Genomic DNA, 139762 nt, shown 5'->3' on the forward strand with positions numbered 1-139762 from the left:
AAAATACTGGTTTAGTGCTGAATATTCCCCATAACTCCTGACAGGTGAGTGAGCATTGTGGTTTTGGTTGAACAGTTCATTCGAGGTCACGCAGCAGGTTAAAGGAAATTCTGAAAGCGGAATTTGGAAGATCATGGCTCAAGGTGCAACTGCTGCTTCTTGGACAAGGAGCAATGTATGAATTGAGCCATACGTTAAGCACTGTCCTTTTAAAAAGGCACAAATACACCACCTTCAAATGCCCCACATGGCTTGGAGTTCAGCTGTGGTTTATGTGCTTGCTGTGTGAGAAAATGAGAACAGAGGTGGGTAGAGCTTTATCACTGTCTTATTTACAATCAGTGGGAGAATGGCCTGCACAATGTGAACAGGTAATTTTAGGCGACAACATCATTTAAGGTGCCAAGCCTTCCAGAAGGGGAAGGAATGTATATCCAGCTAGACTGCCTTTAGCTCCGAGCTGCTCTAGGGCACTGGATGTTTATACCACCTCCAGTACACGAAATCTTTTGTGTGGAGACATAATCCTTCGTTGTGACATTAGCAGAGGTAGCTGTTACGGAAATGATTGTGAAATCCCTCATCTTATGGAAGAGGAGAAGAAGGAGGTGCATCTGAGGAGGTTTGCACTGTGTTAATGCTCTCCAGCCCCAAATTCCAAGGGAGTTTCTAAGTGCTAATTAATTAAGAGTTGGAGTTGTCTGTTTTCAGCAGTGGACAAACAGCAGCATAGGGAGTCTGGAGGCTGATCTGGTGTTGCATGGGGACCTGAGTAAAATGCAGGGCTTGATTCCCAGCTAAGATGCCCTACACGTGGAGGCAGGAAGGAAGCAGATTGACTTTAAATGACCCACTACACACTCCCTATATTTTTCTTCATCATCCATCCTACTTCCCAGCACACTCTGCTTGGATGCAGTAGGGACCGTATGGCACAGTGTGCTCTGCGTATCCTTCTGCCCCTGCCTTATGTTGGCCCAAAGTAAGCACACAGATCTTGCACCACTTCTACCCTGGAAAGGTCCCTGACTCACAGGCACAACTCCTTCTTTTTAAGGCCACTTCATGGGATTCCTGTCCGGTACCCAACCTGCTCTGTCACACCCCAGGTCAGCAAGGACTAAGAGTGCCCTCTGCTGCACTCCTTCTCCTCATCTTTCCACCGCAGCATTCCGCTTGCTGTTTGGGAATAAACAAAACAACTCTTGTAATACACAAACCGACTCTTTCATGTTCCAAGGGTCTTTTTGTGCAGGCTCTGCAGAAGCCTCGTTCTATATTTCAGCAGCAAACAGAAAAGATCATGCCCTGAGATAAAAATGTGCGATATCCTGCATCAATCCCGAGGTGCAAATAAAGCACTACGGGGAGCTGCTGTCCTTTATCGATAACCTTCACCCCGTAGCTTTTCATTGCCTCGTAAAACAAGCAGCTCCTCATTGCAGGGGTTCAGACAGCAGTCTTTACAGTCATGAAACGTTCATTTCTCGGAGCTGGCAGCACCAAACGCCGGTGATGCACGGTCAGGTGTGGTACCTAACAGCGCTGAACTTTCCATCTCTCCCTCCTGTTCAAAGGGAAAACATTGAGCACCACAAAGCTCTGCTTATTTAAGCCCTCAGCTCTTGCAGCCAAAAAGGAATGGCTGTAGGTAGGGAAAGGGGGGGTTGTGTCAAGAAATCTGTCCCAGGCTTCATACTTTCGGAGTTAAAAAGAGGAAAAATTAAAAAAAATAATAATCCTGCTTTTACTGGGATTTGATTTACCCACGTGGAAAGTAAACCAAGCTGCAGACTGCGCTGGCAGCCCCGTAACCGCCGGGGCCACAGGAATCTGCTCATGTTCCCTGGAATTTGGACATTTTTTGTTGCACCCATTTCAGCTTGCTTTCCAGACTGTCACTCAAGCGCGGGGCACGCCCCCTCCGGGAGACTATTTAAAGAGGAGCTGGTGTGCAACTTTCTCCAAAGAGAGAGGAGAAACTCCGAAGGAGAAGGAGTGAGTCAGTCGGCAGCCTGAACCCCCTCCCTTCCCTTTACTCGGGATGTCTGGCAACTTGGGGACAGTCACCTGGACCCTGTTCCTCCTTCTTGCACCTGGCTGGGTATGTATGGCACTGCAGCAGCTCCGTTTGCTGGCTGGGCATTGCAGCTTCTTGCTTTGATGCATGCGAATGCTTTAGGCTGAATAACTCTTCCCAGCTGCCACCTGCCTCCGAAGGTTTCGGAGAGAAGAGTGGCTGTTAGCGGAGCGATGCAAACACGCTGCGTGACTAAATCACGCTCGGAGCTGCACCGCGCGTAACGCCTGGCATCTGCCCTTCTCAGAGCTCTTGGCAAACGTGAGTGGATTTTGTTTTGCTTCACTCTTGTGAGCTAGAAGCCAGCCCTGGTTTACAAGGGGGGAGAAGAGAACAGAGAGAGGTGAAGTCACTGAGTTTATGTCACTGCAAGGAATAAGTCTCATATCCCAGTTCCTCACTGTCACCATCCTTCCCCAGCTGCCACTGAATCCACCCATGTGCTCCCCAAACCAGTGATCCCAAGGGGGAAATTAGACTGCAGCCTCTCCAGAGCAGGATTTGTGCCTGGTTTTGTGTTAATACAAGTGCCTGACAGAGCAGCTGATTCTACTTGTGTGTGCTATTACAGTGCCAGGAATAGCAGGAACGTTGCTGCAGTCATTAAAGTGTCTAAATTGCAGTAAGTGCCTTTTGGATCGGTGAAGAAATCAGGTTCACAGAGCCACTGTGCCGTGCACGGCTTATTGTGCTGAGAGATCCTATAAACTTCTGGTTGATGAGCTCTGTGTGATCGCTCCTGGCAGCACTCAGCGTGTGCCAGCCCCTTTCCTGCCAGGGAGGTCTCCTGTACACCTGATAGGACTATCATCTAAGGGTAACTTCAGCAGTTTGGGATGGCCTTCGTGTTTCTTGCACTGCCCCAGCTTTGGCAGCATCATATGGGTCATCTAAATGACAGCAGTGAATCCCACTGCTGTGACACGTTATTATTCCTCTGGGTGATGTCATTTTCCTTAAACCTGCCTTGGAAATGGGACTTTTGACTGTCTTTGAGCTCTGAGAGGGATGTTTAGTGGATTGGGCAAGGAAGTGAGAGCTGTTACTCCTGAATCTGCCTCCTGTGTTGTTCAGAGGCAAAAGCAGAACTGGGAGTGCTGGGAGTTATGTTCAGCTTTGCCAGGGTCAGTCTCCGTGCCCCCGCTCTCTGTCTGTGAAACGGGGGCAGTGGTTCTTGTCTCTCGTAACAGGCTGTTGTACAATGTGCTGCAGCAACCTGGGGAAGGTGCCTTGAGAGCCTGGGATGGAGGGAGAGCAAGTATTATCCATGATAATTCAGTTTAGGAGGATGTGAATAGCTGTGTTTTGGCTGCTTTATCTACTGCCAGTCTTGGAGTGTGAAAGACAACCAGTTACGTGTTTATTGTATTACCTTTACCTTGCAGCATCAACCCCTGGCTCCCAAAGCACTTCATGAACATCTAGCTCAGCTTCCAAGCACTCCTTTCCCAGCCTTTTGAATGCAGTCACGAGCCCAAACGTGTTTTACAAATCCTCTTTGGTTTGGCCCTTTTAGCTGGTTCCCTGGGCTCGTGTGGACATGGACTGATGGGGTATGAGAAGTCCTGACGATGCCACAGAGCTGCTGCAGTGGTGTGAGCTCATGTCCCCCACACTTGTGCCTTCCTGAGGGTGTAGGGGGAAGAGGTTTGATGTGAATATGAAGCAGGAAGAACATTCTCACTTTTTCTTTCCCCCCCAGGTAACTGGGTTTGGTGCTGGCAGTTGGGAGGAAGCTTGTTCTGGCTTGTCAGCTGAGCAGATGGGACCTGGGAGTCGGTGGAGAACACATATGGAGCACAGGCAAGGGAGTCCTTTAGTCAGGCTGTTTGTGCTCCTGTAGTGGCTTGGCCATCATTCAGGTGTCCTGAGAGCTGATAATCCAGGCTTTAGCACTTTCTTAAATCTATAGCCTTGATCTCTAGTGTTGGTTATTGGTTCTGTTCTGCTGCTCTCGAAGTTCACAGAAATGCACCACTAACCTCAACGGAAACAAGGTCAAGGCTACAGTGAACTTGAAGTTAGGATCCTGCTCAGGGAAGGTAAAAGTGTAAGTTTGGGGAGAGACTTTTCTGCAGAGAGGAAGAGAATTAGATGTTGAATCCCTCTGCACCCAAGTCGGTGGCGTGTTACGTGGAAACTCTGGTCTTTGTGGTACGTATGGGTCTGTAGCAAAGCCCCAAATGCGAGTCCTTGCAGTTGTTTGGGTCAGTTTGGGCAGTTTCCACACTGTATTGAAATACCTCCTAGAAGCAGTCCTTGAAAACAATGCAGGGTGGAGGGTGCTCTCTGCAAATCCAACATAATCCATTCTTTAGCCTGTTTGAAATTGCTGTGGAAGCAGATTAAGTGATGGAGAACTCTAGGAAGTTGGTTCAACGTTGACTTTCTACCAGCTGTTCCCAAATGAAGAAGTTCCCCTCGCCAGTTCAGCGCTCACTGTTGAGTTTGCATGAGCCAAAGAAGATTTCAGCTCATGCCCTCCTCTCGTGGGCTCGTGAGAGGAGCGGGAGTTACAAATACCACGAGCTGACTTCGCTTGGTAATAACCCGAGCAAACAGGAGCCCAGCACACCCTGGGGCCAGGTGGACTGGGTGATGAGAAGAGGCGTGTCTGAGCTGCCCGAAAATCTCCAAGTATTGCAAAGAGCCCTGCAAATGGGGAAGAATCGGGCCTTTTGAGCCGTCCTTGTGCTCACAGGTGGGGGAAGTGAGGCACAGAAGAGGTCGGGGTGCGGAGTCACCCAGCAGGTCCCTGCTGCGTCGGAGATCTGAATCCAGATGTTCTTGTGCTGAAAAGCAGCCGCAATATAAGGAGGAAGCGAAGCTCATTGTAAACAGAAGGTAAAAGCAGGTGGTCTGGTTTCTTTGGGTGAGTTATTAAAGGAAATAAACGGCGCCAACAATGATTAATGAAGGCGAGAAAGAAAACTCAGTTGGGTTTAATTCCGTTGCGTTCGCTGTTATCCCGAAAGAGGTTGTTTTGGTTTGTTTTTCAGTAGGAGAGCTATTTTGAGAGTGTTTCTTTATATGGCCTGTGGCTGACACTGCACTGGAAAATGCTTGTTGGCATTATTTTTTTTTAAGTGGATGGATTGCATCTTAATATAGGTCCTGTGTTCGGAATGCTTTGCCTCTTTTATGATCTCATGTACCCCCCACCCACTCATCCATGGCTGAAGAACACGTCCTTTTGGCAGCGACAGCAGTTGCATACATGAAAAACAGTAGGAAAGCTTTTCTGTATTTTTAGTGCCTTTTAATGCACTCCAGCAGTCAGGAAGAGATCCCCGTGACACGCCAGCTCCCAGCGAGCGGCTCGGAGGCTGCCGGCTGAGAGCAGCTGGGCTGCAGGCAGGAGAGGCTCGTTTCCAAAATACTTTGCACTAGGAGTTTTCAAGAAGAATTACGCCGATTCCTGCTGAGCAGGGTGAGACTCTGGGAGGACTTGGGAGGTAGGATTTAGACGGATCCCTGTCTTACACCATGCTGTGCTGATCGTTACAGAAACACGAAGCAATTGGCATCTTGTGGCCCCACGTGAGCTCGAGGCAGAGCAGCTGTTTTGAGCAACAGTCAAAACAGCTGGAAAAGTTTTACTCCTGTTATTGGTGACAAACACAATATCCAAGGAAGCTGTTTCACAAGCGAGGGCTGGATGGGATAGAACAAGTGCAAACAGAGCTGTAGCGAGAGATTTTTTTGGCCTCTGTTCCAGGTGCCCCCCCCTTTCCACCCGCCCCTCAGGCTCTTTCCAGCTGCTGCAGCCCCTCTCCCTGGGGCTGGCAGCGGAGCTGTGAGGGATCTGCCTGGTCGGGTGCTTTCCTCTTCACCCCAGCTCACAGCAGTACAGGTTTTGCTGGCATCGTCTCCGTGCAAGGGTTGTACCAGCCCGTGTCTGGCAGCATCTGAGCGCTGCAAGCTGGAGCAGTGCTCTCGCATCCCTCTGAACTACCTGGAGAGTTGTAGTGGGCAGAAGCTGAACAGAAAACCAGGCTAGAGTTGGCACACTGATGTTTCTGAGGAGGTATAAGAGGATCTTTCCAGCCCATGTGCTCTGCAGCTTTCGCAGTCGTGGTTTTTACATCTTGCCCAAATCTGCTGAGGATGGTGTATGTGCTCCAAACTGATGCAGGACAAGGGTGCCACAGGCTGAGTCACTGGAGTATTTGAAGCGTCCTGGGTTTTCTGGAGAAGGTGACCCTCCTTCAGACCCAGCCTGGTCTCTGTTTAGCATCTGAAGTGACATAAAAGCCAAGGGTGGGTTTCAGGAGGTGGCCAGCACTTCGGAAATGCTGCCAAGCGGGGCAGCTGTAGGTTGGCAAGGTCCCGAGGAAGGTTGGTTACGCTGTGTTCCCTGGAAAGGGGAGAGGAGAGGGCACATCTTCGGGAATAACGAAGAAAGTAGGAGATCCAGGGGCCAAAATGGCACTCGGGAGCCTTTGGGTCAGTGTTCAGCACTGGCTGACTCTGGGCAAGTCCTTTCGCTGTGCGCCTCGTGTTTTCCATCCTCGGACGGGGTCGATGCTGCTGCTGCAGAGTGCTTTGGTGGTTTCCCCTGAGCAGAGCTATGTGAGAGCTGGGAAGTGCTTACTATTAATAATTACTATTTTATTGCTCTCAGGGAAGTGGGGGGCTGAGCTGCGCATGGGACTCCCAAGCTACTGCTTGTCCTGTTTATTTTGGCCCTGCTTCCCAGAAGCATCTTTTTTTTTTTTTTTCCTTGAGCTCCAGATGAGTCAGGGATGAGAAAAAGATTAGTCTGGTGAGTCCTGGGGAGCTGCACACACATCCCCTGCAGCAGGGCTCTCCGGTGGAGGGTGAAGTCGGTTTTCCCTCCTCTTGATGGCGTGGCTGTGCTTGAAGCAGAATCGTGTTTTTCATTTCTCTGCCTGGCTGCCTTGCGGGAGACTCATTCTCTCCACGGCTTGTCTGCCCTCCAGGTAGAACCGCAGGCCTGCACGTACCCATGCCAGTGTCCCTCCCAGCCTCTGCAGTGCCCCGCCGGCACCAGCCACGTGTTGGATGCCTGTGGTTGCTGCAAGGTGTGTGCCAGGCAGCTCGGCGAGCTCTGTTCCCTGCAGAAGCCCTGTGACCATCACAAGGGACTCTACTGCGACTTCTCCAAAATCCACAGAGGCAGCGGGATCTGCTTAGGTGAGAGCTGTGTGTTCTGTTCTTGTGTGGTTTTCCTGTGACCCCTGCAGCCTGCAGACCTCCCTGAAAACCCACGGCAGCGGCAGAATTTCCTGCAGCTCCTGGAGCTCCATCCAGCATCACGTTGCAAGACCTGTGCCAGCCCTGCGAGCCAGCGGGTTCACTGATACCCATCCACACGCAACCTACATCCTCCTGCAAGGAAGGATGTTTCCCGAGGCAGGATTGAGGGTTTGGGCCTCTCCTTTGTTCCTGTGACATTGCTAGGAGACATCCTCTAGCCCTGTAACGCCTGGTAAATACCAGCAATCTGAACTTTTACTGGAAAGCAGAGTAATCTCACCCAAAATCTCATTGCCTTGCACTGGAGATCAGAATTTTGCACTCACCCACTTACGTGCCAGAGGCACACCGTGTGCCTGGCTCCAGCACGTGGGTGAGAAGAGCTGAACAACTCGTTTGCAGAATAGTGTCTATGGAGAACATGAGGCAGGTAAATACAAATGCAGACCTGTAAGTTAATCCTGGTGCCTCTTTTCAGAGAGAAAAGAAAAACCTTTTTGTGGGTTTTAGTTTTGTTGTTTAGTAGCTATTTTTAAAGCACGCAAAAATTATTTTGGTATAGAGGAAAAAAAAAAAAGTCTTTCCTCAGTCTCCTGTGCTTTGTTCAAAACCAAAACTCCTCTGCCAGGAGCTGACCATTTTTTTTTTAATTCAACCTTTTTAAAATAGTCAGGAAGACACGAGGGCTGGAAAGCTGATGTGAGCGCTTTGGGAAGTGTTTGGCCACTGCCTGTGGCATCTCTGGAAATGCCCCCGCAGCCGTACCGCTCGCACCACCCCGAGATGGGAGCACTGGGGATTTGGGGTGAAACTGCACTGTTTTGCAGTGCCAGGATCACAAACAAATTTTTGTTACTCTATACAATGAATTTAATTTGTAGACGGTGTTTTCTCCTTTCTCCTGAGAAGTTTTTAGAAGCTGTTTCATTTTCCTCCCCAGGTTATTGTGATTTTTAGAAGCCACATGAGCTTCCCCCACTGTGACGTAGGGGGTTTGATACTGAGATTTGGGAGGGAGAATCTCAGGTCCCTACTGTGTAGAAAATGAGACTTGAAGCCCACAACTGTCCTTCCTGCCTTTAAATGAGAAATTCTGATTTTCGTGGCACAAATCCCTGATGAACCAGGAGATCTCCCTAAATGGGACTGAGGATTTGGGACATAATGTCCTTGGATGATATTTTATGATGTCCACACTGAGCTCTTGGAAGATGGGGGATTTGGGAGGCAGTGAAGGAAGCTGAAGGTGGAGCAATGAATCGAATAAATAGAGAAGAGAGGATTTACTGGTATCCAAGTAAGACAGATGTGATGGGAGCAGAAAGGAGCAGAGGTGTGAAAGTGTCACGGGAAAATCTTCTAGGCTGGGAACCAGCCTGAAGGCCATATCAGAAGAGGCAGGAAGGGAACCATCAGAGTGAAGATTACTGTTTATTTGTTTAATTTTATCATAGAATCACAGAATAGTTGGTGTTGGAAGGGACCTTTAAAGGTGAGCTAGTCCAGTGGACATCACCAACTAGATCAGGTTGCTGAGAGCCCCGTCCAACCTAACCTTGAATGTTTCCAGGGATGGGACCTCTACCACCTCTCTGGGCAACCTGTGCCAGTGTCTCACCACCCTCAGCATAACAATATCTCCCTTATATCTAGTCTACATCTCCCCTCTGTTAGTTTAAAACCATTGCCCCTTGTCCTATTGCTACAGGCCCTGCTAAAAAGTTTGTCCCCATCTTTCTTACAGACCTCCTTTAAGTACTGGAAGGTGCTAGAAGGTCTCCCTGGAGCCTTCTCTTCTCCAGGCCGAACAACCCCAGCTCTCTCAGCCTTTCCTCATAGTATGTTAGAACATACATTACCCAAAGGGTTATTTTCCTTTTGTAGATACCTTTAGCCATGTGGGGAACCAACTGCTCTTAGGAAAATGCTGCCTTTTGCTCTCCTAGGAATAGCTGGGAGCAAAGCTGCTGGCTCAGTTCTCATGTCAGGAATGTGTCTTGCACAACATCGCTGACTGGGGCACGCTCCGAGCTGGCCAGGAAGAGCTCTGCCTGGAGAACAGGCTGTTTACAAGCTGGAGGGCTGGAAAGACAAAGTCCCACTTAGTAGCTCATCCAAGTGGAGAAGAGATCTTTCGAGAGGCTTTTGGGAGGTCTGGCACAGCTGGAGCCAACTTCCAAAAATCGCTGTCGGGAATAGCCTTGGGTCCAGGGAGCCAAATCCCAAATGTGCCAACTTCTGCTGCATCCAGCACTGGGATGGCAGAGCAGGGGATGGTCTGCACGTGGGCGCTTGTCCCTCATCAGGAGCCCTGTGACTCCCCGTGCTGCCAACCCCGCACCATCCCCTCAGCTTCTCCTCTTCCTCCCCCTTCCCACAGCTCACGAGGGTGCGACTTGTGATCTGCTGGGCAAGATCTACCACAACGGGGAGAGCTTCCAGCCCACCTGCAAGCTGCAGTGCATCTGCATGGACGGGGCCATCGGCTGCATCCCCCTCTGCTCCGAGGACCTGCGGCTGCCGTCCCCCGAGTGCCCCAACCCTCGGCGGGTGAAGTTTCGCAATAAGTGCTGCGAAGAGTGGATCTGCGAGGAGGGCAGTGAGGAAAACCGCTTCGAAACAGCCATGGCGGGTGAGCGGTGGGCAGATGTGACGGGACTGGGAGCTCTTTGCTGGGGGTAGGGGGGGTAGGGGTGGATCCAAACTGCCTTTGGGCTGGGGTCTTAAGTTCCATCTGGTTTGGAACTGGTGGTGACCACTCACTTTGTGCACCGTGGTGTGGGTACCAAGTGTTGAACTCCAGGGCCATTAAGGTGAGACCTTGGTGAGGCTGCGGGGAGGCTCATACACCCTCTGGAACTGTCTGGAGCTGGGCTGAGCTAGGAAATGGCCCCATGCTCACCTGTGTCCTCCTTCTACTGAAAGGCTGAGGAGCTCACGGGGTGGATCAGACCTTTGCTACCATCCCTGAAGAGTTAGACCAAGTTGGGAGCAGCCAGGGAGCTGCCACCTTCTGTCCCAAGCCCTGAACCTTGCCTTGTGTGTCTTCTGCCTGACTCAGTTTTCAGGGAGGATCCAGCAGACAAGCCGGAGCTGAATAACCTGCAGGAGAACTGCTTGGTGCAGACCACGGAGTGGAGCGCTTGCTCCAAGAGCTGCGGCATGGGCATCTCTGCCCGAGTAACCAACAACAACCCCCAGTGCCGCCTGGAGAAGGAGACCCGGCTCTGCATGGTCCGGCCTTGTGACTTCCCCATGGAGAAAACCAAGGTAGTGGCCTGGGGAGAGGGGACACAACACTGTGAATGCCAGGGACAACCTAGTTAGGTGCTTGTCAGGCATGACAGGGTTTGCTCTCTGTGCTTCCACTCTTTCTGTGACCTACTGCCCAGGGATGGAGATAGAGGACAGCCCTAGGTGGACCTGTCATCTGTCATGTTCTTGTTAACCCATCTGCTCTCTCCCTAGAAGGGGAAGAAGTGTGTGCGGACCCCAAAGCCACGCCAGAACCTCCACTTCGAGTTTTCGGGCTGCACCAGCACCCGTTCCTACCGGCCCAAGTTCTGCGGCAGCTGCACGGACGGCCGCTGCTGCACCCCGTACGTCACCAGCACCGTGGAGGTGGAGTTCCGCTGCCCTGAGGGGGACTTCTTCCACCGGAAGATGATGTTCATCAAGATGTGCTCCTGCCACTACGACTGCCCCCGAGACAACGACATCTTCCTGGCCACGTATCACAGGAGGATGATTGGAGACCACGTCAAGACAGAGAGGCAGTAGCCCTCTCCGTGCCAGATCCACAGGCCAAGGTGTCAAGAGGGCTCTGCAGCGCTTTCGTGGCTGTGTCCCGGGACAATGCAGCCTCTTCCCCCTCTGTGAGGGGCTGTGCTCTCCAGAACAGCACCATTTGCCACCGGTGGTCCCAGTGGCCTCGCTAACGAGCCAAGGTGCGTGGGGGAACAGCCCCATCTGCCCCAGGCTCCTGACCTTCACCCATGGTGGTGCAAAAGTCAGTGAAGGAACCAGAAACAGGCTTGAGCTGCAAACTTGATCCATGTTCTCACTGATCAGATGGGAGAGTGGATCAAAGCCGCGTGGCTCCAGCCTGTCTCCAGCCGCGAGAGCAGCGGGTACGATTCCCCGTGGCCACCGGCCTGCCAAAACCACACGGCAAACCCAGAGCATGAGACAGGGGAAGCCCAGGAGGCCTGAGCTAAAGCCAAGCTCTGCAGCCTGTTTTCCAGCGGAGTGGTGATGCGAAGCTTCTCGGTGAGGAAGGTGGTCCTGGCCCCATGCTGGGCTCCTGCTTAGCTTGTCAATCATTTTTGGCTAATCGGATCCAACAAGTTGGCAAAAACTCTTCCCCATCCTTGTGCCCACCTTTCACCGTCCCGTGTGCTTTCCCGTGGGCAGCTTCATTCCTGATCAGTTTGCTCCTGCAGAGGCCAGATCAGCTGCTGGGTGACCCGTTCTCCAGGCACCTCAAGGCTGGGCTGTCTTTATTTCCCCCCCCCCCCCGTTAACTTCCTTTGAGCCTTGTGTGCCTGCGAGGGTGACAGTGAAGACAAGCGAGTTGCGTGGTGTCGCTGCAGGAGATGGAGCGCGGCTTGGGGCCTCCTGCAGAAGGTCTGAGCCCAGGAAGGAGTTCCTTCACAGAAGGAAGGATCTGGCCAGGCTGTAGCTTTGCCTCTCGTGCTGGCAGGGGCCTGTTTCAGCCCTGAGGAGCTCTTCCATCATGAAATGGAGGCGAGCTGGGCTGCCAGGCTGAAACATGTCCCCTGCACGTGCTGCTCGTGGCAGTTTTTAGTGCCATGATGAGCATGTCCTGTTGTCCCTTTCCATACAAATCTCTTTAGAAATGGCTCCAGGGTGGGACTGGGACTGGACTCCACCAGCTCATGCATCCACAGCAGGGCTGCAGCTACCTTTCGGCTCCGGAGTCTTTGCTGGTGGGTCAGAAGTCGGAGGGATGCGGTTCAGCTCAGGTGTCCCTGGGGAGTTTAAGGCACTGGCAAGAAAAATGCTCGTGTTTGTAAACGGAGCAGATCTGGAGTCACCAGGGCAGCGGCACGGAAAGCCGGGTGGTGCTGGGGTGTCCGGCGGTGGGGTTCCCCGCTTGCCACGGGCCTGTGCAGGGTCTCTCTGCTGCTAACGGTGTGCCGGGTCTCTCCTGGCTCCAGGAGAGGCCACCAGCACCGGAGCACTCAGAGCCACAGCCCCGTGCGCCTCGGCAGCTCCGTGGTATCTCTGAGGTCTCCTCAGTTGTGTTTAGTCACTGCTGATTTTTAGGAGGAACATCCAGGTCTCATTCCTTACACCTTCCCTGCCTTCCTCCGCTGGAAACCACGAGGAATTCCTGGCCCAGCCGGGCGGGAGCAGGGGCCACGCTGCAGCACTGAGGCTTTACCCCACCCCAAAGCAGAACTGGGTGGCGGAGGATGGTCCCAGCCGTCAGGAACCGCTGCCCTGCGGCCCTCAACTCCACCAAAACGCTGGCTCGGGGCCTGTGTCTCGTCCCAGCCCCGCTTTTCTTGCTCGCTCAGCCTGCGGAAGCTTGTGAGCCTTCAGCCTCCTGTTCCCTGTAATCAATTTGAACTGTAAATAATTTATCTGATGATGTTTCTTTTTTTTTTTTTAAAGGCCTTTGTACAGTTTTTGTATCCTTTTAGCCCAGCCTTGCTCAGGGCCTCCTCCCCTTACCCTCCAGCTCTGCTCCCAACGTTTCTCCTGCCGTTTACACGGCTTCGGAGTGTAAAACTACGCCGAGGTTGCACTTCACTCAACGCTATTAAATCTCTCTTTTATTTTTTATATCCCTGGCAGCATCCCTCTGTGCGAGGCTCCTGCCTGGTTTCCCCTCCGACCTTTCCCCAGTGCCACCAGCTTGCTGGGACCAGTGCTGAGACCCTCTGCAAAGCTGATGGCTCGTTTTGGATGGGAGGGGGGTCCCAAGGGGGTCCTATTCCCCCTCCCAAACAGCAGCGGGGCTGGTGTTAGTGTCTCACGGGCATCTCTGCAGCCCACGAAGGTCCTTAATACCCAGTTAAAAATAACGCGGGGAACAGATGTGAGCAGGAGTCGGCGATAACGGGGCCAGAACGCGCGGGGCTTTGCTGGGGCTTAACAGCTTATGGCTTCATCCCCATCTCACGGCATTAACCAGGGGCTCCCCCCTCTCCCACCCCCGGCACCGCGGTGGGGGCCCAGAGGCTCTTCCTTCCCCCCAAAACCTTCCTCCTCCTCTGGGGAAGGTGTAGGCCTCCCTGGGGAGAGGCAGGTGACAGAGAGGGGGGACAAGCCCCCGTCAAGCTTGAGTGGGAGCTGCGCGGGGAGGGGGGGTGTCGGGGCGCTGAGCCCGGAGCAGGATCCGTCCCGTGGGGGGGTCTGTGCCCCCGCGCCGGGGGAGCGGGGAAGCAGCGGGCAGGGGACACGGGGACGGTCCTTGCCAGTGTCCCCAGGGCGGTGGCCGTTAGGTGGCACCAAGCACCTCGCTACGGGGACAGCCTGTCCCCAAGGCAGGGTGCTGTGGGGCGCGGGGTGCTGTGGGGCGCGGGGTGCTGCCCCCGGGGGGAGCCGAGCGGGTGCTGGGGGAGGCACCCGAGTGCTGAGCACCCACCGCCACCGCCGGGCCACCACTGCGGGGCCACCACCGCCACCGCGGGGTCGCCACCGCCACCGCGGGGCCACCACCGCGGCCGGGAGAGCAGCGAGACCCTCGGTGGTGGCGAGGGGGAGGATAAGGCTCCCCCCTTATCGCCCGCAGCCGCCGCCGCCTGCGCGGCACCGATAGCCCGGGCGTGGCCCCGCGGCCGCCGGGGATCAGGGCGGGTGTTTGGGCAGCCGGTGCCGTGCGGGGACCCCGGTGGGAGCGGGGCCGGCCCCGGCCCTGCCTCGGCCGCGCTTATCGGCCCCGGCCAGGCGCTGCCGGGGCCGTGTCACCCCCCCGGGGCACCTGCAGCCCCCGCCGGGGCGAGCGCGGGGCGGGGGGTCCCCAGGCCCCTCCAGCCCCCCGGGGCACGGAGAGGAGGTTTTTTCCCCCTAAAAAAAGGTAAAAAGTGGGTGAAAATGAGCATAAAAATCTATAAAAGACCCAAATCTACCGGTTTTGGGGGGATTGGGGCTCTCCCCGGGACAGCCCGGGCCCCCGACCCGCCCGGGGGGGCGCGGGGAAGCCGCGGGCGCGCTTTCTCCTTATATGGGGTGGTGACGTCACGGCGGCGCTCGGAGGTCAGCGCCGGGGGGGCTCTCCCGGCCCCGCCCCTCCGCCCCCCGTGACGCCACACCGCCACCTGCCCGCCCCGCCCACTGCAGCGCCGCGCCGCCGCCGGCCCCGCCCCCTCCGCGGCGCTGACGGGCGGTGGCGGCAGCCAGTGGGCGCGGCCGGCGGAGCGGGACGGGGGGGGGCGGGACGCGCGTGACGTCAGCGGGGGCGGGGCCTGCGGTGCAGGTGGAGGCAGCGCGGTGCGGAGCGGAGCGGCCACCCCGGGCCGGGTAAGCGGGGGGGGCCGGGGGGGGCCCAGCGGGCCTGGGGGGGGCTGCAGGGGGGTTTGGGGTGCACCGGAGTGGGTCAGGCTGGGTGTGGGGTGGGGGGGTCACAGGGGGCCCTGGGGGGCCCATAGTGGGGTCAGGCTGGTTATGGGGTGGGGGGGTCTATAGGGTGCCTGGGGTGGCCATAGGGGCGTCTGGGATGCTCTGGGGGGGCTATAATGGGGTCAGGCTGGTTGTGGGGTGGGGGGGTCACAGGGGTCCTGGGGGGCCCATAGTGGGGTCAGGCTGGTTATGGGATAGGAGCGGGCTATAGGGGGCTTGGGGTGCTCTGGGAGGGCCGTAGTGGGGTTAGGTTGGTTATGGGGTGGGGTTATAGGAGGATTTGGGGTGCTCTGGGGTCATGTGAGGGGTCAGGTTGGTTATGGGGTGGGGGGGGTTATGAGGGGCCATGGGGTGCTCTGAGGTGGGGGGGGTCTACAGTGGGGTCAGGTGAGGTGTGGGGAGAAGGGAGCGTGGGGTGACCTGGGGCTGGAGGAGCCGAGGAGACCTGTAGAGGTCAAATGAGATGTGAGGTGCTTTGGGGGGGTCAGGCTGGGTGTGGGGGACGCACAGTGAGTGAGGTGTGGGGCAGGGAGGTTATGGGGAAATGGGGGGTGTCCTGGGGCTGGTGGGGGCCAGGGAGGCACCACAGCGGGGTCAGGCAGCGTATCGGGCAGGAGGGGAGATGTGGGGGGGCCCCCAGTGGGCTCAGTCTCAGGAGGTGGATGGGACGTGGGGGCCCTGCCCCGTGGGGGGATGCCAGCCCCCGGCCTGGGGTGTTTTCCCCCCATAGTGTTGTTCCTGCTGGGGCAGCCTCAGGGAGTCGGGTCCCCCCCTGCACCCCACAGCGGCGCTGGGTGTCCCCCCCGGGAGGTGACAGCTCCCGCGTTGGCAGCTGGGTCCCGCTGTGATTTCCCGGAGGCGTTTGGTGCTCGCTGGGGTCATGCCTGAGCCGCAGCCGACTCAGCCCTGGGGTTTGGGGCGGCCGCGCTCCTTCCCCTCTCTCCAAGACACCGTCTGCACCCGCTGAGACAGTTCCTGAAGCTGGTGACCGAGCTGCAGAGAGCCGGGAGCCACCTCCTCCTCCTCCTCCTCCTGTCCATACCTGTCCCAGCGCCGGTCGATGCCGCGCTCAACCGGGCAGCGCCAAAACCTCACCATCAACTTTCTGTGCCGTGCCCCCTGCGCGGGAGCAGGGGATTTCTGTCCCCACATCCCCTTTTACACCGGGGTGCTCTGCACCGATGTCGCAACCAGAGGAGCGTGCGGCGTCCCCGGCGGTTCCTGCAATCTCTTCCCTTCCTGAATTTCACCCTCCTGGAGCCGTAAGCGGGATGAGGGGTCGGTGACTCTGCTCGCTAGTCCATGCCGGGGGCTGCGCTGGCGGCTTCTGCCTTCCCCGCTTCCCGGTGGGCTCGGCGGGTGCCGCGGGGTGCGACCCGCTGGTGGCAGTGGCAGGGGACAGCGGCTATCTTTAGGGCTGTGTTGCAACGGAGGGGTGTGCCTTGGCTCGGCGCTGCCGGCGGCCGCCTCCTCACCCGAGGATTGACTTACGCCCGGGCTCCCGCACGGGAAACATCAACATTTGCTCTGCGGTTTGTGGGAGCCGGGTGTCAGGGTGTCCTGTCCTCCAGGGGGTCCGTATCGGGGCTGTGGGGCTGAAGTCTGGGGTCGGGCGGCGTGGTCACTGCCCAGGCTGCTGGCCGGCCCTGCCAGCTCGGGCAGGCAGCGGGCAGGGGCTGTGGTTCGGCGTGGGGTGCTGCCTTGGGGTGCAGGAGCAAGTTAGGCTCTCGCGAGGTGCGCCCCAAACCCTCTCCATCCTCTGCTGCTCCCTTCCTGTGGCACGGACGCAGCTCCGGGAGAGCCGGGGTCGGGGCTGCCGGTGGCAGCACGCATGCTCCTCTCCGCGTCCTCCTTCTGCCGGAGTAACCCGGCTAGTTGTGGGAGTAATTTGCACCCGCACCAGAGCTTCGGGTGACGCGGGACTGAGGTTCCCTGTTTGGCTTAATCCTTCCTCCACAGCCCTTGTCCCACTCGGGCTGAATGTGCCCGTGGGTGATGGAGCTGCGCCGTGCCCGTCCCCGAAAGGAAGCAGCCAAAACTCGTGGGGCAGTTTGTGTCCCCCCAGGTGCGCAGCCATGACGTGGCTCCTCTCCAAGCGCCGGGGCGTGCGTAGATGTGGGTCTCCCAGAGCCCTGTTTCTCTTCCGAAGTGGGGCACACGCTGCTTCTGCGTGTCGTGATGGTGACGGCAGCTCAGCAGCAGCAAAAAGTTTCTCCGGGCATCAAACTCCTTCCCCGTGGTCGTGCTGAAGCTGTTCTGCGGGCAGCGGGGGGCCTCCCCCGGCCCTTTGCTTGTCTTTGCCTTGCGCTTAAGAGCAACTTCAGGCCTTCTCGAGAGGGTTTGAAACCCTGCCGAGGAGAGAAAGTGCCTTCTCATGCGCGGCCGTGCGGCTCAGACGGGCTCGCTCCTCCCGGCAGCTGCCGGCACTGCCTGCAGCCGCATCCCTCTGCACCGCGTGTCCACCCCGGGGCTGGCGTGGTCCTTTCGGAGCCGCCGGTGGGTGCAGATCGCTTGGAGAGTGAGTAAAACGTCAGCCGTTCTCCGAGCAGGGGACTCTGAAGATATGTCACTCATTTAATATATAACGGAGCGTTTTCCGAGATCCATCCGTAGCCGTTCCCCGGGGAGGAGAGCGGGCTGCAGGCGGTCCCCACCCCGGAGGGCAGACGTCCTCCCTTCTGTGCCGAGCAGTGTTTCACCGTTGTGTGTGTTCCCAGCTGCAGGTAGAGGCTCAAGGCCGTGGTGGCTGGAAGTTTGGGGTCAAACCTGGCTCTTGGCCATGCTGGGTGTTGTGGGTCGGAGGTGTGGGAGCTGTGTGAGGTGTGACTCAGGTGGAGGGGAGGGACTCACCCACCATCAGCCTGGAGATCTCTTTCTCAGTGAGGCGCCGGGGAAGGATTTGGATGTTTCGGTTGTCCCATTTATGCATTTTTTTCTCCACTGAGTGATGTGTGTGAGGCTCTGAGTCAGGCTTTGCGGGGAGGTGCTGCAGCCGGCTCTCCGTGCTTAGCCCGGGAGCAGCGCCGGGTGTGGGACAGCAGCCAGCGCGTGGGGACGACCCCTCTGAGCAGTCTCCCACACTGATGCTCCACCGAGGCCGTGGTGGTTCAGTTCGTGGCTTTTGGGGTCCCTTACGCTGCGCGCACCGGGGCTGTGCTGAGCTGTGCCGGGCCGTCCCTGGCTGGGCTGGCGGGGACACCGAGGGTGGGCTCGGTGGGGTTGGGTGTCCCGGGGCTGGTGGGCTCCATCCGAAGCGGCCGGCCCATCTGTGTGCTTCTCCCCACTAGAGGCTGCTGATGAACAGAGCATTTGTCTTTCCCTGGCTCTGCCGGAGCAGCGGGGTCTTGAATTTCCAGGGCTGAGCATCCCTGAGCTTTTCCTGCTGATTCACCGTGGAGACACCAGCGGGCTTTCCCCGGCAGCGGCCAGGTTCAGGGGGCACATCTGCTCCCCTGCCAGGCCCACAATAGATCTCCTCACTTCATTAGGTCTTAATTAGGCAAATGCACCAGGACCATGTGTGAGGCCATTGCCAGGGGACAGGGCTTGTGTGTGGAGCTGGGTACTGGGGATGCCGCCTCCCCTCCCTCCTGCCTCGGGGGTCCCGACGGGGTTTCTCCAGCTGGATGCTGAATGCAGGATGAGCTCAAGCCTCTCGTATTGTTTTCTCGGAGGATGTGTGCGTAGTGATAACTGCTTCACCCTGCTGGCATGTCCCCAAAGCCAAGGATTAGTTAAGCCGTGGAAGGAATCCTTCAGCGGTGGGCACAGCCGCGATGACACGGTAAAGCCACCCTGTAGACACAAAGGAGACGACTCTTCCAGAGCAGGATGGTAGCCTGGAAAACAAACCCAGACGGTGGGAAGATGATTAATCACAGAACAACTAGGTGTAAAATAAAAGGCAGCCGGTGCCACATGGCAATAGCTGCAGCGGAAGGTGCCTGGGAAGGAATTTGTGGTGTTGCACAAGACCCCGCTGCCTTTGCTGGGTACAGGCAGTGCCGGGAGGGCAGCACGGTGCCAGCTGGCTCCGGCACGGAGCAGGCAGCGCGGCTTCCCCGACAATGGCAGAGCGGTGCTTTACATAATCTGGGACTTGCAAAACAAGCTGGAAGGTCTGGAAAATCCTCCTGCTATTGTCGGTGCTCAAAGTTTGCTGAATTTCCTGGTTTGATCTGCGGGTCTGGGTTTTGTTTTGGGACCGCAGTGGGGAAAAATGCCCTTACAGAGAAAAGAAAAGGGCGTTTGTGGTGGTTAATCCACGCCCGCTCCTTAGATGAAACTATTTTTGTGGTTCACAAGAGGTTTTGAGCAGCTGCTCGCAGCTTTGTAGGGCTGCGGAGGACTCTTCGTCTATCCAATTAGCATGGTTTGTCTCTAGTCCCCTCCTGATGCCCCCCGAGAAAAGCCTGATGTATCGGGGCACGGGGCGCCGTGGGCAGCGCACGCACCGGCACCAGCTGGGCTCCCGGCCCCAGGCTCTGCTCAGGGGCAGAAAACACCGGGTCAAAACGGCTTTGTGTTGTCTGAGCCTCGTGTGAGTGGGACCCTGCTGCTCTGGGAAGGCTCTAAAGCTGCCTCTCGCGTGCAGATTTGAGGAGAGCCTGGAAGGGAGCTTGGGTCGTCTTGTTTTGCTGTGCCTCTTAGCTAGAGTTGTGCTTGGTGATTTGAAAGCAGCTGGGAAAACGCAGCCAGGAGGATGCTGAGGCTGTGGGGAACCACCCCAGCCCCACACCGGCCTGCGGGCGCGTTGCCTGGCCCCTGGGAAGTGTTTCGGGGTGTAGGACCTGCCCTTGCTCCTCCATTTGCTTATCCCGAAGCCGTTTGCCAACACGACTAAAGCCACTGACGCCTTGTGCGCTATTCAATTAAATTAATGAATCCTGTTAAAATGTTCTCTGCTCCTGTTCGTAAATGGGTGACTAAGAAACCTGCCTTCTCCTGCCGTGCCTGGGAAAGCCAGGTCTGGTAGCAAGGCAGGAGGTTAAGTTCTTGCTGGGGCAGTTGATGTGAGGCAAATTTTGGCACCGTGGTGAGCAGCAAAAAGGGAGGAGGAGCCCTGGGCTGACGGCACAAATACATCCTCTCATTAGAGGCGGCTTCGAGCTCCTTTCATGTAGGTAATTACATCTGGCCACGGTTGACCTGAGCTGGATCTGAGCAAGGGGGTGTGAGGCTTGACGTGTGCTGGGAGTCTTCGGAGTGACCGAGCTCCGACCGCAGCGGCATTAAAGCGATCTTGTAGGTGTTGCAAACAAGCCGGCGCGTCGCAGCGATGGGGTGGGAGATGCAGGGAAGCTCTGAGCTTGCTTACAGCCTGGTGAACCCGGTGTGGGTGCTGAGTTCTGCTTGGCGTGGGTGGGAGCTGGGGTGTCCTGGTGCCTTGGAGCATCATCGTAGCTGGGGCATTAACGCAGCTGATGCGTGGCAGCGTTTATCATGCTGGACGTGACCTCCGTGAGCCGATCCCTGCTCGGTTGCTGTCCCCTGATCACAGCGATGTTTTAGCTGCTTGCCAGACAGCACCAGCCTTTAAGGGCTTGTATTTATCTGCTCTCCAAAAACCCTTGGAGATGGGCTAAGCTGTTTGTGGGCACTTCAGAACCTGCGGGGAGCTCTTTCTCTGCGCTGAGGGTCTGTACCAAACAGGAATGGCACCGAGTCGCCTCCCTGCATCTGCACGAACTCCAGCGCTGGGCACGGCAGCGGTGGAGGGCAGATGCTGGCCCGGCCTGGAGCCACGTTGGGCTGTAACGTGACTTTCTCTGTCTGTGTTGATGTTGTGCTGGAGGTGGCTGTGTCTGACGTGGAGGTGAACCTCTCTGTTATGGTCAGGTTCGGCCTCGGCCAGGCTGGAGCCTCGCCGCGGGCTGGCAGATGGGGTCAGCGCTGCTCGGGGATTTCCTCAGATGTGGAGTGGAGGCTTTTAATAGCCAACGCTGCCGTCTGTATCATTGCATGCCTTGAAACCTGTCCCTTAAAGATACCGACTGGCAGCTGGGATGTGGCTGAGCTAGAGAAGTCCACTCCTTTTAGACTTTTTTCCGTGGTTTTGAGTAAAAATAAAGAAGGTTTAAACCTATGGCTGGTGATGCTGATATGCTCGTGGGTCTGGGGTGTAGCTCCTCCCTGGGAGGCAGCCTGGAGACAGCCCTGCCTTTCCCAGGAAGGTCACTTGGCCCCATGCGATGGTCGGATCCTTCCCGGTGTGCTGTGCTGACAGATCCGGTGCCTCAGCCGGGTGCCAAGACTTCAGCCTTCTAGGAAAGGCAGCGGGGGCCGGTGTGGGTTTCCCTTGTTGCCTGCTGCCAGCCCGTGGGTGCCCGGTGCCTCATGAGGCGTCGGGGCAGCGTCCCATGTTGCAGGTGGCTCACGTTGGGGTTGCAGTGCTGCTTGATCCATCCGAGCTGCCTTTCGGTGGGAAAACACCAGATACCCGAGAGCAGAATTGATCTGTGCTGCTGGCCAGGCTTCTTCCTAGTGTCACTATTTGTTTTTCCTACTGCTGTAGCAGGAGGCAGACGTGGTTAGGGCAGCTCTCTGTTTCTGGCTGTTTGCATCTTGCCTCCCCTACAAACTGCCTTCAAACCTCTTGGCTTTCTGGCCCCCTGTTTTGGTCGATACAAGGCTGTTATCGGAGCTCAGCAAACCGTGATGATCGCATCCGAGCGCCGTACCTCAAACCACCTGGCAGCGCTGGGCTGGATGAAGAAGCTCATTTGCACGGGGCGGTTAATTCTCTGTCTGTTTTAATCTCCGTGACCATCTGTGTTCTTGCCTGCGCTGGGGAGACGGGAGCTCTTGGGATTTATTCCAGGAGGTGAACGTGGAGAGGACTGCTTATTCTGTGCCTGCTGAAAACTGCCCTGGGTCAAAGCAGGACAGCCTCGTTAACTCCGGGAGCAGCTGATCCTGCATCTTCAGGCAAGGAGGCCTCAACCATGTGTCAGTCCTGGAGGCACATCCCGAAAAGCTGCAGGGAGAGGGCAGGGGCAAAAGGCACTTACTGAAAATGGGGACCTCTGTGAATGCTTTCCAGTGTACAAACCTGAACAGAGAGGGTCTGTGATGGGCTTGGCTGGCGCCCTGGAGGGCTGTGGGGTCCCTCCAGGGAAGGCTGAGTTGATTTGGGGAGAGGTGGTGTGCTAAAGGATCTCCTGGCCACCCTAAAAGCCCTGTCCCGGGTTGTGGCAGCCTCTGGGGTATAAGCCTGCCCCAGCAGCAGCTGCTGCAGGCTCTGCCCTGGTGAACACCTTGAATTTGAGCTTCAGAAGCTGCTGATGAGACTGAGGTGCTCACATATAGCCCCAAAGTCAGGGGGCCAGTACCCATAGGTGGGCTGCAGTAGCATCTCCAGAGAGACCTGTGCAGGCTGCTGCTGCGAGAGAGAAGCTTTTTTGCAAGCAGTGCCTGAAGTCTTCCTTCTTTTGGGTTCTCACGTTTGCGGGCCGAGGCTTGGCAGCTCATCGCAGAGCCCGGCCAAAATCCCGCTGACCACAGGCTGCGCGCGTGGCGCGGGCAAAGGCGGCGCTTGCTGCAGGCTCTGCCGAGGAACGCCTGTCCCGTGGGGCAGCACGGCTCCGCCGACATCTGAACCCAGAGGGAACGATCCCTGCCCTATAATTAAGCTCTCTTCTGCTCCTGTTCACCATCCTAATGAGGAGCCTTGTGGATGTGTTCCTTGCAGCTGCTCTGGATCCGCTGCGTGGCTCAGGAGCTGGAGGTGGCTTTCCAAGAGAGCCACCTGCAAAGGGCAAACCCAAACGCCAAACGTCTCATTGGGGTGAATCTCGTGGGCTCGGAACCTTTGACTTTGAAGGCTTTTCCTTGACTGGACCTTACCAGACTGCACCCTGCACGCTGCAAATTCATCTGCCAACATACACCCCACTCTCTTACGTGAGGAAAACCCTTCCTGCTGTTATGCTCGCAGGGCTGGGTGAGATGGAGATGTTTTCCCAGCCTTCAGTTGAAGGACTGAGGCTGCCTCTTGAGAGGAGAGCCCTTCCTTGCCAGGCTCTTGACATCAGCAGATAATAACACTTAAAACCAACCAGCGTTCCAGCTAGATCCTCTCCTGGTTCAGCAGTTTGTGGTTTCAGTCTCGCTGGAGATGACAGCCCGGGGACTGTGCCCTCGTGTGGAGCAGGTCCCTGGACCCTCGGTGGGGCTGAGGATCTGGCAGGATTTCAGCACCCTGCTCGGGCCCCGGCGTGCGCCCGCTCGGGCCCGCAGCCGGCCTTGCTGCGGCTGAGAGCACCGTTGCTCTCTTGAATCTCTTCATTTAGTTAATGATCCTTTTGTTGAGAGGATTAGGGTTTAGAGGCCTCTGGCAGAGTGTTAATTAAATTAAGTCTATGGGTGTTTTGTTGAGTTTTTAAAGGCCACTAGAGGGCTCAGCTGGAGCCCGTTGGAGTTGGGGCCGGAGGCGCTGGACTGTGTCCATCCCCTGCAAAAGTTTGCATGAAAAGTTATGTAAGGCTGGAGGAGCTGGACGGGCGCAGAAGCGCACAGGGTTAGTCTGCAGCCTCCGCACCGCGCTCGCTGCTTCTCCAGCCCAGCTCTGCCCAGGGCTCAGGGGTGCCTGACCTGTGCCGTGCCACCCTGGGCACCGGCCGGGGCTCTGGAGGCCGGACTCGCTGGAGGCTGGCAGGCACGGGACGCCTGCGTCACCACTCGCCGTATTATCAGCGTTAAGTAATGTCAGGCTGATGGTTGGTTGGTTTTTTTTTTTTCCTTCCTCACTTGGTGTTTACATTTCTAAGAAGCGGCTCAACGTGAACCTCCGGTTCCACCTTCACTTCTGGGAAGCGTCAGACACCGGAGTCCGCTTACGTGAACTCTGCTTGCAGCGCTCGTGTGAAATACAAGTGTGAGCACTTGGCTCTGTGGCTCGAGGGATTTTTCTGGTGGGCGTGTGGGGGTTTTTCATGTTTAGCTGGAACTGCTTATTAACCAGTGTCTCTTCTCCTTTCTCTTCTATACACTGCCCCGTGATGGACTTTGGTGCTTCGCCTGCGTGGTTTGCCCGGCTGTCTCATCTCTGGGTAAGTACCTGCTTCGTTAGATCAGGGAGGGGAAATCACTGAAGCCAATCGCTTGGACTTAAATAATGAACTGACTTGTTTATTCTGTCTTAATTGATTGTTATCAAACAGTGGGATTTATCTTGTGTGTGTGAAGATTTTTAGATATTGAAAAGCGCTTCATATAGCAATTTCCAGGTCAAATTTATAACATGAAAAAGCCCCCAGCAGTAGTTTTTCATGCGAGCCTGAACTGTGGAGCACTGACCCGGTGATAAAAGCACAGTAAACACCAGCAAGTGAGCAAATGAAAGTGAAAATGGTTTTGGTAGTGGAAAGCAATGCTCCCCGTTTCTCCCCAGATTCCTCCTGACAGCTGTTGATGGTAAATGGGTGCTGTGGTTGTGTAAGGGACTCTCCGAAGGTGGAGCACAGCGCTGGGCTGGCTTCCCCTCTGCAAACCTGCAGATGTGCGGGGCTTTGCAGGGCACGGAGAGGAGCCCGAGGCCCTTCTGGCAGGAGAGGAGGGGAAATGCGTGTCGAGCTTGGAGAAGCGTGGCAGGCACTGATGTTTCCAGCTCATGTTCACAGAGATCTGCTTTGCACGGAGGGGGGAAACTCATCCTGGTGGGGTGGACTCTCGTGGTTTCCCAGGGGAGGTTTGGTGCCTGTGAGGTGCTGTTTGTGTATTAAAGCCTCTCAAAATGTGTGTATGTGCTCAGGGTGGAGGAAAGGAAGGGGTCTCTGCTTGGTAAAGCTGGTTCTCTGGATGCAGTGGTGCCTTTGCGTTGAGGTTGCTCTCTCTGGAAACTTCAGAAGTTTTTAATTGGCTTTTTTTTTTTTCATTTAAAGTATCCTCCTGCTAAGCTTTCCCCTTTCCTGTCCATCTCCTCCAGTAACATCCTCTCCTCTCCCAGTAATGGAAAGGACTGAGCGTATTTAGAGCAGCTCTGCTCCGTGCCTGAGTGTTCAATGTACTGCCAGTCGCTGATGAAAGACTTGAAGGGAAAGCAGAGGAAGGTGCTGGGAGCAGATTGCTTTATTCTTAAACTCAGCATTATTATATGGTGCCTCGCAGGGGAGGGCAGGAGAGATGAATCAAATCCAACCATAAACCTGTTGTTCTTACACAGAAGTAAGTGAAGCACTATATTTGGAAGCTGAGCAGCTGTCTCCTGTTCTGAATGAGCTGTTCTTTGCTATCAAGCCTCTAAAAGAAGGATCATTAATTAACTAGAGAACCTGCCTTGATCAGAGGTGCTGAGCTCCCATCCCCACCAACCACCCAGCAGGCATTTGAATGCAGAATAAAACTCCTCCGCACAGAAGGTGTAACTGCACGAAACGCAGGCTGGGAGGTTGTGTTGGGAGCACAATGTGAGTGCTCACTCGCGTGACTGTTGGAGTAGGCGCGACTCTACCAGCGCAGCGGCTGTAGCTGTGCCGGGGTGTCCTGGACTGGGTGAGTGGCAGAATGGTCTTCCTCCTTCGTGCTTGAGCAGACCTTCGGGACACAGTCACCCATCTGGGTATTGCTGGGTGACAAGTCTCTGCTCAAGGGTGAATTTCTTCCTTGGAGAAAGCTGGTGACCTGAAGAACCCCTGGTTTGCTCTTCCCTAGAGCAGTCTCACTGCGATTCTTGTCTGCGTGAGCGGTCTGTGGTCTTTCCTGTATTGCACAGATGGTAGAGACTCACATTTCAATGGTCCTGCTTATTATGGGCTTTTGGGGTTTTGACCCTGATATGAGATGAAATGGCTGAGTACTTGGTATTAATGTTGGTCAGCAAACAAGAAAGCTAAGTGGTCCCTTGTTAGCGATGGCAAAGATAAAGGTTGTGTGGTAAAGTTTCATTGGATCAGGGACAGCCCTGACCTTCACCCAGCAAGGAAATTGGCTGGCTCGGGTTGCCTGTCCATCTTTAAGCCTGGCTTATCTCTCAGGTAAACATAAAATGCATAAGGAGCTGTAGTAAGTGAATCTCTTCTACTGGCTTGATAAGAGTGTTGGGCATTGGTCCTAAAAGTAACACACCAGCAGCTTCCATGGAGGGATGAGCTGTGAGAAGCTGGAGGGCAGAAACCGTGAAGAAAAATGCTGGAGATGCAAGAGGAGCCTGTGACATACGAGGCTGTGCTCTTGACCTTCAAGTTATGATTCACATATGTTGCCATTATTTGAAGCCTGTCAAGAAATCCAAAGCGAGGTCATGCGCACTGGCTGAAAAAATGTTCAGAGCTATGTTTGTGGCACGGGAGGTGGTAAGTGCAGCGTGTCCGTGAACGGCTGCTGCTGGGCTGTGTCTGTCCATACGTTGTCACTGGTGATGCTGGGAGCCACGTGTTGTGATCTTAAAGTTTACCTGTACATTAAACTGTTTCATTCTATCCCGTAATTCATGGGTCTCCTAGTGAAGGGCTTTGCTTCGTGGAGCCGTTGAACAGCTGTTGCGTTGTGAAGTTGTGTCTCTCCTTAACTCTTATTCACATATAGCTCAAAGAGGAAGAACAAATAAGGTCGTCTGCTTTTCCGCCTTTCAGTGAGATTTTCTGCTTTTTACCATGTGGGAGCAGGGTATCTCTTTCGCTTGTCCCACCCCTTCAAAAGAGACCATCAGAATCCGATGCGGTGTCAAGTTCTAGGGCTGGCTTAGCTCAGTGGTTTCGCTTTAGCGCTTTGTCAGGCAGTGAAATAGTTCTCATTGTGGTGTTCAAAACAGCAGTGCTGCCTTCTGAATTACCATCTAATTAAATGAAAGCAAAAACTCAAAAGCAAGTGAGCTTTCTGCATCTCTTGTTGCATAAGAAAAGCTGTTTTAGTTGACCTAAAAACCAACATTGAAAACCAGCCTGAAGAGAGATGCTTTCCTCCTAGCTCTGTGGGCAGTTCGCAGCAGTTGCTACTGTTCTTGGAGAGCCATTCATGTGGTGGCAGCTGCAAACCCTCTTCAAAACAGTTACTCCTTTGAGACTTGCTTCCCTTTTGCTTGATGGTTGGAGGAACCCTGCTGTGGAGACAAATAATTAGAAAGAAAAGATGGCAGCTTAATGATTATTAGCTTCTTTTTGATGCAGTCCGTGGTGAAGCAGGGCTGAGATCCGGCTAGTGTGCGTCTCAAAGCTGTGGCTGCATCTCTTGCTCAGAAGATTTACCGCGTACGCCGCGTTAACTTGCAGCCTCTGTGGACCTACAGAACACACTGAACTTACAGAGTTATATTATTTATTTCAGTAATAAACCTTTTTCACAGCGTCAGAGCGGACGACTCTTAGCAGTTAACTGTGACAGTGGCAACAGTTCAGATGAAGCATGCTTCATGCCCTCTCCTCCGTGTCTCTCCATCCCTACCCACAGCTTTCCTCTACGACTTCTGATTTCTCCCCTCCTCCAGCACTTGGATTCTGCCTATAAATCTGAACTACTTTGGGCTTTCTTTATAAAATGAGCATGAAAAGATACGACCTTAAATAAAGCCTCAAAATGCTTTATTTTATAAAGCTCCAGAAAAACTGGCAGCAACGTGATGCTGTCCTCTGGGATCTTGTCCTATTGATATTAATCTTTTTGAAGCTGGTATCCATGACTGCTGGTTTCAAAGGTTAATATACTGCATTTCAACCAAGCTGAGAAGTCTTTTTTTTTTTTATTTGTGATATGGAAATGGGCACCAATTAACCATTAATCATTTCTGCACCTGCAGAAATGCCTCTCTCAGCAGACTTTGGCTGTGCTGTATTAGGTTGTGGGATCATCTGTAGAAAGGTCTCGGGGTGATGAGTCTGATCCAGTTAGTAGCTTAAGACAAACCCTGCAAGGTCCAAGGTGGTAGCAGGTAGGGGAAACAGCACTGAACAAGGTGGTATGGAGCTTCAACTCTTATTTCTGGAAGAAATAAGGTAGCCTGTGCTCTGTTTAGAAGTTGTATTTGCTCTCCGTAGCTGAAGTTGTAATTAAATAAATGTTAGGCCTTGCCAGGTGTCCCTCGCTGATGTGCAGGTCTAGCCTGCAGTAACAAGCTGCTGTCAGTAGTCTGGTGCTGGGTTCGTGGCTTGGGTGAATTTGCTGCCTGGCCTTTGGATTACCCGTGATGTGTTAGTACAGACTAGAGGCCTCTCCGCCAAGTCCCTAGCTCTGACTGGCTGCTAGGTACACACTGGTCCTAAATAAACCCTGATCTGGAAACTTTCCTTCCCTGAACCAAAGAGCTCTGAGTATTTTGAAGCCAAGCGATGCTCTTTGCCCAAATTGAGACTGTAACAGCATGGAGTCAAATCTGCGCTTGAGCAGCCCCTTGTGAAGGCTTCACCTCACCGGTGCCTTTCTGGGGAGAAGCTGCAGTTCAACAAAACACCAACCCGGTGTTATTTCAATAGACCAGAGCCTCTCCTCGCTGCAGTTTGACTTCTTATCCGTTCAAGGAGTAAATCAGCCACTGACGTCCTTTGTTTGTGGTGTGGCTCTTCTGCCTCCCTGCCTCAGCGCTGGTCCCTAGGTGGCACTAACTGTTATTTTTGGGTTTATTTCAACAAAGGCTGCATAGCTGAGCTTGTCCCCCGCTGAAGTGACAGCTGCATCTCTGGCCAAGCTGGCTGTTCTTGTTCTCTTTAGGAGGCTGGCGCAAGGGCTTGGACTTCCTCCTGCTGCCCAAGCATAGAGGTTTCCAGCAGTGTCTCCTGGAATTTATTAACGAGGGGCAGGAGTCGAGCACTCTTGGTGAGCAGCACGCTCCTCTGTTTTGAGTTGTGTCTTCACTCACACTGCTAGGGAATGAAAAACTGTTAAATGCTTGAAATGAGGGAGAGCTCGCTACCTGATGGAGGTCAGCGTGCCGTTGGGCTGGCTGTGTCTCTTGCGATGACTCTTTCCATGGCTCAGGCCATTTCTTGGGCTGTTTCTGGAGCTCAGGCTCGTGCCACGCTGATTCTACCTTTTCCTGTGCCTGCACTACTTGTATTCACAGCGTCACCTATAATCTATTCTCCAGGCTTTTTAAAGCACTTTCTAGATCCTTTAAGTGCAGCCACTCGTATGTTTAATACTTCCTACCCATACTTAAGGGGAAAATATTTTCTCTCTCAATATGGAAACATTAAGCGTATGAAAACTCGATCCTGCAATCTGAAGCTGACCTCCTTTAATCTTTAAATGGTGCATCTTGGCAGAAATGTGCTTTACGCACCATCTCTAAGCCCTGGAACAAAGCTGAATTTCCAGGGAGCTGTTCTTCCCTGCACTGGCACGCAGCCTGCAGAGAGCTGATGCTCCTCTTCATCTATTTTGTTCTTGTTCTTGGAGCTAGTCTGCTGTGCTGCAAGGCACTGACTCAAGTGAACATCGACTTCACGCATCGACTTCAGTTCCAGTAGGGAACTAGACAGAAAAGGACAGGAGAAGCAGCTTGGATTTAGCAAAACTTGAGGTTAACTGCCATGATGCTAAGTGGGATTACAATAGCAAAATCGCTTGGTCTCTTAACTGTGGAAGGTGCTGCTTGGCCCCTTAATGACTGGCTCGACAATGAACCGATTGCTGGTTTTGGAGAGTGCTCCATGGGCTGGACTAGATTTGATCTTTGGTTAAATACTTGTTACAGAGCCAGGTAAGTGTAGACGTCCCAGGTTGCCTCCACTGCGCACACACGTGTCGTAGCAAAGCGGTGCAGCGTGTTCTAGTCCTTCGTGAAAAGTTCTTGAGTTTGCAAGTGAGCGTGTCAGAGGCTTTTCCTGGCAGTGAATTCTGCTGTGCCTGCTGCTTCACGTGCTAAATCGAGGGGTGAGCACGGGAGAAACGCAGCGTTAGCTGAAGCACCCCTTCCTTCTAGGTAAATCATTGACCTGAAATATCTTTGTTCTTGATCAACGTTTTACAGTAAAACAAAGCTTGTGAAGCCGAAGGGAGATTTCCTTTACACCTCATTCTGGCTCTCTGCTGGCAGCCAAAGCAGCACTGCTGATGGTGACGGTAAATCTCGGAAGAGGAGCCCAGGGCAGAGGGCCAGTAGCTGGCAAAACTGAGCCATCTGCTCTCCTCCCACCTTGTTTGCTCTTGTGAAATGGCTGCTGCTGCTCTGGGGACCGTCACTTGCTAGCAAAATGTGTGAACGTGGCACGTAAACGGAATATACCTATTGTGTGCGTACAAACCTATGTGTAATACAGACACCTCCAGCTTATTTAGAGCAGGAGTGGAGAAATGATTCAGTTGACCAGCTTCGTTTCTTTGTTTTCCTAGAACTTGGCGTAATCCTGACTATTTCTCTTCACCTTAAATCCTGCTTGCTTTGGGGGAGGGAGCACCGATACCAGTGTGATGCACGATTCCTTTGTTTAGATTGGGAATTCCTCACGTAGAGAAGCTCCTCGGGGTGAGGAGAGCTCTGTGCAGTTTATTATTTGTGCCAGTAATGCTCTAGGCATAGTGTTCACCAGCGCTGGTGTAAACTGGGAGCCCTGTTTGGCAACAAATCCTACCAGCAGTGCATCCTGTGGGGCCCTGCAGGGCACTGAATCACCTTACAAAGGATTTTTTTTTTTATGAAGAACTTACTTGAGCTAGATTTAATCTACTGTCTAGATGCTCTTGAGATGCTAGAGCGTGTACTTCTGAGCCGCTTGCTAGCTGCATGCACATTAAACAGGCAGAGGGTAGGGTTTGGCATCGTTCTCCGTTGTGACCCAGTTGATTTGCACTGACTGAGTCCGACGGGATCTGAGCACTCACCAGCTGGCCTTGAAGCTTGCAAAGAACAGCCTCTGCCTTAGAGACCGCAAACACGTGCCTAAAATGAATATAATTCCTCTCCTTATTCCTATATCCAGCAGCCGAATACCAAGAAATCCTGACTTATTAAAATAATTCCCAATCTCTAATTGACTCCTGTAAAGCGACTTAAACCAGCTATAACTGGGAGGGTTCTTTAAATATTTGCAATCTGGGCTTGGCACGGGGCAAACTGTTCTTATAGTGAAGGATTTAAGAAATTTCCTTTACTTCCTATGCGATTTCAGAGGGCAGTTTGGGGCTGTGTAGGAAGGAAAAGGTTAGAAGCTAAGCCAGCGATTTACAGCAGAAGTGTGGGGTTGATGGTGCTATTTCCATATGCAGAAGAGTGGGGTTTTTTTTTTGTTTTTCTTTTTTTCTGCTCCCTACAAAAGAATCATCATAGAATGGTTTGGGTTGGAAGGGACTTACAACAACAAAAAACTCCTACAAAAGGATTCCTTTGCCCTAGGTTCAAATTCCCCTACCCCAGAAGAACATTTTCAAGGTGCTCTCGTGGCACAGACCATGCACCTCTTTTCATGTCCGATGACTCTACTGCTCTTAAGCTTCTCTTGCCATTTGAAATCTTGGCCGTTTGTTTGGGCTCTGAAGAGGTGACAGTGCCCTTTGCCCTCGTGCACAGTGCGTATGGCAGCTTGCACTAGTGCTCCCTGATGCTTCACCTGGGAAACAATGGCTCAAAATACGGGAGCTGCTGTTCCCTGCACTCCGATGCTGGCAGATGGAGTTGGGGATCATGTGGTGATCCGAGCATGGTGCATGACGTGCCGTGTGGTGTTAAAGCAATGTTTTGATGGAACTTTTTGTTGCCTTGGTCTCTTCTCCATGTAACCTGCAACCTGCCATCGGTCAGCGTGTGCGCGTGCTAGGACAAAGCAGTGTGGTTTTGTTTGCTTATTTTTCTTAATTGCAAGAAGCTGTTGCCAACTCCTCGCATCCAAAAATTGTGGCTTCTTTGCTCAGTGGTTTTATCCTTAAAGCCCTTTGGACTCACGTTTCTCTTCTGACACAGTCTGTTTTCAGCCCATCTGTGGGTGAGCTGTAGCAAAGGCAGCAGTTCTTGTGGTGGGTCAGCACTAAACACCTGAGCCTCCTCCATTCACAGCCTGGGCTATTAAAATGTGTTAATTTAATGCCGTGGGGAGTGAAGTTGGAGCTCCAGGGCATGTTTTGGGGGAACTGCCTGTCCCTGGTGTAGGAGCAGCAGCTTACAGCCACCAGACCTTTCCCAGCTGGTGTCTTTGAATCAAACGTGCTCATCTGAGTCCAAGGAAAACACCAGATAGTCCAGATTTAAGGTGAAAATACCTCTCTTTCCTCCAAATAAGGAGCTTTTCACAGGCGATCTCAACACTGAGACAAGGGGGGAGTTACCCCATTCTGCATGCTTCAGCAGAGCTGAGTATCTTAACGCTTGGTGTTGTAGGCTTATAGAGGAGAAGGGGTAAATAGCAATGTGAAGTGTGTTAATTTTTCTGGAAAATTGGGTTTGTTTGGCTCCCATTTAGCACGAGTGTCCTTAGTGTGTGAGTGGTCCTCACTAGGTCAGTACTAACGAGGGCTTCAGTGTGAGGATGAAGCTGTCCCAACCAGGGCACGCATCAGCCCAGGATATTACCTGCTGATGAGGAGGTAGGATGGTTGCTCTCCATGCAAGCAAAATAACGTGCCTGAGAGCTTAATTCTCTTTGGGAGGCAAAGGGCGAGGCCTCGGTGTCATGAGTCTTTGGGGGTTGTGTAAATATTTGAGAGGGATTTGGCCCCCCTCCGTGCTGGCAGCAACCTCGCTGGAGCCCCGTGGAAGCACTGACGAGAAGCTGGGCAGCATTTTGCTCTGGTGAATGCAGCAGGGAGAGCTGGACAGCTCTGGTTAACAACAACAACAACAACTACTTATAATTTGGCTGTAGGTGATGAAAAGCCACTCCGTGCAGTTTCAGTGCCGCGGGCAGGTCGCTCTCCTCGGCGGGGTTGTGCCGGTGCTCCTGTTTTGGCACGTTCACCGGCGTGGCCGTGGGGTTTTCTTGCTGACCAAGCGCTCGCCATCTCCATTGTGGCTTTAGCGGCTCGGCCATTGACTGAGCCAGCACCTGTTCGGTTCCTAACGGCCTTAGGTTTAATAAAACAAAGAAAACCCCAACCTCCCTCCGTTCTGAGGGCCCTCCCGTCTGAGCTGGGCCACAACTTTATCTGGGAGACGGCGAACTGTATTTAAAATCTAGGTCACGGAGGGAGGAGAGAGCAGCCCCGTTACCGGCAGGCAGGGCCCCTTGCGTACCGGTTCCGGGCGGCGCCACATGATCGCGGCCCCTTCCTTCTCCCGCCGCCCCCATCGGCTTAGCGCCGGGCCGGCGGGGAGGGCTGCCGGTAATCCTGTCCGTTCAGCCTCCCGCGGCGCGGGGGTGTTTTTCCGCCGGGCTGAGGGAGGTGGCTGAGGCGGGGTAGGGCCGCCGGTCCCTCAGGGCCGCCCGCGGGCTCCGAGACGCGGCCTTGGCCGGGGTTCGGCGCCCGTGGGCGCCCGTGAGGGAGAGAAACCGGAGAGGGCGAGTGGGGGGAAGCCATGAGGGGGCGCGCCCTCCCGCTCCCCCTCACCCTCCCTGCAGCCGCCGTTTCCCCTCCGCCAATAGCGAGGCGGCGTTCGCGCTCCGCCCCCTGCTCTCGGCCAATGGGAACTTACTATAGTGTTGTGGGCGGGGCCGGGGGTGCGCGGGGCGGAGGGGCAGAGCGGCGGGGCGGGAGGCGGCGGCACCGGTACCCGGGCGGAGCGGGCTGGGTGCGGAGCGGAGCGGGGCGGCACGACCCCCGAGGCGCCGCACCGGCGGCGGGGGCCCCTCTGCGCGGCCCGGCGTGAGGGCGGCGGGCGCGTAGGTGGGTGCGCGCGGGAGCGTGTGCGTGTAGCTTGTGTGTGGGTGCGTGTGCGCGCGCGGCGCGTGTGAGTGTGTGTGTGTGCACGCACGGTCTGCGCGCGCATGGCTTGTGCACGGGGTGCGCGCGTGCCCGGTGTGGCGGTGCGTGCCCGCGGCCTCTGCGCTGTGTGGGCATGTACGGTATGTATGTATGTGTGTGTGTGTATGTACGTATGTATGTGTGTGTGTGTGCATGGTGTGTGTGTGTGCCCGCATGCGGTGCATGTGTCCGCGCGTGCACGGCGTGTGTGCGAGGTGTATCTGTGCACGCGCCGTGCCTCTGTGCGTGTAAAGAGTGGGTATGTGTGGGTGTGAGTATACCTGCACGGGCTGCACACATACAGCGTGTGTGTGGTGTCCCTGGGGCGCATGGTGTATCTCCGCTGCGGCGTGTGTGTGCACAGTGCACGTGTGTGTGCAGCCTGTGTGTATGCGTGGTGTATCTGTGTGTGCACAGCGTATGTGCGCACGGTGTATCTGTGTGTGTGTGCGTGGTGTATCTGTGGGCACAGCATGTGTGCACATTGTATGTCTGTGTGCATGGTGTAACTGTACAGTGTGTGTGTGCACAATGTATCTGTGTGTTCATGGTGTATCTGTGTGTGCACCACAGTGCGTGTGTGTGCACAGTGTATCTTGTGTGTGCACAGTGTGTGTGTGCACGGTGTATCTGTGTGTGTGTGTGCATGGTGTAACTGTGCAGTGTGTGTGTTCACAGCGTATCTGTGAGTGCACAGCGTGTGTGTGCACAGTGTATCTTGTGTGTGCACGGTGTGTGTTCACGGTGTGTCTGTGTGCACACAGCGTGTGCGAGCTCTCCGTGGGGGTGCATGTGTCATGGAGAACCGCACGCCCAAAGGCTGAGGCTCAGCCGGAGCCGGGCTCTGCAGGAGGGGAGAAGAGGGGGGACAGTGAGATGGGGGGACACAACGCGGCGGGGCTGGCACCCAGCGTCCCCCTTTGTGGGGCGGTGGGAGCCCAGGGCTGCCGGCGGCCGAGCCGGGGTCCTCAGCTCTGCCTGGAGTCCATTGTGCAGGAGGAGGAGGAGGAGGAGGAAGGAGACATGGCGGGGAAGAGCTCCGGGCTCTGCAAACCGGTGGGGCCCCGCTCGCCCACCCGTGGGACGAACGTGGGTGCCGAGGTCTCGCACCAGCCGGGTGAAGGCTCTTTCCTGCCCGTGCACCCCGCTTCCCTCTGAATTTCAGCTCAAGAAAACCCCTCAGCCCATGGGAAGCAACGCTCTGCAGCTAAAAGGATTTGCCGCCAAGGTGTATTTTTATTTTTTGTCTCCAGCAAGGCAACGTTTGCAATGAAAACAACTCAAAAGGGCCTGGAATGAGTTAAAATTGCACCTTGACCGCATCTGTGAGTGCCGCGTCTGTAAACATCCCGAGAGCTTGAGAGGTTCTTGGGGAGAAGGAGTGAGCTCCCCTCTTTGTGCCTTCTGGGGGGGCTGATGCTGGGGAGGGGGCTGTGGGTGCCTAAATGTTTGTTCAAGAATTGCATGTCTAGCAGCAAAGAGAAAATTTCCTAGAGACCGTGCAAATTGTGGGGCAGGTGTTGTGCTGGAAATTATAGTTCGGTTATAATTCCGTTCTTTGTGTTAATATAATTCAGCGAAGATGCTGGTAAACATACAAAGAAGCAAAGCAAAATCTTATTTCTGAATAACAGCACAATTTTTTTTGCTCTTTATTTAGGATTTTAAGGCTTTCTAAATGCGCTGGGTTTTGTTTGCCTAAGTTAGGTAGATCTGGAGGGACGGTCCTTCCGATGAGTTGATTCTTATTTCACAATGGAGTGACTGAATGTAAAAATAATCCCTGTAAGGTCTCGGGATGGGGAGGAGAAGCGCCGGTGTGTCGGTGGGGGAGGCGGCGGGCTCTGACCTGGCTGCTGTCGCTGTTCGTCGCTGCGGCGATGCTGTGGTGGTTGTTAACGGGGGATGTCCTGCTCGCGGTGCGTGTCGGGTGCCAACGGTGCTAATTTGGTGTTTATTTTTGTACATCGTGGTGCCAACCTCTGGCACCTTCACTTACGTTTTGGTGACAATTTGGAGCCTTGGGTGTGATTTCAAAGGCAGCGGGGCCCTTGGCGTATCTCTGCTGACATGGCCTTAATAAGGATTTTCTAGGATTCCCGTGGACAGGCATAATCTGCTGCAGAAGGTAAATATCAGGGTAAACATAGCGCTCCTTACCTTTAAAACTCAATTAGAGCCTCATGAAACAGAGGGAATGTTTGGGTTTTTTCCTGACATAAATGCATTAATTATTTCCTGTATCAGTTTAGATTAAAAGAACAGGAATTACCTGTGTTTTTATCTGATCTCACCATTGCAATTTAAACCAAATTCTTAGCAGAAGCAAAGCATTTGTTGGGAAGGCAGCGGTCTCTCTCCTGGTGAGGGGAGGAAGGACTCGACTCAGCCTGTTTCAACACACTGTGTGTTCCCAAAGCCTGAAAACGCTTTGGACAATGATACTCCAAATCGACAGCTCCCGTCTCCGGTAGCGCGCTGCCGGCTGCCCGCGTGCTCCGCATGAGCGGACGCGCTGTGTTCACTTGACAGCGTTTGATTTTCACCGAGAGGTGAAACATACCCATTCCGACGGCCCATTTACTGCTTGTCGAGCAAATATTTGAGTTGATGGGAGGCAGGTTGGTAGATATGTTGCTTCTCTGCTAAGCAGCCGCGTTTACAAATTCATTCATTAGGGATCAAAGCGTTGCGGTGCCGGGATAGCTTGCAGGCTTCCAGCCATGAGATGCTGGGATGCTCCGTGTGCTTTGATGTGTTGATGGGTGGATGATGGTGTTGGGAATGTGGCATGTAACGTGCTGGAATAAAATTATATGTACACAAGTGTTGCTGATGGGAGGCAGTGGCTCTGTACTGGGTTTTCACACAGAGTTATTTAGTGTCTCAAAGGAATCTTGGCTTTTTGGGGTCTATAAGTAAAACCTCTGGATCTTCATCCTCAGGGCAGTTCGTGGAGGTGTTGGTTGTGTGTCCACAGCATCTGGCCAGGGGTTTCTCATTAATCGCCTTTCCTTGGTGCCATCTCTAATGAGAGGTGTTTGATGAGACCCTTTTCATTTGAGGGGGCCATGGCAGTACCCGTTGTGCTGCAGAGCAGGTTTTTCTTCAGCCTCTTACTGCCACATCTCATCTATTTCTTGGAAAAAGCCTGAGAAGTTTGTGCAGCTCAGAGATGCTGTGGATGCGGAGAGCTCCGGGCTCTCTCCAGATGTCTGGGTCAGGGGATCTCCTGGCATAGAGAAACTCAACTGGGGTGCTTCCCACCCTACTGGGGTTGGAGGCGTGCATGGCTCTGCCGATGGGGAGCTCGAGCCGGGCTGTATTTGTGTGCCCCACTGGGTTTGTCTGGCCTTGCTGTGCTTGCTGAAGCTTCTTTTACCTTCATGGTAACGAGCGGTGATGAATCAGAGGTGTTGCTTTAATAAGGTAGTCTTTGAGGGGCCTGCAGCAGCCCTATGGATGCAAATAATTTCCTATTATAAACCTTATTTTGTGTTTTTAAGCTCTGCTGCAGATCTACTGGCTTCTTCCTAACCGCGGTTCACCCCCATGCAACTTTTCTGGAGCGTTAAGAAATGGCAGATACTCAGATCGCTCAGACTTGGAGCTGTGTTTCGTTGCTGTCGTGCGTCTCTGGGGAAGCTCGACATGAAGCTTTGCATCTCGAGTGGAAATTGCACTCTGGGCTCGGTGATCTTTTGCAATGATTGTTCTGCTTTCTTGGTGCTTGGCTTTTGCTGTAATCTTGTGTAGATTAAGCAGGCGGCTCTACGTAAAGATTTCACCTTCTGCTTCTCAGCTGCTGCGCTGTTTTGATCAGTACTGTGGTTCCTTAAGTTGCAAAGAACTGTAGGATGCGGCATAGCAGGGATTTATCTTTGTCCGTCGGATGGATTAGGTAGGAATGGTCATGGCTTGTGCTTAATCCAGATTAATATTATTAGTTTCTTTACGTTCAGTCAGTTGTTTACGCTCGTTTTCTGTTTATGTGAATTTTTGCTTGTGTAATGCCGCTAACATTATGGATTAAAAGCAAATACTTTTAATTTGTCTGTGTAGATGGACTAAATCTCTTTTTTTTTTTTTTTTTAATGAAGCAGTTCCGCAGAAAGGAAAATTGCATGGGCTTGGGGTGTGTGTTTCAAGCACTCGTCCTCTTCCAGGGCACGCTCCTCCAGACTGTGCTGCCGTTCTGGGATGGGCTTTTTAAACAAATCCCCACGCCAGCTTGCTTTCACCGCTGTGCTCAGAGCAAGTGTCTGCAGCAGTGGTGTGTAATTTATAATTTATTAAGTCGCACAGCACTTGAACTCCGGTGCTTTTGGAGAGGACTGAGTATTTTGTGTCTCCCTGATCTCCATGCAGAGCTTGGAAGGCGTAGGAAGAAGAGCAGCTCCGGGGAGTGATTTTGCTTGCAGTGCGTTTGTGGAGGTGGCAGAGCTCCGTGGCTGGCTGGTCGCGTGCCATGGCCGTGGCCATCGTGTCGTGTGCTTCCCTCCCATGCGTGTAGTTTTGGAGAGCGGTCCCTTCTGTCTGTTGGCGAGGGTGAGTGCCGTGGGATGTCAGATGGGCTTTCTGGCACGTTCACACTGTGAAATAATGTCCTCTGTGGCCACCCGAGGAAACCTGCAGCCCAGCCTTGGGGAGGAACCTTTGCTCTGCCCAAACCGAGGTCCTTCTTACAGGGATCAGGTCAGCTTGAGTTGTAACTGCAGCAAAATATGCCGTGGATGGAGCCCTGCGGATGGAGACTCAGTTTGGGAGCAGCAGGAGAAGATTTGGGCTAGTTAGCTGTTTCTATGAAAAACCACAATTCCTTTGAACCTGCGGGTCACCGGTTGTAGGCTGATTATTCCCCCCCCCTTCCCCGCCCCACGTAATGCGTGTGTGTGAGAGAGATAATTAAAAGCTTTTAGTTAAATAAATAACTAAGCTGCTCACGCGGCTTTATAGTAAAATTGCGGAGCCAAACGCTTGGAGGTAGAAGATGGCGTGTGCTGCTGCTGGTCCCGCAGCATCTCCTCCACCTTCCCGTGCCAGCGCAGACCGGCATGGTCTCAGTGCAGGATTGCATATGGGTTTCACCCCCCTCCCAGGGCCTGCATATCGCTAAATATGAGAGAAAGCTGCCTGCTAAGTGGGAGCAGTCCCGTCCCATTGTGTACAGGGCCCCAGGCTGTATTTATTTCCTGCTATTCAAACTCTGCTCTGAAGAAAGGATTAATAATTCCCGCTCGGGTTCATCTGCGATGCCTGGGTTCAAATGCATCAACAGCACGAGCTGGTCTTTGCAGTTTGTTTGTGAGAGGGGGCTGGATGCTTCGGGACAGGTAATGGTATAAACCTCGAAGGGCGGTTTGGTTTTATCCCTTAGACTCGGAGCATGGTGGAACATTTTGTATTCAAGCCCTGGTTTCTGCCTCTGTGAGCTGCCCCAGTGCCTCAAGCCAGGCACTCGGAAAATGAGAAACACGCAGCTGGTGACCATTCCTGGGGAGTTTTCAGCCTCATTCGTCATTGGGCAGGGGCTGGTTCATGGAAGGGTGAAATCTTTCAGGTCCAGCTTCAGCTGCCAGAGCTAGGAAATGTTTCTCCTCCCGCAGCCCTGCCTTACTTGCTGCCTTCCAGTTCCTGAAACAAATGATCAGAGGGACCTAAAACCAAATATCCCTGATTTCTCCTCTTAATGTGAGGGTGAGAGGAGAGCAGGATGCCTCGGGGCTTTACGGGAAGATGCAAATTTTAAGAGGTGCAGAGGCAGCTCAGGGTGGCATTTTGCAGTCTGACCAAAAAACCCCTTTCAATCCCCAAACAAAACCTGTTAGTCTGTCTTTTAAATACCGCATTCTGCCTGCACATATTTTTCTAGTCCTGTTTGCAGCATCATCTTGATGTGCACATCAGTTGTTAGAGATGCGAGCCGGTGGGACCCTACAGGGATGCAGCCCGTTGGGCAGACAGGGGAGAAGAGCCGTGGTGAGCTGTAACCCTCCCCAGCCAAGGCAGCCCTCCTGTTCTTCGTATAAATGAACACACAGTTGTTTGTTCTGTCTGAAAAATCTTAAAATCCAGCATTAGGCCAAAGATTCTTGCGTTAGGAGCCTGTTTTACAACTGTTGGCTTGGCAGCGATTGATGTACAAGGTGGAAATCGTGTGTTTAGAGTTGTGTGTGGGGTTGTTTGTGCAAAGTCAGAAGAAATGCTGCCTAACAGACATCATTTCTCTTCCGTGAGTGTGTGTAAGTGAATAGAGGCAGTAAAAAGGCCATCTACAACGTAAATGTGCCCTGACACAGGCAGAAGGCAGAAGATGTGTTCCCAGGCTTCTTGTAGGAGGAAGGGGTCACATCCCATGCAAGAAAACAGCATTTTTAGGATTCTCAGTAGCAAGTATTGAGATTTGAGCAGTGAGAAACCAGGTGGGGTGGGTACCAGGCACTGCCCCGGTGTCCCTCCATCCCTCCCAGGGATATACCCTCCCAAGGATGTCCCTCCATCCCTCCTGAGGATGTCAGGTCCTAAGGATGTATGTCCCTTCATCCCTCCCAGGGATGTACCCTTCCAAGGATGTCCCTCCATCCCTCCTGGGGATGTACCCTCCTGGGAATGTCCTTCCATCCCTACCAAGGATGTCCCTCCATTCATCCCTCTTGGGGTGTACCAGCACTGTCCCTGGGTCCCTCCATCCCTCCCAGGGCTGGTGCCAGCAGCTGATGCTGATATTGCCGCTTTTTTATCTCCAACTGCCAACTTGAAAGTGAGTACGTGTGGTGAGAAGCTAGTGAAAAGTCTCGGTGAATAAGCACGTCAAATAGTGATACTATAAACCGACGTGTGGGCTGCCTGGTACAGCTGCTGGCGTAACTTTGATCCAGGTACAAGTTGGAAATGTTTGGGGCTTGGGGAAGAGCCCAGCTGCAGAGAAAGGGACTGTTTCGTGCTGTTTGTTGTACGTAGCTCTAGTGAAAAGGGTTTAAGGACCCCCACAATTTCTTGGAGAGGGGCAACAGCTAGGAAGAGAAACTGATTTGGGAGGGAAAACTGCAGGCTGAATACGTGTTGGCTTTCTATTGATTTTCACGTGCAGCCAGGCCTCCTGGGGTGTTTAAATGTGATGGAAAAGAGCTCTTGCAGGTGCACGGGTTTGTTGAGTTAATTACACAGATCGGCTGTCTTCATTACTCAGGAGTTTCTGAAAAATAATTTAATATTGTAGAGGACAGGCGCAGGAGGAGCAATGGGGCGATTGCATCAACGTGGGACATGTGTGCTCCTATAGTGCAGGGAAGTGGCCACGTGCTGAATTTCTCTTGACTTCAGCGGCATCTGATAGTTTCCAGCGTGTTTCGTTAGAGGAAATAGTTTATTTAGACTTCTCATTGAGGGTTTGTTTTTTTCTTGTTGTTGTTGTAACTGCTGCTTCTGTTATTTCCCTCCTGTCTACCTAGATGCTGTCTTCAAAAAAACACTTCCTTTGTTTATGGGCGGCAGCGTGTGGTTTGTTTGCACCCGCCTGTCTCCGTGCTTCCCTTCCCTCCCCCAGGAAACCACTGAAAACTCTGGAGTTTCCTATGAGGCTGGAGCAGCGTCGCACCCGTCCCGGTGCAGGGCTTGCCTCCCTGCCCCTCTCTGCAGCGGGGTTTGGGATCGTTTATCCCCTCGTTAGAAATGGTAACGAGAACCCAAGGAACGAGCAGCGTCCAAGCGTGTTCATCTCAAGGAATGACCTTTTTTCCACCACGCTTGCACGCCTATTTTATTTTGCTTCTAAACTGAGATGGTTTGAGTAGCTGGTGTCTCCCATCCCCTCAGTTTTGGGGCATTGATGCAGAAAATATTCCTCTCCTTGGTTGCATTCAGGTACACTCGATCCCCACCTGCGAACGCGCAGCTGAGTGGCGTCTTGGATGCTGGTGGGGATGGGCAGTGTCACTGGCTTCACATTCTGCAGCTGCTGCCCTTGGCTGATTTAAAAACGATGATTGACACTCTTCATCTCACCTCATGATGACAAATGGCGATACTCCTGTTGTAAAGATGTAGTTTATTAAAAAAAGAGTTCTTGGGGAAAATGAATCTCTTTGTGTTACGTGCCTGCATGCCTCCAGAGGTAGGAATGGGACTGGGTAACGAACAGGAGAGGTGACTTCAGGAGGCTTGCAGTTACAGTGAGTTTTGGTATTTCACTGTTGACGCTTTTCTTGCAGCTTTATTTCTTTCTATAATGGTATTGGACTCTCCAGCATCAGTATTGCCTGATTATTGCACTGGCGGGGTTGTTCAGGCTGGGTTTGATCCATGCAGTGCTGATGGCAGAAAAGGCAGGTGATGTAGGAATGAAAATATGGGCTTCAACTTTTTTTCTCCATTTTTTTGAGGTCGCTGCATCTCTGCCAGCGATAAGATTCATTGCAAACACAGGTGAAGCGAGCTGCAGAGCCGGTGTAGGGAGACCTGCCAGCACCCCGGAGATCAATCGCGCACCAGTTCAGTAGGTCGTAAGGTTTGCGCGGAGCTAATTGGCGGCTCGGCGAGGTGCAAGGCTGATTACGGGGTTAGCTGCGTTTGCTGGGCTGGTGCTGCGGGTGGAAGTGGTTGCACATTAACTATTTCTCATGATTTCACATCGCAAACAGTTGTAAATCATTCGTGTAGCAGGAACAGATGCAAAAAGGCCTGAGCTGTGGTTTGGCTGTGCAGCACGCTACCTCCTGCCTCGGTCTTCTAAATTGAAAACAGAATTGTAAGGAAACAAAGCACTGTGCCCTTTAGATGCCTTGACTATAAAATCGACTGAGAAACTGTCGCTAGCTTGTGCTTGTTTTGGAAACATTTTAACCTTGTGAAACTTCTGAGACTGGCAAAAAAACAAGTAGTGATTAGTTATACTGAAACTAAAGTTTGATTAATTGTAGCTTTGGTAATGCTTCAGCTTTACCACTAGAAAAACATCTTGGGATAGGCGAAGAACATTTGTTTGTTTTTTTTTTAAACTAAAACCACTTGTTTTATTAGACTTTATCATAAGCTGGTGACCAGCGACCAAGCTGGTGAAGAGTCTGGAGGGTCTGACCTACGAGGAACAGCTGAGGGAGCTGGGGATGTTTAGCCTGGAGAAGAGGAGGCTCAGAGGTGACCTTAGTGCAGTCTACAACTACCTGAAGGGAGGTTGTAGCGCAGTGGGAGTCGGCCTCTTCTCCCGGGCAACCAGCGATAGGACAAGAGGACACAGCCTCAAGCTTCACCAGGGGAGGGTCAGGTTGGACATTAGGAAGCATTTCTTCTCAGCAAGGGTCATTAGGCATTGGAAGGGGCTGCCCAGGGAGGTGGTGGAGTCACCATCTCTGGAGGGGTTTAAGAAAAGACTGGACAAGGCACTTAGTGCCATGATCTAGTTGCCATGGTGGTGTCAGGGCAATGGTTGGACTCGATGATCCCAGAGGGCTCTTCCAACCTGATTGATTCTGTGATAATCTAGCTGGAGGCGGAGAGGCTGTAGACTGAAATTGCAGATGTGCATGTCTGAAGTACGAGGTTTGTAGGTAGGTTGTTCCTGTGTACTTCAAAGGTCTGCTGATTTTTTTCCTCCTATGATGAATACCCTGATCCGCTTCAGCAGAAACACTCCCTGAGATAATATTTTGAAACACTCCTTTAAAACAAAACAAAAAAAAACACAAAAGGAGAAAAGCACAAGCCTCTCTGTATGCTTTCAGTTGGAAACCATCATCAGAGCTTTTCTAATGGAGCAACAGCATTTGGGATTTAGGAAAACAGCGCATAAAAGCAGCCAGCTGCACCCCATGACGTCTCAACATCCCTACGTAAGCCAAGCCCAGAAGTTGCTCGCTTCCTCCTCGCCAGAGGAGATGACAACTGGGGAACGTGCAGCTTTCATCTGCTTTTTGGGTTAAAGTCTCTGCTCAATCATTGTGTGGCTTTCCCACCCATTTACTGTGGTTTTGCCCAGTCACAAGGTGTTTCATGGGTGCAGCGAGTCAGAGACGTTTGGGAATGAGTCAGTGGAGCTCAGGATGGGGCAAGTTTCTTGAAAACAACCTGGGAGATCCCCAGGCTTTGCAGAAGCTTAAAGTTAAGGGTTGACTCCAAGACCCAAAAAGATCCAGACCTCTTGGTATTGGCAGCCATGAGCTCTTTGAATGGTGCTTTGGGAAACAACGTTTGAAATTTGTTACTCTCTTTTAAAGAAAAATCTGTCTTTGCTGCGCCAAGCAGTGAATTATTATTTTTTTAGAATGCAAACTGGAAAAAATTCAGCTTGGAGCAGTGCAGAGATTTGATTTTTAAGTTGATAGTTTGTCACGCAAGTAACGAGCCGGTGTGGTACCCAGTACGGCCCCTTATGGCTTTGTAGGGTTGCGGCGATCGTATATGTGATCTGCATTTACTACGAGGAGAAGTGGATGCGTTTTAGTGGAGGGACTGTCTGGTTGGTTTAATCACTGTAAATGGAGATGTGTGTGTTTTATTCGAAATCAGAGATCACAGAATCACAGAATCAACCAGGTTGGAAGAGCCCTCTGGGATCATCGAGTCCAACCATTGCCCTGACACCACCATGGCAACTAGACCAGGGCACTAAGTGCCATGTCCAGTCTTTTCTTAAACCCCTCCAGAGATGGTGACTCCACCACCTCCCTGGGCAGCCCCTTCCAATGCCTAATGACCCTTGCTGAGAAGAAATGCTTCCTAATGTCCAACCTGACCCTCCCCTGGCGAAGCTTGAGGCTGTGTCCTCTTGTCCTATCGCTGGTTGCCTGGGAGAAGAAGCCGACTCCCACTGCACTACAACCTCCCTTCAGGTAGTTGTAGACTGCACTAAGGTCACCTCTGAGCCTCCTCTTCTCCAGGCTAAACAGCCCCAGCTCCCTCAGCCATTCCTCGTAGGTCAGACCCTCCAGACCCTTCACCAGCAGATCTGCCCATCTCTGTCTCATTAAATGAGTGTTTGGTGTGGGCCACCTGCAGTAAAAGCCGACGCAGCCATTGCCTAATTCCTGATGGCACAAACGTTTCTATGTTTGTGTGGCAGGTTCCTATTTTAAACCGTGCTGGAAGTTGGTTTTACTGCTTAAAATTAACTCTAGCAGTTCACTGGGTAACCACTAATTGATTTAATTGCTGCTCTTAGTATTAAATATATTGTGGATTCGAAAGGCACGTTCTGCTACCCCAAAGTACTTGACTGAAGCCGTCCCAGATGTGCGTGAGTTGTCCACGTTCCCCGTGTCCCCATGCAGGCAGATCCCTGGTGTGAGCAGTTCACGCCACCGCCGTGTTCCCTGCTCGTGGTCCAGCGGGGTCTCCAAGCCCTGCTGCTGAGCAAACCTGCAACGAGATGGGTCTTTCTCAAAAAGCTTCTGTTTGGGAAGGTAGGCAGGGGCTGGGAGCAGAAATGAAGCATGAAGAAGAGCTATTTACCTTCTTATTTCTCTTCTTGCATATAGAAGTCTAGCACTGACCTACTCTGCTCTTGTAGAGATAAGAGTTTTGCAGTGCTGGTTGTGAAACACTTTGAAAGTGCACCACACAAAGAGAATAATAGATGTTTTTTGGGAAAAAAAAGTAATATTCAATTAAAAAATGAGTAGATAATTGTGGTAAAGCGGTATTTCCTTCTGGTGTGTAACTTTCACGCTAGTGGCACTGCACTTTGTGCAATAAATGTCTATTTGTAGAAAGGCAAAAAAAAAAAAAAGAGACCAAAGTTTATGGGATCTTTCTCAAAATCAGACAGATTTTGTCTTGTGCCGGAGTAGTTATTAAATGTGAGCAATGTGAGTTGCAAAATAACTTCTTGTGCCTCTGTCTGCAGATGCCAGGGCCTTTGTAAAGGCTTCGGGGAGCTGTAAAGGGTCGTTCTGTGCTGTGTCCCAAGGCTCGTGCTGGGCTCTGCAACAGGGCGTTGTGTTGGGTCTTACCTCCCAGCTCTGGTGTTAATGCCTGAACAGGCTCCGTCACGGTTTAAAGCGAGCCTTGCTTGGAGGGAGATGGATTTTGGGCGTTTTCCATGTAGTCTGTGGAGTTTGGGGTCTCCATCCTCTTTTTTTTTTTGAAGGGTTTGCCAAAGGCACTTGCAACTCGCGTGAATTAATACGGTGCTGGCTGCTGATGGCGGTGTATGCCCCGCATCCCGGAGAGTTCCAGGTTAACGTCCCCAGTGCTGAACTGGTGCTGCCTCTTGTTGAGTCCCAAAGAAGAAAACAGACGTTTAGTGCTGTGGATGTACGGGGGATCTGAGGGGCTGGCGGAGGCTGCTGAGATCTGGGCATTGAGCCTACGGTGACCTTCTGCTCGTCTGCTGTTTCACCAAACCTCCTCTTCTTGCTCAGGGCTGTTAGTCCGCTACCGAGACTGGGAATCTCCGTTTCTTTTCCAAGAGAAGAGGCTGGTCCCGGATGCCAGTGGGTTTAAAGCAGTGCCTCCAACTCCGTGCAGCACAGCCGTGCGCAGGGAACTCTGTAATTAATGTCGGCTCTTGAGTGCCGAGTAATTGGGAGCAGTAATTGGATGGTAGCTTAAGAGTAAGAGTATGGTTAAATAAACCAAGCAGGCTTGCAGTTGTAGTGTCAGCAGGTAAAACACCTGGGAAATGGTGGTGGGGTGCACCGGGAGCATCCACGAGCGAGGTCCCTGCTGAGCAAACCCGGCAACACCGAAACGTGCAGGGGCAGAGCAGGGGCAGGCTCCTCTCCTCCCTCCCCGGGTGCCACAGAGGGGACAGCAGTTGGTAAGACAGATATTTTTGAGCATCTCCCTCGCTTAGGAATAAGATAATGAAACGTTCTCAATGTGGAGCTGTAACTCCTGAAGAGTTTTTGCAGCTTGTTTAGTTTGGGGAGCTGGAACGAGCTCGGGCTGCTGCGTGTGTGCACCAATGTCCTGACTGGGAGACCAGCTCATTACGTTTGGTTCTGGTTTTGCTTTGCTTTTTACTCTTAAAGCACAATTCTTGCAGCTGTGAGGGCTGCAAAAACTGACCTGCTTTCTGGAGCTGGTGTGGCTTTTCTCTGCTCTCATTTTCCATACTGCTCTGCTAACAGCTTACACCGGTGAGGAGGTGTCTCGGAGCGAGCTGAACCCCGGTCAGACCTTGTTTGCATGTTCACTATTTTCACCTTAGGGAGGAACGGGCGACCATTTGCCTTCAGTTTATGTATGTATAAAGAGAACCTGAAGGGAATGCAAAGGCGGTGGTTTAAGAACACATTTATTGGAGGAGTAAAGAGCTGGTTTGGCCCGAGCCGCCTGGCCGAGTAGCCCGGGTGAGCTCACCGATGCTTTTTGCTCTCTCCACTCTTTCGCCCTGGCGTCATTGGAAGGGTCTTCTCATGGCGGTTTTAGCCCGAACAATGATATCAACAGAGCTTGCAGAAAAGAGGATTTGCGTGGCGTTTTATTCCCTTGTGCTGCATGAATGTGGATTTCAGCGATATTGTTGTGTGGCTCCTGCTGTCAGCAGCACGGTGAAAAGAGGAGCTCACTTGTCTGGTATTGCGACCGGGGCACTCGCAGCCCTTTTGCAGCATAATTTTAGCTTGGGCTCTCCATTCAGTCTTCAGTACTGGGTGCCGGGCAAGACCAGTAGGTTTTGAGTCCAAAATACCGAGGTTAATAAGGTTTATTCTTAATTTTCTGTTTTTTTTTGGTGTTTGATAAATACCCAAGCCACACTGAGTCCCCATGAGTCTACAGAGCTTTCAGCTGGATGAAGCAGCGTTGGGCTCAATGAGGCTTCAGCTGTGCACGAGGCAATTGCACGACCGGGATTTAAATATAAAAAAGGGAAAAATAAGCAAAGCTTCTCCAAAAAAACACGCAGTTATTCATACCGCCCTTGTATTGTTGGGTGTGCGCGCGTGCACACACACGCGCGCGCTTTGAATAGAGTCAGGATTATTGTGAGACCCAACTTGTAAAATAAGTGCCAATGGGATGCTAAATTGTGTACACAAGACCAGTAGCTTATCCAGAAAGCAGCTCGAGCCTCAGCTATGATTTATTTTAACAGGGAGATATTTAAACCAGCTGCTTTCTGTTTTCTGCGTACGCTTTATCCCTGTTAATGGCGATATTTTGCCTTGCGCGGCTCTTCGTTTATTTTAAAATATTGCAATGTTTAAAAAGTTGTGAGCTGTTTGGTGTTGTCTTCTCAGCTGGACGGTGGCCAGCGGCGTGTCGGTGGTGTGTGTCGGCACTGGTGGGAGCGGAGAAAGCTGGTTTATGAAAGGGAGAAGGTTGAAAGGGCTACTCGGGGGAAGGCGTGAGCAGGCTGGGGAGAGGGGGGACCCCGCCAGCCCCCCAGGAGCGGGGAGGAGGTAGGGGGGGATCAGTGGGGTGGTGGAGGGGAGAGCAGGTCAAATGCAGCCGGACAGGAGGCTCAGAGGTGACCTTAGTGCAGTCTACAACTACCTGAAGGGAGGTTGTAGTGGAGTGGGAGTCGGCCTCTTCTCCCAGGCAACCAGCGATAGGACAAGAGGACACAGCCTCAAGCTTCTCCAGGGGAGGTTCAGGTTGGACATTAGGAAGCATTTCTTCTCAGCAAGGGTCATTAGCCATTGGAAGGGGCTGCCCAGGGAGGTGGTGGAGTCACCATCTCTGGAGGGGTTTAAGACAAGACTGGACATGGCAGTTAGTGCCCTGGCCTAGTTGCCATGGTGGTGTCAGGGCAATGGTTGGACTCGATGATCCCAGAGGGCTCTTCCAACCTCAGTGATTCTGTGATTCTGTGATCTTGTCCATTGAGCTCCTGGGTGGAGTGACGTTTGGATTAGTGGAATTGAGCCTGGCTGGAGGGGAAGGTGCTGCAGTGTGGTGTTCAGAAATACACGGGCCGTTCAGGAGCACCAGGACGAGACTCAGCACTTATACTGTCCTCCTAGGGTGCTGGATGGCAAAGGTGGGAGTTGAAAAAGTAAAAAATACCTCTCGAGAACTGCTCAAACATGGCAGCGCTAGTGTTTGTTCAGTGAAATCAAGAGCTACAAAACCCTTCCCGTACCGACCCGTCGAGCGCAGAAAGGAGGGAGGCAACCGAAAATGTAAGCGAACAGCCCCTGTAATGTGGGTGCAAAGCGTGTCTCTGACCCCCTCCCCGCAGGTACTGAGGGTGAATGCAGCTTCCTTTTCCTTTCTGTGGTTTCAAGAAAGCGACGTTTGTGCACGTTTCCTCCATGCAAACGATTGCAACGCCCGCGAGCTGGGGGGTTGGTGCAGGAGCTGAGCGAAGAGGGTGCTGCAGGGAGCAGCGGAGACGCTCACTTGGGTTTCCAGCAGTGGGAAAAACCTTACAGTGCCACGTTACCTTCCTTCCCGTTATGGAAATCAATGCTTTCCCTTTCCTTTCCCCCCAAGATGATATTTAATATCCTCCTTACTATTTTCTATCACTGGTAGGACAGGCTGCGCGCTGGAGCTCAGCTGCCGCGTCCTCGTGAGCTATTAGTGCGTTAGGATGGGAGTGGGGTGGAGTAATTCAAAACAAGAATGAACGCAGGCACCCCGTGGGATAACGCAATAACGGCAGAAGGTGTCGGCGTAATTATTTCGGTTCGGCAGCAGAAGTGACGGTAATAAAGTGCTCGCTGGGTATTTGCTCTCCCAGAGGATCAAAGGGATTCCTGACAGCTGAGCAACTGCGACGAAGCGCGCTGTTGTCCGTCTTTACCCGAGCTACCGAGTGGTGATGTACCCAAATAACCGGGTTAGGCGTTGAAATATCATCCCTCTATCCCGTGGGTCAATATTGAGAGTATTGCCTGAAATGGGAACTTTTTTTTGCTGCAAACTTATAAGCGCTGCGTTCCCACCCTGCTGTGTGTGGTTTCTCAGCGCTGCAGCCGCCTGCTTAAATCCTGCCCAAGAAACAGGTGATTATTTAATGAAAATTCCTTTTCCAAGCTCTGCGTGAGTGTGTCTCACATCCAAAAAAAGATCAAAAAAGATCATCTCACACAAAGCATCCAAAAAGCCGGGTTGTGTCTTCTCCCCATCGTCGACACAGCGCAGCCAGTGTGGGAAAGACGATGGCAATTTCGATTCCAAGCCATCACCAGCGAGAATGGTTGTTTGCAAATGTGTTGCATCAGATGTGTCAATGGCTATAATTAAGGAATGAAGGCTGCTGCACATCCCCTAATTAAGGGGATTAAAAACTAAAGCTGCCTCATTTCACTGCTGGGTGGAAGAAAACAAACAGCCAGGCTGGTGGAAACCGCTGGGAGGCCAAGTCGTGGGTAGGGTGGTTCTGCTGCAGCCACATCAGGTACCGAAAGGAGCAGCTCTGGGGAGGGGTGACAGGACTGAGCCGCTCTGTAATTTGTGCGTACTTAGCTGCTGAGTGCAGAAGAAGGTATTTAATTGCTGCTTCGCATTCCCTCCCGTTTGCTTTCTGTTCCTAATGGAGATGGGAGGATTTTCATCCCCTGCCAGCTGTGCTGGGATGCAGCCCCGGGGAGGTCACAGTCATGTCAACCCATGGTGAGTTGGTGTCCTGATGTCTCCCCACCGTCTCCGTACCCGTCACCAGCTCTTGGTTGTTCGGGATCTCGTTGCGTAGAAGCAGAAGTGAGATGTGTGTGTGAGGTGCTGGATGCAGGGCAGGACCTTCAGGCATCTGTGAGGGGCTTTTGCATGCACGAAATGGGCAGCACTGTGCCAAATCTTGGACAGTGAACGTGGTGTGATGCAAATATTAGAAAGCTGTGCTCTGGATGGGCTTCTCCTGAGCCTGGCTAAGAGGAGAACTGCTCTGTTGTGGACTGGGGACTGCCAACGAGGCCGTTGAGGCTATGATCTCCCATTGCTGATTTGATTCCAGGTGGGTGTTACGTGCCATGCAGGTGCAGGATCCCTGAAGGGCTACTTGGGGAACGCCCTCCGAGTGGGAGGTGTTGCAATACCTGCTGTGATTTTCCAGGAACTGTCTTCTCCTTTGCTCTCCAGCTTGTGAAGCCACCCCAGGGGGAAGGGCAACTTCGGGGTCACTGAGCATCATGAGCAAGAAGGATGGGAAGAAACCCATCCTTGTGGAGGTGGTGGTGTGTCTGAGTATGTGTCAGGGATGTGCAATGCTCTTCTGTAATACATGATGCTGTGTTTGTCGGGGCAATGTCCTTCTGGGGCCCTGGTGGCATTGAGTTTGTCCCAATCAAACTGAGTCAATATGTTGAGGCTTTACAAACAGCATCTGACTTGTGGGTATGAGTATTTGGGAAAACATCTGAATGACTGGTTTGCAGGCCTGCCTGTTGGTTACCTGTGGACCACAGGATCACAGAATCACAGAATCAATCAGGTTGGAAGAGCCCTCTGGGATCATCGAGTCCAACCATTGCCCCGACACCACCATGTCAACTAGACCAGGGCACTAAGTGCCATGTCCAGTCTTTTCTTAAACCCCTCCAGAGAAGTGATTCCACCACCTCCCTGGGCAGCCCCTTCCAATGGCTAATGACCCTTTCTGAGAAGAAATTCTTCCTAATGTCCAACCTGACCCTCCCCTGGCGAAGCTTGAGGCTGTGTCCTCTTGTCCTATCGCTGGTTGCCTGGGAGAAGACCAGGTCTGGTTGAGAAGAACACGATTGTACCCAAGCTTTAAATGGCGCTGGGTGTTTGCCTGCTATCGTTGGGTCCAGGCAGGAGCCCAGAGATGTGCAGTGGGATCATCCCCATGGGATGCTTTTCCTGGGAAAGGTGCAGAGCTTGAATTAACTCATCACCTGCACTATTTAAAAAAAAACAAACCACACCACTTTTCTGGAGCAGGGTCCCCCCCTCTGCCCTTTTGTGCGTGGCACCACCAGAAGATGCTTTGCTCTTCCTAGGCTTGAGGTAAGGTCAGCAGCTGGCTGGGGGTCTGCATCCCCGTTGGCATTCCCCATTGCTGTGTGACTTCAGGAGCTGCAGCCGCCGTGGAGAGGGCTCGTGGGGCTTGTGCTTCTGCAGGCTCTTCTGGTTTTGATGGGGGACTTTAATTAGCTTCTAGTGGTTTCTGAAGCTGAGCTGCATGGTCATGCGAGTTTTCAAATGGTTAAAGTTTGGGTTCTTTCTGCGATACTGGGAGTGTACAGCTCGAGGTTTGGGGTGGGAAGAGATTTCTCCTTCATGAGGTTCTTGCTCTCCTGGTGTTGCTGCATGTGATGCTGAGCCCTGGAAGGAGACAAGGAGACTTCAGAAAAGGGGAAACACCGAAGGGTGACAGCTTCCTGAACCAAAACCTTCCTCTTGCTGGGGAGCAAGCGCAGGCTGCTGCTGCTGTGAGTACGATACCTGCGGTGGTATGTACCCACCCAGCGAAACTCAGCTTTACAAACCGCCCTGCTGGCTGACTCACTCCTCCTGGGCTCGCCAAAGCTTTTGCAGCCATCCCAGTCGTGTCTCCAGAGCCAGTGGCCGTGGTGGGGCTGGGTCATTCCAGGCTGGTGGATGCTGAGGAGGTTGTCCAGCTTCTCCATCCCCTGTGTTGCTCTGCAGGTGTAAGCGACTGGGGCTTGGCCGTCCTGTTGAGGAAACCAAGAATTGAGGAGTTTAGTAGGATAACCTACAGCCAGCCAGTGCCTTCCAGCACTCCTGGGTGGGGGTTGTTAGACTTTGAAGGTGCAATGTTCAGGGCTTGCTGATAATTCCTGTAAAGGTAATTGTCCCCTAATTGTCTTCATGGGAGAACAGGTCTTGAAATCAGCTTAGGATAGTGTAGATACTGACTTGTTTGAATGTCTCATACTCAGTGGCAATCTTGAAGCAGTAAGCCGAGCTTAAAGCCCGGGTTGAGGATGCTTTCAGCTAGCTTTTACCTGGGCTTGGTGGAGGGCAAGCCTGGCGTGACTGAGGCCATGCCAGCCCTTCTTGTAGGTGGTTCCCTTAGTTTAAACGTTGTGCATTTATTATGCAGCTAATAACGTAAAAATAACTGCTGTGATAGGTTATTTTTAATGAATTTTGGGCGTTGGACCAGGGTGTGGCAGATGTATTTGAGGCACTCGGATGAATGTGAGTTATATAACTAAAAATCAAGTGGTTAAGCATGAATGTCCTCAGCACAAGAACAGGCTGTGTGAGCTGGAGCTGTCGGCATGTGCTGCAGAGCAGCAGCAGGTGATGAAGAGCTTTTTAGCCTGTTAAGAGCTTTTTAGCCTCAAACATCCTCCTGGGTCTCGGTGCTGCAGTGGTACGTACTTGGCAGGTGCCCGTGTGTGTGTGCAGGGCGGGTGTTTATCTAGCAGGCAGCTCTTCATCAAAGGAGCGTGCGGGTCCCTCTTGGGTTCTAATTATAGCTTTGGTTTGGAAACAACCAAAGGGAAGACGACAAAAGCAAAAAGCGCTTTACCCCCGTGCTTGAAAAAACCATAAGGAAGGAAAATGAGCCCTGTTATGTTAAACCTTGAGTGTAAATGAGGCACAGTGTGAGTAAACACATCTGTGTTCAGGCAGGGGAAAATATGAATAATGCATGGCAAAAATCCTGCTACTCAGTGGATGGGGATCTATTGCTTATTTCTGTTTAACTGTTGCTTTAGAAAGCGGTGTGCTGCTGGAGGAAGAGGGCTGTTTGTCTCGTGTGGTGCTGGAGTTGTCGTCGTTGTTTTGCTGTCATCGCCACCTTAGGTGTTCCTTCGGTGCAGAGTCGGGAGCGGTTGTGATGGGGTGACCCGCTGGGACAAAGCCCGCGCGCCCTTGGCTTTGCTCGCTCGTGACGAAGTACAAGCACAAATCCAGGCTGGGTGGAGAAGGGATCGAGAGCAGCCCTGAGGAGAAGGACTTGGGGGTGATGGTTGATGAGAAGCTCACCATGAGCCGGCAATGTGCGCTCGCAGCCCAGAAGCCACCCGTGTCCTGGGCTGCATCCCCAGCAGCGTGGCCAGCAGGGCGAGGGAGGGGATTCTGCCCCTCTGCTCCGCTCTCGTGAGATCCCCCCTGCAGTGCTGCGTCCAGCTCTGGGGCCCCCAACATCAGAAGGACATGGAGCTGTTGGAGCGAGTCCAGAGGAGGCCACGGAGATGCTCAGAGGGCTGGAGCACCTCTGCTATGGAGACAGGTTGAGAGAGCTGGGGCTGTTCAGCCTGGAGAAGAGAAGGCTCTGGGGAGACCTTCTAGCACCTTCCAGTACCTGAAGGGGCTACAGGAAAGTGGGAGAGGGGCTTTTTACAAGGGCATGGAGTGATAGGACGAGGGGGAACAGTTTTAAACTGAAAGAGGGGAGATTGAGATTAGATATTAGGAAGAAATTCTTGACTGTGAGGGTGGTGAGACCCTGGCCCAGGTTGTCCAGAGAAGCTGTGGCTGCCCCCTCCGTGGCAGTGTTCAAGGCCAGGTTGGATGGGGCTTGGAGCAACCTGGTCTGGTGGAAGGTGTCCCTGCCCGTGGCAGGGGGGTTGGAACTGGATGGACTTTAAGATCCCTTCCAACCCAAACCATTCGATGATTCTATGAAGTGCTGCTCGCTCGTGGTGCCTTTGTGAGTGTGCGGGCTGCACCGTTCCCGCTGCTTTTATTTGCACAGATTTTTGGCTCCGGCCTCGTTCCGTGCATCCCAGGCTGCCCCAGCTCCCTGCCTCGGCTGAAGGCTGGGGGACGCAGCAGCTCCGGGGATGCTATCTGGAAGGCGCAGGTGCCGGAGCTGCCCACGGGGTGGGGATGGGTGCCGGGGGTCCCTCCCTTCCTCCGCGAGGTCGGGCAGATACCGGCTCCTTCTGCAGAGGAGGTTTCGGTGCTGCTGCCGCCTGCGCTCGCCGGTTCCTCCACGGAAGGTTTGGTGCAGTTGGGTGGTTTGGAGGCTTGTTTCTGCGGAGGGAAAGCTTCGTCAGGCGCCACGTATTCGAGGCAAAACCTTGTTGTTTCTGCTCTGACCTCAGTCGAAGCAGGGGAAGGGAGCCCTGAGAGTCACTTTTGCTGGTCGCTACGGGATAGGCAGCAACACTTGTATTAAACTGACCATTTCCTTAGTCTTTTTAGCCCACTCGGTGTTGCAGCAGGAGAAGGGATAGTCTAAGAGCAGCTTTATTTCGCTGGCAGCCTGGTGCACGCGCCTTCTCTCTGGTCCAACTGCTCCAAGATCAAGTGAGTTTTCTTGGCGTGTCCCCCATGGGCAGCCTTTCCAAACCCATTGCTGTAGACAAGGCTGGGGTGACAAGGACATGTTTTCATTTAAATTTCAGTGCTTTACCCATGAGCAAAGCTCCTGTATTCCTGCAAAAGGAATTCTGCAGCATCCAGGAGGATTTCTGAGGATACACGGGAGGAGCTCCGGGCTCCCTTCGGTTGTAATGCACTTACGGCTCCATTTAGTCAGGTCATTTTATAAGCCCAGTCTTCAGTCTGACATAAATGATTTGCTTTCAGCAGATGGTGAGCTACTATTTTTTGCCCTCATTTAGGTAGGAAAGCTGTATGATAGCAGAAGATGAAAGAGGGGCATGGTGCTGCCGACATCCAGTAGATTACGAGGGCTGGTCTAGTGAGAATTAAATCCGGGTGGTTGTAATGTGCCATCTGTGGTTTGTTGGGTGGTTTATTTTTCCCCCCATTCGATGAGGCTCCTGAAGGCTCCTGTTACCCTCCGGGTAAGGCAGCGTTGCCAGCTGAGCGACAGCATCCCTTTTGTTCAGGACCTAAAGTACCGGCACAAAAAAGATGATGCACGTTAATTCTAGCACTGGTTATAAAATGCCAGCGCTAATTATTCCTCTAATAAAATATATTAAATAAATTTTGAAAGTGCTTTACAGTGTTTTAAAGTTGTTTGAATTTCTTATTGAGAGGTTTATTTTATTGCATTTGAATTTCTTGTTTTGTTGGAAAAAACCCGAACAAACAACTCTCTGCTATGTTTTTACTAACTGTAGTAAAAATCACGTGTAGGGTATGTAACTCGAACACACGCGTGAGGTGAATCCTGCTTGTGGCGGTTGCAGTTTCCTCCTCTCCCACCCACAGACGCAGGTTTGTTGCACATGCAGCGTGTCTTGAAATAAACTGAATTTTCAGCCTGTGGTATCTATTTCTGTGTAGTTTCCCTGGTGAGTTGTGTGCTTTTCACACACATTATGAAATGGGAAGGAACGCGTTTTGAAAAAAAAAAACTCCACACTGTTGCTGAAACTATTTGATTTTTGCCTATTTTTAGCAGAAATTTCTCTCTTATCATTGTCTCCAGCTCTTACTGGAGCAGCAGTGTTCGGCGAAGCCACACATTTTTGGGTAGGAAGGTCCAGACAGTTTGTTCCAGCAGCGTGATTACCATTATCTGACGTTGGGCATCGCTGTGAAACCGTTTCTGTTTCGGAGAAGTGAAACTTCTTGGTGGACAGTCCTTTTTCTTCTCTCTCTGAAAGCCTAAAACACTGTGAATTAAGTTATGGCATGAGCCATAAATTGGTTTTTCCAGGCTTGGAAGCAGGGATAAGTTAGATTTTACTATTACTACTCTTATTTGTGTGCCTAAGTAAGAGAGACTGGAGCACATGGACAGGTAGGAGACGGTGATAGACACGTATCTAAATGTTAGCATTTCTTTGAGCCTCTGTAACTTGTCCGTGGAACAACCCAAATGAGCAGCATCGTTATTGGCAGAGAATTAACGCACCATCACTTAACGACAGCCTGCCGGGACAGGCGCAGTGAGTGAGTAATTCGGCGTCCTCCAGCCTTGAAGGATTTCTCGACAGGGAGCTGTTGGGATCTGTTGAGCTACTCTATAAATCTGTATTTTGGAGAAATCGTTGTGCATGTGTGCAGGGTGGAAAAGGGGAATGGTTTGACTTGGAGGGTGGTTGTCTTCTGATGTCTGCAAGACATGGGGTAGACGAGTAGATGTGGTGCTGAGGGACATGGGTTAGTGGTGGGCTTGGTAGTGTTGGGTTAATGGTTGGAGCTCGATGGTCTTAAAGGTCCTTTCCAACCAAGACGATTCTGTGATTCGAAGAGTTTTGCCATCCTCTGCTCGCCAGATATTAGGGCTGATCGGGTGCAGGTGAAGGGGGATGCTGTCGGTGGGGAGGTCGACCTGCGATGGGGTTTCGGGGGGGAGAAGCCTATTTGTCCTCTCCCCACAGGCTGCTCTGGGTGTGTTTTATTACCTTTTCTTCAGATTGCTTCCTGTTGCTAAAGTCTTACTTGGAGGAGGATGCTCTTAAAAATGGTTAAATATACATACATGGTCGAACTCTTTTCTGATGAGATTTTTACTCTGGAATTTCTATGTGGGATTATATCTTAAGTTTTGCTGTGATTTGCTTGTTTCCGTAGCATTAAACGCCTTCTCTACGCTAAACTTTTGAAGACTCTGCCTTTTACAGGCTGTCTGGCATCAAACCCCCCACAAAAAACCCCAAACCCGGCATTTACAAACGTGGCAGCTCAGAGCAGGAGGTGAGCAGCACTGCTTGGGTGCTCCTAGAAGAGCAGAGCATCCTTCTCCAGCATCCAGGGAGCTCCCGAGGCACCTGCAGGCTCTGCAGAGTTGCCTTGTGGAATAGTGATGGAAAAAAATTTAATTTAAAACAAAAAAACGTGCTTGTGGTTTGGCAGTGGGCAGTGCTTTCTCCAGAGAACGAGTTGAAGAGCGGCAGAGTGGGAACCTTGCTCTTCGTGTTGGCTGGGTTGGAAACAAAACCCTACGTAGCAAACACCTCCGTGCAGCAAAGGTGCTTTTTCTTTTTAAATAATACGGCTTCTAAGTTATGTTGCTTGCTTACAAATCTCTTTGCTTTCGGTCGGGAGCTTAGGAAACCATTTCTGAACACAAAACTTCAAAGGGAGAGAACCAGCCGTGAGCCCGTGCAGCGGCTGAGCGCGCTTGGGTCTTGCAGCAAGATGTTTGCCTGCACCCAGTGAGTTACTGGTGCTGGCTGCTGCTATGACATGTTTACTGGGAAGGGGTGGGAAGGGAAGGGAAGGGCTCGTACATGCCCATCTCCACATCCCCAGCCCTGCCGAGGGGATCCAGCCGAGCTGCGAGGTGGATGGAGGAAAGACGTGGAGATGTTTGCCCATCTCCAGCGAGACCCACCTTCCCACGCTGGGAAAGGTCCGTGACTGCGGCTTTGAAATCCAAACAAGGAAACATTTCTTGTGCCAGAAATGTTGGTATTTAAAGAGAGAAGACTGTGTCCAGAGGAAACGTTTGTTTGTGGCCTGTGCCTCTTGTTTACCACGGCTGGTACGAGCTGCTCTTCAGCTGTGCCCTCCCTGAGCTGGGATTGCAAGAGCCTCGGTTCTGCCTTTTTATTTTTAAGACAGTGTGTGTTTTGATAATGATTCTTACAAATGTATTTATTCAAAACAAACACAGTGGGAAGCAACTACAAAGCAGACTGCTTTGGCAGCTGGTGCAAAAGGGAGCTCACCGTTGTCATGTGTTCGTGGTGGGATGGTCTTGCGACGCATCCATCCTGCTCTGTGTGTGCTGGGGCATCGGGAGCTTCGCCCTGGGAGCTGCCCGTGGCGAGTGCGTCCTGCGTCATGGGCTTGGGGTGATGTGCATTTGGCTGAACGTAGTTCGTTGTCCCCTGCATCACCTTGTAGCATCTCCAGGAGTTTTTGGAGAGCTGTTGGGAGTGAGAGTTGGCTGCACGGTGGCTGGGGTGGCTCTGCAGGCGGAGCCGTGTGTCGCTGACGGGGCCAGCAGCATCCCCAGCAAGGGACCACGGGAGGAAGGGGAACAGCAGTAAGAGCTGCGGGGGCAAGTCACCTGCGTGCTGCCATCCACAGACCGACCGCAGCCCCTTAACCCCCCTGGGGAGTGCGGAGCCTCTTCAGAACCTCCCCTGAACCCAACTGCAGCCCCCACTCATGCTGTCATCCTGCTTCGGCCCCACTAAACCAGTGGCACCCTCAATTCTGCCCCCGAGAGCCGGCAGCCAGCCCGCACCCTGCTAGTTTGCTGCTCGTTGCAGCTTTCGGGTGTTCCCTGGATGGTGTGAGCTCTGTGGGCGGTGAACCCTTGGTCTAAGAGCTCTTGTACCTTGTGTGTGGTTGGGTTTAGCTTGCTTTCCCTTCTCACTGATGTTGCTGGTTTAGGGGAGAAGGAAATTCAGCATTGCGGATTTTTTTTGCCCCCCCCACCCCGAAGCTGCCCCCTCCTTGAGGGCAGTGCTGGGAGCCAGCTCGGTGCTGCGTGAATCCACCGTAGGCTTTCGTTTAACTTGGATTTTACAGCTTTCTGCAGAGCCTGTTCTGTGGTAGTCCTGCAAAACCAAACTCCTGCAAGACTTCTGGGGAAACGAGGTGGCAGAATGCCCAACTTGCAGCGTTTTGGAGAACTACCCTTGCGTGCCCTCGCTGCCATGGTGGGGTTATGCCAAGCAGCCCTGCCCTCTCCCGTGCAAAGCACTGGAGGAGGAGAACCAATGCAGTGTGGTTTTCTGCACATCTGCATCTCCATCTAGCTCGGAGCCCTGCCACGGCTGGGTTTCAGATGTCCCCAGTGCATCAGGTGCCCACGGATGGTCGGGCAGGCTGTCTGCTTGGATCCCGAATTTCAGTGTAGGTAGAAAGCTGCTCTTTCAGTGGCCTCCACCTCTTGTTGGGTTTGGAGAAACTCAGAGAAGCTCAGAGTGGAGATGGTGTGTAGGGCATGAGGCTTTAAACCTGGCTTCTGCAGGAGACTAGGCTAAAATGGGTCCTGCAGCTCATCCCTAAAGCTGGCTGGTGGGGCTAAGTCCAAGTGAAGAGGTTTCAGAGAGTTCAGAGAGCCTGTCCTACATCTGACGCAGCTCCACGTTACTCCAATGGGAGCACAGACCCTGTGGGTTACCATCCCCAAAGACCTCCTTGCAAAAAAAAAACCCCAAAAAAGTGAACTTGAAAACAAAACAAACCTTGTAAACCCAGGAAATCTGCATTGCTGGGGAAAAAAATTCAGTGAAGGTCTCTAATTCTGCTTTGTTTTAACCACAGCTTTAAGAATAATATTAAGCTTTTGCATTAGATGCAGAAGAAGAGTACTTTGGAAAGCTGGGAGGGCTTTTCTCTTTCAAGCACTCTGGTTGTTTTGGCAATCAAGATGAGTTAAATTAAAATTGTTGAATGCAATAATACGTAGGAGGGTGACGTCTTGAAACATTTCTTGATTTTAAGTATGTATTTTCAGCAAATGTTTGTACGCCGTGGCTGGGGCTGGTGGGGTTGGAAGGTGTTGGATTATGTGCTGTTTGCTCTGGGTAAGCAGTGGCAGTTTATTGCTGCAGATCCATGTGATGCAACGCGCAAAGATTAGTTCTAGCCTCTCTAAAGCGTGATTATTTTGGGTCCTCTTTATACCTTAAATAGATATTCTTCTCATGTGATTTCCCATCTTTTTGTGTCAACAGCCCAGGGTAAAGTTGAAACAAACATTGCATCAGCTGAATAGCGCAGGCTCTGAAGAAATCTGCTCTCCGTTATGGGGGTTGGTTGGAAGCCTTTTCCTTTTACATTTTTCCAATGTGCAGTTGGATTCACAAAGCTCTCGTGAATCCTGAAGCCTGCTCTGTTCTCGTGCAGATCAACGTAGTTGGTCAACACTGATGAGTCCCATCTGGAGCAGAGCATCAGCATGGTTCACTGTGTTTAAATATCCCCCTTTTTAGTTCATGGTGAGGATCTGTGGCCTCTTTCAGGGACATTCAGAAGTGAGCAGCTGTTAAAATTTGTTGTGGCCGTGCAATTTGTGACTCTCAAGTAGCAGATCGCTCCTTCCAGTTGCAGTTGTGGAGAAGGATGCTGTGACACGGCAAGCCATTGCAGGCCGTCTGGGGTTTTGGCGTGGTGTGGTAGGAGGAAGGTTGCCTGGTCATGTGCATGTACTCATATGGTTGGACTCTTACGATCTTAAAGGTCTTTTCCAACATAAATGATTCTCTTATTCTCATCTGCTCTGCTCCCACAGCCAGTGCTGCCGGTGGGGAACAGGGACTTGGAGGAAGAGAGGACCTCAGGACAGCCCTGTGGAGCAAGACCTGCCATCTCCTCCCCTTTCCCTAATCTTGTTTCCATTTTTTAATCATTTGCTTGTGTCAGGCTGCAGACCTGGTGCCAGGGCATTTAGCAGTTTGGAGTCAGCGTCATCCAGATGGTGGAAGATGTGTGGGCAGATGTTGATAGAGATGTTTCTATCAAAGCAAACCTTAGCAAAAAGAATGATCTGTTTGTTCTTAATGACTTTGTAGGCTGGAGTTGACAGGACAGGGTGGTATGACTGTGGAAAGTGGTGTGTCTGTTCTTGTGGCTTGGTTTGAATAGCTTAATGCAGACTTAAATATTGGAAAGCTCTTGATGGAGACCTTTCGTGCCTCTCTTACAGCATCATCATGACAACAGAGAAGAGTCTAGCGGCGGACGCCGACAATTCGGACCAGCAGCAAGCCAAGGAGGAGGAAGGATCTGCTGAAACACAAAAGCAAGAGGCTTCCCTAGAGGAAGGGGCTCAGCAGGCGTCGGAGGGACAGCCTGCAGCGGGGCAGAAGAAGGCCTCCAACGGCGATACGCCCACGCACGAGGAGCAGGGCAAGAAGGAACGCCGCACCTCCGAGGGCCGGGGTCTCTCCCGCCTCTTCTCATCCTTTCTCAGGAGGCCCAAGTCTCAGGTGTCCGAAGAGGACAAAGACACTGCCGCTTCTCAAGAGGTGGGAGGTGACCAGAAAGACCCGGGATTAGAAGCCAGCCCTGATGAAGACATCCTGGTGAAAGCCCCAATTGCAGCTCCTGAGCCTGAGCTCAAAACCGATCCATCACTAGATCTCCATTCCTTAAGCAGCGCGGAAACACAGGTAAAGCACCCTGCTCCGGGTGGTGTGCTCTTGATAATGGGTCTTTTTAGCCAAAATTATAAAAACTTCATATCCTGGGATGGTAAGCTTGGTCAGAAAAAACTCATGAGGTGCAGAATAAAGGCAGGTCAGTGGCGTGAGGTGGAGATTGCAAGAGGACGTGGATTTTGGGAAAGGGTTTCTTCAACTTCAAGGAGCACAGGCGGGGTGTTTCAGGACTTGGTCATCAGTTCAGTCCGGGCTGGTGCTGACCTTGCCAAATACAACTATTTTCTGCTTATGCATCATGTAGACAGGGATTTCTGCAGAGCACGTGGGCTGAGCCCAGCTCCTAGTAGCCGTCTGGTGTCTGCTCTTTACAGCTGGGGTCACTTTTCATGCAAAATTTAAAGTTTTTAAACCGTGGTAGGAGCTGAGGCAGAGACACCCCCAGGGAGACGTTCACAAAGCTGCAGCTGGTTATTGATTTGGGGGTATCAGATGCCCTCTCTTACTCCTTGGAGGGGGTCTTGGGTAATTGCAGCTCTGCCGTTGCTAGTGCAGCTTCCCGGGGTTAGAGAAAGGCGGGTGCCCCTTCTCCTGAAATTCACATTTCTTCCAACCCAACCAACCTGCGTGTATTGCTGGGGTCGTAGGACCTTAGTGGTAACATCTGGATTACTTCCCCCGCTGCCTTAACGTTTGATGGGGCTCTGGAGAGGTGTTACGTGTCTGCAAACTCTGGGTTTCAGCTGACTTTTGGAGCAATGCTTTGCAAGTCAGAGCATTGCCAGGCTGCACTTGTAAGTCTACCTCCTTCAAACCACGAAGGTGTAGAGAAGGTAGTAGGTAGCACCTTTTTCTTTCTTGTCCCAAATTTCTGAGCCTGTGAAGCACAGGGGATGATCTCCGCTCATGTGTTGTACCCGTGATTAGCAGAATGGGGGTGAGCTGGAAATTTTCATGCGATTTCAGCCCAGACATTGTGTCTCCCAGAGAAAATGCATGATTTCTTTCTCTGTTTAACTTTGATTTGCTGCTTCTGAGCACATACGAGCGTGCAGCCACAGCCTTCCTTCACCACGGGCTGTTCATTTCAGACGAAGCATTTGTGCTTTTTTTTTTTTTTAGTTCTTATTTTAGCTCGACGGCAGCGGCTTTCTGAACTGTGACACTCGGCAGATATTTCTGCCGTGAAAGCATTTGTGAGGTGCTGCCTCTTTGATAAATGCTGACCGAGGGGCATTACGAGCTTTGACTGATTCCCTGCTCCCGATTGTCCTGGCCCTGCTGGAGCAGAAGTCAGCAGCTTGTGGATGTTATCTAGTTTTTTAAATACCTCCGTGCAGTTGTGCCTGGGTGTGATTTCATGAGACGCGATGGGCTGAAAAGACGGGCTTTTGCTCTTCCTCTGCCGCGGCCGCGTGCTCCAGCTGCATCCAGCCACTTCCAGCGCTTGTCAGAGCCTGCCGTGAACTCGTTTAACCCGCTGAAATGGCAGCAGGGGAAAAAAAAACAACTAACCCAGCTTCCTTCCTCCTCCTGTCCCCAAACTGCATCTCTTTCTGCTATTTTAGTGAATTAAACTGGCTCGCAAAGTGCTTCGGTAGGCAAAGGGAGGGCGGTGTGAAGGCTGCCTTCCCTTTCTGGTGGCAGAGAGCTGCTCGGTCAGCTCAGACGGCCGTGAAATCTCGGCGCTGAACCCCCCAGTTTGATGCTGCTGCTGCCATACTGGGGGCTGGTGTACTGGAGCAAAGCCCATCGCCCAGGGCGGCACTGGGAGCGCGGGGCCCCGTGCAGTGGGTGCACTGGGTGGGGAAAAAACTTACTAGTCCAAAAGGTGCTGTTGTCATTAAGACCATGAAGATTTGCATGATTAATCTGCCCTGATTTCTCTAATCAACCATTTTTCCTTTTTTATTACGTCCTTTATTAAATGAAGGCTTGAGAATGACTTGAAGGGCTTTATTTAACATCATCACCTTGCTCACCCAAGCTGCTGCTCCAGGTCCCAGCTTACACATTTAAGTCAGATCCCTAATTTTGGGGTGAGATCCCAGCACTGTAGTGCACCTATGCAATGCTTGTTTTATGGGATGTTTGTTTTTTTTTCCCTTGACACGTCTAAATTGCAACTTGGGTGATGTGGGGGTTTCAGCCTGCGCAGGAGGAGAGGAGGGACGACCAGGAGCCGGACAGCACAGACTTCGGGGGCAAGGAAGGAGGGGAAGCAAAGGAGGAGTGTGCCAAGCCAGAGCTGAAAGAAGAGACTCCAGAGACCAAAGCAGAGAAGGATTTGAAAGCTGCCCAGAGAGCAGTAAAAAGACACAGAAATATGTACTGCAAAGTTGTCTTGCTGGATGACACCATTTTTGAGTGCGCCGTGGATGTAAGTACTTCTGGGGTTTGTTTCTGCTTCAGCCTCTTTTCCCTCTCCCTTCTCCTCCTCTTGAAAAATCACCTCAAACACTATTTAATAGGGGTCTAATTTGCTGCCAGTGAATTATGTGTCAGGCTTTACCGCGGAACAATCTTGCTGTAAGCTGTAACAGCTTATTTAATGTGTTGTAAAAATCTCTGGGTGCCTAGGAATCTTGATATTTTTTTATATTTCTACATATATTTTATATAAAAAATATATTTTATATTTCTACAATTTTCTAGGCTTTGTAAAGGTGAGGGGAAGTTTAAAGAAAAGGTTGTCTTACTTGCTGTTTATCTTCTCTCTCATTTGTAGCCCAGACTAGAGTTTAGGTTTTGGTGTTAGGTTGGGATTGTCTAAATATCTTCTGCCCCTTTCCTTTGAATAAAATGGGTTGTCCAGTTACTTTGTGCTTTTCTATTCACCCAAGGTACCTTCACCTACCAGGCTGCTGGCTAACAGAACTCCTGGAGTTTGGATGTAAAGAAAAACATGCTGTGTTTAGCCTACAGTTGAATATAGTTGCAGTAAACAAGTTAAAATTATTATGTTGACTTACAGCCCTGCAACCCCCTTCATCTGAGAGCTTTTCTTCTGCTTTAGTTTGTGCATTCTCTCACAGGGCTCTCTTGCTGTCAGGGCAATAAAAAGCTAGCAGAAATACTTCAGTATTGAAGGTACTTGTCCAGAATATTAATAATTGGGTACTTACCATTTGAGCATACTCTCATCAGCTTGTTTTTCACCAGTCCCACTGGCTAAGTGGGCCAGGAGAGGGTATCTGGGCACAGGGCTCCTTGGGAAAGCAGTTACCTTGGGTGATCCTGGGCAAGTAGGTCAGCGCTGGCCCTTTGTGTAACGGCGTCGCTGCTGTTACTGCCTGGGATCATCTCGGAGCATCACCACCCCCATCGCCTTCCCTGCCTGCAGCCAGCCTTTGCCAGGGATTTTGTGTGCAGCCCCCTAAAAAGAAACTGTTCCCCAAAATGCTGGTGACAGCTTGGCATGGCTTTGTGCATGGGTTTGCTGCGGCGATGCTTTCAGATGCCGGGAGGCTGCATGGACACTGTTGGTGGGAGAGCTGGTGGTGGTGTGGTTGGTTCTGGCTTGAGCAGGGTGGTAGAAGTGTCTGTCTGTAGGTCCAGAGGGTTGTGGTGGGTGTTGGGGGAGGATTAGGAGGGGCTGCAGTGTCGGTGAGAGCCTCTTGACTTGACAAGTACCCTTGGCTTTAAGGGCAATGTAATCCTACTCTAGCAATTAAGACTTAATTGAGAAGGAATTGCAAAGGTGTAGGCAAAGACCAGCACAAATGCCTTTATCCAAGAAGAATAAGAACAATCAACAGATTCTTCTACTTATTATTATTATTCTTATTAAGAAATTCTTTGCTGTGAGGGTGGTGAGACACTGGCCCAGGCTGCCCAGAGAAGCTGTGGCTGCCCCCTCCCTGGCAGTGTTCAAGGCCAGGTTGGATGGGGCTTGGAGCAACCTGGTCTGGTGGAAGGTGTCCCTGCCCATGGCAGGGGGGTTGGAACTAGATGGTCTTTAAGGTCCCTTCCAACCCAAACCATTCTATGATTCTGTGACAACCATGGAAGGTTTTTAATTCCTATATGCCTTTAAGAGCCAATTCCTTGAGAAATATCCAGGCGAACACACACACTATGTTACCTATAGAGTCACAACGTGTGCGCTAAGGACCTTACAGCTGAAGGACTGGAATGAAACACGGCTCTGCTCTTGGATCAGTGGCCATGCAAATATGACTAAAAGGACAGATGCGGGCACAAGTGACGCATTCGTAAAGCTTATTTTGTGTCACTGGAACTGCGCTTTCTTCTTAGCAAAGCCTCTGATGGAATTCACTGCTTCTGGTTACTGTAGTTTTGTGCCTCAGGGATGTTTTCTTTCATGCTTTTGGACTAAAAGGGTATGTGTTCCTAGGGCCAGTTCACTTCTGCAGGACTTGGAGAGAAGAAAAAAGAGGAGATAGGAATCCTCAGAGTGTGTTTCTGGAGGCAAGAAGTTGTGTGCTAAGCAGCTTTTTGTGCATGAGGCAGAACGGGAGAAGCTGGGTTTCGTCAGCAGATTGGGTTGGTGAAAAGGCCGTGGAGACGATGGTCTTCGGTTCTGAGCCGCTGTTTCTTTTGTGAACCTAATAAGACAGGTTGCCCCCAAAATGGGGGACTATAGCAGTGGGTTGTAGCAGCGGTTTCATACCCCGAGTTGGTTTGATCAACGCCTGGTTGTCTGACAGCCTAGAGCTGGGAGATTTTGGTGCAGTAGATGTGCTTTGGGAGGGGACAACCATACATGTCCTTGGTGTTTATTGAGTTGTGTAGAGAAGCACGGCTTGCTGGGGGCTGGTGGTAGCAGAGAGACCTGCTGCAGTTCCTATTGCCTCTCTGGTTTGAATTTGATGCCTGATGCTCATTCCTACAAGGGGTGCTTGCTCCAAAACAGCCAGGAGATCTGATTTTGAGCAATTCAGGACTTTTTTTTTTTCACTTCTTGGCAGTGTATGGTGTGGTTCGATTACGTTCCCTTTCTCCCCTCTCCCATGAACAAGGGCAGGCAAAAACCAGCCCGTCCTACAGAATATCCTTTGTGTTTTTGCAGAAACACGCCAAGGGGCAGGATCTACTTAAAAAAGTCTGTGACCACCTCAATCTCCTGGAAGAAGACTACTTTGGTTTGGCCATATGGGACACACCGACTTCCAGGGTAAGAGCCTGCTGTGGCGTGGTGTTCTGCACACAGGTGGATGCAGCTCTTCCGAAGGGTCATCTCTCTTGGGGAGGAGGGGGTGCATAAGCTCTTCTTAAAATTCCTTTTGGTGTCTTCCCAAAAAAAGGACTCAGAGGATCATGATAGAGGCAGAAATTGTGAATAAATGACTACAGGAGTGTGGAGTTTAGTTAAAAAAAAAAAGCTACATGAATGTGGATCTTCACCTGGAGAAAATTCATTATATTGGTTTACTGCAAAATGATGCCGTTAATTTGTAAATCTGTAGCTCAAGGAGTTAGGGGAGGACCAGGCTTTGCTCACTCTAGAAAAGCAGCAGGTTTTCTGATTGTGATTTTAAGAGTACGTTAACTACTCCTAGACTGTAGAAGATGAGCCCGCATGTCGGCACACCGCAGGGGAACCTCGCAGTCCTGGAGCCTGCGCTCACCAGACTGAGCAGGAGTAAAAGCTGGTGCCTTGGCATCAGTGTCATTTTTTGTAAGGTTCAGTCGGAGCCGTCTGGAGCAGTTTTGGGTCAAGGCTTTGCCCTGTGAAAGAACGTGCATGACTCTTCATACCAAAACTCTTACTCACGAGGTTTCAGTTTAAGGTCTTTGTTTGGTTAGACTCAAGCAGTGTCTTATCTTTTAAAGCCTTGGTTAAACTTTAACTCAAGCAATTACTCAAGGTCTGTTTAATGAAGCTAGGCAAAAGTGTACTCAATTGAAATCAAGGGCCCACTTTTATGTCCTTTAGACCAGTTACATCTGTCCTCTAAATACTTAATAACTGCAAGTGTGAATATTTAATACACAAGCAAAATAATGCCCCGTTGCTATTTGGGGCAGGCAGAGCTCTGTCTTGGGTTGGTTTGACTGTCTCTGATGGGGGAAAACACCATTTTTGGGGTTCTTTCTGGTTATGTTTCATTGAACTTCAAAATCTGAAGCTCCATCTCTTTCCTGCTGCAACTTCAAGCAAGACTCGACACTGAGTTACTGATTCACAGGTAGAAATGATCTTAATGGGAAACCAACAGATGAGCTTGTGCACCTCACCCGCAGCCGTGTGGAGCAGGTGGAGATGCACATGTGTGTTCCTGGGCAGGGAAGGGTTGTATGTGGGATTTTCCACCTTGATATTTAGAGAATAAACCTCCCTGGGGACGGGCGTTTTCCCATATGGGAACAGGAAATGGTGACAGTGGATAGAGCAGCTGGTCAGCACCAAAGGAGCTCGATGCTCATGCTGCTCTGAAAGGGAGGATTGTTTCCTACTAATTCGTGACACAGGGTTGGATAAAAGTGTCGTTAATTGCTGTACCCGTCATTGTCTGCTGGATCAGGCAGGGTGAGTGCTGAGGATGCATGACTGCACCCTGGGCTCAGCTGCCCGAAACCCAGCCGCTAGCGCTGCGGGAACGAGCAGTCGTGGCATCAGTGTGGGCGTAGAGATGCTCTGCTTAAAACACTGGCCCTAAAAAGACAGCAAGTGGCATGTCTGCCTTTTGAATGGATTTCGTATCCCCGGTTTTATAGGTTAGAGGGGCGAGAAGATTAAATATAAGTATGGTTGTCTCCCTGCCATGAAGTTACCTGCCCTTCTGGTCAAGACAGATTAGCTTGGAGGATCCAATGGGTTAATTCCTTCACCTCAGGAGACCTGGATGTCCAAATCCTGCTCAGAGCTCGTGAAAATGAAGAAGGTGGTTTAACGTAGCCTCTCCAGGAGGGCTGTTAGCACCACAGTGTCCCCTTCAGTGGGGCAGACCCTGACCTCTGCGAAGGGAAAGGCTCCGTCTTGATGTGCCAGGAGTTGCTCAGGCCGTGCTGGCAAAAGCAAATTGTTTTTTGAGGCTTATGTTGCACCACCATCCCACAAAACCCCAAATTACAGAGCAGGGGAAAAAAGGATATATTTCTAAATTTGTAGCTGAGATAATTACTAGAAACTTGAGTCATACTTAAAGGAGACAAAGTTTATGTCACGCTCCTGTAAAATATTCCAGGCCTTCCCCAGCGATTGGATGTTTTCACTCATATTTCAGTGAACAGGTCGTTAAAAACCATAGCTAATAATAGAAAGGCTTGGCAATCTTTGTTCTCAATAGGGCAAGTATGGAGATGGGGTGCCTGAAATGAATGCAAACATCCTATTTGCCTGGTTTTAAAGGTTCTGGAGAAAAAAACGTGTTGCACAAGTGCCCCTCGTAGCTGGATGTGGCTCTGACCGTACCTGCTGCTGTGTGCTTGCAACCCTAATATGCTGCTTTTTTTTTCTCTTCCTGTTCTTTGTGCTTCCCCTACAAGAACCCGGCAGGTAAAGGGTTGGAAATACACCCACTGAGACCGCAGACTGGAGTAAAAGTTGTGACAAATACACCGTCTCTCCAGTTTCCATGGCTGCATTCGTGTCCGGTGTTGCCTTTTTGCCGTATTTTTAGCGATTTGCAGTTTTCTGTGGTGTTTCTGAAACGTCTGTTAAACTGTGAATGTTTTTATCCTCTTACAGACGTGGCTGGATCCTGCCAAAGAAATCAAAAAGCAGGTTCACGGTAAGCAGATTGAATTTATCTTGTGTGTGGTTCCTCCCCGCTTCCCTAAATAAGCGTGGCTTTGGCGGGCGATGTGTGGGGCCCAGGGATGGGTGAGAGTTCGAGTGAGGGTGTCTGGCAGGGATGAGCACAAGTTCAAGCAGCCTGTGCATCCTTTTTCTTCTTCTTAAGTACTTAGTTATGCTCTAGATTTAGGAAAAAAAAAGTAATTTCTTTGGGAAAACATAGCTCGGGGTGTGTTTGCCCTATGCAAACCCACACTAGCCTTACTATCACGCGATGCTGAAATGGGAGAACTGCTCCTTGGTGGAGGATGGGAAAATAAATGTCAGTGGGAACCAGTTAAATCTCAAAGGAGATGGGGAGAACCTGAGCAAAATTGCATGTTGTAGCAAGGTTTTATGGACTCTGAGGCTGTTTTGGGGTCCAGATAGGGGTACTGGAATGATAAATGGCTTGAGTAGTATCAGGGCAAATGCCAGATGCTCTCCAAAGTTGTATTTTAAGTCTGGTAGCATTGAATTAGTTCAAGATGAGGGCAGTGTCAAATAAATTTGAGAGGCTTTTGTTTTCTCTTGGGAGCAAGTCTGACTGCTTTGGAAGTAAAATAGTGTTTTATGAAAGTAAAATAGTGTTTTGTGAAAGTAAAATAGTGTTTTACCAAAGTAAAATACTGTTTTACGTATGCTTCTGGTGGGGGGGCACAGAACAAAGTGTGTCATTAAGTACAGATTAAGGGGGAAATGCCTCAGGTCTGTGGAGTAGGAACATCTGCTCTTATCAACTTCTCTTGGAATCCGTAGCAGGATGTGTGTAAAGGGCATGAGCTGCTCCTGTCGTGCAGGTAAAATTCAGCTCCCAAATGTAATGAGCAACCTGCTCTGGAGTCTGGTCCCCTGAGATGGGTTAAATGGCAAATTATTTGAATTTACTTGAATATATATTGAATGTACGTATGTGTACACCTATAGATGTTGTTGTACATCTATAGGGAGTCAGTCTCTGCATCCTCCTTGCGATACGTAGGAAACCTCTGCTACCTAAAATGTCTTCTTGGGATAACTTGTTTTGAGCTGTCTGTAATGAAAACAACATGCCTTGTGTTTAATCCCAGTTATGGCGTTGCATAAGAAGTAAATCCATGAGTGCTGCATCCCCCCTCCTCCCTGTTTGAGATTGCGATAAATCTCTGAGCGAGTTGAGCGCAGGGTTACCTTCCCTTTCTGAAATAAATATTATTTGGAACTAGTGTTAAAGGGCACAGAGGGAGGAGTTGTAACTATGAAAATTAATTTGAGTGCTTAATCAGTCACCCAGGACTGTTTGCTGTGGGTAAACATAATTATTTTCAAGGAAACAAGGGAGTAACCCCTTTAGCTCTGTCACTTCAACTGTCCATACCACAAATAATGCCAATTCTAGGTGTGATTACATGGCTTCTCACTCCAGTTAATGCCTGTAACGGCGCTGTACAAGGTTTGCAACCAGCTGTAGTAAAGCATTTAGGTCTGGACTTGTAAAGCTCTTCCTATCTCAGTGCTTGCTGGTTTCTTCCAGAGATTGATGCTTGTATTGTGCTGAGTTTGAACTGTGGTCTGACCGCGGTGCATTAGGCTGCTGAGTGAATTAGCACATCTGCTCCTTACGAGAAATGTGAAAATTGGGTCGAGTGATAAAGCAGTACTAATTCATTAACTTATAGCACACGCCTGACCTCTCTTCATGAATCTTTTTTTTTCAATCAGTGAAAAGAATATGTAATTTAACCTCTTAGCGATGAATTTATTTTTTTCCACAAGTTGTGGTTTATTCAATGTGTTTTTGCCTGCCCTGCTTTGTTTTCTCCTGCTTGTACCTTAGCTCCTGTAAATCAAATAATATCTTACACCGTCTGCTTAAGCAGCAGTATTAAAGCAGTATTAAAATCAGTATTATGATCCTCTAGCTGTAGTTTGAAGATCAGACTGGATATCCCCAGCTTTTTGTAACAACTATCGTGAGGCTTTTCTGGTGTATTTATTTTTCTCAACCTCTGCTTTGTAATTGCAGGAGGCCCCTGGGATTTTACCTTCAATGTCAAGTTTTATCCCCCGGATCCCACGCAGCTGACGGAGGACATAACCAGGTGAATTAACCTGAGAATTCAGGGAGCTCGCTGAGAAAGGAAACCACTAGAACTGGAAGACTGAATAGAAATTTTTAATATTTGGGTGTTATTCCATCCTTCAGCCAGGAGATCAGATGTCTTGGAGAGCGTTTTGTTTGTTTTTAGTGGATGTGTGGGATGCTGCCGCTCTGCATTGAAGTCCACGTGCATAAAGCAGTGTCATTTATAATCCTGGCATGTGTGTGGTTGTATAGAAAGGTAAATTTTTATTTAAAACCAAGATAAAATAAATAAAACTTATCAGAATAGTCCTCTACTTCCTTTCCAGAGTGGAGCTGACCTTAAGCCCTCCTGTCCTCCGTGCTGTTTACTGTGGGAATGTTACCCCACAAGTAAAAATACAGATAGAAGCTGGAAACAAGCATCATGCTGCATTCATCAGTGGCATAAAAAAAGAGATTCTTTTTGATCCTCAAGTTTCTTACATTCTCTAGGCTCTCTGTAAATAGTATTTTGCCTTTCCCCCCCCCAGGTATTACTTGTGTCTTCAGCTTAGACAAGACATCATTACAGGGCGGCTGCCCTGTTCCTTTGCGACTTTGGCTCTGCTGGGTTCATACACGGTCCAGTCTGAGTTGGGAGACTACGATCCTGATCTTCACAGCCCGGATTACATCAGTGAATTTAAATTGGCCCCAAACCAGACAAAAGAGCTTGAAGAGAAGGTTGTGGAGCTTCATAAAACATACAGGTAAGGTGCGGCGGCTGGAGCAGCCTGAAATAATGGAAATAATGGGGCTTTCTGGTATTTTCCCCACCTCTGTTGTATACTTTTGGTTTCCTGCTGCACCAATTTTTATGTTGGCAACAGAAGCTTTAGCAGTAAAGTGTGAATTTTCAGCTATTGAGGATATCAGCTATTAAAAAAAAGATCTAATATTTTAAAGTTATAACCAAATCTTTCTAGAAGCTGAATTTCTTTTTTCCTGCAGGGAGAAGAAACCATGTTTTTAGCGAGCAGATGCAAAGCATGGCAATTGCTTTTTAACAAGTGCTCTTTTTCAACAGTATAGCCATGGAAGTGGGGTTTATTTCACGTGAAAATGCAGTGCAAAGTTTGCTTGTTTTAACCTTGCCCTTTGTCATCTTTTTTTTTTTTTATATTTGCTTTGGGATTTATGTAATTTTTGGATTGCAGTCTGGTTGGAGCAGATCCCGTCTCTGTGTATGTGCTGTAGCCTGCAGCGTGTTTGGAGTTTGCTGCTGCTGTGTTTAATGAGTAACACTTTATAATGTGGAAATAACCTGCAGTTAGGCTGTCCTCCTTGTGTTTTCCAGCGTGGCCATGACCTGGGCAGATGTGTCTTGTTGAGGTAGGGTTGAAGGACTCCTGGGAGTCCCCCCGGTACTAGATTAAAGGGTCACAGCAACCAAACCTCTTCCTCATCTTATTTTGAGTTTATTTTCACAGATGCTCTCGAGGGCTTGGGTTGCAGAAGCTGTGCAGAGCTGTGTGCTCGCCAGCGCAGAGGGCTGGCGTGGAGAGCGGCCAGCTGGTAGCTTCTGCACCCTCCTGGAGATACATTTGGGTTTTAAGGGGATAAAAAAGCCCATAAAACCACTCTGTGATACTGCCACCTTCAACCCAACAGCCCCTTGACCTGTGAAAAGCTGCTGGCTGATGCACTAATAACGAGAACAGAGCGAAGACGAGACCTTCTCGCAGGCAGACGGGAGCGCGGTGGGGAAGGGTGGACGTGTACCCCCGGCTGTGACCAAAGCTACAATTAACACCTCGCTCAACCCCACAAATCAATACTTTACATTGATTCCCCTCCATTTGCACTGAGAGGAGAGGAAATGAGGGAAAATAAGTACTGGGCCGCTGACAAGCTTCATGACTTGAAGTCAAAGGCCTTTAGCTGTGCTAGCAGTGACAGATCTCGTTGCTGAATAATTCATGGCTTCATTAGGAGGATACTTCAAGGGGTAGGACGGAGTTATATTTAACCTGCTTGTGAACGCAGGAGGGAGGAAGCATTAACGTATCCATTTAATTTCTGGTCCATGTTCTGTGAACGTTAAACTGTCAGAGGGTTTTCAGTGGGAAAACTCTGCTACACCACGCTCCATCTCTTGCTACTTTATTTGCAAAGCACAAGGCACGTGTCGGAGGTGATGACCGCTCCTGGGTCTTTCCTAGAGGATTGTCCTTACGGTCATCTTTGTCTGCGCTGTCTCCCACCGCTAAAACCTCTGTTTGCATCGCACACAAGATGTATGCGAGTGCTCAGTAAGAGAGACATCAAAGCAGGGAACAAAATTAAATGTATACAGCGGAATACTCTCCCAGCAGAGCTGTTTGATGGACCTCACACGCCAGAAACTTATTAACAAGGGCACTTCAATAACGTCGATAATAGCCTCCATTATCAGGATGCTTCTGTTAAGCAAAGTTGTGTCGTCTTGCCCCTCCTGCGGACCGGGTACCATCTGCTCCCAGTCTCATTCATCTGCTCTGCCCCAGTAGGAAACGCTGCCGAGTGGTCTCAGCTGTCCTTGCGTGTGGTTTGGAGAACAATAGCTGGGTGTGGGGGGGTCCAGGGGCAGGAGGTCTGGGAGGACAGTACTTGTCACCCTCTGTATTCAGCTGAATTGGTGTTTCTTCCACTGAATCAAGGTTTGGAGCCCGTGTCGCACTTCCTCGACGGATAACTTGCTTTCTTGTCTGGGATCTGTACAGCTCCACAGAAACAAGGAGCGTCTGTTTTATGAGGATGTCTCAAAGCACAAATTTGTGCGTTTGGAGCGATTTAATAATTGCTTCATCTGGGCACAAACTTGTGTTGAAAGCAAAAGAAAGTCTAACGAGTAAATGGTTTTGTGAAGCCTGATCTTTCCTCTCCTAAAAGCAACGGTTACAGGAATACCAAGCCCTTTCTCTTTCCCCAGATCCATGACTCCAGCCCAAGCAGACCTGGAGTTTCTTGAGAATGCAAAAAAGCTGTCAATGTACGGCGTGGACCTTCACCAAGCCAAGGTGAGAATCAGTGTGTGTGCACCTGCCTGTGGATTTTGTGATTTGATTATCCTTCCCTTGCCTGAGCCAGCTCACCCATTTCAGGAGGCTCCTTTTGAAAGATATAGAAAGTTACTGGTACAGAAACACAGACACACAACAGAAATGCCTCGAGCACTGTTGCAAGTGGTGTAAGAGAAGTGATTCTTCCCAATTTGCTTATTATTTATATATTACAGGGTAAGTCCTTGCTCTGAGGAACTTAGAATAAGGCTCTGACCCTGCAAGGTCAGCTGCTCTGCTCGGACAAATGCAGGCTGGACTCTAGACCAGCCCTTTGAGCAAACAGCATCGCAGGAGAGATCTGCAGAAGGGAGGACGTTGTAAGGAGAAACGTGAAGGAAAAGCAAGCCTGGCCCTGGCTGCACAGGGAGCTGGAAGCTGAGGTCTGGGTGGTGGGGAGATGAATTCAGGAGAGCCTCAGGGGAAGACCAAAGGGGTAACTTGGAGGACAGAAATTTGTAACTCTGACTCTACTTAAATCCTCATCTGCTTTCCCAGGACTTGGAAGGAGTGGATATCACTCTGGGAGTCTGTTCCAGTGGCCTTTTTGTTTACAAAGATAAACTGAGAATCAACCGCTTCCCTTGGCCCAAGGTCCTGAAGATTTCCTACAAACGCAGCAGCTTCTTCATTAAGATTCGGCCAGGGGAAGTACGTTCTGATTCCTTTGTGCTCGTGTCTTCTTTAATTGCCTTCTAATTATCACCAACATGTGTGCTTCACTAAAACAAAGTGGAGTAGGGAGCAAGCTGTCCTCTGAATGTGCCTTTTACACTCTATTGGGTTTCTGATCTTGGCTTGGTATTAGGTTCAGGTAGAGCCTGCTGACCTTGCTGAAGCTCTAAACCAGCTATAAAACAATTCAAACAATGTGTTTTGCCAGCACCACCTCCTGGCCCTGCGTGGTATTCCCAGCATCCAGAGGAAAGAGGTGGGAAGTTCACAGCTGAGATTGGGAAAGGACTAACTCCTTTTTTGGAAACAGGGCAAGACAAAGGCTCTTTGTCTCACTTAAAAAAATATTTTTAAAAAATCCAGAGGCATCCCTTTCACTTAGGCTGCTGCAGGCAGAGGGTGGCTGCCCTGACGCTGCCTCTCGTGATCAGGGAGATCCCTGGAGCAGTCTGGCTGCTGGAAATATGGTGGGGAGAGAGGCTGTAATGGGGTTCTGCCTCTTTACTCCTCGCCTTCTTCCTCCTGCTTCGACTGCCGTGACCCAGCCTTGCTGGGAAGTCGATTTTTGACCCCATGCCATGGCTGGGCAGCGTGATGGGAGGATAAATGAGTCTGAACGGCTGCAAAACCTGCAACACGCTCCTCTGCAAATCCTGGTGCATCCCGAGAGGTGTGTGGGGGCTGTGGACCAAGCCCTGTGTTTTCTCAGGCCCAAGCTCCTCCTGCGCATTGTGGAGTGAGTTCAGCTGCTCTTGGGCTAAACCAGTGGTTTGGGCCGCAGCAGAACAAGTTGATGGGCTGGGGACTGGACTCCTGCCACATTTATTTCATGCTGTACCTAAATAACTTCTATTTTCCGCAGCAAGAACAGTATGAAAGTACAATTGGGTTCAAGCTACCAAGTTACCGGGCAGCGAAGAAGCTGTGGAAAGTATGTGTTGAACATCACACGTTTTTCAGGTGGGTTTTCTAAATGGTGGGTTCGCCTTGAATAACGCTTTAGATTAGCTGCTGAAAATGAGCACTCCTCCGGTGTTCCTTGGTGTTTCACAAAATATGAAGTGAAATGGTTGCAGAGTCATTAAGTGTTTATATTGCTATAAATTTCTAGGCAGCTTCTGCTTCATCAGATACATAAGACAGAGGTTTTCTGCCGTGTGTAGATGTGGGGCTTATTGTTAGCACATGTTGTTTTGTTAATCAAGAGGCTTCTTTAATTTGTGTTTTAATTTCTCTTTACCTGACACATCCTAGATCTGGAGGTAGGATTTTTAAATCGTGCGTGTGGTTTTCAGGCTGACTTCCACCGAGGCCATCCCGAAGAGCAGGTTCCTGGCGCTGGGCTCCAAGTTCCGCTACAGCGGGCGGACGCAGGCGCAGACGAGGCAGGCGAGTGCCTTGATCGACCGACCCGCGCCGCAGTTCGAGCGGACGGCAAGTAAGCGAGCCTCCAGGAGCCTCGACGGAGGTGAGTGGCTGGTACCTCTTCCCTCTCCGTGGCTGGATGCTGCAGGATGCTGAAATGCTCCTTAAATGCCACCTAAATTCCCTGCTTTAAAAAAAAAACCAACAAAACAAAACATAACTTCTCACTTTAATACAAACCCTGGATATAAAATACAAACAGAATAGTAGCACTAGCAAGAACTGACTGACAAAAAGGATGTAGGTGGGTGCTGAAGGCTTATGGCAAAGTTCTGGTTGTAAAGCTATTTCCTCATTCAATCTCAACGCTTTTTTCTTTTAGTAAATCAGGAATTATGCTATTGTAGGATTTGTTTTTGTTAAAATTCTCTTTAAAATTACATAGCGTTCCTTGAGGGGAAGATTTTTTGCCACAACTGTTTGAAACTTTTTCAGTGTCTGTTAAAACGATGCTGATGTTTGTGGTGTATCGATGAGGTGGGCTCGTCCCTGACAGTTTTTAAAGAGCCGGATAGCAGCAGGATAGAGGAGGGGAGGCGTGGAAGGGGGGTGCCTAAGGTTGCTCCCCTTGATCTGGATCATGGGGTGCTTGTAAAATTAGGATCCAGGGAAAGGGGAGAATCCCTTTACACCAAGGGCACCTGGCAGAGCAGGAACAGCGTTGCTTTGAGCCCCGAGGTCGTGCTGCATGCCCCAGCACCCTGTGGCCATGCCCCTGCTCCTGGCATGGGTTTACAGGGCTCAGTGACACCCCGAGCCTGGGCTTCATGCCTCAGAGCCGGGCGGGGAAGGGCTGCTTGGTTTGAGCTCCGTACAGCAGCAAGGCAAAATGCCAGCTTGCCTGCAGTCCGGGTGTGTGAGGTTACCCTGACACGATGCATGGAGGCGAGGGGACCAGCGCCATTGGCTGCCCCTTGTCCATGCCCTGTAAACCATTACAACCCCAGATCAGTAGAGGAATCCCCGCTGTAATCCCACCCCCGAATGTCAGAGCTTGGAAAAGAGCAGCCTGTGACTGTAACGCTTCTGTCCCCATTGAAGTCTGCAGCCTGTTGCCATCTGCCGTGTGGGCAGTCGTTAACATGTGCCCCCATTTCTTCAGCTAAACGTGCGACTCAAAAAGTTGAGTTCAGAGCCGTAGAGGAAGAGAAGCAGGAGGAGGTGGTGGTGGTTGAGGTTCCTGAACCAAAACCCGCGGATCAGATCCGAGAGAAGCCAGGTATAGCTGTGGTGGTGGCTACAACTCTTCTGCAGCACCTTTCCTGTCCTTTACATGCTTGTTCCTGACAACTCAAAACAGTTTCACCAAATCTGGCGGCTTTCTTTTTTCGTTTCTTTGCAAGAAGAGTTTCGCAGTCAGAGGACAGACAGCCCGGCAGAGCTCCTGCTCTCATTAAATTTCATTAAACTTTCATAAACTCATTAAATTTCCGCCTTGCACCTCGTTAGACTGTAATTCTTGCGGGGAGGTGGGGAAAAGTTTAGGATGTGCTGGCACTTGAGAACTGTCTCCTTGTTAAATTTGGGTGTTTTTGTAAATGTGGATTAGAAAACTTTGAAGTTGGATCTTGAAACTTCTTGTAAAGCTTCTGAAATTCTTCATCCCGGGACCTGCTTGCCATTTTTTAAGCCTATACTGGGTTTTTTTTTGGGGGGGGTTGAGAAATGCCACCTGTTTTGCTACATGGAGCTTATATTTCTCTTAAGATCAGCACTATTAATAAATATTAATTCCCTTTAGAGGTGTGTAGGCACAACAGAATATTTGAATACTAATAAGCATATCGCAGCAGCGGTGTTGTCACATATTTGCAGTCTTCACCACTTAAATAGCAAATACCTGTGGTGCATTAGGGATGGAGATAATTCATCTGCAAGTGCCTTGTGTACTGCTTCCACCCTGAGCTTTTTTACAGCGCGCTTTTGTTTTGCTGGTGTGAAATCTAGACCAAGCTTTCATAAAATAACATGGCAGACTGTCTCCCCACCACCGTCTTGCCTTGAATTCGTGCTAGTCAGCATCACCTGGCAGGGAAAGCCCGATGCTGTAAAAACAGAAGATGGAGAATTAGCATCTAAGATACCAGGATAGCTGGTTTTATGTTCTTAATCATGTTTAGATTTGAAGCTGATGACTTAATTAAAGCTGCTAGTTTTTATGTAGGTTTTTATCTAGAGGAGCCTGGGTGAGTTTTTCTTGGATTTTACCAGCCAACACCTTCATCTCCCCAGACTTTGCAGGCAGAGCCCATCCTAGTGCTGCACTCGAGGGCAGTTTGCGTGTCCCCACGTGTCCCTGCCAGGGCAGAAACCTGCCAAGCTTATTCGTGTTGTTTTTTCTCCTCTCATCCAATGCACTGTTGGGCCTGGCAGCACTGGAAAGACTGATACACAATTGCTTGGTGAAAAATTACTATTAAGCTGCTTGGTTTAAAAACCTCCTCGCTGTTCTCAGCTGCTGCTTTGGACAGGGATCTCCTCTCGCTCTTTCCTCTGCCGCGGCGCTGGTCGTGTGTCCGTGCGGTTCTCCAGCCTCTCCATTAATGCATGCAAACCTCTTTCTAGCCAAACACGCTCTTGAAACTTTTGAAATGAAACCCATTGCAGAGGAGGAAGAGGAGGAGGAGAAGGTAGAGGTGGTTAAGATTCCTCTTGCTGAGCCAAAGCTACCGGAGCCGTCGCAGCCGCGGTCGGGCCCAGCCGCGGCGGCCTTTGGCATCGGTGAGGCTCCCGCGGCTGCCCGCGCTGCGACCTGCTGGGTTGAAGTGGTGCAGTGCTGTAGGACAGAGGTTGCACCGTTTGTGGTGGTGTTCGTTGCCGTTAAAAAATCACACTCGGCTTTGCAAGTGTGCTGTAACACGCGAGCGCTGCTTTAGCGAGGCGAGGAGGTGCCGCGCCGTGGCTTGGCTGTGTGCCTGCGTGGTGAAGTGAGTGTGCAGTGGCCTTTTAACGCTCCTCTGTTACTGTCCCTTCTTGTAAGGTTCATTCCCCTGAGCTGTGGGAATGTGCAGTGCCTGAAAATCACCTGAAGGTCCCCTGCAATCTGCTTTTTTTCTTCGCTAAGGAGCCAACTTCTTCCCTAGTTGGGTTTTTTTTTTCAGAGCAACTTCACCACTCCAGACAGATACACCCTAATCATAATTAAAAGCAGAGCTCGTTAGTCATTGCAGGAAGAGGAGATTGAAGCCGTGGAGGGAGGTAACTGGGAGCTTCATCCATTTTCTTGAATATTATGAAAAACACTAAACCAGCCCCTGCGCTGAGACTCGAGGATGCTCCATGGGATGGGCTGCAGCAGAGTGGACATCAGCCAGTGGCAGACCCCAGCACATCCAGGATCTCCTGCTGCAGCTGCCCCTTCTTCTCGTTCACCTCCTGCACTTTTTCCTCCTCCTGACACTTCTGTTCCCAGTAGGGCCTGTTTTCTTGGCCAGTGTGATGATGATTGGTATTTTAAAATCTCATATTTTGGAGCAGCGCTTTTTACTGTGTTTAAATTGTCAAGTGTCAAAATAGCTAAAGGTAGTAAATCGAGAAAATATAACTAAAATAATGCAGTTCTGGACAGCACAGAACTCGTTGCTGGATGTCAAAGGAAAAGCCGAGGATCTTTTATTATTTTTCTGATGTGTCTTGGTGCTCTGAAGGCGCTATGAGAGAAGCAGGAGTCCACACAGAGAGGTGGCCCTGCGGATTTACTGACGGCAGAGTTTCCTTTGCTACTTGATCTTTGAGGTGGCATTTTAACACCTGCGTAACTTTTTTAGCCAAACGTGCTCTTGGCGATGTTGAGATAAGCCCAATTGAAGAGGAGGAGGAAGGAAAAACGGTGGTGAGGAGAGAACTAGAGCTGGTCCTGCGGGACCCAGGCACCACCACGAGGGCTTTGCACGCCCGGCATCCTCCTAATCCCGCCTGTCCCTGCCATCTCCCCGTCCCTCTGTACAGCCTCCCCGGCGGCTGTCACCGCTCCTGTGGCATAAATAACACCGGGACACGGCACTGGTTGTCCTTCTGAAAGGATAACACGATGTCTGGCTCACAGAAATGAACTGCCGTGCTGAAGAGGTGGGGAGATAACGGAGATGGCAGTGATGGTTTGGGGTCTTAGTGGGGATTTTCACACAGACGTGGTGTCTTAGAGTTTGTCTTAAAAGTGTAATTTCAGTGTCTGAAAAATCAGGTTCTTTTTGCCCCTCCACCTTGTATGTTTTTGGCCACGTGGAGACTTTATTCTGTCATGTTTCCTACACGTAGGTGAGATGCAGTTATCTTTTCAGTGCAACAGGAATTCTGATGAAGGAGTTACTTAAAATTACAATTTCTTTTTTAACACCAAATTTTCTCATGTCTTTGACTAGCTGGATGGACACTAGTAACCTAGTGTTGGCTGGGGTAAGTTACACAGTGTGACCCTTGCTGCATAAACTGTGACTTTAGGAATACGAGACCACGTCAAAGGAATTATTTCAGGTGACGAGGTGTATTTGTAATGGAACAACTGTAAAAACCAACATCAGGAGAACTAAATAGCTTATTGCATCTGTAGGGACACACAGTGAATTAATTGGGGCTTGCTTTCTCATGGTTGAATATTTTGGAGGTGTCAGGCTTTTCAGGGATCGGGAACTGTCTGGGAAATCAGGAATCGAAGGAAAGAGCAGGCAGCTGATTTTGGGTGTACCTAGTGCTTGTATTTAAGGCTGTCATCCTTCTCTGGAAGGGTGATTTTTTGGCAGCATGCTGCTCATTTCTGCACTGTCACTGATCGGAAGATGCTGGGTATCTTCTCACAGCGGTGCCTTGGGCTGCAGGAAGACATACCCATCTCGGACACGCAGCCTCAGCCTGCTTTGAAACCACCTGGAAGTTGCTGTAAAGTTTTATAGAGCAATGCTTGTTGATTATTTTTTTTTTGTCTCAATTGCTGAAAAGATTGAGGAGATGCCAGCGAGTCAGGAGCTCACCACAGCTATAAGTGTTTCTGTTTTAACGGCTGCCTCGGATGGACTGCTGTGTCTGTTGTGTGTGAAGGACCCAGAATCGATGGCACAGTGTCAAAAATAGATTTGCCTTTCTGGTGTGGCTTCTCTGCAGAGTGCAAGCTTGCTTTTTGTAAACCATCTGTCATGGGGTTTTATTTGTTTTATTTAAACCATAAGGAAAATAATCTCAACTTTCCCGTACTAAATGCACAAGCTGCTTTGCTCAACATCTTTCTTTTCCCTTTTTTTCCCCCGCTCCCTCCTCCCTTTCTTTTTAAATGAGAGCACTGTAATTTGGAAAGCCTTTGCCTGGCGCTTTAGAAACGTTACCCGCTCTGAACCTTGTCCCTGTCTGTCTCTCCCCCATCCTCAGCAGTGGCCGTGATAACCCCTGAGAGGAGTCCCCGTCCCACCTCTGCCCCGGCCATCGCTCAGAGCCACGCTGCAGAACCAGTCCCAGCTAAGCCCGACGTGAAGGACGCAGTCGCTACCTCTAAAGTAGAAAAGGAAGCAGCGAAGCCCGACGTGAGGCGTGAAGAAATCCCTCCGGAGAAAGCCAAGCCGGAGCCAACCGATGCATCAAAGGTAGGTCAGCCCAGACTCGCTTTGGAAGAGGCTGTGCTTGTGTCGGGCTGGAGCATCGGCTCTCGAAGCCGCCCCAAAGCAGCAGCAATGTGCACCTTCCCCTCCCGGGAAGGAAGGGGTTTATTCCTCACCCAGACATGGAGTGGGAGTGAGATACGGGGGTCTGGGTCCCAGGGAAATCCCAGCCCTGACCCTCTGGGTGCAAGGATGGAGGAGGTCCATGCAAGGATGGTCCATGCAAGGATGGTCCATGCAAGGATGGAGGAGGTCCATGCAAGGATGGTCCATGCAGGGATGGAGGAGGTTGGTTTTGGTGGTTGCAGTCAAACTAAATGCGACTTAGTGATACATGGTTAAAAAAGCCAGCAAGAACTGCCCCAAAGTTCACGGTAATTGAATTTAGAGCTCACCCATTGCTAAGCTGTCGCTGCTGGTTCCTGGTACGACAGCAGGAGCAGTTCCAGTGAAATCAGTGATACGGATCAGGTCCGCAGCCCAGCCTCTGAGTGCAAATGTTTTTCACGTTGATAGGTTTCTCTGGGAGAGCTGTTAATGTGTTTCTGCAAACTGGACTGAAACTTTAGTTGTGAATGGCACTGTTGAGACCTTGGGGAGTTTATTGTTTAAATGAATTTTTTTTTAAAACATTATTTGAGCTTTTTACAAATGTCTGAGACCTCTGCTGAGGTTGATCCCATAAGTGAAAATAATGTGAAAAATTATTGTTCATATTACAGTGTCTTTAATATTCTGCAGATCTTACTGACTGGAACCTTCCAGTGTTGCAGCAGAGGTGTATGCCTCGAGATACAAATTTCACATTAATCTGAATATTTAGCTGTTCTCAGCATTACTGGAGCCACATTTTTGCTATAACATATCCCACAGTGGGTCTTGTATGAGGTACTCCAGGGGAGATCACTATTAATTAAGGTTGGGAGATGGAGGTGAAGAAAGGACAGTTGCTTTAAAAATTTTTATGGCCTGTGTTATCAGTAATTTTTAAATGAAAATACTGAAAGGATCTTGAGGGTGGCACTTTGGAGTGTGCATTGTGGCACACGGTTCCTGTAATGCTGTTTCTGCATGGCATTAAACTCAGAGCTAGTAAATTTATTCATCCCATCTCAATTATTACAGGATTTTTTCCTCAATGCTTAAACACTGGATTTTTTTTCTTTAAATGTAGATATGGGAGGAAATTGTGGATTTGAACGTGCCAAATTTACCCTGTTTCTCAACTGTAGCTGCATCACTTCTTTTAACACCCACCAATGCTTTCGCCTTCACAGTATTTGACAATCCAATTTCCCTAAAATACTTTCCTTAAAGTGTTAAGACAATCTTGGCTCTCTACTTATGGACAGTAAAAAAAACTTAATTTGTCCTGTTAGGCTTGATTTTATAGATAGGTCTCTTCTCACTGACTCTGTGAACGTAATACCTGTGCCTAACAAATAATTCTCTGGTTTTTGAGGTGGTCCATGTTAACTCGAGCATGTTGCTTTTGGTAAGGATTTCACTGGGAGATCCAGCTGCAAAGATTTGAAAACATTGCTTGGCAAAGCTAATGCGAGTGAGGAGTCTCCAGAAGCACTGGTTTCAAATGCAAATAATTCTCAAGCTGAAGGAATTATTGTAAATGTGCTGTTAACTAACAGACCGTGGGAGAGCTGCGGTGTCATTAACTCTTCCCGGAGGATTGCATGTTAATTTTTGCATGTTCACCCAACATTTCAAAACCCAACTTTTATGCAGCTGTGTTTTTTGCAACTAAATGGTCTTCTTGAAACAAATCTACTAACAAGAAAATGTTTTTACCAATTTATTTCTTAAATGTAGGTGAGGAAAACGCACATTGAGGTCACAGTACCCACCACGAATGGTGACCAGCCCCAGGTTTGTGCTAATAATTCAGTTAGGTTGCTCACGTTTTTTTTAAGGTTAAACAGTGAGGTTCAACACAGTTAAATGAACCAACAACTTTTTTTTTTTTTTTTATCACTGCCCAACACCAGCAGCCTGCAGAAAAAGAGGAAGAACTGATAAGAATGAGGAAGGTTAGCCATTTTACACTCTCACCAAACAAATTTGCCATATCATTCATGCATCTGTAACCTGTTTAAAAAGACAGTGCTCCAGTTTCTTCACGTGCTTTGGGTTGGGGTTTTGCTGTTGTTGTTTTTTTAAACTGCAACTATTAAATATTTTATTTTAAAATTAATAGCTTTTTGAACCATAGACAGTCCGATCGCTAAAATTCTGCATGTTGAATGTTCAAATGAAACCAACACTTGGTTTGATTTATAAAATTTGCCTTCTCTGTAACAAATTTAGTTAGAAACCAAACAAAACTGTATAGTGTGCACTCCAGGAAATGTAAAAAAATAAGTATAATGCTTTTTTTGTATGGATTAAGTAATAGGGGACATATCCGAGGTGGGAAAGGTGGTTAAGACATAGTTACGGTGCACATTGAGGCTTTGTAAGAGTTACACCAGGCAGTACAGCCTGGGGTGGGCGTGCATCACTAGCAGGAGTATGAAGTTGCGACTTCATGCAAGGCTGCCACAGAAAACCAGTAAATGTCTCGTTGTGGCGAGCGATATAAATGCGGGCAGAAGCCGCTGAACCCCGGGAGCTGTCTCTTTAAAGGACCCATTGCATCTCCCCATTCTCCATGAGCAAGAACCCCCCATTTCTCGGTGGTGGCCCCGCGGCCGGGTCCCCACCCCACCCCGGCACAGCGCTGCGCTCCCAACCTTGAGTTCACTTTTTTAATTTGCCAATTTGTCGATCCCGCAAGAACAACATTTTAATTTTTTGTGCTTTTCTTTTTTTTTTTCCTTTTTGTTTCCCCCTTTTCTTTCATTTTCACAGAAGAGATCAAAGAGGCTAGATGGTGAAAACATTTATATCAGGCATAGCAATTTAATGTTGGAGGTTTGTATGAACTTGAAGCTTTTTTCAGTTGCGTTTGCCTAGACCTTCTGCATCTGCGCTGAACTTTTTTCTTCTTCTTCTGCCACTGCCTTTGTTTTTGCATGCTCTTGCATGAAAGACCTTTTGGTTGTTTTTTTTTTTAAATACGCTTTTGCATGGTGACAGTAAACATGACGATGTGCAGGCATTCTTCCTTCTTCCTCTTCTTTCATTCTCTCATACTTACCCAAAATATATGATTGGCAAAGCTCAGGTCTGCTCTTGGACCAGCTGGGTGCTCACAGGGGCATGAATCGTAGCGGGGGGACTCATTCAGAAGTTTCTTCTTGCTTGAAATAAATTGTTCTCCTGGGGGAAAAGACAGTCTATGGAAATGCAAAGTTCAGGATAAGCTGCGGGTGAAATTGTCACCTCCGTGGCGTTCAGGCCACCACGATGTCCACGTTGCTTCAGACAGGAGCGAGTCCTCCTTCCAGACGTTGCTGCTGGCCTTGCAGCGTTGTAGTCCTCCTTCCACCACTCACTTGCCTTGCAGCATCTTAAACACTCCCCCGGGCCCCATCCTGCGTTGGTCCCACGTCCCCTTGGAGCTGACGTGGGGGCTCGATGGGCATGGGTGGCTTGCGAGTGGGCGAGAAGCCGTTTCATCTCTCCACGTACAGCTCTTCCCTTCGGCTTTGGGAGCCCTTTACACCTTCTTTTGCCCCAGCACGGTCTCAGAACAGACCATGCCAATCATATATTTTATTTTTTTTAATACACTGTGTTACGGAAGACGTTTTGTGGCTTCTGATACCCTGTTCCTGTGTTACGTGTTTCTTGCAGCACCAGCAGCTGGTAGGGTTTCCCTGTTGGTATCTCTTGCAAGTCAAGTGTACTAACTGCCTTCTCCTAATCTGAATTTTAAAAGTTTTGCAGCTTTTGGGTGGGTTTTTATTTTTTTATTTTTTTTAATTGTTTTTTGACTGCTACAACTTGGAGCTTTCAACCACGAGCGAAGGGTCTGCAGCACAATGGGCAGGGTTTGGCCGCCGCCGGAGCGCTGTGAAGACTGTGCCTGTCGCTTTCTTTCGCCCAACTCGAGCAGCTCCATCTCCCCAACCCCAAACGGAGCTTTTTCATTGCTTCTAACCCCCCTTTTTCCTGTTAGTGTGATACTTGGCTCTGACACCCTGCCCCTTCTCCAGCCCCTTCCCTCCCCGCTGCCCTCCCCACCAGTTCTGTTGCAGGTGCTCCAGCCCTCCCCTAGAACAGGGCTGACCCCAGCAGCTCACCCCCTTTATTCCTCTTATATTTTTTTTTTAATTCCATGCATTTGGCAGCTCAGATGTTTTTCCAGCAGACCTCACCCTCCCGAAGCTACCGCTTGATTTTTATTGAAAGCTGTTTTAACCCTCCGTGCTCGATCACCTGCGCTCCGTGTCCTTACAAAAAGGGCAAAACAGGAGGAAAAGCCTTTAACGCTCGGCGAGCTCCTTCCTCCAGATGCTTTCGAGGCCTGTTGTGGCCCCACGGAGTTCCTCGTGGCTTTAGCTTCTCTGCAAACCCTCCCAGGACCAGCTCTTGCGCAGTGGTGGACAGCCAAGGTGGTCTTTCTCTCTTCTCTAAACCAGGAGAAGCTGTAGGGCTCCTGGACCCAGGCAGGGCTTTACCCTGGAGTCCTCAGCAGCCTTATTTGTGCTTTTTTTTTTTTTTCTAACTAGCAGGCACTTGCCTTGTGCTTTCATCCAGGACAGATGCCAAAACTCGTCTTTTTTCCCCCCAGACCCATGCCAAAAAGAGCAAATGTGGTTAATGAGGCATTTGGGGCTGTAGCCCTGCGGTGGCGTGTCCTGGGTGAGCTGCAGGGATGGAGATGTTGGAGGGGGAACTCTCCTTTAGGGATGCATTTGCTCTCCCATCTTCTAAAATCGATGGGTCGAGTACCAACTAAAAGCACAAACCCAGTGAAATTCCCCAGTGATGCTTTTACTGACCTTCATTTCCCCCTTTCTAACGAGCGAGGCTTGCTGCTTTTTGGCACCGTCCAGAGAAGTTGTTGTTTGGCTTAAGCCTCTTTTACGCAAAAGCTTTGTTTGCAACAAACTCTTGTTTCGCTTGCAAGGAAAAGCTTTTTTTAAACAAGTTGAAAAGAGCTGACTGGCCTTGAAGTCTGTGTCTTTATGCTGTAAACTGGCATCACAGAGTAGAAATCTGGTTTTTTTCCAGATGAAGAATTTTAGCAGCAGTTTCTTGATTCATCTGGCATAAAGTAAATTCTCAGTTTGATTTCATAGACTCATTCAATCACAGACTGGTTTTGGTTGGAAGGGACCTTAAAGATCATCTAGTTCCAACCCCCCTGCCACGGGCAGGGACACCTTCCACCAGACCAGGTTGCTCCAAGCCCCATCCAACCTGGCCTTGAACACTGCCAGGGAGGGGGCATTTGAGAGGGCTGTCAGCTCCTCTTCATTTCAGAAGTCTAAAACCTCCTGTGGTAGCTCCTGGAGGGATGAGATGAGAGAGGGGAAAAAAAGTGATGGGGAATTCTGGGACCAAAGATAATTCCTGGTAGGATGAAAGAGAAATAGGTATGAAGAGAAGAAATAAAATTGAGGAAAATATTTTCTTAAACGTTAACTGCATTTATAACCTTGAATATTCAGGCTAGCAGAGGGCAAAGAAAGCAACCCCACCCAATTTAAAGGCAGTAAATTAACTAACCCAAACAAACGTATTATTACAATTTTTAAAAATCCCATCTGGGGAAGACCCATGGGATGACCCTCGGCTTTGGGGTAGCTTGAGGTGAACCATTGGCACATCCCGCTCCTGGAGGAGACCCCGCTCCGTGCCGGCAGCAGTTTATCCTGATTAATACAGGAGGAAAGAGGAGAGAGGACGTTCCCTTTGTGTGTTTGCGGTGTGAGCGCGACCGATGGAAGTCGGCCCCAGCTCTGCTGAGCGCAGCTTTGCTATGCGGCAGCGTAGGCGATCGCAGGTGTCACCTCCGTTCCTCTTCATTTATCCTGTCCTTTTACTAATAGGATCTAGATAAAACTCAAGAAGAAATCAAGAAGCATCACGCCAACATCAGCGAGTTGAAGAAGAACTTTATGGAGTCCGTCCCGGAGCCTCGGCCGAGTGAATGGGACAAACGCTTGTCCGCTCACTCCCCTTTCCGAACCCTCAACGTCAACGGGCAGATCCCCACGGGAGCGGATGGAGTGAGTACCTGGGCGGCGTGCGGGTGTTAGTGCACTGCACGGGAGCGTGTGACGTCCAAGGGGCAGCTTTGCGACCTAGGGTTGAGCCTCAGCTCCCCTTAGTTTTTTGGTTCTGTTGAATTTTAATCGTTCATATTGACTTTTAACGTGGATAATGGTCTCTGAGAGAATTGAGGCTTAGTTGTAGTATCATAAAAATGTGACTTTTTTTTTTTTTTTGGTAGAAAAGAACGTAGGAATTCTTCATCTGGTTTTGATGCTACTTTTCCTAGCGTTGCTTTCATCCGTGATGCTAGAGTATGCTTTACATGGCTTTTTTTGGGACTGGCCTATTCCTGGTGCCAGGGAATAGGTCTCCCCAAAATATGGGGGGAAAAAAACCCCAAATCCCAAACCCCTAAATTGAATGGAATTATTTCAGAGACAACATTACAGGTAACCCAGTGGAGAAGCACTAGGATGCTCTCAATTTTCAAAAGTCACTTGATTCTCCAGTTAATCCAGTATGTCACTGGGTTTAGCCTTGCAGTAGGATCTGCAGGTGCTGATCTGCTGTGGAGGCTTCAAGAAGACTCCTCGGGTGGCTACAGCAGGGCTGTTCGTACGCGATGGAGATCTTTCTCCTTACAGGAACAGTGTGTGTTAGTAGCCATACACATTCACAGTCTCCCTGCTAATGTCCTTAAAAAGTAATTTTTCAAAGAAACCGAGTTGCAGCAGCAGAGATCTGGCTGCCAACTAGTTTCTTCTTGGATAACAAACAGCTTCTCTGTTTAATATTGGTGTTACCTAGCTCAGATTTGGAGCTTGTGAGGAAAACTGGAGTTAGAGCCCGTGGTAATCAATCTCTTAAATAATAAATGTGATTTTTCATTACAACTGAAAAATTGCATCCTGGCTGCAGTGGCGGCAGTCGTAGACTCGCTCCTGGTTTAAGGCCAGCTTCTCCCCTTCCTGCCCACAGCGCTGCAGATGAACTTGCATTTCATCTTCAAACCGTTGCAAGGGAGATGCTTCTTAAACAGAAATAATCTGGCGGTGGAGGGAGGGTTTTCGTAACAGCTACAAAGGGTTTTAACAGCCAAGTTTACTACAGCCTCCTCAAAGCACAGAGAAAAGCTGTGACACTTATGGGGCTTTTTTCCCCCCGCTAGAAAAACAAAACCCCCAAAATAAGCTAATGAGGGTTGATTGTTATCCTTGGAATTAGCTTCTTTAACACATGGATGGAGTTTCCTCTTTGGTTGCTGAGTCTCGGTGTAAATTCTGCAGGAATTTGGGCAGCAGAGCGATGCAGAGCTCTGCCCACGGTGCCACGTGGTTTGTGGGATAGAGCAGGGGCTCTCAAGCTCCACAACTGCAGTTCAAGAATGATATTCGTGGTTGTTATGAAGAATTTCTTGCATGGTGGCTGCATTGTGAGGTCTTGGGGGGGCTGCTGTTCACGGTAACTGGATGCTGTGGGCTTTCCCCATCTAAGGCTGCAGTGGTCCACAGCGACGTGAGGGTTGGTGTCAGCCCTGGATTTGCATTTCTGGAAATTCCCTCTTAATCTGATCCTCTTTGAAGTGGTCTTGCTCTGAAGTGAAGGTGGACACGTTTCAAGCACTGGAACAGGCTGCCCAGGGCAGTGGTGGAGTCCCCATCCCTGGAGGGATTTAAAAGCCGTGTAGATGTGGTGCTGAGGGACATGGGTTAGTGGTCGCCTTGGCAGTGCTGGGTTAACGGTTGGGCTCGATGATCTTAAAGGTCCTTTCAAACCAAAACAATTCTGTGATTCTGTGCTGTGAACTTCCAGAAATGCATCTTTGAGAGGCACCTACCAGGGAGGGTGTTTTCCTTCACCTGCATGTGTTCAGGGATGGTAAATGATGATGCAAAGCAATCCTGTTTCTCCTGCTCGTGGTGGCATCTTCACCCTGCTGTAGTGGCCAAAGGGTATTCTGCCAGGGGCTGTTTTTTTGCTGTTCCTATATGTTTTATTTCAAGACAACTGAACCTTAACACGCTTTATGTGTCCAGGTCAAGAAAATCACTGTCCTATCTTCTGAGAGACAGGTTGGTGGCCTTGAGGTAAAGCTGCTGTTCTGATATGTGCTTCTGAACCAGACTTTTGCTATTGCAATGGCACCAAGCAAAAACTCAACAGCAGCTGCTGGATAACATTTTTTTTTTCTTTTGGCTACATGAAGTAGTTCCATAACTCACACCGAGAAGACTTTGGCACTGCTGCAGCTTTTGCAGCTTTCAATTTTGCTTATTTTGGTGCATGGCTGGTTCGAAAAAGCTGCATGAAAAATATAACCGTGTTATTCGGAGAGAAAAGCAATGATGAAAGTTTAACTGTACCCTGTTCTTTTTATGTTGTCTTTCTTTCCGTTTTTTTGTTTTAATGATCATGTTACTCTTGCATTTTATATTTTCTTTTGCTGCCCAGTCTCCCAGCTACTTTCTCCCCAATACTCATCACTTGGGGGTGTGCAAAGAACCGGTCCCAAAATGCCGCCCTGATCAAAGGAGGCTAGCTCAACTGAGAGAGCTCAGAGCCAAGTTTTTCCTCTCCTAGGTGCACTTGGGTTTGACCAGGTCTGGCAAACTAAAAGGGGATGGAGAATTACTGAACAGCAACATTTCCCACGATCTTTACGTTCTTCAACGAAAGCGCTAGAGCCCTTGCATGATCCTACGTGATGATTTGCTCATTCTGGGTTGGTTTTTTTTTTTCCACCTTCTTTAGACTCCAGAAACAAAAGTGCTAAAATGCGGAGCAAAATTTAAGGAGTTTGCAACGCTCCTGCTGCCATCCTGCCTGCTCCACGCTCGGGATTTCTAAGATGTAACAATTTTTCACTTGTTCCAGTAGAATTTTCAAAAAAATCACAATTTTGATACTGTCGTGAGAACTTTGACAAAGCATTTTGTATCTGCGCTGCAGTTGGATGTTCAAGGATATTGAACAAACGCTGTTTTTTAAGGGCGCTGTAGAATAGGAAGCTGTTGGAGACCACGTTTTGTACTGCGCCATTTCTGTTTCTAATGCCTCAAACTTTTTTCTCAACCATTCTGACTCCAAAACGCCTCAGTAGGTTTAGAGCGTACGCTTTTCTGGGAGGGCAGGCGCAAAACACACGTGATCCTGGTCCAGAGGTTGGTGACAAAACAGGCGTGATCCTGATCCAGGTGTTCATGAGCTCTGCAGAGAGGACTAGATCTTGTAGCTCTAAGGTTGGTGTGACCCAAGCCACCAGCGGCTCTGCTCTCCGGGGCAGGTTATTTTTACGTTGAGAGGAACGCCGTCCTAACGCTTTGCACACCTCCAAGTATCATTTTGGGCACTTTCCATCTGTCATTTTTGTTCATCTCTCTCTGTCTTTCTTGATCTCCTACCACGAAAGCAGACACAGGAACGTCCTCTGTTAGTACAGGATGAAGACAAACTAAAAAAGCAGGAGATACCTACTGAGACAGCCTTTCCCCGGCAAGCAAGTGAAGAAACTCTTCCAAAGGTTTCTATTCCAATTCCTGAAGAGCAGAAATCACTCAAAAAGTGTCAGCTGTACTCTAGCATTTTTCCTTCTCCACGTGTTCCCTTTATGATGTCCTTTCTCCTGGTCGTAGCACTGACTGTTTGGTGGCTGCTCTTTCTCTGAGTGGCAACAGGGTCATGTTGAAACCTCAAGACCAAAGCTCCTGAATTTCTTGGCCGTAGCCTCTGCTGCATCTTCCTTGTCCTGATCTTTGAGCTCTGTAGTTCGCTGTCCCGGAGAGGGACCACCTCCGCGACCGTCGTGTTAATCCTGCTGTGTGTCGTTGTGTAGCTGTGATCCGGGACCTGGCAGGAGTGGTCATGGATTGCCAGGTCCATTCTGAAGTTTCCTACTGTGCAAAAAGCAAAATTCTCTGAACCGTGTTCCCGATTGCTGTAAGAGGGCAGACGGGGAGTGTAAATACGTAGGAGGAGACGTTCGCTTCTTCAGCCCCTGTAGCCTTCACGTAGGAATTGCTGAAGACTTGCTTTTAAGCTTGTTGTTTGTTCACAAGCCGGAGAACATTTGATACTGATCCAAAAGAGGCTTTACAGCAATCTGCTGAATCTAATCCATAACCACTCCCTTTCTAGGAAACTAAGATTGGCATTTGAATAAAAAGTGTTGATTATCAATGCTGCTGTTGGTGTTAACATAGAGACAGGGACAGGCAGCTTTTCATTTTGCTTTGCTTTTGCAAAGCGTCGCAGCTTCCCTCTCGCACCCTGATTCTCATTTCCAAGAAGATACATGGTGTTATAGGAGAAAACCCATCGCGAGGAAATATTTATTGTAAACATAGATTAATCATTTTTCTGAATCTGGTGGTCTTGGTGCACTTCAGATGTGTTTTATTTAATTTGTGTTGAACTAACTGCCGCATGTTTGCTTAGGTCGCAGGGATGGAGTAACCTGCTCTTAGGTACGTCTCCTCTGTTAGCATGTTGACTTTACCACATCAGGACACACTTCTAATGTCGAAGCCATCGCTTGTTTTGACTTCTCTTAACAAAACCGTTGCATGCCGCTTGTTGTTTATTGCCTACAACGGTAAATGTCTGGATGATGCTCACGTTTATCCGAGTGACCCTGGTTGAGCTGCGTGTGCTCCAAGGCGAGTTGCCCACCTGGGCTGAGCAGAACTGGTCTGCGAGCTGGAGGGAAGATGGGACTTTGTGTCTAAGGGGTTTCTTTTCTGTATATAATAATTATGGGACTGAGCTGAGCCAATGGCTTCTCCTTTCGGTAGTAATGTGCTTTCTGTTGCTTTCTCTGGAGGATTGGTATAGACACAGTTACTCCTGAGAACAGCCACCGGTGCCAGCGGGGTTGGCAGCTGCTCCAGCAGCACAGAAGAGAAAGGAGTAGACCTTAATTACAGGGACTAAAATGTGTGAATATATATAAATACATGTATTTATAACCCTTTATAGATCTATGTCTGTGTGAACAGTGCTATGTAGGAAGCTAGCAGATAAGCTTGCAGGAAAAAGACATAAGGCAAATACGGCGTGTGCTGTCCGATCTGAAGGGCCGTGGTGTGTCACGGACCACTTGAGCCGCCTCTCTCTTACTCTCAGCGTACAGGTTGAGGCTCTCTAAATGCTGTCTCAGAAACTTTGGTTGCTAGCGAAACCCTTCGTTTTAATCTCGCAGGAATCCTTCCGATTACTCTTGTAACCTGTTCCGATTAGTTCACCGGTTTGTGCCTTTAGGACTTTGTTTTGTGACGATGCTGATCTTTCATCGGAAAGTACTCTTCCCTTTTTAATACACTGCCTTTAATACAGAGTCTTCCTCTTCCAGTGGTTGGAACTGTAGAAGTCACTGGGTTGTTGTACAGACGTACCGTGGTGCGAAGGAGAGCTGTGCACAGGCAGCGGAGGGTTGGTGCTGCTCGGTGGGCTGCGGCCCAGGAGCCCGCCTTCGAACGCACTTGACCTCCGTCGAGCTCGGCGTGAAGTTTAGGAAGAGTATCTGGAGAAGGTTGGCCCTGGAGAGGAGAGGTGGTAGAGGTGGGGGAAGGATGCTGAGGTGCCACGTGCTGTGCAGAAGATGCAGGGTGGAGGAAGGCTGGGGGGATGCTTCTGGCTGGGATTCCCTGTCTGAATCTCCTCCCCAAAATTGGAACAGGCATGATGAAAAACAGGGACTGTTCGTTCTCCCCAGCCTGCCGTGGAGGGCGAAGGGACAGGAGCTGTTTGGGTCTCTCTCTGTCCATTTTCCATCCATATTTCCTGGAGAAGAGCAGCTTAAACACACACCCACTTCTTTTCAAAAGCCGTTGCTCGGGCTGGCTGCCGTGCTGCTGCTTTGGGCACTGTTGAGGTTCCTGCATACTGTCCTTCTGAACCCACCCCAAGTACTTTGAAGCCATAGCAGTGGCTTTTGCAAAGCCCTGGTTTCTGTAGCTCTATCTACCGTTTCCAAAGGACCTGAAGTCTAAAAGTCTTTGCCCAGAGCAATGTCTTAGAATCATAGAATGGTTTGGGTTGGAAGGGACCTTAAAGACCATCTAGTTCCACCCCCCTGCCATGGGCAGGGACACCTTCCACCAGACCAGGTTGCTCCAAGCCCCATCCAGCCTGGCCTTGAACACTGCCAGGGAGGGGGCAGCCACAGCTGCTCTGGGCAACCTGGGCCAGGGTCTCACCACCCTCACAGGAAAGAATTTCTTCCTAATATCTCATCCAAATCTCCCCTCTTTCAGTTTAAAACTGTTTCCCCTTGTCCTATCACTACTTGCCCTTGTAAAGGTCACTATGTCTTAACATAGTGCTCAGGGTATCTTATCCCAGAGTGATGAGAGATGCACTCGGTTGGTCACTTCAGAACTCAGTTCTTCAAATTCTTAATTAAAACGGTCTCTCTCTTGCTTTGTCTTTTTCTAATCTTCAGATAAGGCTGGTTATCATCAGCAAAAAAACCTTAGGAACTTTAATGCTCAGGAACATTTTTGGGATTTATATAACAATTATCACTGCAGAGTATAAATAAACTGAACAAATGCTTTATATTTCTATGGCAGTTTAGAGAGCAGTTATCTGTATTCACCCGAGTGGATATGATGTCTTCTGACAGAGAAAGCCCGTAGCTTATCAGGAGCAGAAGCCTCCTCCGTTCGACGCCGCAGCGATGTGCCCGCTGTGCTCCAGCCCCTTTGCCGGTCGCTCCTCTGCTTTTTTTTCCCCCATTTGCTTGTAAAGCAAAGGGTGTTACAGACATGCCCCGTGCCGATCCATGTAAGATCTCCTTCCTGCACATGATACATCTCGTTCCTGCACGTTACGTATCTCGTACATGTCGGGGCTGTGCTGGTTGATTCCTGGTTTCACCCTTTTCCCTTGATGTCTGTGCAGGATGCGGTGCTCAGAGAAGAGATGTTGGGGTGCCTGCTGGCGTACCCATGCACACGGAGGGTTGGTTTGCTCTAGCTTTGTTGAAGGGTTGAGGTCTGTTAAAGAAAATTGGCAGAGTCCGGGTCTCTAGGTTTCCTGATTCCTTATTGAAGCAACTCAGAGTTGGACCAGCACCGCAGTGAATGGTCCCTGACTCAAACTCACTCTCAGTTTATATAGATATAGAAACTAATAAGTAATTAATCACAAACTTCTCAGGAACTTCTGTTAAAATTCCACTAACTATTTCATTTCCTCTTTCTTCATTTGTCAAGAGTCCACAAAAGTCCATTCTTCATTGGTCAGCTGATTTTTATCTTCTGGTTCCACTCTGACTCCGGTCAACACCCCATCCTTGATGTTCTTGCTGTGATAGGTGTCCCGTCTTGATCCAGGTTGACCAGAGTCTGGTTTCCACTGCCAACGTCTCTTAAATATTAACCTAAAATACCTAAAGTCTATTTAGAACCTTATTTCTAAGTATTCTATATTCTTTTAAGGTCAAAAAGGTTAAGCATTCATCCTTTTTACTAAAATCATCAGAAATTAGTACTTGTAGGCCTACTTCTGCTTAGCTACTCATTAAGCTTGACTGATGGTTGGTTCAGTCATAGGTCAGGATTATACAAAGGAGCTTTAAGAACAATGTTCATGGATTGTGAAAAGGCACCTGTGTTTATTCAGATAGACTTATATTAATTATTCTATTTTTAATTCTATTCCATCTCTTGATTCTTATTAGCTTAATTCATGAGAACTTCTACAACAATTATGTGAAAATTCCTACAACAGGTCTCAGGGTTTTCCGAAAGGAACCAACACTTGTACTTCGCTCCCTTTTTTTCCTCAGGAACAAATTTTGCTGCAAAGCACCAGCAGCCCCCCGGCCACCTGCCCCGACACCGTCGCTGACCCCGAGCGGTGGTGGCATTAATGCCCCTGTTCACACGTGGCCGGTGCGATGCCAGTCTGTGAGCGATGGAGAACTGAACTATCCCCTCCAAAGGGAAGCTGGGGATGTCCGCAGCACGTAACCTCATCCAGGTTGGCGTGAGAAATCCTGATTTTTTTTTTTTTTTTTCCTATGTGACCTGCTGCAGAAAATGACATTTCAGTGACTCTGGCACGCCGGTGCCGTAGCTATAATAAGCCTACCAGCAGTTTTGATGTTAATTAGACTTTCCCAGTGTTTTGTGGTGTGGCCACTCAGCTCTTTGGTGCTCACGTGTGGGATGCAGTTAGCGGCCATCGAGGCTTCAGCATTTTCCATCAGGATGCTGGTGGTTGGCTCTGCACTCACTTGGTGAATCTTCTTATCCTGATACCGGCTCTTCTGAACGCCAGATAAAACACAGAATAGCTTCTTGTGCTTTCATGCTTTGCGAAGAGGTGGGCATTAGTATTTTGAAGCAGCTGGTGTGCCAGAGCCTGTTGCTTGAAACTCGGGTTCAGCTCTAAGGCTGCATTCGGTATCGGGCTCTGTATGTGATCCTCAGTGATACTCGAGGTGTGCGTTACTGTGAAGGAACATCCCTTTTTTCTTTTCTGTTATTAAAAGGGAACAGAGAAATGAGGATATTGGCTGCATCTCCTGCCATGTGCTGCTTTGCCCCGCGGGTCAATAGAAGATGAACTCTCCATGGGCAGGTCAGGTTAGGGCACGGAGTGAAGCTGGGACCAGCTCCCCTCCCTTGGAGTTTGTGCCGTAACTAGTGATGACCCTAAAGAGTAGGTGTTCAATACTTATCTCCTGTCCTGAAATAATGAGGAGAGGTGGATTTCCTCGGCGTGGCACCAAAGGAGTAGTTCGTGTTTGTAGGAATGAGGTTGGGCTGGCCTTGCTGCGTCCATATCTTGAGGCTCCTCAGGAAGGTTGTGGGCAAAGTGTCTTTTACTTCATGTAAAGGTCAGTAATTTGTCACTCTGAGAATTATTCCACTAATTTATTGGGTTTTCTTTTTTCCTGGACATGAGTTGATGGTGCCTGTTCTGACCTACAGAATGAGGTGGGATGCTTTCTGGAAAAATGTGGCCCAAAGAAGGGTTATGGATTCATTTAGAAACTCTTTGGTCTGTACTTACTAGTGGGCGATGTGGGAGAACCCGACAGTGGTTGTTTCTCTCATGTCCCTGTTTGCATCTGTCTTGGTTTGTGAAGCTGGAGGGAAGGACGAGCCTTGGGTTGTGCCACTTTGGCATCTTCTAGCAGTGGTACACGGTCGTGTTGGATCAGTTTGTGGGGACTAAAAACACTTTCTTTTTTACCTAAAATGCTCTCTTTTGGAACACTTTTTTGGTTTTGTATTTTTTCTCAGATTTTTCTTTGTAAATATGTACATTTATCATTAATAAATGTTATTGCAAATCAGATTCTTCTTTCCACTGCTTATTAACAATGAAAGCGTATACGACCTGTGTTAACGACTTCCTTGGACTAACCCTCAGTGTTGCTTTCTCAAACCAGGAGCCATCAGACCCCAGGTCATTCCCGGTTGCATTCAGGGGGTTGGGTCCACGCTCTGGTGTGGGTTTCATGCTCCTGGGGAGAAGGGGACACGCAAGGCTGCGGCTGTGAGCGATGCATCCCCAACTGGGCAGAATAATTCGATTGAGGATTAAATCCGGCTTCGTTTAAGAAAGGCTTTGTTTGCAGAGGGGGTCGAAAGGTTCAGCCCCTACCAAATACTTAATGTAACACTAACACCTTCTCCCTCTGTGCTTCGGAGAGTGAATGGTAGGAAAAACAGCTGCAGAAAGTTATCCCAAGAGCAGAAGCGTCGCAGGTTCTGCGTGATGCAGCTGCGAGAGCCTCTGCCCCGCACGTTGTGTTAATTTGAGGATAAAAATGCTCCTTTCTGGTTTTGTAAGCGAAGAAACCACGTTCCTAATTAACCATGGTAATACAACGCAGACCTCTGGTTGGGTTTTAGCTGGTTGAAGCTGCCCGAGGTTGTGTCTAGAGGCTGTATCAAGGATCAGTCTTAATTTTAACTCGAACTTTCCTTCTGTGAGATTATTCTGGATAAACTTTGGCTCGTTCTGTGCAGTCACGAACGATCAGAGGAAAGTGAACCTGGCTGCGGCGGAGCAGCCCGAGGCTTGTGCTGCTGCTCTCCTGGATGAGCCTGGTGTCAGCACGGAGCTGTAACTCAAGTTATGAAGCAGCACAAACTCGATGTCAGTTATAAACCCGCTCTTTCCACTTGCTGCTTCTACACTAAACCTGAGGCAATGTTTGCAATGCCACTAGCAGCTTTTTCTCTGCAGAGGGGATTTGGGATAAGAAGTGCACAGTGTTGTACCCCCATCCAAGGGTACCTGCCCCACAAAAGGGATGGGAAGGGGATCAGGGTGGATGGGGAGAGGAAATCCTTCCGGAATTGTATTGCTCAGCGACCTTATTTTAAATACTTAAGTCTTGATCTTGAGGTTGTTTCATGTTGCAAAGTAGCTGATGAGGTGGATTGGAGGTGGCGGCTGTGTATCGTGGAATATCTTGGGCATCTTGTTCATGACAGCAAGTTAATCCTTTTAACCTTGTAGCATGCTGTGTGTTTTCTAGCCTTACTTTTAACTTGGGTCAAATTCTCTTTTATCCTGTTGTCTGACTCGTCTGGTCAGGATGTTGTGATCAGATCAATGGCAATTAAAAAAATCAGCCCCAAAATGCAAATCCATAGGTAATGGCCATCGTTTTCAAATGCCAGGGTTTCTTGAATGGCTTCTAAACTTTCTAACTTCTGTCTTCAAGGCAAGGCAGTCCTCTAAGGCATGGCAGGTATTGTAAAATAAGGATCTCTTGGGTTTTGCTTTTATAATACTTTTTTACTCAAGTGCTTTGACAGCTGTGAGCTTGAGCATCGTTTGATCTGGGAGCTCTCACTGGTGAGTGTCATCTCTTGCAACGTCATCTACTTGCGCATCTGTAGACGGTCACACCGAGCCTGTTTTAGCTTCTGTGGGTGCTTGTTCGGGGATAACCTAATAACACGCGCCAGCGCGAACCGCTGCAGTGCCGTGCTGAACGAGGAGGGGACTGGGAACTACTAATTAGCCAGAATTTATAGCATTTAATGTGGAGGCTGTAGGGAGTTAGCGTGCACTGTAATTTCATGGTTTTATCAATTTTTATCTTTTGGGAATTGGCAGGTTGACATCATTTTAGTGCTCCTTAAGTTTCCTATGACTATATCCTGATCCAAAATAGCAGGGTCTTGAAAAAATACAGGCAAACAAATTTATACAAAGCCACTTTTTAAGAAGAATAAATCCTTTCGGTCGTTGTTATCAGCCGTGCAATTAAGCCTGTTATTAATTTATCCCCAGTCTGAATGATTGTGTGTCACTTTTTACACCGTAACGCTTCGATTAAGCTGTGTCCTCAGTATTTGTCAGCATCAGGGGCACAAAGATGTGTCTTTAGCGGGGTAATTTTTAATCTCATTCATGTCTGGTTCGATTTGTTTCTTCTGGGGCACTGCATCCTGTCCCATATTTTCTTTACACTGCGTATGGCTCGTGCGACTGGTCTGCTTCGTGTTTGCTTTAGGCATCGTCCCTGGGTTGGGTTTGCGGCTCTGGAAATGAGGAGTTTGCAGCCCAGGCACTCCCAGGTTTCATGGGTCTCAAGGAGAACTTGGAAATCTGTAAATCTGAGCCCTAAAAATAGGAATGCTTTTGCGTTTGCGAATGAAATCTTGATAAGATCAGAATTTGTAACATGTTCAAATTCCTAGTTGTTTTTTTTTGTATAAAAAGATAATATTTTCTAGCCTACGTGCAAACTGCGTTTTTAAATATAGGAACAAACATAGTTGTATTTAAAAAAAAAATGTGTAAATAAATAATTGTAAACAGAAACAAATACCTTTCAATTAGTCTATCTTCTTACCACCAGAAAAAAGTGCTTCTGATCAGCTGATCTTATCAAGATTTCATTCGGTCTTTATAGCTTGCACATTTATTGCCCCACTTGGCTCTACGGACGACCAGTATACGTACGCCATAGGCTTCATTTAAGCTTTTCCCTTCCTTTATGCTTTTACCATGCTTCCAAAATGCAAATTATTTTTCTGTCTCCGAAAGGGGAGCTGGGAAGTTGTTTTGGGTGGATACAAAGGTTTGTCTCTTAAATAGATCTGCATTTGTGTAGCTGCTTAATCTGCTTTGTTTTATCTGTGGGTTTTGTTCTTCCTCCTGGTTGAAATAGTGCCCCAGATGGTATTTAAGGAAATCTTACTCCTAAGGCATTTTCCATTAAACTCTAGAAGATGTTCTGCCTCTTCTTGAGTTCCCATGATTAATTTGCAAGATTTAGTGTATATAATTAAGTAGACCCATATATTGGCAGTATATAAATCCAGGTTTTAAAGCAAGATGAAGACATGGGCGTTGAGAGCTGCTAACCTCTGTTCCTGTTCTGTTTTGTGAAATATTGCAGTGTAGTATCTTGCGTTAGGCAAAACGAGGGTGGGATCTGGATATACCTTTGGAGGAGCACATATGGAAGAGGTTTTCGATCAGAAATAACACTTCCCTGTGTGTGTGGTCTGACCTGATCATCGCGGTGCTGATCCCTGACCCTTCACTCCTATTAAATGCATTTTCCTAAGCAATATCCCAAGAACTTAAGAGAAGCCCCAGAGGCTGGAAATCCTAATGGATAGAAATCTTTGAGGTGATCTTATCTGCAACATAAAGAAGCAGGGAACTGAAAAATACCCGGGAGGAATGGTGGAAGAGTCATTTGTTGAAATGATACTAAAATAAGCATCTATTTGTTCCTACATAAAGCAGCTCCTCTTCTTAACGTACTATTGAGCTGTGCCATTAGATGAGGTCAAGCAAGGTGAAAGCCTCTCGTCTATGGAAAATGCTTTGTACCCGGGAACCCCCAGGCTTCAGACTTCACTTTTTAAGCACAAATTACCATTTTTTTTGGTTGCCCAAAGAATCTTCTTAACAGAAAGTGAGGCAACAGTTTCTGTTCACCTTAATACCACCACCAGAATTGGAATAACAGTTGACAGCAATGCACTTGCCGTACGTTTATGAAAATTTAATCGCTGTTTTTGGACATAGAGATATGTGGCTATTTCTTACCAGAAACCAACCATGAGGTTAATTATTGAGATGAAATAGTAACGGCATTGATTAAGCAGCATCCCTCTGGGTTTTCCCTCCTTGTTCCCTGCTGCTGCGTGATGTGACAACTTCGCTATGTGTAAAATTGTAGGTGCCCGTAACCGTTTGTTCTGCCCTTCCTTGAAGGCAACTTTCCATGTCAATTGGGAAAAACAATTTCAATTGAAGAAACACAATTTCTGGCACGGGGCAGGACCGTAGCCGTCATTCCCTGCTGCTTCTCTGTGCGTATGAAATACTCATCGCTCGGGCATTTGGGCAAAGAGCTGATTACTTTTTGCTAAAGCTTTCTGTCTTGTCCATGTTTTAACTCTTCTCTTCTGTCCCTGCTTCCCTCCTGGCTAGAGGGCTCGTGAGAAGACCTAGTTGAGACGTTGCTAACGAGCTGAACGGAGAGCAGGATAGCACCAGCCTTAGTTAAACCCTCCGCCTTGGCACGCTCTTCCCAAATACCTCGGGTGCTCTCGCGTGCTTCTTGGAGGGCTGAGTTGCTTCATTACGTCTCTTCTCTCCCATGCACCATCACAAATACCGATGATGTTGGACCTTCAGGAGGTTCAGCTGCCACAGAGGTTTCCGTGCACCAGCTGCTTTTGGGATAAAGTATGTTACAGATATTTCGATAGTCCCAGATAAATGGTCTGAGTGCAGCTTGTTGAGCAGTCGGGCGAACCGCACGCTCAGTGGCGATGGGGTCAGCACCCAGGAACATCTGGCTTTGCAGTTTAAAGCCACGTTTCTTTATTCCTCAGCTGAAAAGTTTTGTGCTAAGTCGTGCGAGTTAATCGAACTGGTTTGTCTAGAAGAAATAATGCAAATTCTTTCAGATGACCAAACTGCATCGTCAATTCGGGAGCCTCTCGGTCATTGAAGCGATTGATTTCAATACTAACTTGTAGATATTCTTACAATAATTTTATCAATGCCATCATGCCAAGTCTGCGTTAGTTATCCTGGAGACTGCAACAGCAAAGAGGGTGCCCAGAGGTGTATGTGTGTTCCCAGGGGCAAGGAAAAGAGCAAGGCACTTTTTGTCATACACGCTAATTCTGGCCTTATTCTCTTTACCTCCACGTGCAAATTAAAGCCCAGCGTGAAATATTTCAAGGAGTTAAAAGCCGAATCGGGGTATGGTTTTGGTGTGGTTGGTGGGTTTTGTTGCACGTGTGAATTTTGGCTGTGCCCAAGTCCCCGCTTGCTACACTGAAATTATTCCTGGTTCCAAACTGGGCAAAGAGCGTTAAGTGATGGTTCTGCCTTTGGGTGCGGAGAGGTGTTTTAATATTAATTCCTTAAACTTTAGGAGAGTGGGTTATTAATGTAGCAGGAAGGCCGTGTCAGTAAATGCACTGGATACAGAAGTCACAGAATCTCAGAATCAATGAGGTTGGAAGAGCCCTCTGGGATCATTGAGTCCAACCATTGCCCTGACACCACCATGTCAACTAGACGAGGGCACTAAGTGCCATGTCCAGTCTTTTCTTAAACACCTCCAGAGATGGTGACTCCACCACCTCCCTGGGCAGCCCCTTCCAATGGCTAATGACCCTTGCTGAGAAGAAATGCTTCCTTATGTCCAACCTGAACCTCCCCTGGTGAGCCTTGCGACCGTGTCCTCTTGTCCTATCGCTGGTTGCCTGGGAGAAGAGGCCGACTCCCACTGCGCTACAACCTCCCTTCAGGTAGTTGTAGACTGCAATAAGGTCACACAGACAAAGGTTTTCAAGCTTTGCAGTGTCCCCCCCGCTGTTGTTGCATGCGTTACTGCAGATGTGATGGATTACAAGAAACCCATGTTTTGCCTTTATGCTTCATGACCTCCTGTTCTCCCTAACGCTCTCTTTTTTTTCCCCCCCTCTCTCTTTTTGGCCTTTTTTTTGTATATTCGTTTTCTTTTTAGAAAATGAGCGGCTTTCCCTCCAGAGAGGATGTGGCTGCAGTGCCAGAGAGGAGCAGTGTTAACGCTGGCTTTGCGCTGGAGGGCTCAAAGCACTCGGTAGCTTTTAGCGAGACCCCAGTGCCACCCGCCTCCGAGCCTTCTCCCAGCCGGGACTTTGCTGCTTCCTCCCTAAGCAGTGAGGAGGAGGAGGAGGAGGCAGCTCCCAGCCTCCCCGCGAGCCAGGAGGACCTGAGCTGTGGAAAGGGGCTTTGTGCGGATGCGGAGAAGGACTCGGAGCTCTCTGAGCTGGAGCCGCCCGCCAGCCCTGCCGCACCTCCGCGGGGAGGAGAGGAGGAGGAGGAGGCAGAGGATGGCGAAGACACGGTTGCCTTTAGAAAGCTAAATGGCGAGTGTCACGACGCGGGTGTTACTAACGGGCTGCCAGCAGTCATTCGCTGCTTCCAGGTAGTGAGCCCCAGCGCCTGCTCCCCCGTACCCCCCGGCTCGCTTTGGAGTGGGAACCCAAACACTGCAGCAAGCAGATGCCACGGACCCAGAGAGGAGCTGTGTTTGCTCGGCTCGGAGCTAACGAGCCATTAATCTCCCGCAGTCAGTGCACACAAGTCCCTCTCAATTTATCTTTGCGTTAAATACAGTTTTTTTGATCAAAGCATCCTGTTGCATCCCCCAAAAGGGAAACATTTAGGCTCCAAAGGCATCTCATTTTAGTTCTTGAAGGTTTTTGCCGTCACCTGCTGTCACCAGAGGCTGAGCCTTAGCGCAGCAGAGCAAATTGGAAGCGCTGTCAAACGGGCTTTTACCCGGTGAACGTGGGCTTTGATGTCCCCTTCCTGCTCCCCACCGTGGGAGATGTTTTTTGCCTGCTTCAGTGTTGACACGAATCGCTTACGGTTATAAATAGGTGTCCGCTTCCCCTGCTAACGATCACGGTGGCATCTCTCAGGTTTGGGGCTGGTGAGCAGAAATTGAGCCCTCTGGGAAAGCACTGGTGGGTCTGAACTAACTTGTATCTTCTTCTGGATCATTATCAGGTGGTGGAACAACTGATTTCTCTTCTCCCCCTGCCCCGTCTCTCTTTTGAGATGTCATGTTTCTGTTTGTTTTATCTGACATTGATTTAATAAAAGTTAAAGACCCAGGATCTGATGAGGATATTTAATAACACAGCATTTCACTTGCAGTCAGGATAAAGCTCCTCAGCTGTGACCAAGTCTTTATTTGCCCAGGGATTGTGTTAATCTTGACATGGTCATCAGTAGATGAGGGTCATCTTTTAGTGGCAGCTGGCAATGAGCTTCTAGTAATTAGAAAGTTAATAATCAGTGGAGACAGTTTCTTTGTGGTATTGTGACACACCGGTTAAAGCCTTAATGCCTCGCTTGGGCTGACCTGAGGGTGGGGAAGGTCTGGAGGATTCCTCTCTCTGTTTAATCCTCACGCATGAGCTCTGCCCGCTGAGCAGCGTGTCATACCAGAGGCTTAAAACCCAAGATTTCCAGGCTGACCTTGGTTCCCACAGTGCTTTTATCAGATCAGTGTCAGAACATTTGCTGGCAGCACGGGTCACGGTGTGGACATGCTCACTGGGTTTTTACAGAGATGTTTTTAACCCTGTCTCATAGCCACCGCTAGTGAAGACACAGACTGTCACCATCTCCGACGTGTCCAGCGCCATCAAAAGTGAAATTCCCACAAAAGAAGTTCCCATTGTCCACACGGAGACCAAGACCATCACCTACGAAGCTGCACAGGTAAGGTGTGTTCTTGATTCATTTTCCAGGGGCTTAATTAAAAGCAAATAAGTGGTTTGTTTCTGAATCCTCCGGATGAGACGGCAGCACCTGCCTTTCTCCAAGCATCTTGAGTCACAGCACAGAAGTTATGGATTATATTTCCAGGTGCAGCTGGTATTTTTAGAGGAACAGTGGTTTTACTATCCCTGAAGAGTAATTATTTTTTCAAGCATGCAAACAGAATTTATCTTCAGCCACTGGTGGCTTTGGGATGTAGATTTGACAACGGATTAACCTGAGTTGGCCTTTTTTCTGCAGGAGATGCCTTGTCTTGCTTTCCCTCTCTCTCCTTGCTGTTTATGCCTCTTCACAACTTGGTTTATAAATGATTTTGAAAACGTTTGTGGATTTTCCTTTAGGTTTCAACCCTGAAACAGGTGTTGAAAACCAAAAATATTGTATAAAACGCAACCAGAGTGGGTATCTCGTGACTGGAAACTAGACATGTTAGTGGAGCAATGCCAACACACAGAGGTATGGTTTCATTGCTGAGGTTACAATTAATCCTTAATCTAAAATAGGTTTTATTTATGTATTTGAGAATTTGCAGGAGGAGAGGGGGCTTTCAGACATGCCTGCACCAGGTAGTGGTCAGCATCGCCCTGTTTCTCAGCAAGTGACTAGATGAATAGAGCAGTTCTGCTCCAGTTACTGCTGTGACCATTTCTAACTGGGAAATTAAAAGGAAAAGTGCGTCTCCGGGGCTGGGAGAAGTCGGATGTGGGTGCATCGGCTTGTGATGTGCTGTGAGATTTCTCCCAGTCTGTGGAAAATGGTCCCACCTTGTGGTAACTCCAGATATCGTCCCACCGCCGTCCTGGGGATGCTGCCCAGCATTGGTTAGTGGTGCACCCTAAGGGAGACACGGCCAGGATGAGTGGGCAAGGATGATTTATTTTAGGTTTTTCAGCAGCCATTGAAAGGTGAAGTCATGCAGGATGGGAACCAAGTAACCAGCTATAAAAGAAGTTGTTCCTAGTTCAGCAGGTATCTGGACTTTGATTGCTTCTGCAGAGTTTAAAGCGAGGGATGTGCAAGGTGTTGTCAGGAGGGAGGAAGGGTAACGAGTACCTTCTGAATCACATTGTGCTCTCTGGCTTTGTGAACCTCCGTGGATCCAGGCAGGTGTAATTCGGGATAGGTGTCTGCTCTGCTCTCCCTTCGTGGTCCAAAGCATGCAGCTTGGCGTGGAGGGGTATGACGGGCCTTGTGTGCCCAGATGTGGGTGTATCCCAGCCCGCCTAGTCTGGAGGTTGTCGTAGGTCCTGCCTGGGTGGTTTTGTGGATCCCGGCGTTTCCAGCCTTAAAGTCCATGGGCTTTGTGCTGAGATTTCAGAGCCCTGCGAAGCCCTTGTGCAGCTCAGCCAGCTGCAGATCAGCTCGCTCCGTCCCGCCGTCCACGATGGAGAGGACCTTCTGTCCTCGGCTTGTGTCCTGCTCTGCTGATGTGGAGACCCCGCGTCTGTCCGCGCTGCCCGCAGGGACTGATGGCCTGTCCTTCCGTCCCACAGACAGATGGTGGCAATGGAGATCTGGACCCTGGCATCCTGCTGACTGCTCAGACCATCACTTCAGAAACCACCAGCAGCACCACCACCACCCAGATCACGAAGGTAACGGCACGGGAACAGGATAAAACAACTAAAACACCACGATAGAGAGATGGGCAGAGCTGAATAAGAGAAAAAAGCTTAAACCCAAGTTCCTTTAAAAAAAAATGTGATTAATACCTGAAACAAAGCCTGAGGGTCCCAGGTTTGAATTCAGACTGTAGACGATGTGTGAAGTGCAGCGCAGTCTGTGGACACAGGCTCTGACTGTCCTGTGGGACAAGGGGAAAGAACCGGGCTGTGAGTTAAAGCTCTTCCCTGGCTCAGTTATAAGAAAATGAATATTTGACAGTTTTTTTCCCTGAGCAGAGGCAGCTTTACCCCGTGATTCTGATACCATAGTACAAGGGCAGGGTTTGGTAACGCTATTTTTGATACTGTCTTTAGATGAGCAGCCCCCGTGCACTCAAATTCCTTTTCGGTTTTAGACTTTTGTTTTTTTTTCCTTTGTCCTAGACTGTAAAAGGTGGCATTTCAGAGACACGGATTGAAAAGAGGATTGTCATCACAGGAGATGCAGATGTAGACCACGACCAGGTAGGAGCTTGGATGTGGTCCAGAAGAGCTGCTCAGAGCTGGCACAGACTAGCCAGGCTGCCTTTACAAAGACAACTTAAGCAGAAAACAACCTAGGGAAATTTTACTGGGGTAGAAATAAAACTTCGAAACTGATTTCAATAATAAATTCCTCTTGGACAGTGCAGAGCTCTATAGCTGAGCCAGCAAAACTCAATTCTGCTCTGAAATCAGTGGTGGCAGCAAAGTTTTGATTCCAGGATTGTTTTGGACAAATGCAATTTAAAAAAAAAAAAAATCCACAAAAATGTGAAATAAAAGTTTTCCCTGATATCTGGATGATCTGCATTAATTTTCTAGTCACTTTGAAGCGTTATTGCTGTCGTCTAGTGCCAGAAGTCATTTCATAGCACTCAGCACCTGCATTAAATCTCATCAGCTTTATATGAAACCGTTCTGATGAGTCAGCCTCATTGGCCTCTAACGTGCGTTGGAAGTGATGGTTTTGTCACTGGAGAATTATACTTTGAATTTAATTTTAGTTGCAGGTATCATGGGGCTGGAGAATATTCATATGACAAGAACTAGTTTATTAATTCCAACAGAAAATGTTTGAGAAGGTGTCTGAAATGTGCTCATCACACTTGCTGGAAGAATAAACAGGATTTGCTTAATTGCTGTCATCCATCTTCTGCCATGGGGCAGTGGAGAGATGTGGTGTATTCTTAGAAAACAACTTTTCCTTTCAGAAATAATCTAATACCCCCAAAAGTCACCAAACTGTGCAGCTGAAGTGGATTCACTTTTCTTTTTCTCTCCCTGGAGTCAGAACCAGTCTCCTGTCCCCCTCAGGACCCCCCTGGCACGCTCTGAAATGTGATTTCTTTCAGGTTTTAGCACAGGCGATAAAAGCAGCGAAGGAGCAGCACCCGGACATGTCGGTGACCAAAGTGGTTGTGCACCAGGAGACGGAGCTCGCGGAGGAGTAGCGAGGCTGTGTAAGTAGGGGACCACGGAGAAGTGGGTGACGGGCGCTGCTGTCCCCCAGGGCAGGGGGCTTGATCTCAGCGTGAGCTTTGGCTAAGTATGGTCAAAGTTTAAGTAAAATTATTCCTGTTAGCTGATGAGTCCAGCTCAGGCTGTTCCTAGTAAATCATTTAAGGCTGAAGAAGCAGTCCCAAATACAGACTGATCCTGCTGGGGAAGCGAACCAGAATTGTCTAAAAGCAGCTCCGTGGCTCCGGGGATGAGGCTGTTCTGCCTTCCCAAACGCCTCCGTCGCACCTGAAGCACGCTGAGCTATAGGTTTCATGTAGGCCCCTGCCTTGATCAGTGCCAGGTAACCCCCTGAGCTGGACACCAAGCTCCTGACTTGGCCTGGAAAGATCCTTTTTCTGCAGTTTTGATGGTTTTGGGAAGAGCTACTCGAGGAATCCAGGAGCTCTGCCCATGTGTCAGCACTGTAAAGCCCGTCCTGCTCCGCGCCCGTGATGGTGGTGTTGCCCAAGTTGGTGCCCTGCTTGTGTCCTGCCTCATCCCAACAAAGCTGGTACGGGCAGAGCTTTGGAAGGTGGAACAAGAACAAATGAGGCGAGAGGAGAGAGACAGTGTGGTTTAACAGACGTTGTGGTTGAGCTTTTTTCACTCTCCAAACCTAAATAAAAACGGCACAGGTTTCCTAAGGGTTCCTGGACTTTCATCTCTTAAAATATGGTCCTTCAGGGATGGGAGCGGGGCAGTGCGTGTGCCCAGAGGTGGCTCTGAGCCTGGAGTCACACCTCCCACTGATGGCAGCTCACCTTCTGATTTTGGTTCAGGGAAGCGGGTTCCTCTTTCTCTGGAAGTTGGTAGCTCTGACTTACCCCGTTTCTCTCTTTGTAGGAGCGTTCCTGCCAGACACAATGCCAGGAAAAAGAAACCCAGCAAAACTACCAAGAAACTACCTGGAGCACAAAGACCTCGGATTTACAAGACTTAACACTCAGAGACGTTCATATCATTTATTAGGAGTTGCGCTTTGACATTTTACTTGGGATTTTTCCAGACTCCACTGGATCCTCTTGGATATAGATTTTTTTTTTTATATATATATATTGTGACAGAAGTATGCCATATTTCTAACTGTACTGAATATTTTTTACAGGTTTTCAATTTTGCATTCCCTCTCACGCATAACCTCTTCAGACACAGACCCAGACACACCTCGCAGGGCTCCAAGGGTCGCTTTTTTAAGTCGTATTCCCTCCGCCTCGTCAGGGATAACGGAGATAAGCCACAGCCGTGCATATTCCGAGCGCGGGATCCGTACACGCCTTCAAAAAGCCATGGGTCCTTCTAGGAGAGTCAGTTTAGAAAAGTCAGACTTCAGTTTTGTGCAGCGTTTCCGATTGCCTCTTGATTTTTGTTGGTTTTTTTCTTTGTAGCTCTAGGGAGCTTGGGACTCCAGCCGCGATCCCTGGGGACGCGGAGCAGAGCTGCTGCCTTCGCTCCGAGTTTCCTCCCCGTTGGGTTTCGGACCCTCGATGTGTGAACACAGTAGGGTTTTGTGGTGTAGCCTGTGCACACATCTGAGTAGCTGACTAGATTTAAGGACTACTGGAAGTTGCTTCAAGTATCTTATACTGTGAATTTTAGAGCTTTAAGAGGACTGTGATAGCACCTCGCCTTCCTCCTGTGTGTCTCTGCCGAGTGCTACCTACTTATTTGTGTTTCCTAGATGCCATTAAATTAAAAAGCCCTTAGAAGTGTGTGTTTAAGGTGTTTGAATGCTGTTAAGGTAGGCTTATGAAGCATTCACAGTAACTAATTTTTTTTTTCACCGTCATAGTTTTTCACTTGTGTTCATGATTTTTAAATTAGGATTTTTTTTTTTTTTTGTAAGTCATGGGTTGTTTTTTTTTCCTTCCCCTCACAGTGCTATTTAAAGGTAAACACGTTAGCCATATACCAGGGCATACATCCTACTATCATTTAATTTAAAATCCTTTTAGACAGGCCTTCCTAGGCCTGTAAGCTGTATTTGGAGAGGCTGAACAAGAAATCTCAGGAAGCATCAGGTGTTGCTGGGTGTGATAGAGCCAAACCCCAGGGAAAGTGCTGCCTCCCCTCTTCCACGCTGGCTTAAAGGTCTGTACTTTGTTCGTCTTGCTGGAATGAAATACCAGGCTTAGTGTCTGCACCTTTAGGCTGAGCTTACAGACCACCGGGACCAGCTCCAGTGTGGTGGGGATGACCAGAAAACACGTTTTCTGGGGTTGGATGCTCTTTCCTCCGCGGCACCGGGGGCTGAGCTCCTGCTGCTGCTTTCTGAGCTTCGTGGAAATGTTTTACTCATGCCCTGGTTTCTTGTTCCAGCAGTTAAATTTATAAAGGAAAAAAAAAAATAGCTTTGTAAAGAGTCTGCCCCGACACTCGTGAACACTTTAGTACACTTTGAGGTTGTGATTTCTTTTATATATATATATATAATCTCTCTAGTGTGGCACATTGGTAGCTGAGGGCAGGGAGCGCTGTGTGCTGCTCCTCAGTCGAGGATGGGAAGAAAATGGCAATAAAAAAAAAAGTTCTCTGCTGTTTTAAATTTGAATAATGTGTTTCAGAAGCCACTGGATTTAGCTCAGGCTGCGATGACTTGCTGTTTACCTGCAAACAGCCTTCGAACTACACCGGGGCTGGTGTAGCTTCTCCGATTCAGGTGCAATTTTAATTAAGCTGTCAGTATTGATTGGAGACTATGCTGAAAACGCTGGAGCTGCTGGATTTTTTTTTTGCTTTCTTTGAGCCTTCCTGGCTGTGGGTCCTTCTCAGCCTCCAGCCTTCCCATGCCCGTAGGTGCTTCTCAGCCTGCTCTGGGTGCGTGGTCCCCTCCCGTGATGATGCTCTGCCTTCCGCTGGGTACCGGGCATCCTCCTCGGGGGGGATTTAGGGAGTCCTGGCCTCCCCAGCTGTAGTGTAGAGATTAAGTCTTCCTATTTTATGTCTGAACAGCCCTTTCCTTCCTTATTCTGTGACGCAGATCCTTTACCAGGTCTCTCAGCTTAGTTGGGTAATGCTTGCCTTAACCGCCCGTCGTGCTGAGCATCCCTCCGGCGAGGACATCCCTGTTGTAGGAATTTACCTTTTTGCTGCTCGGTCCTTCCTTCTCACCCTGGAGCAGCTACCTGAGGAGTAAACGGGCACGCCGAGTAGTCAGTAAGAGGATTTCTGAGCTTTACCAGGCAAAGTCAGCGTGATAGGTTTGTCCATAGCACTTAAAGGCACTTGGGCTGTCGGGAGAATTTAGGGGAACGTGGTGTGAGGCTGAAGCTTGGCCCTCGGTGTTCAGGTGGGGTGTCCTGTGCCCTGAGCACAATAAAACACCCTGAGCAGGGGATTTCTAGGGTGACAAAGCTGCTGGCACAGGAGGTGGTTCCTTTCCAAAAGGACGTGCTCACCATGGCTGTGTGCATCCCTTTTTAAGGGCCCAAAATAACCCTGTTTTATTTTTTATCCCTGGATTTTGGGTGGCTGTTTCCACGTCGTTCATTCTCACACTTCCCCCTTCAAGTTTTTTGCTTCTCCTTGAGTATTTTAAACAAGTTCTCGCCTCCTCTGACCTTTGCCATCACCCCGCTGTCTGACCCCACGGGGGATTGCCAGCCCCGCTGACCCTCTCCAGCCGACACGATCCCGGGAGCTGGCCAGGAGCAGCGGCAGCTTGGGAAGAAGATAAAACCTAAGAGCAGAAGAAGCTTCTTCCATCCTCAGCCGGGGCTGCCCACACCCCTTCCACCTCCAACGGGGTTTTTAAAATCCTTGGCTGTGTTATTTCTAGGGCCAAACCAGCTAAGTAAGGTCTATTTATATGAATGTTCCCAGCTCTTCCCACTCCACAAATTCACCCAGAGACTGTCTTGATTGTATAATATACATTATATGGAAGCTATTTATATATGAATGAATGTTTTTATAGAAAAGGAAGGCAAGGAGCTCATGTTCTCCTCCATTAACGTGGAACGGCAGCTCCGGTTGCCAAATAGCAATCTCTGACCAACACAGATGCGTTAGCAAAGGACTGACCGAGTTCTGGTTTTAATAAACTGTGGTTTGCTGATTTATTATTATTTTTTTTTTTCCTAATTGTACAATGACCTTAAGAGGTGGTAGTGTCCCAGCCTTAGAGATGAAACTTATTAAAAAAAAAATAAATAATTTAGTTGAGAATATGAAGGAGCTTTGTACAATTTTTTTAAGGCAATTGTGAATTGTCTAGGCTAGCCGTTTACACTCTTCTTTATAAAAATAGGAACTTTTAAAAATTGCAAATCTTTATAGATCGACTAGCGACGGGAGCTGTTATTTTGGACTTTCATAGTAAATCATAGTCAATCAAAGGGAAAGTTGCCGTAGCATTTAGACACGTAAGTGGTCGGTATTGCTTCTTGTATTGCATTTTTCAATAAATTTTCAAACAAAACCGTCTCCCTGGCCCTGAAGCCTTTTTTTATTTGCCTTTTCCAACTTAAGCCCGACCCGTTGCCTCCAGTGCTGCCTTCGCCGCGTCGTGCAACCACTCGAGCTCTCCCCAGGCCGGGCTCTGCTGTCGCCACCGGCTGCATTTTCCTGCGCTCTCGGTGGCTTCAGACACTTCAAACCCCTCCCAGTGGGACCAAACCCCCTGCAAAGGGCCAAAAGGGAGCCCCAGAGTCCAAGCTTGCCCTAAAGCATCAACGCTTGATCTAAAACCTCCCGTTGAGGTGAGCTCAGGGGAGCGATTCTGCTCGGCAGCTGCTGCCTGACCCCGAGCCGATGTGATCGAACCAGAGATGGTTGAATTCAGCGCTTTATTTTTTTCGTTCCAGCTCATTTTTTTTTTTTCCTGGCTGCAGCATCTTTAGGAGGGACAGAAATACCAAGCAGAAAGCTGACAGGGCATCTTGGCCGCCAGCCCGACAGAGAACAAAAGCCAGTTGGCCCAGTTAAGGGCAGATGGAGACTGGGAACTGGGTGGGAAGAGCATCCCTGCGGGCAGGGATGGAGCTGGCTGAGGTACAACCCCCCTGTGCCTCAGTTTCCCCAACAGACAGGGAAGGGTTACACGGCCCCATCACCACTCAAATGCTAAAAATCAACATTAATTCAAATTGCTTCAGAGCCCAGACATCGCATCTTACTGACAGCCTGCCTTGGGCCGGGTCTCTTTCAAGCCACTCCAAGTATTAAATCTCAACGTCCTTAAAGCAAAAATTACAAAGGAGCCACAGAAATCGGGCCGGGATAGTTGGGAACCGTCCACCCCGGGAGCTGCTTCGCCCTAACATGTCACAGCAACTTGATTTACTCACACCGACGAGGCCGAGTCACCCGGCACGTTGTTTCCCCGAGCCAGCACGGGCTGTCGCACGCGGCCGGGGCAGCCCCGGGCTCCTCGCCATGTCCAACCCCATTAGGGTCACGCCAAAAAATGTGCCTTAAATAACCCTGTCCCGGGAAGCTGGGGCGTGCGGAGGGCCCGGCTCCTGTAGATAACGCACGGGCACGCTGAGCCACGACCTGCAGGCCCAAAGCCGTCGTGTTGGGGGGAGACAACCAAGAAAGGCTGAATTTCTCTGCTCAGCTGCACTTTGAGGGTGACAGTCACCAGCTCAGCAGCCACTTGGCCAAGCCATCGCCCGCCCCAGCACCTCTGCACCATTTAACATCACGCAGGGAGCAGCACCGAGCTCTGCCTGGCTCCCACACACTGCCCCGCAGCAGGGCTGGGTCCCAGCCCGTCCCCAGCTTGGGGATGGGGCGGGGGGGAGTGTCACCGACCGGGGTGTCCTGGCAGAAACCATCAGCCTTGGAGCCCTGTACCGAGGGACACTGAGCTGATGGCCATCCCCATCCCCCTGAAGGGGCTCCCAGCCTGTCCCCGACACACTGCAGGGACACCGGTGGCACCAGGGACCTCGTCCCTCACAGCCCATCCACCTGAGCCACGATCCTGCACCGGGCAGGACCGTTGCCATCGCAGGTGCCAGGACACCCACAGCACAGGAGACATTTGAACCCCAGCTGAGATGTCCACAGGTAATTCCTCCCCACCCTGTTTCCCCAGAGTACGAGCGCAGGGACAGCAAACACCAGCCACAACCCCTTGCTCTGCCACCGAGCCCCAGGGCCACCAACTGGGAGACCACCACGATTGGAAAGGTTTTTCCTTAAAGCTCCCCCCTTATTAAACCCTCTCTGAGACCAGATGTCCCAAGCCCAGGGTGCCTTTATCCCCCCTCACAGCCGGGGCGAGAGGGGGCTGAGCCCTATTGCTTCCCCTTAGCCCCGTGCCTCAGTTTCCCCGCCCGCTCCCAAACTACAAAGTCTGCCAAGCCTGGAGCCCTGCAGCATTTTGCCTGGCTACAAGCAAGGGAAAATATTAGGCAAACAAACACCATGGCAATCTAGAGAGATGCAAATAAATAAAAAAAAACCCAACAACCCTGTTGTCCCAACACCAACTGAAGGCAGCAGCAGCCTGCAGGCTCCTGGGTGGCCCCGTGCCACCTCCAGCCCCTGGATCCCACAGCGAAGGCAACGGCTCCATCTCAGAGGTCCCATCCTTTGGGAAGGAGCCACAAAAGCCATTTCCCTTCGTCACCCATCCCTGGTCCTTCCTCGGGTCTTCATGCCCAACCCTGACAAGCAGCCATCACGCCGGGAGGAGAAAGTTCCCATTCAAACCCCAGCTCGTTCCAGCCCAGGCTATTTTTAGGTTGTTCCTCTCATTTCGGGGGCTCGGGCAGCCAGTCGTGTTCCTGGCGGGTCAGCGCGGTGCCCCAGGGTCAGGGCCCCGAGGGGAATCGCTGCGGGAGCTGGGCTGAATCCATCGCTCCGAGACGGGAGAGCCCAGCGTGGTTCAGGGTCTGGGATAAACAGGGTTGAAAGCGAGGAATCGCATTTGCAACGGGTCGGGTAGGACACAGCAGGCTCAGCCCTGAGCTCCATAACTGGGGAAACTGAGGCACGGGGGAAAAACGCAAAGCCAGAGGCAGGGAGTGACCTCCTGGTCTGCAGCGGCTGGGTTGGTGGCACTGGCTGCATCCCCACTTTGTCCCATCGCTTCACTCCCACCCCAGCTCCGAGGGCTCGATGCTCCCCCCAGGAGCAGCCCCCAAGTCAGTTTGGGGGAGCAGAGCATCCCCATCGCTGTTCCAGTGCTTGACAACCCTTTCCATGAAGAAATTGTCCCTGATCTCCAATCTAAACCTCCCCTGGCACAACTTGAGGCCATTTCCTCTCGTCCTATCACTTGTTAACTGGGAGAAGAGACCGACCTCCCCCCCCTCGCTACACCCTCCTTTCAGGCAGTTGTAGAGAGCGAGAAGGTCTCCCCTCAGCCTCCTTTTCTCCAGACCAAACACCCCCAGGTCCCTCAGCCGCTCCTCATCACACTTGTGCTCCAGACCCTTCCCCACGTGGGCTCAGCCCCATGTTGCTCAGCCGCTTTCTGTAGCAGGAGAACCGTGCAGAGCCTGGGGTGCCAGTGAGCCTGTGCAGGACACCCCCAAACCCACAAGAGCCAAAAAATAAAGCAAAAAAAACCCCTCAAATCAAGCAAGTACCCCAAACCCACCCCAGCTCCAGCCCTGTCCCAGATCCCTTAGGTGCTGGGAAGCACCAAGACGGGCACCTTTGGCTCTGTGTCAGCTCATTAATGCAGAGAGGCACTTTGCATCACACTTATTTCCTTTTTTTTTAAATAAAGCATCCCAAAGCAGCGCCCTACATCCCTCACCAGGTCACAGGGCTTTATACACCCAGGGTGCACATCCACACCCCATCACCTCCACTTAAGGGTCCTCATCTTCAAACGTGAGGTACAAAACACCACAGTATCACTCAGAGCACATCACACCAGTCCTCATCTCAGCCCTGGCATGGAAAACCCTGACACTTCATCTTCCCAGCACCTCGGGAAGGGGATTTATAGCAGAGAGCACTCGCCCTGAATAACCCACCGACATTTGCCGTACGACAAGCACGCCCCTTTCCTTCATATAGACTTTAAATCTTGGACTTACCAGCCAGGCAGACTCATGGCTGTGGCCTCCCTCACTGCAGGGAGAGGAGGAGGAAGGAGGAGGAAGAGGAAGGGCTACAAAGGAGCCCGAGAGCTGGCAGCTTGGTGGGACCCAACGAGTGGCACCAGGTGTGGGGTGGGAGCAATGATCCCCCAGCTGCGGCCGATCAGGCTGAGCAGGGCTGTAGCCCTTGAGCTCAGGTTTGGGGCTGGAGCCCTTGCAATCAGGATCTGCTGGGGTTTTTTTGGCATGGCTGCTCCATCCCTCCTCTCTCCTTCCCACCCCCTTTTTTTTTTGGTCCCCAGAGAAGCCAGCTCCATCCCTGCCCCAGCTGAGCCGCACAGCCCTTGGCTCTAGGTCTGTGTGGAAACCCTGTTAAAGAGGTGCTCAAAAGACTGTTATTAATGTCCCCCCACAGACCCCCCCAGGGATGGTACGGGCATGGGGGGGCTCTGACAGCCATTGTTGGGGTCTGCCCCCCTCCCCAGGGTGTCTCTCCCACACACAACCCATGACAGTGGTTTTCCCCAACCTGTTTTCCACATTTTGTCCATTTTTGGCCCAAACTACATCTGTCCCACAGCCATGCGCCAGCCTAGAGGTCCCTTGGTGGAGCTCTAATTAATTGCAATCAGTGGGGTTCCTTGGCTCTCCTGCCTCCACCCTCTGCTGCCGTGGCCCAAGGGACACCCCAGCAGCATTGAGGACAACCCCACTATTTTCTTTTGCTGGTGTTTTTAGTGAAATCCCCCTTTTCTTGGTGGGAATCTCCTCCTGCAGTAGGTAACTCCTGGGGTGGGGACACACAGAATCACAGAATCAATCAGGTTGGAAGAGCCCTCTGGGATCATCGAGTCCAACCATTGCCCTGACACCACCATGGCAACTAGACCAGGGCACTAAGTGCCATGTCCAGTCTTTTCTTAAAGCCCTCCAGAGATGGTGACTCCACCACCTCCCTGGGCAGCCCCTTCCAATGGCTAATGACCCTTGCTGAGAAGAAATGCTTCCTAATGTCCAACCTGAACCTCCCCTGGCAAAGCCTGAGGCTCTTGAAACCGCGTCTGCAGGCAGAGCTGCAGGTGAGGGCTGCACAGATGATGCTCTCCTTGGGGAGAGCGTAGCTCTTCTCACCCCACCGGATTAATTAATTAATAAAGCAGCTTTGCATTTTGAAACAATCCCGACGTGGCTCAGAAATGCCTCCCCAGAGGATGCTGCTGGGGCAGGAGGAGGAGGATGCCGGAGCGGGTGTGTGGTCCAGGCAGGTTCCCCTCTCATCCCCCATCGTCTGCCACGCGAGTTTGCAGCCGCTTCCCGCGGTCAGGCTGAGCCCCAGCCAGAACAATGAAGAGGAAAAATTAAAACAAAAGCCCCCAGCCCCGAAAGCGGCTCCTGGCGCGGCTCCTCGTGGTGTTTTGGGCTCCGATTTCTCGCTGTTGGCTCCCGAAGCGTGGCCCAGGGTGCAGCGTTAGCTCTGCCTGCAGCCGGTTAAGCCCAAATGAAAAGTTATTTTCAGCTCAAAACAACCTCCTGGCACATCCCTTGTGACACTGCTTTGGGGCAGACCCCGCCGGTGCCTTCTTGTTGTTGTCATTTAATTACACTGAACTGGTGCCTAAATAATTTTGAGATTAAGCAGCCAAATAAAGAGCTGAGCCGAGGGCTGGTATCGCTCCCAGCGATGCTACCGACCCCCAAACCGCCTCATCGCTGCTTCCCTGCGAGGGGATGCTGGTACCCCAACTTTTTGGGAGAGTTTGCACTGGAAACAGAGATGGCCCTTTCTTGTAAAGCAGGAAAAAAAGCACTGCAGGGGTGTGGGGGGAGCTTAGGGGTTGGTTTTTGGGAAAAAGGAGGTTCAGCAGCCCCACAGCAATGGGGAAGGCGATGAAAGCCGGGCGGGAGACAACGGCATCGCCAGCACAACCCTCCCCTGCTCCCACAGCCCTGTCCCCAACCCCACGAGGTGACAAAAAGGGGTGACAAAAGCCCCCAGCCAGGGACAGTTCCCCTCTGCCCAGCCCCAGCCCAGGGCCAGGGAGATGTCGGTCTCTGAGCTGCTGGGAATATGTTTTTGCTAGAAAAGGCACTTTCCAAGCCGTTCTGCAGGGATGCTTTGGTCTGGAGAAGGATATTGTCCCCGAGGCTGGCAAGGTCTGAGGCTCTGTGCTCATTTCAGGTTGGAGAGAGGGAGAAACAGAGACAGGAATCAAAAAAACCACCCCATTTTACGCAGAGAAAAACATATTTCAGCCATTTCTGTGCACCATGGCGGGCTCTGGTCTGGGAAGGCAAAAGGCAGAGATCCCATCCAAGCAGCAATGGCACATTTTGAAGCCTCCTGGGTCGCTGGAGATCAGAGCCGTCCTCGCCCCTTTGCTCCGATCCAGCCTTCAACACCTTTGGCCTCCGAGATGAGAAGAGCTGGGGGGAGTGGGATGGGCTGGGACGAGCCCCCGGCACCAGCAGACATGGCTGCTGCGGAGGGACGGGGTGTTTGTGGCCGGAGAACGGGATCAGGGCAGGGATCAGAGCGTGAGGGGCACCATTTACTTCTGGATCGATGGGGAGGGCAGGAGCAGGGGTGGTCCGCGGGTGCCTGGCAAGATGCTGGTGCCAGATGCTTCGACAAGGTAAAGCTGCTGCTCACACACACACACAAAAAAATCCTTCTGTGCGTTTTGGTAGGTGATACCTTCCCGGAGATGGGGGAAGAGAAACAGGCAAAGAGCAAAAAAGATGCTTTGGAAAGATGTGGTTGCCTGCCCCAGCGGTACCCAGCCCACGGAGGGGCTGCGGGGGATGCTCCCACCTCGGTCCTGCCAGCGACGGGTGCCCAACCACTCCCTGGCTGCCACGTCTCTGCCAGAGCCAGAGATGGACTCGGTGTTAAAAAAAAAGGGGTTTTTTTTAGGAGAAGAACCAGGTCAAACCCCGGCGTTGTGCCTCCCAGGGCCGGGGGAGGACAGCCCAGGAGAGGTTTGTCCCGGCGTTTGCCCGAGCCGGTGGCACAGCTGGGACCCTTAAAAATACAAAGGTGAAGGATATTCCTCCAGTTCCCATTTAATTTAACCAGGTTCCACCATTGCTGCCTCATGGCTGTGCCACGGCTGGTGGGACCCGACATCTCCGTCCCCACGAGCCCTCCTGGGTGGGCTTCACCCACGGGGACAGCGGAGGGACACGTGCTGCAGGGGGGGAATCAACAGGAATCGGGGCTGAGCACCAAAGCAGCGACCAGCCCACGCCTTCCCCAGGGGCAAACGGGGGAAAGGATCAATCGGGAAAGAAACGCTGGAGCAAAAAATGCTTGTTTGCAGGGATGCTCCCCTGCTCCGGGCTGCTGAGCCATCTCCTGAGACGGGCTGTGAGCTGCATCCCACAGCGCAGCCTCCCCCCCGCAGCCTGAACCCTGTTTCTCTACTTCATTTCTCATTTTATCCGCATTTTCTTACTGCATTTTCCCGCTGTGATGGGTTTTGTTTCTGTGCTACCTGCTCCCCGGGGATCGCAAGGCTGCCTCTCTGCCCTCATCCCCTCCAGCTCCTGTTCTGCACCCAAATAACGCGACAGCACCCACCAGCACCCGGCCAAACCAGCACCAACGCTCACCCCCTCCCTCTCTGCCCCATCGCATCCCTCCTCCCACTCTCCGCATCCTTCACCCACCACAAACCAGCACAAACAAACCCCGACCTGCAGACGGGCTTCGGGAACCGCCACACCCCTGGGCACCTTTTGCATCCCTACTCTGCAAAAAAAACACCCTCCAAACTTTGAATGTATCACCTTGTCCTGCAAATATTCAGAAGTTATGGAGCATCCTTACTCTCTCCAGCCGAGACCCTCCGGGAGCGGCTGCTGCAGCGCTGCCCACCCCGAGCATCTCGCGGGGAAGACGACGAGGCGATGCAGGACCGCGTGGCATCGAGATAATATTTAATAGCCCTCTCGGGCTTACGTGCTCCGCTCAAGCGAATTTCCCCTTGGGTTGAGGCTGGGCAAGGGGATACCACCCTCCAAAACATCCCCCCGCCCCAACCCCACTGAAATAAAGTGCTGTGGGGGCCGGTGGGGCTTCGCCCGCTCCCGCGTCCCCATCCCGCGGTCTGTGTTGGGTGTCAAAGCGAGGGCTCCTCTGGAAAAGCCACCGGGAGAAGGGCTTGTAAGGCCAAGGGCATTCACCAGGAAGCCATCGAGAGGCAGCCAGGAGAGGACATCCCACCCCAGGCACAGCGGGTCGGGACCTCCCTCTTGGCACCTGCTTAAAAACGCTGTCCCCGAACCCCTCCTGGACATGGGGTTTTGGGGTCGCTGGTGGGTGCTGGGAGCCAGGATGAGGGACTGCGATGTCACAGTCCCCGAGGGCCGTGGGGACGTCAGACCCGCGTGCCCCGCTCCACCCCCACCGCCCAGGAGCTGGGTCGGGGCTCGCCCCGGCTCGGGGGCTCGCTGGGCTCCAGCAGCCGGTCCGAGGACTCGCCAGTACTTTCCAGTTTGGCGTAACCCACCAGGCTGACGTGGTCCAGCCGGGGCCAGCTCCGGTTCTTACGGTCCTTCATGGGGGCCACCAGCAGCACCCCCGGCCGGCCGAGGTCCAGGGACTTGGAGTGTCCCGGGGTGTGGAGCTGCACATCGGGGCTGAGCTCTGCTGCCGCCGGGTCCATGCCAGGGCAGCCGCCATCCACATTGATGATGATGTGGCCACCACCATCACCACAGTCCTGGCCACAGGGCGTGATGCTACCGTTGCCCGAGAGCGGAGCCCAGGAGAGCCGCGGGGCTTCAGTGGGGGGCTCGGAGGGACCCCCCTGTGCCGTCTCACTGGTCCCCCGCGCCACCGCATCCAGCAAGCAGTTGTTGAGCTTGATGATGGGCAATGCCAAAGCACCGACGGCCGAGGAGATGCCCAGGTTGGCCTCGGCGGAGGTGCCCGAGCGGAGGCTGAGCAGGGAGGTGGCAGGGGACGCTGGCGAGTGCTGGAGGAGCTCAGCGGTGGCCTGGAGCCTGTTGGGGCTGTAGCAGCGGGACCACTTGCTGCCAGGGCTGGGGCAGGGCTGGCAGGAGAGATCCACCTGGTAACAGCCTTCCACGCACTCGGCGTTGGCCTTGGGGACGGGCTGGCCATCCCCGCGCTGGCAGTGCCCATCCTCAGGGCCGGTGCCCTCAGGGAGACCCGCCATCATGGAGTAGAGACCCTTCTGCATCAGCCTGCGGGTCTCCATGTCCCTGTTCTCGTACAGCATGGTGTTGGCGCAGATGAAGATGAAGAGCCCGATGCCCATGATGACGGGGCCGATCAGCTTGAGCTTCTCGCTGTGGGGCACGTGGCGCCCGGCTGCCACCTCCCTCCTCATGTCCCCTGCGATGCTGGTGTTCCCCGCGCCGGTCCCGCTGCCCCCAGGTCCCCGGTGGGGCCAGTAGCCCACCACGGCGATGGTCATGCCCACCAGGACCACCGAGATGCCCACCATGACGAAGGCTCCCGACGGCGAGCGCATGCGGAGCTGCCCTTTCACTGGCACCTCCAGCGGTGCCTTGCGCCGCAGCCTGCGTCCCCGGCGCCGCGGCGGGGCGGGGGGCACCGGCGCCTTCGCTCCCCCCGCCTCCAGCTCCCGCATGGGCCCGTTGGTTTCGGCGCTCTTGGCGGTCATCGTCTCTGGCTCGGCCGCTCCTGCGGGGTGGGGAGGAGAAAAAGGTGAAGAGGCATCACTTGATGGGGCTGGGGGTCTGCTCGGGATGCTGAGAGCATGGGGAGCATGTGGACACTGGGAGCATGGGGATGCTGGGAGCATGGGGATGCCAGGAACATGGGGACCACAGGGACACTGGGAGCAAGAAAATGCCAGGAGCATGGGGAGCATATGGACACTGGGAGCATTGGGATGCCGGGAGCATGGGGACCACAGGGACATTGGGACCACAGGGATGTTGGGAGCATGGGGATGCCGGGAGCATGGGGGGCACGGGGATATCAGGAGCATGGGGATGCCAGGAACATGGGGGGCACATGGACACCAGGAGCACAGAGGACACCAAGCCCGCAGGCTGCACCACGTCAGGCACCAGCAGCTTTGCTCTCCTCCCTCGCCCGCCTCCTTTCCTCGAGTTACTTCTCTCTTCCCCACTCGAGAGCAACGGAAGGGCTAAGGGATCCCTCGGACCGCGCTGCCAGAGCCTCCAAACTCACATCCCCAAGCCCCTGGGCTGTGCGGGGCAGCAGGGATGGCCGGGACCCCGCTGCGCCACGCGTCGCACCGGCACAGAGACATCACTGGCATCGGGGGGCCAAAACGACCCGTCCTGGGTCACCGAGTCCTACAACACCTGCAAAAGGGCGGCACCAGCCAGCTCAGGGAAGGGGCTTTTATTTGCCCGCTGGGGAAACTGAGGCACGGCCGCACGTGAAAACCCAACCCAAAGGTCGCCGCAAGCAACGCAGCTCCCCGCTTCGCTCCATGCGCTCTCCAAACATGACCCAAAAACCTAAACCGACATCCCACCGTCCTCGAGCCGCTCGTCAAACCGCGGGACCCACCAGCCCAGCACCCGCGCAGCATTTGACCTGCCAGAGGCTCTTTTCTTGCTGCTCTCTCCTGCTTCGGGGGGGAAGCCGCCCCGCTCAGTGCATCCGCAGGGTCCTGCCTTCGCACACACCGAGGTGAAGCTCCACATCCAGCGATTTATGGGGCATCGCAGAGCGCGCAGTATTTAATTTTATCCAGTACCTTGTTTCCTAGATGAGCACGAAGGTGCCAAAGCCGCTGCCAAAACCAGCCGGTGACCAGCTGGGCAGGGAAGCATCAGCTGGGCTGACACTGGCGTGGACGGGGCAAGCAGTGCCCTGTGATATGAGGAAGATAAACCATGCTCTGAACGTGTCCCAGACCTAAAACATCTTAAAAAAAAAAAAAAAATATATATATATATATATATATATATAAAACCTCACGTTGAGAGGAACGCGTGTCCTTGCAGCTCGGCTGCTCGCTGCTGTGCCCAGCGACGGGCAGTACCGTGGGCTGGGGCAGGACGGCGTGTCCGTGCCCTCGCCCGCGTCTCCTGGCACCGCCGGCGTGGGAACGGTGCCCGGGCTGATCCCAAACGGGGACCGGGGACGTGCCGCCGGCGTGAGCCCCCACCGAGGGGTGCTGCGGGAGGGGGCTCACAGCATCCTAAATCGCAGAGTGTTTGGGTACCATGGCAGCCTGGCAGCATCGACATTCAGAAGCCAGACACTAAACCCAAGGAGAAACACCCCAGTGGCAGGAGGGTGACAGCTCTAATTTTACTCCCCAAGATGAATGAAGCGCCGAGAGCCAACAACCAGCATCACCGACAGCAGACAAAATAAAATCCTAAGTTGTTTCCCCCCCCCCCCCAGTCTTAATCATCTTAAGGTGTTATTAGCATCAGAGGGAAGGAATTAAAGATATGAGTTTCAGGATGACAGCGTGTTCCTGGCACAAGGCTGTCAAGCTGTGACAACTTGAATAAGGGAGATTTAAAGGGGAAAAAAATAAAAATAAAGTCCCCAAACAAACCAACCCAAACCCACAACCCGCTGCTGAGTGGGGTGTTAAAGCTGGCTGTGAAACAAGCTGATAATCCTGCCCTGCAAAGGGGGAAACATAAAAAAAACCCCAACACAATGGTCACCCTGAATGAAAAAATGAATTTTTAAATATTTTGGTATCAAAGGGAAACAACCAGGCACTCAAACACATCCCAAAGACTGTGGGGTTTGGTTTTTTTGCCTCCAAATACCCTGATTTAGGTTATGTCCCAGCTTTCTCTAATTACCATCTTAGAGTCAGCCTCTCTTAAATCGATATTAAACCCTTTCAATGCCTTCCTGGCTACTTAGGGATTAAAAAAAAAAAGTTAAAACCGCCTAAACTGCGAGAGCGGAGCAAAGGCTCTTTGATACCCTCTGCGGTGGCGGGGGGGAAATGTGAACCCCCCCACCCAGGGCTCATGGCCCCCGAAGTCCCCCTGAACACCCCCACACACCAGCCACCTCCTATTTTTGGCCCCGAGCCTCATCCGTGCCTCTTTAAACCCAATTCTGCCATTATCTCCTTTAACCCCCTCCGAGCTCCCGTGGAGCTGAGTCAGGGACCACGAGCAGCCCTGTTGGGGCCAGATGATGCTCACCCGGGCTCCTGTTCCTATATTTTTTGCACTGGATTAAACTGGGTGAACTGGGGTGCTTAAAAATGGGTGCAGCAGGACCAGAGGGTGCCCACCCATCCCGCACCCACGGGGTCCAAAGCCAGGTTGGGGCTGAAATAACCCCATTCCCCCCACCCCGTCCTCTCCCTTTCCCTGCGCACAGGGATGGGGATACGGGGCAGGAGGGACAGGCAGACGCAGGAATCCCCTTGGTCCCCAGCCCCCTGCCACCATCCCTGCCCCGAGCTCCTCTCCCCTTATCTCCTCACCACCCGATAGCTGCTTGCTTTCCAAAGTTGGAGCATTTAATTGCTCATCGTCAGGGCTGGTTGTTCCCAGAGTTCAAAACCATTATTTTTATTAATAGAATCCCCAAGGTTATATAAGCACTTAAAAAAAATACATAAAAAAATGAAAAAAATAAACCCAACGCAGCGTTTCCATCTGATTCTGCAACTCGCAGACGCCGACACTCACGGATTAACTCAACGTCGGAGCAGCGGCGTTAGACACGGCTCAGCTGGAGGGCAGGGCTGGGGGGTCCCGTGGGTGCTGCCGGGGCAGCGGGACAGCCCGGTCCCTTGGTGGGGACAGGCAGTGGCTCAGGGGCTCCTGGCCACCTCCCTCCAACCCCGGGGACAGTCGTGGTTCACCGGGACCCGGTTTTGAGGTTTCCCGGTGGGGAGGGGTGACAGTAGGGGAATGGAGATGCCGTTGGCGTTACGGAGCAGGAGGAGGGCTGCTCCGCTGCCAGGTTCCCAGTTAAGCTCCCAATCCCCGCAATAAGCCTGGCATTAAAAATAAACGCAAATATTTCTCTAATCCCCCCCTCCCATCACGAAGGCATATTGCTGGCTCCACCCTCCCACCCCAATCCTCGCCCGCCGCCTTCGCTCCTCAAATTCGACGCTAGATCCCAACGCGGAGCTGGACTCGGGGTGAAGCAGAATTTGGGAAAAGTTCCTCTCACAGGCGGGTCCCCACGTCCCTTGGGTGCCCCAGGGATGCTCTGCCCATGCCAGGATCCTACTGGCGGCTTGAGTTCGCAGAATGCCACAGGCTACCAAAAAGCAGATTTGGCCACAAAAATCACCCTTGCCAGGGAGAAAACAGCTTTCCAGGAGCGCGCTTGGCTCACACCTGGAAAGGGCTTTGATGGGGGACAGACTCCACCGTGCCAGCAGGGATTTAAAAGCCAGAACCTCCCCAGGGAGAGCGTTTCCATCGCTGCCGGCCTGCCCTGCTCCAGGCTGGGGTGCTCATCCACAGGGCACGGTCCCACCCTGCACCCAGGATCCCACCCTGAGCCCAGGATCCCATCCTGCGCCCAGGATCCCACCCTGCGCCCAGGATCCCATCCTACGCCTAGGATCCCACCCTGAGCCCAGGATCCCATCCTGCACCCAGGATCCCACCCTGTGCCCAGGATCCCACCCTGTGCCCAGGATCCCATCCTACGCCCAGGATCCCACCCTGTGGGTCACGCCTGCAGAGCATCACCCCGGGGAGCTGACACACGGAGCAGCCCAGGCTGTAACCAACACTCAAGAAATCCCTGACGAACAGAAAATCCCTCCTTTTTCCTTTTTCTTTTCCTAAAATATTGCGACTTTAGAACTGCTCGCATCATTTGGGGAATAAACCGATTTAGAAACTCGTCACCAAATCAGCCAGCAAAGCCCACAGCGTGTTTAAAGGCTGCGGTGATGGGCGAGACCCCCAAAGCGCCGAGGCACAGCGCAGCCCCTCCGCCTCGTCCGAGCCCCCGAGGGAGCCCGCGATGCCCAAGCCCGTGGTGGCTGAGCTCCCCCAGACCCCGCTCAGCATCGGTCCCGGCCATGGTGCCACCATCACCTTGGATGCTCAGGGTGGTTTGAGGCTCCACGTCCTCTCCCGAGTGGTGCCTCCTCCTTTTTCTCAGTCCACTTCAAATTCCCCCCTTTGGCTACACATTAAAGGTGTTCAGACAGAAGAAACAAGATTAAAAGCCATGGAGCATCTTTCTGGGTCTCTCCCAGCAGAAGAAACCCCTGCCACCATCCCAGCACCCACCAGCAGCTCCCGCAAAGCCTCCCCCGGGCTTGGTCCCGAGGGGTAAATCTCCCTTCCGCGACCCCAGCACAAGCGTATTCCCAACACCATGACAAAATCTGTCTCTCCAGCTTCAGCTTTGGCTGGGGACACTCGTTAATCAATCATAATTAATTAAGTTCCCTCACAGAAGCCTTCACACAAACCCAGTAACGCTAATTATCGTGGTGCGGGAAGGATTATCGCCCTTCCCAGCAGGAACCACCTTCTGGTCCCAGGCTGAGGGTCTCACGCCTGGTTTTAACAGGGCTTGTGATATATTTTCACCTTTGCTGCAGCACAGGAGACCCCGGGTGTGACAATTTACCCTCTGCCCATGGTGACGGCTCATCAGTCTGAAACACCCCTCCTTTCTCTCTCCGCAGCAGCGGAGACCTCAGTTTCCCCAAGCGAAGGACAGGACGGACGAGACGTTAACACACACCCACCTCCACCAAGCACTCGCTGATGGAGACGCCACCTCCACGCCTGGCCAAGCGGTGGAGAAGCATCTCGCCAGCTTCCCATCTTCAGGTCATACATCCCAGCCAGGAGCCACCGAGGCCACCACTGTCACTTGGAATATGACCCAGGACAGCAGGTTACGGGGAAAGACGGCACTGGGGTGGTTTGGGGACACTTCACCGGTGGGTTTGGGTTTGGTAGGTCTATCCCATTGCTGTCCACCCCATCCTTGATGCGTTCCTCCAGGTGAGAAGGTCCTGATGGGCAAACTGGATGCAGCAAGGTCTGGGAGCGGGGAGAGCCACCAGTACCACCAGTGCCACCAGCCCCGTTCACCTTGACCGCTCCAAAGTCCTCCCTGCCCCCAAAACGGGGCCATCCACTGAACTCCTCTCTACCCCTCCGGCAAAGAAAGCACGTGGAAACATCCAACTGATTACTAATTACAAGAGCTTGCTTTACCCAGATTTGCTCTGCTAATTAGACTAATCTCTACGGCTGGGAAATGAGCCGCAGCCACCCAGAGCGAGAAGATCACGCAAGTTGGACGGACGCTTAACTCACGGCAGAGCCCTGCGGAGGGGATCGTAATTCCCGGCCGCTTCTGACGGGCCATTGTTTGAGGAGACAATAGAAATTTTGTGGTTCTGATGCCGAAATCGGGGCATCTGCATTGCTCAATTGTTTATTTTTTGATACGAACCAGATGCAAATAATTAATAAATCCAAATTCAAGCTAATGCAGGCAGCTACATTTAAACGGAGAGCGGATTTCTAATGGCAGCTTTTTGCTTGCTCGGAGGAGTGGGAAGCTCGGCGGGGATGGCCTGGGAGAATTCCTGCCTCCGGGAAGCGGGGCAGCGTGGCAGGGCACTGCAGCCAAGCACCTTGCAAATCCTCATGGCCAAGAGAAAAGGAGGAGGGCAATAAAAAAAAAATAAAAAAATCCGTGGGCTGGGATTTCCAGGGAATTAGGACCAAACTCTTCCTGATTTTGGCACCTTCCCTGCTCCTCCTTTGAAAAATCCCTGCCAGCGTGGAGGGAGGGGGCTGCGGGGGGCTGCCAAGGCCTCCCAGGCATGGTCCAAGTTACTCAGCGGGTACAAACCCACGTAACCCATCTCCTCCCACCCCAGGGACATGCAGCCCACTTTGCCTGCGAGCAGTGAAGTTCCCAGCCGTGCTCCCAGCTGGGGTTACTCTTGCCTCCCACATTTTAAACCTCCCATCTCCCCTACTCTTCACCCCACAAAAGCCCCGTCTCCTCGATTTTGTGAACAGGAATCACAACCCACCTGGAAGCGAGATGGGAGCCGTGGGTCTGGCTGCGATCGGCTTCCCACCCGCTCCGAGCCGCAAAGCTGAGCCCCTTGTGCCTAAAAACCCTCCCGATCCCAAAGACCGGGAGCTACCGGGGTAATTTCCACCCCCTTCTCCTCTCTCGAGTGTCTACACCAAGCCCAGCGCGGGGATGAGCTGCGTGACCGCTCCTCGCCTCAACCCTCTGCGAGGAGTCTCAGGGAACTGCAAAAAGTGCCACGATTTGGGTGCTACAGCCAGCTCCGTCCCACACCCCTGTCTGTGGCCGTGCGAGGGTGCGTGTGCCAACACGTGGGCTGGCACACGAGTGTGCGTGCGCATCTGTGCACACGAGTGCGCGTACACGGGCTGCACGTGTGTGTGTGTCCGTGTGCTTGTGTCTGTGTGTGTCCCTGCGTGTGCTTGGTGTCTGCGGGAGCGTGGTTGTGGCTGTGGGTGCCCTGCACCCGTGGGTGCCCCGTGTCCCTGGGTACCCTGTGTCCATGGGTGCCCCGCGCCCGTGGGTGTCCCGTGTGCCTGGGTACCCCGTGTGCCTGGGTACCTGTGCCCATGGGTGCCCATGCCTGTGGGTGCCCCATGTCCCTGGGTACCCCGTGTCTGTGTGTACCCCGTGTCCCTGGGTACCCCATGGCTGTGGGTGCCCTGTGTCTGTGGGTGCCTGTGTCCCCGCATACCCCGCTTCCATGGGTGTCCTGTGCCCATGGGTGCCCGTGCCCGTGGGTATCCCGTGTCCATGGGTGCCCCGTGTCCATGGGTGCCTGTGCCCGTGGGTGCCCGTGCCCGTGGGTGCCCGTGTCCGTGGGTGCCCATGCCTGTGGGTACCCCGTGTCCCTGGGTGCCCCATGTCCGTGGGTGCCTGTGTCCCCGAGTACCCCATATCCATGGGTGCCCCGTGTCCACGGGTGCCTCATGCCCGTGGGTGCCCGTGCCCGTGGGTACCCCGTGCCCATGTGTATCCCGTACCTGTGGGTGCCCCGTGCCCCTGGGTACCCCGTGCCCGTGGGTGCCCGTGCCCGTGGGTGCCCGCCGTGCATCCCGCTGCGGGGTCGCTGTGCCCGTGGGTGCCGTGTCCCTGTCCCCGTGCCGTGGGTCCCCCCGTGCCAGGGCTCCCCCCCGCCGCCCCCCCCCCCATCCCGCACTCACCGCCGCGCTCCTCCCGCCGGGGCCGGGGCCGGGGCCGGTCCCCCGGGGGCGGAGGGCGCTGGGCTCCGCCGCGGCCGGGGCCATGGAGCGGCGGGAGGCAGCGGGGCGAGCGGCTCCCGGCTCCCAGCTCGCCCTCGCCGGGACGTCTGGACGCGGGGGGGGGGGCGGCGGGTTCCGCCCGGCCCCGGGTCCCCGCCCCGGCCCCGCGGGGGGGGGGGGGGGGGGCGGAGCGCGGGGACGGGGCGGGGGGGACACGGCGGGGGGTACACACGGGACCCCCCCCCGGGGGTGCGGGCTCCGGCGGGGCCGGCAGCCGGTTGCGGCCGTGGGAAAGTTGCGATCGCTTTGGCGGGGGATCGAGGGGGATGTCGGTGCCTCCGAGCGGGGCCGGAGCCCGGGGAGCGGCCGGGGAGGGCGGGCACGGTGGGCCGGGCTGCCGGCCTTCCCCCGCCGGGTCCCCCCGCGGCCTTTCCCAGCAGAGACCCCTGCCGCGACAGCCCCCTGCGCAGGATGGGACCCCCCCGCTACCCCCGGGGATGCTCCGAGCCCAGGACCCTCCTGCCCCGGCACAGACTCCCCAGCCCCGGGCCTGCGATGAACCAACACATCCCGGGTCTCTCCAACCCCACAACCGGGCTTGGGGCACTTTCCCCCTTCCAGCTGTGCCAGCACAGGAGGGTTCAGCGGTTGGGATACGAGCGTTACCCCACAGAATCACAGAATCAACCAGGTTGGAAGAGACCTCAGGGATCATCGAGTCCAACCGTTGCCCTGACACCATCCTGTCAACTAGACCAAGTTAACCTGGGCAGCCGAGGGCGTTTGATGCAGCCCCTCGCCCGGACACTGTTTAAGGCAGGTCCCAGAGGCACTTTCTCCTCCAGGCAGGCACAAAGAGGAGAGCTTCTGCAAGGAGCCGGCTTGGAGCACGGTGCTTTGCTTTTCTTCCTCTGAATTTGCCAAAAAGACACACGCAGACCTCTCTGTCAGCCCCAAGGATCACGGCACTGCATCTCCGCATCCCCATCCCCGCATCCTCATCCTCATCCTTGCATCCTCATCCCTGCATCCCTGTTCCCGCATCCCCATCCCCGTATCCTCATCCCTGTAACCCCATCCCCACGCATCCCCATTCCTGCATCCTTACCCCCCATCCCCATCCCCGCATCCCCGTCCCCGCAGGGCAGCGAGCACCGTCCCACTGCTGTAAATGCCAGTGGCACATCACAACGCTCTGGAACGGCTGATCCCAGCTTTCACCACCATATTCACACACCACCACCACCACCCCACCGCACCGGTAAGCGCTGAGGAGATTCGGCCTCATCGCACCCCCGAGCCACTCATGTTCTGCAGGCAGAGAGGCTGTTTATCAGCCTTTAATTAAAAATGTATCGAGCTTCCCTTCCCCCTCTTCCCCATAATTATGGTAAATCTAAGAGCACCAAACCCCATCCCTGCTCTCCCCAGGGAGCCACAAAACTCAACTCTGCAATTCCCCCCGTGATTTTGCCACCGACACCCCGTGGTTTGTAAGCAAACACAGAACCCAGCTGGGCAGGTAGCATTGCCCAGAAGAGGTTTTTAGGGGTAAAGCTCAGAAATAGGGTGCGGGATGCCGGGTTCCTCACTCGTCTCCATCAGGGGAGCATCATCCAGTGAGTCGATGATGAGAGAAAGAAAATCCTCACTTCTGGGTTACGCTGCGGAGATGCTGCACGGTGTCATCTTCCCCCGCTCCCCTGCCGGGCTCAATTAAAGCAGCTTTTGGGAAACTTTGGAGCTTCTTGAGCGCTGGGGAAGGGCGAGGGATTACAGCTGTGGGTTTGAGGTGCCAGCTGCACCGCTGGACGGGAACGACGGCTCCTCCCGGCCACCCAGGCAAGGGAACAAACCCAGCCACCCAGGCAGGAATGATAATTGACTTTGGCTTTTCACACTGTTCAAGTGACACGTTCAAGGTCTCCCTTCACTACCACTGGAGACCAGCTGGGCACTCCACGGTCCAGGAGAAATTAATGCTTTTGAGCGAAATTTGATTTCTATTCAGAGGCTGTACCTGTGCCAGGCGGAGCTGGCCAAAGAGCCGGAGGGGGAAGCGGCAGGAGCTCGGTGCCAGCGGCTTTAGGGGTGAGGGTCGGCGCTTTGGGCAGCACGGAGCTGGCAGAGGGCTGTTGTGCCCAGGCACTGCCCAACCCTACACAGGAGCCTGCTCAAAAGCAGTTTTGCAATTGCGGGTCGCCCAGTGATGCCCCAAGTGGGTTGGTCTCCGCGTGGGTCTGCCCTTAACGTGATAAAAGACGTTGGAGGCAGCGTGGGGGAGAGGGCAGCTGCCTGCAGTTCTCCAGGGGTTAAAGAGAGTTGGGGCTGTTCAGCCTGGAGAAGAGAAGGCTCCGGGGAGACCTTCTAGCACCTTCCAGTGCCTGAAGGGGTTACAGGAAAACTGGAGAGGGACTTTTTACAAGGGCATGGAGTGATAGGACGAGGGGGAACGATTTTAAACTGAAAGAGGGGAGATTTAGATGAGATATTAGGAAGAAATTCTTTCCCATGAGGGTGGTGAGACCCTGGCCCAGGTTGCCCAGTGAAGCTGTGGCTGCCCCCTCCCTGGCAGTGTTCAAGGCCAGGTTGGATGGGGCTTGGAGCAACCTGGTCTGGTGGAAGGTGGACACCATGGGCAGGGGGTTGGAACTAGATGATCTTTAAGGTCCCTTCCAACCCAAACCAGTCTGTGATTCTATATGAAAGCTGGATCATGCAGGGGACAAGGTCCTGCAGAGCAGGAAGAGCTCAGCCTGTCTCTCCCACCCTCCTGTGGCACCCAGCTCACGGAGCAGGAGGTGGATAGTGCCGTTGCCTGTGTCCTTGCAGGCAGTGGGATCACCTCTGTCGGAGCAGAGAGGTAACGAGGAGAAAATAACCCACTGGGGACAAAAGCGACAGCAGGGAGAGAGAGGAAGGGGCTCAGCGAGGAGGCTCCGGGGCAGAGCTCGTAAGACAGGAGATGTGCAGGACCAAAGGCTCAGAGGAGCCTCTGGGAGAGGGTGGGCAGTGGTTGTTCTTACAGACACGTCTTGGATGGGGACGAACAACAAAATACAATATGAAAAAGAATCAATGTCGCTGTCTCTCTTCAGAGAGAGAAAAAAAATGAATCTCATGGTAATTGGGCACCTCCTCTTGATTTTGGGGGAGGGAGGGGATCTGAATCCACCTCGTTTCAAGCTCTGGTGGTCCTGGCAAAGCCTCCTCTGCTCTCTACTGCCCCGGCTGGGGACCGAGCCTGGCCAGGAGGATCCATGTGGATGGAGGAAGGAGAACTAGACAGCGAGCGCTCGCAGTCAGGCTCTGAGATCAGAGAGAAGGAATGTTGTTATGGAGAGGCTGCGAGCTCGGGGTGGGGATGACTCACGCTGGAGAACATACAGCTGTTGGAGCGGGACTTGGCAGGGGCTTGCCGAGGCTGCGGAGCCTTCTCCGTTAGCAGGGAGGAGAGCGAGGAGCCTCTGTCATGTCTCCGATTTGGCAGAGGCATCTGCCAACCTGTGCTGGAGGTGACGGGGACAGGAACGCTTCGGGGTCACGACCCAGAGAGGTATTTTGGGCAGCAGGCAGGGCTTAGCAGGGAGGTTTCTTCTGTCTAAGGGACCTGCAGGGGCTTTTCTGCTTTTGGCTGGAGTCGGTGGTGCTGCCCTGGGGAAGGGGGGAGTCGGAGTAGCAGGACCAGGATGGTGCTGGATGGGTCAGCTCTGGCCAGCCCTGGGGCTGCAGCCATGGAGAAGCACAAGGTATGAAGCAGCCGTCCCTCTCCCTTCTCCAGTAATGGGGAAACTGAGGCACAGAGTGTGGCTGTGATGTATTCCCACCACGGAGTCAGCTGCAGAGATTAACAAAAAGCCTCGTGACGGCCGTTGCTCGCTGCCGCATCCTTGGCCCGTGGTCACGCGCTCCTCGCGCTGGGAAGAGGCAGAACATTTTGTGGCTGGAAGCGAGCTCTGGCTGAGGAGCCAGACCACCATCCATCCCCTCCCGGGCTGCTGGCAGCCGACGCTTGTAGGGCACGAGGGCTTGCATCCAGCTTCCATCCAACGTCCATCCAGCACGAGATGCTGTAGCAGCTTCCCCAATATTCACAAGGTTGTTGGAGAGAGAAGGGGGGGGAAAAACATTCCCCCCATCCATCGAAGCCAGGGAAGGAGATTTGAGCAAGGCATTAGGAGCAGGTGGATGAGCCAGCATCTTCCCAAAGTCCCTTTCAGAGAGATTTTTTGGTATCATGCCTGGAAATAACCCCAGTGCCAGATTCCCAGCGCTGTGGGGAGGCTCCATAGGCTGCTTCGGAGGTGGCCCCGTTTCAGTGGTAAAGGGAAGCGACTGTAAATATAAACAGACTCGTTATTAATCACGTTCTGTAAATGCGGTGTCATTAGCTTCATGTCCCTGGAAAAGTAATTTTCTCTGGCTTTTCAGTAAGAACTTGGAAAAGCCTAAAGATTTGAGATCTGGAAATGTCATCCGTCTCCACGTGGAAGAAAACCTGCCTATTTTCACAGATTAATACAAGTTAACCGAACTTACACAAGGAGTGAGTTTTAATCTTTCCCAAGCTTTACGTTAAATCTCTCTCCAGTGATTTATCATCCTGTTTTGCAAACTGTTCCCATCACACCGTACTGTTTGACGCTGTATTTTCTTCCGTACCCAGCAGTTCTTGTACAGGAGACAAGGTGGGATCTGATTTACGGGGATCTCTCCTCCGCTGCCATGTACAGCAATTCCTCCTTGCCTGACCAAGCTCCGGGGTTGCAGAGCTCCATGTAAAGAATTATTCCTTCTGTACAAACAACCAAAAAGAAACGTTTTCCAGTTGAAGGGAACATCAAGCCGATGACTTCAGGCCAGAACGCAGCTCTGTGGAGTTTTATGCGACTGAAGTGCCACAGAAAAAAATCTGCGCTCGACAGAAAATATTTGGGAAGATAACATTGCCGGCTGCATTTACATTCCTGATGCTCCAGCAGCCACTCAGGGGGAGGAGGAAGAGCAGGGAGCAAGATGCTGCAGACCCAGGACCAGGAGTAGCCAGAAGACACTTGGCCATTTAACTTCCAGCTCCGACGATGCAGCGTTAGCACAAGCCGAGGGAGGAAATCTGCATTGAAGCTGGTTTTAATTTCACCCAGTGTCTCTTTAAAGCAGAACAGAATCACAGAATTGTTTTGGTTGGGGAGGACCTTTAAGATCATTGAGTCCAACCATTAACCCAGCACTGCCAAGGCCACCACTAACCCATGTCCCTCAGCACCACATCTACTTGGCTTTTAAATCCCTCCAGGGATGGTGACTCCCCCACTGCCCTGGGCAGCCTGTTCCAGTGCTTGACAACCCTTTGGGTGAAGAAAAATACATACTGTATGTTATGAATGGAATCGAGAGCTGGAGGGAAGGTGCTCACTCCCATCACGTACATACCCACCACCTTGGTGGATGGCCTGAGCTGGGGGGTCAGTCCCCTAATTTTAAGCAGCCAGAAGCGTTCAGGAGAGGGGTTTTTTGCTCTGGAGCAGCTGCATCTGGTCATCGTTTCATTTGCTTGGTCACGCAAGGGTTCAAGATCTGACTCCTGGTGGGAAGAGGGGACCATCTCGGAAGGATCATCTCAAAATGCACCACAAGGCTCGTCCTTCTAGTTCTTCCTCAGATTTCGGAAAGGTTCCTGCATCAAAATGTTTTGGTTTGTCATCTCAGTTATGTTCTAAATTACTAAGCATTAGCGCTTGCTAATGTTGAAGTAACAAAAATAAAAGCTGGAGTGAAGTGCTTCAGCTAAAGCTGGGATGGGACATTTCACCGAAATGCAATATTCTGAGATTGCCTTTTCATTTCAAAATGAGCCATCACATTTCCAGCTCCACACAGCTCTTGGGGGGAGGTAATTTGTATTTTCAACCCTCTCCTGCTTTGCCAGAGCAGGGCTCGGGGCAGGTTGGGCTCTCGCTGACGGCAGGCAGGTACGGCAGCTCAGTGAAACCCGGCGGTTTGGGGGGGAGGTGAGGGATCTTCGTGGTGTCTCATCCTACAGGAGAAATCCCAGGGGAATCCAACGAAACCACCAGGGACAAATTTTAATGCACACAGAGGAAAATGCGTTTTCAGATCCCGTACTCATCGGTGTAGGAGCTCACGAAGGAGGTCACATCTCAGGTCATCACATTAAACAGGCGTTCTTGGCAATTAAGATAACCGAGCCCTGCATTTCCCGAGGACAGCGACTATCCCCAAAGCAGAGACGTGCCCTTACCAATATTTGCTCACTTAAACGGTGTTTCTTGCTGTGTCTGAGCACCAGCTCCCCAGGCAGCCCCAGGCAAGGCCGTGGCTCTGCTATCAAGCCTCTAAAGGATTAGTAATTTAAAAAAAAAAGAATAAAAAAGTCACCCAATACAGCAGCCACAGCCTTTTCTCGTGCATTTAACTTAGTTACCACAGGTCAGGTAGGAACAGGAGGAGCCTGAGCAGCGTCTCAGCACTAACGTATTTATCTGCTCCTCAACCCATCAGCTGCATCTCAGCATCTCTCCGACGTTATCGCGTTTATCCCTGTCCCTGCTTCAAATAACATCCCAGGGCGCAGGGAGGCGGGGGAGGACTTGGGTAAGGTCCCTTGGAAAAAGAGACGAGCCCAAGCTCAGACACAAAACTTGCTTGATTCAGGATATTTGGCTTCATCCTTGGGGACAAGCTCTTTCCTCCACAGATTCGGATCCCCCCACCCGCATCACTTTGCAGCACAGAGCCGCCGCGCACAAAGAGCATCTCTCACTTCCCAGGACTTGGGAGGATGCAAAATGCTCCCACGCATCTCGCTGCGATGCTCCCGGCAGGGCAGCCCCCCCGAGGGGCTCCGCAGGGGATTTCAGCCCCATAGCACCAGACCCCCAGCACGACCCCCCGAATCCTTCCTATCCCGGTCCCCGGGACACTAATCTGGCAGTGGGGCTGGAGCTGCACCCTGGTCATGTTTAAAGGTGATGGTGGTCAAATTAAACAGATGTGGGGTGGAGGGGGGGAGCAGAGCAGGGCGATGGGTTTGAAGGTAAGAGGGAACTGAAGGGCAGGAGCACTCAGGCATTTAACAGCATCTTTTGGGAGCTCGTTTCCCTCTGACCAGCTCAGACGTGGAGGTTTATCTCAGACATCCAATTTTCCCTCACCTGGGAAGGTCCTGGGGCCCCCCTGGCTGCTCAGTGAGGTGAGATGTGGTGACCTCAGCAAGCTCAATGGCCACGGGGTTTACACAGGGCTGGGATTCACCCAAAGGGCACATTGCCACCCAAAACAAGCCAGAGCAGAGCTTGTTTGCCATATAACAAGGTGGCAGGAACTGGGAGGAAGGCAGACCAGCTCTCCACAATTCCATCTTCACAATTTATTGAGCGAGAAGATCAAGAAGAAGAACGAACAGAGAGGGGACATTTGCTGGCACCCTTCTCCTTCCCTGTCAGAAAGGTGGGATGCTGAGGAGGCGACCCTGGCACACCAGTTATTTCCAGGAAATTATTTGGGCTCCAGCATCTCGCTGTGCTTGACCTTCCCAGCAAAGGCTGGGAGAGACAGGAGCGGGCTCCATAGATGGACGAGAGCAATGAGAGCTGTTAAAGCTAATGGGTGGGAAGTGGCCATGAATAAATCAGCAGCATCTTTCCAGCCATCAAAGCCTGAAACCCTGCAGTACGGAGCGAGAAGCAGAGGGAATATCAAGACGACATATGTCTGGTTTATGATAGGGGCTACTCGATGCCATTACCTACAAACCCAGGAGACTTGGCCCCACGGACCTCCACTCTGCTGCTATGGGGCAAGGTTTTGGACCTCACCCCCTAGCCCCATGCAGAAACCCCCTCCCAAGGCCACCCCTGAATATTGGAGAGGGAATCCTTTCATTCCTGAATGCCTCGGGCTGGATCGGCGCTGGGGTTTCACGCTTGCCCTGCCCCTTCAATGCCGCAGATGGGAGAGAAGATGCGGGGAGGCATCGCCAGTTCAAACCTCCCTTTGACAGACACATCCTTCTACCTCCAACCATCATCCAGCCTGGCCTCAGTAATCCCAAATCCTACATATTAGGCATTTAATCTTGCATTTTATCATGTCTCCTCTTACCAAGGGGTCTGAAATTAAAAGGGAAGAGCTGAGCTTCTGCAGGTTTAATTGGTTGTGGCTGGTGGACGAGAAGGAAGGAAGGAGGAAAAGGCAGCGGTTTCTTTCGTTGGCTTTCCTCAACATTTCCAGAGCAGCTATAATTATTCTGTGAGAGGGGAAGAGACGCAGCATCAGGGGAGGGAGGGGAAAAAATGTCCCCTCCCCGGACAGAGGAGGACCTTGCATTCGCCGGCGGCTCCGTGGAGCTGAGCCAGCAGCCTGGGCTGGAGGCCCAAGGACATAATTTTCCATGATGTAAACTGGGGAGGGGGGGGATAGAGGGGCTGAGGCGGGACACGGACAAGTCAGGGGTTTGGTGCCTTTGATGTCTTCTCCTGCCTTGCAGGAAAGCTGAAGGCATCTCCCCCCCTGCCCCAGGCAGGTGCTGAGGAGGGTCCTGGCTGGGCTGCGAGCGGGGATGGATGCTGAGCACTGGGAGTGGCAGTGGGATGAACTGGGGGCAGAGCCAGAGGGGATGAGGAGCAGTGAGCTGGGGATGCCCATTCCCGAGCGTGGGGAGCTGACCGCAGCGTGGGTTTGGCTGCAGCTCCTGGGCCATGCCCAGCGCAGGTCCCAGCTCTGCTTTGCTGATGCCCTACGTGTCCTGGGATATAAAAAATCCCAGTTTCCATTCCCTCCCCCCAGCCTGCTGCACATCCTCTGGACATCTCTTTTTACTCCAGGAGTCCCGATGCAGGACACTTCACCAGTAATGCCATCTCACTGGTCACCCCCAGATCCTACCAATGCTAATCAGAAATGGAGCCGCCCTGGCTAATAAATGCACTTGTTTAATTATTATAGGCAGAATGGAGAGCTTTTAATGGCATTTTCCCAACCCCCGAGATGTAATGAGGGGCTGTACTTTGACCTCACTTGAAATATCTATTAGCAACAGGTACGTACCTTCAATATGGTATTTTCTAGATAAAACTAAGCAGATCCACAGGTGATGGGATACAAAGAAAAGCCCAAATAGTGAAGCTGTAATCACGCTTTTCTATATTTACCAGAAAAAAAGCACAATGTGGGAGTTTCAGCATCCCACAGCAGCGACCACCGGCCGCTGGGGAAGGTCACTGGGAACCACTGTCTGGGACGCTGCAAAATTTCCCTGCTGCCAGCCTGGGGGAACTGCCGGGCCGCACGAGGAAAAAGATGAATTCTGGAAGAACTCCGCGCACTTAAAGAATAACGCAACCTGCCAGGCACTTAACGCGGCCCAGAGAAATGGAGCCGACAGCTGGAGCTCACCCAGGTAAAACTGCCAGAGCAAGAGGGCTCTGGGGACAGGCGAGGAGCTTGGGGATAAAGTAGGACACTTTGGGACCTCAACCTGCCAGGTCTTGAGCTGTGCGGGTGTGCTGAGGTCGTTAGGCTTTGGAAATGGGGCAAGATGGGGACGTGGGACCTCTCTCCTTGTGCTGATGCTCTGCAGCATCCCTGAGCCCGCTGCACTTGTGGGACCGGGCGGTACCACCACGTCCTCGCTGCCCGAGCCCTCTTCGTTCCCGCTCGGTCACAGGCACTGCTGGCAATACGTGGGTGATAAATGACCCAGAAATACACAGTTTTAGGTCACCAAAGTGGCAAATCACCCTCCAGCAGCGAGCCCAGACTATCTCCCTGTTAAAGACCGCAATTAAGATTAAAGTCAGAATTTTTGCAGCAAATGCATTTTCACCTTAAAAGTAAGAAAGAAGAAAAAAAAAAAGTGTGATGGATGAACCTTGCTCTCTTTCATCTTCCTTATAGCGAGTTCCCTCCGCTCTACCTCTCCTCCAGTGCCAGCCTCAGCCTCCTCGATGTCCCTGGACATCCCCAGGCACCTCTTGCAGGGCAGCTTATAAATTTCTACCCGAAGGCTCAGCCCTGACACGGATCACTCAGAAACAAACGACACAACAGCGTCTGCCTGGGGGTTAAATAAAACCCCACATGTCACGGGGCCATAGCACCGTCCTTTCCAGCCTCAGGCGAACCACCCAGCTCTGCAGTTTGTCTGGGGGGTGCGAGAGCCCTCAGGCTCCTGTAAGGCCAAGCGTTGGGTGCAAACTTGCAACCTAAACACAGTACAAGAAGACATCCCGCTGTCCCCTGCCCCGCATGGCGCACTGGGAGACGGGGCAAGAAAAGGGGTGTCAGGACGGTTTCATGTCACTACATCGGCTACACACGCATCGCATGAACATCCCCCAGAGAGCTGCTCTGCCGGCGTCCCAGGCTGGCGTGCTCCAGGGAAAAGGTGCCCACAAATAACATTTTGCAGCTTAAACCCGCCGTGAGAATCCAGCTCTGCCCGCTCCCAGCCGGCCAAGCAGCCCCAGCGCGTCGCTCCGTATG

At 51.3% G+C, this 139762-nt stretch overlaps 3 protein-coding genes across 22 annotated transcripts; 2 read left to right on the forward strand and 1 right to left on the reverse strand.

The window, feature by feature from the left end:
- Window positions 1-1980: 1980 nt before the first annotated feature.
- On the forward strand, window positions 1981-13111 carry LOC137673139 (CCN family member 2-like). Its single transcript, XM_068417740.1, has 5 exons — window positions 1981-2104; window positions 7024-7237; window positions 9681-9932; window positions 10362-10570; window positions 10769-13111. Exons 1-5 carry the CDS (start codon window positions 2045-2047, stop codon window positions 11078-11080), a joined length of 1047 nt encoding a protein of 348 aa, XP_068273841.1. The 5' UTR covers window positions 1981-2044; the 3' UTR covers window positions 11081-13111.
- A 1613-nt stretch (window positions 13112-14724) lies between these two features.
- On the forward strand, window positions 14725-112463 carry EPB41 (erythrocyte membrane protein band 4.1). 19 transcript variants are annotated; one of them, XM_068417837.1, is made up of 26 exons: window positions 23670-23765; window positions 29790-29881; window positions 60954-61419; window positions 63557-63787; window positions 66440-66544; window positions 69062-69104; window positions 71154-71229; window positions 71744-71962; window positions 74164-74251; window positions 74792-74944; window positions 75831-75928; window positions 76264-76436; window positions 77496-77612; window positions 78959-79114; window positions 81752-81963; window positions 83806-83862; window positions 83982-84023; window positions 84844-84906; window positions 87936-88115; window positions 90138-90173; window positions 103085-103528; window positions 104707-104835; window positions 106389-106490; window positions 106944-107024; window positions 107894-108001; window positions 108885-112463. In XM_068417837.1, exons 3-25 carry the CDS (start codon window positions 60961-60963, stop codon window positions 107990-107992), a joined length of 3363 nt encoding a protein of 1120 aa, XP_068273938.1. In that variant the 5' UTR covers window positions 23670-23765; window positions 29790-29881; window positions 60954-60960; the 3' UTR covers window positions 107993-108001; window positions 108885-112463. The 19 variants fall into 19 exon arrangements, with proteins under 19 accessions (XP_068273937.1, XP_068273921.1, XP_068273938.1 ...); XM_068417818.1 differs by lacking the exon at window positions 103085-103528; XM_068417821.1 differs by lacking the exon at window positions 103085-103528 and having other exon boundaries at window positions 83985-84023.
- Window positions 112464-119966: 7503 nt separating this feature from the next.
- On the reverse strand, window positions 119967-129249 carry TMEM200B (transmembrane protein 200B). 2 transcript variants are annotated; one of them, XM_068417989.1, is made up of 2 exons: window positions 129218-129249; window positions 119967-121718 (listed from the first exon to the last, which is right to left on the reverse strand). In XM_068417989.1, exon 2 carries the CDS (start codon window positions 121696-121698, stop codon window positions 120424-120426), a length of 1275 nt encoding a protein of 424 aa, XP_068274090.1. In that variant the 5' UTR covers window positions 121699-121718; window positions 129218-129249; the 3' UTR covers window positions 119967-120423. The 2 variants fall into 2 exon arrangements, with proteins under 2 accessions (XP_068274090.1, XP_068274089.1); XM_068417988.1 differs by lacking the exon at window positions 129218-129249 and adding an exon at window positions 122610-122822.
- Window positions 129250-139762: the final 10513 nt, after the last annotated feature.

The sequence above is a fragment of the Nyctibius grandis genome, chromosome 24 (genome assembly GCF_013368605.1).
Source record: "Nyctibius grandis isolate bNycGra1 chromosome 24, bNycGra1.pri, whole genome shotgun sequence".
Classification (NCBI taxonomy): domain Eukaryota; kingdom Metazoa; phylum Chordata; class Aves; order Nyctibiiformes; family Nyctibiidae; genus Nyctibius; species Nyctibius grandis.

Excerpts from the sequence above, each read along its gene's own strand:
- TMEM200B (XM_068417989.1), bottom strand. The coding sequence starts at position 121,698 with ATGACCGCCAAGAGCGCCGAAACCAACGGGCCCATGCGGGAGCTGGAG.
- LOC137673139 (XM_068417740.1), top strand. The coding sequence starts at position 2,045 with ATGTCTGGCAACTTGGGGACAGTCACCTGGACCCTGTTCCTCCTTCTT. Across the intron at positions 7,238-9,680 it reads AGGCAGCGGGATCTGCTTAG|CTCACGAGGGTGCGACTTGT; the intron begins GTGAGAGCTGTG and ends CCCTTCCCACAG. Across the intron at positions 10,571-10,768 it reads TCCCCATGGAGAAAACCAAG|AAGGGGAAGAAGTGTGTGCG; the intron begins GTAGTGGCCTGG and ends CTCTCTCCCTAG.
- EPB41 (XM_068417837.1), top strand. The coding sequence starts at position 60,961 with ATGACAACAGAGAAGAGTCTAGCGGCGGACGCCGACAATTCGGACCAG. Across the intron at positions 74,945-75,830 it reads TTAAGATTCGGCCAGGGGAA|CAAGAACAGTATGAAAGTAC; the intron begins GTACGTTCTGAT and ends TATTTTCCGCAG. Across the intron at positions 84,024-84,843 it reads AACTGATAAGAATGAGGAAG|AAGAGATCAAAGAGGCTAGA; the intron begins GTTAGCCATTTT and ends TCATTTTCACAG.